General features: G+C 31.5%; 15 protein-coding genes, 1 long non-coding RNA gene and 1 pseudogene across 21 annotated transcripts; 9 read left to right on the top strand and 8 right to left on the bottom strand.

The window, feature by feature from the left end:
* The first annotated feature begins 4,063 nt into the window (after window positions 1-4,063).
* Window positions 4,064-4,895, top strand: LOC105761550 (hypothetical protein). The gene is made up of 2 exons (XM_012579392.2): window positions 4,064-4,229; window positions 4,350-4,895. Exons 1-2 carry the CDS (start codon window positions 4,129-4,131, stop codon window positions 4,678-4,680), a joined length of 432 nt encoding a protein of 143 aa, XP_012434846.1. The 5' UTR covers window positions 4,064-4,128; the 3' UTR covers window positions 4,681-4,895.
* Window positions 4,896-16,492: 11,597 nt separating this feature from the next.
* On the bottom strand, window positions 16,493-23,406 carry LOC105761554 (uncharacterized). Its single transcript, XR_001123736.2, has 2 exons — window positions 23,198-23,406; window positions 16,493-17,492 (listed from the first exon to the last, which is right to left on the bottom strand). It is a non-coding gene; the product is annotated as an uncharacterized LOC105761554 (long non-coding RNA).
* LOC105761552 (transcription repressor MYB5) lies at window positions 16,660-17,920 on the top strand. The gene is made up of 2 exons (XM_012579394.2): window positions 16,660-16,955; window positions 17,254-17,920. The coding sequence occupies exons 1-2, from the start codon at window positions 16,660-16,662 to the stop codon at window positions 17,702-17,704; spliced, it is 747 nt and encodes a 248-aa protein (XP_012434848.1). The 3' UTR covers window positions 17,705-17,920.
* Window positions 23,407-26,092: 2,686 nt separating the features above from the next.
* On the top strand, window positions 26,093-26,927 carry LOC105761553 (hypothetical protein). Its single transcript, XM_012579396.2, has one exon. It carries the CDS (start codon window positions 26,108-26,110, stop codon window positions 26,753-26,755), a length of 648 nt encoding a protein of 215 aa, XP_012434850.1. The 5' UTR covers window positions 26,093-26,107; the 3' UTR covers window positions 26,756-26,927.
* A 1,334-nt stretch (window positions 26,928-28,261) lies between these two features.
* Window positions 28,262-37,047, bottom strand: LOC105761551 (probable E3 ubiquitin-protein ligase ARI8). 2 transcript variants are annotated; one of them, XR_008190971.1, is made up of 17 exons: window positions 36,861-37,047; window positions 36,542-36,757; window positions 35,166-35,290; window positions 34,847-34,952; window positions 34,624-34,714; window positions 33,956-34,128; window positions 33,341-33,445; window positions 33,112-33,200; window positions 32,314-32,421; window positions 31,931-32,021; window positions 31,725-31,814; window positions 30,552-30,599; window positions 29,930-30,001; window positions 29,758-29,857; window positions 29,544-29,641; window positions 29,129-29,255; window positions 28,924-28,946 (listed from the first exon to the last, which is right to left on the bottom strand). XR_008190971.1 is itself a non-coding variant. In XM_012579393.2 (16 exons), exons 2-16 carry the CDS (start codon window positions 36,731-36,733, stop codon window positions 28,673-28,675), a joined length of 1,791 nt encoding a protein of 596 aa, XP_012434847.1. In that variant the 5' UTR covers window positions 36,734-36,757; window positions 36,861-37,039; the 3' UTR covers window positions 28,262-28,672. The 2 variants fall into 2 exon arrangements, 1 of the variants encoding a protein (XP_012434847.1); XM_012579393.2 differs by lacking the exon at window positions 29,544-29,641 and having other exon boundaries at window positions 28,262-28,946; window positions 36,861-37,039.
* Window positions 37,048-47,543: 10,496 nt separating this feature from the next.
* LOC105761556 (ubiquitin-conjugating enzyme E2 22) lies at window positions 47,544-51,776 on the bottom strand. 2 transcript variants are annotated; one of them, XM_012579397.2, is made up of 7 exons: window positions 51,627-51,776; window positions 50,786-50,897; window positions 50,439-50,583; window positions 50,278-50,355; window positions 49,506-49,618; window positions 49,238-49,341; window positions 47,544-48,052 (listed from the first exon to the last, which is right to left on the bottom strand). In XM_012579397.2, exons 2-7 carry the CDS (start codon window positions 50,786-50,788, stop codon window positions 47,683-47,685), a joined length of 813 nt encoding a protein of 270 aa, XP_012434851.1. In that variant the 5' UTR covers window positions 50,789-50,897; window positions 51,627-51,776; the 3' UTR covers window positions 47,544-47,682. The 2 variants fall into 2 exon arrangements, with proteins under 2 accessions (XP_012434851.1, XP_012434853.1); XM_012579399.2 differs by lacking the exon at window positions 51,627-51,776 and adding an exon at window positions 51,441-51,567.
* Window positions 51,777-59,949: 8,173 nt separating this feature from the next.
* Window positions 59,950-64,629, bottom strand: LOC105761557 (histone-lysine N-methyltransferase, H3 lysine-9 specific SUVH1). The gene is made up of 2 exons (XM_012579400.2): window positions 61,994-64,629; window positions 59,950-60,255 (listed from the first exon to the last, which is right to left on the bottom strand). Exon 1 carries the CDS (start codon window positions 64,130-64,132, stop codon window positions 62,039-62,041), a length of 2,094 nt encoding a protein of 697 aa, XP_012434854.1. The 5' UTR covers window positions 64,133-64,629; the 3' UTR covers window positions 59,950-60,255; window positions 61,994-62,038.
* Window positions 64,630-66,984: 2,355 nt separating this feature from the next.
* LOC105801387 (equilibrative nucleotide transporter 1-like) lies at window positions 66,985-75,311 on the top strand (annotated as a pseudogene).
* Window positions 75,312-77,672: 2,361 nt separating this feature from the next.
* LOC105761558 (aladin) lies at window positions 77,673-83,992 on the top strand. Of its 2 annotated transcripts, none has more exons than XM_052623870.1 (16): window positions 77,673-77,831; window positions 77,932-77,987; window positions 78,076-78,171; window positions 78,264-78,308; window positions 79,010-79,124; window positions 79,283-79,379; window positions 79,477-79,660; window positions 79,802-79,856; window positions 81,044-81,131; window positions 81,210-81,285; window positions 81,786-81,885; window positions 82,591-82,642; window positions 82,769-82,906; window positions 83,154-83,241; window positions 83,360-83,428; window positions 83,819-83,992. In XM_052623870.1, the coding sequence occupies exons 1-15, from the start codon at window positions 77,774-77,776 to the stop codon at window positions 83,408-83,410; spliced, it is 1,299 nt and encodes a 432-aa protein (XP_052479830.1). In that variant the 5' UTR covers window positions 77,673-77,773; the 3' UTR covers window positions 83,411-83,428; window positions 83,819-83,992. The 2 variants fall into 2 exon arrangements, with proteins under 2 accessions (XP_052479830.1, XP_052479829.1); XM_052623869.1 differs by having other exon boundaries at window positions 79,280-79,379.
* Window positions 83,993-89,389: 5,397 nt separating this feature from the next.
* Window positions 89,390-90,144, top strand: LOC105761560 (calmodulin-binding protein 25). The gene has a single exon (XM_012579405.2). The coding sequence runs from the start codon at window positions 89,514-89,516 to the stop codon at window positions 90,045-90,047; it is 534 nt and encodes a 177-aa protein (XP_012434859.1). The 5' UTR covers window positions 89,390-89,513; the 3' UTR covers window positions 90,048-90,144.
* A 589-nt stretch (window positions 90,145-90,733) lies between these two features.
* Window positions 90,734-91,555, top strand: LOC105761561 (calmodulin-binding protein 25). Its single transcript, XM_012579407.2, has one exon. It carries the CDS (start codon window positions 90,911-90,913, stop codon window positions 91,433-91,435), a length of 525 nt encoding a protein of 174 aa, XP_012434861.1. The 5' UTR covers window positions 90,734-90,910; the 3' UTR covers window positions 91,436-91,555.
* A 4,953-nt stretch (window positions 91,556-96,508) lies between these two features.
* Window positions 96,509-100,972, top strand: LOC105761562 (hypothetical protein). The gene is made up of 5 exons (XM_012579408.2): window positions 96,509-97,068; window positions 98,443-98,555; window positions 98,641-99,012; window positions 99,154-99,919; window positions 100,621-100,972. Exons 1-5 carry the CDS (start codon window positions 96,822-96,824, stop codon window positions 100,680-100,682), a joined length of 1,560 nt encoding a protein of 519 aa, XP_012434862.1. The 5' UTR covers window positions 96,509-96,821; the 3' UTR covers window positions 100,683-100,972.
* A 4,248-nt stretch (window positions 100,973-105,220) lies between these two features.
* On the top strand, window positions 105,221-111,421 carry LOC105761563 (uncharacterized). Its single transcript, XM_012579410.2, has 13 exons — window positions 105,221-105,420; window positions 105,525-105,565; window positions 105,637-105,712; window positions 105,823-105,901; window positions 106,234-106,299; window positions 106,441-106,589; window positions 106,849-106,905; window positions 107,874-108,033; window positions 108,495-108,714; window positions 109,807-109,896; window positions 110,177-110,308; window positions 110,429-110,480; window positions 110,842-111,421. The coding sequence occupies exons 1-13, from the start codon at window positions 105,364-105,366 to the stop codon at window positions 110,992-110,994; spliced, it is 1,332 nt and encodes a 443-aa protein (XP_012434864.1). The 5' UTR covers window positions 105,221-105,363; the 3' UTR covers window positions 110,995-111,421.
* A 660-nt stretch (window positions 111,422-112,081) lies between these two features.
* LOC105761564 (transcription factor MYBC1) lies at window positions 112,082-114,339 on the bottom strand. 2 transcript variants are annotated; one of them, XM_052623871.1, is made up of 3 exons: window positions 114,217-114,339; window positions 113,165-114,116; window positions 112,082-113,037 (listed from the first exon to the last, which is right to left on the bottom strand). In XM_052623871.1, the coding sequence occupies exons 2-3, from the start codon at window positions 113,999-114,001 to the stop codon at window positions 113,029-113,031; spliced, it is 846 nt and encodes a 281-aa protein (XP_052479831.1). In that variant the 5' UTR covers window positions 114,002-114,116; window positions 114,217-114,339; the 3' UTR covers window positions 112,082-113,028. The 2 variants fall into 2 exon arrangements, with proteins under 2 accessions (XP_052479831.1, XP_012434866.1); XM_012579412.2 differs by lacking the exon at window positions 112,082-113,037 and having other exon boundaries at window positions 113,045-114,116.
* Window positions 114,340-116,876: 2,537 nt separating this feature from the next.
* LOC105761565 (hypothetical protein) lies at window positions 116,877-120,869 on the bottom strand. The gene is made up of 4 exons (XM_012579414.2): window positions 120,443-120,869; window positions 118,894-119,512; window positions 117,940-118,225; window positions 116,877-117,159 (listed from the first exon to the last, which is right to left on the bottom strand). The coding sequence occupies exons 1-4, from the start codon at window positions 120,570-120,572 to the stop codon at window positions 117,106-117,108; spliced, it is 1,089 nt and encodes a 362-aa protein (XP_012434868.1). The 5' UTR covers window positions 120,573-120,869; the 3' UTR covers window positions 116,877-117,105.
* A 2,316-nt stretch (window positions 120,870-123,185) lies between these two features.
* On the bottom strand, window positions 123,186-125,521 carry LOC105761566 (G2/mitotic-specific cyclin S13-7). Its single transcript, XM_012579415.2, has 5 exons — window positions 125,357-125,521; window positions 124,925-125,139; window positions 124,527-124,832; window positions 124,313-124,441; window positions 123,186-124,216 (listed from the first exon to the last, which is right to left on the bottom strand). The coding sequence occupies exons 1-5, from the start codon at window positions 125,391-125,393 to the stop codon at window positions 123,476-123,478; spliced, it is 1,428 nt and encodes a 475-aa protein (XP_012434869.1). The 5' UTR covers window positions 125,394-125,521; the 3' UTR covers window positions 123,186-123,475.
* Window positions 125,522-128,128: 2,607 nt separating this feature from the next.
* Window positions 128,129-136,155, bottom strand: LOC105761567 (stomatal closure-related actin-binding protein 3). 2 transcript variants are annotated; one of them, XR_008190950.1, is made up of 14 exons: window positions 135,814-136,155; window positions 134,682-134,983; window positions 134,449-134,577; window positions 134,040-134,132; window positions 133,749-133,892; window positions 133,315-133,383; window positions 132,953-133,036; window positions 131,931-132,111; window positions 130,990-131,106; window positions 130,775-130,833; window positions 130,042-130,176; window positions 129,594-129,743; window positions 128,798-128,909; window positions 128,129-128,546 (listed from the first exon to the last, which is right to left on the bottom strand). XR_008190950.1 is itself a non-coding variant. In XM_012579416.2 (13 exons), exons 2-13 carry the CDS (start codon window positions 134,964-134,966, stop codon window positions 128,877-128,879), a joined length of 1,479 nt encoding a protein of 492 aa, XP_012434870.1. In that variant the 5' UTR covers window positions 134,967-134,983; window positions 135,814-136,155; the 3' UTR covers window positions 128,563-128,876. The 2 variants fall into 2 exon arrangements, 1 of the variants encoding a protein (XP_012434870.1); XM_012579416.2 differs by lacking the exon at window positions 128,129-128,546 and having other exon boundaries at window positions 128,563-128,909.
* Window positions 136,156-142,663: the final 6,508 nt, after the last annotated feature.

The raw sequence follows: 142,663 nt of genomic DNA, 5'->3' as shown, positions 1-142,663 counted from the left end.
CTCTAAACCTGACGGGTTCCTTATAATGCCCCAAAATTTTGAGAATTTAATTGTAAGATTCTATAGTAATGAAGTTTATGTATTTGTGGTTATGTGTTCTACTATTCTGTTAAAGATCTAGAGTTTGAGTTGCATCGTTAGAAGTTTTATAATTTTAAAACAATCCCTATCCATGTGTTACATAGTTAAATTTAATTTTGTGTAAAGTTGTGTTAAAAAATGAGCCTGCTGGTTCATTGGTTAAGCCTCTGTATTTTGCTTGGTCTCGTGTTCAAGTCTCATTGTATGCATTTGGAATATTTTTGTCAAATGCTAGAAACCCAGTTGGAAGTTAATTTATAATTAACGTTAATTTTACATTGTTTTTTTTTTTTAGTTTTCTCTTCTCCTTCTTTTTCTTTCTTCGTTCTTTTCTTTTTCTTTTTAATTTTTAATTTGTTGATTGTGGTGGTAAGAATACAGGATTAGTTGAAGTTTACACTGTTAGTCGTCGGTCAGAAGGCTATTGAGTAAGTCACAGTCAATTCGTTGTTTGCACGGTTTTCCTTTGTTCTTCGTAATTTTCTCTAAGTTAAGTATTGAGCGTTCTATGAGAATCGTTGATAGATGATTGTTGTTTTCCTATTTAGGCAGAAATATCGAAAATGGTGAACAGCAACACGCCAATTCTAGCAATTATCGTTGAATTTTCGGTAGGTATAGGGTCAGTTGAAGGTTTCGTGCCAAAACTTTTGACTTAGACATTAGACGTGTAATTGAGAATGGTTGTCGATAAAATGGCTTAATTGTGTAATTGAAAGAATTTTTTAGGCTTCGGAGATTCTCTACGTTGTTATTGCTTCGAAATCTCTTCAGGTGCATGTCGAAAACCCTTAATTTTGTAAATTTCAGATGCCAAAAAACGTGGTTGTTGACGCCACACGGCCAGGGACATGGACGTGTGCCAGGCCATGTGTGGCCATGTTAATGCAGGGTTCACACGGGCAACTGACACGGGCATGTGTCTAGGCCGTGTAACTAAATGTTTATGTTTTAGGACCACATGGCCAATGATATAGGCGTGTGTCCAGGCCGTGTGAACCACAAGATCAAGGACATGGATGTGTGTCCAGGTTGTGGAACTCACTATTTACGATTTAGAGTTACACGAGCAAGGACATGGGCGTGTGTCCAGGCCGTGTGGCATATAAATAGGATCTAAATCTTAGTTCTGAGGCCGTGAATGTTGTTCAACACGAGCATTGACCTCCACAATGTATACATGATCTGAATTTAATTGTATGAGGACTCTCTGATTCTCTAAGACTGATATATGAATGATATAAATGTTTGTGTACTGTGATGGCTATTTCTGATACTGATTTGTATTATCTATTTGAAATAAATTGGAATGACTGCACACATGTTTTGGATATTTGTAATTTGCATTTGCATGGGTTGGGATATTGTGAAGAAGGAAGTAATCTACTCTGAATCAGTGGCTAAGCCACAATACATATAAATACGAATCTGGCGCTTTGTCGTATTTCGATCATGCAGCTAGGTTGCGTCTCTGCAAACATGTCAGACAGACACTCTATGGTGTGTAGGGTTGGTTGGGCATTGAACGCCCTTAACAGTGTGTTGGGATGGTCGAAGATGATGGGGGTAGGAATAACTGTATATGAATCTAATATGTTCTATATATGAAACTGAAATTGTTTCTGCTATGTAACTGATCTATTCTGTATCTCAGATGAAATTGCTTCTATTATCAAACCGAATCTTGGGATCCATGAACTATCTTATATATGTGTTTTAATTGAACGAACATCTTTTACGCACTGGGCTCACAACTTATTTCGTTGTTGACTGGATTTCAAGTAGCTCTCAGATTTGAATAGGTCGACGCTGCGGGAGCTTGTTCAAACCTTTTTATCTTTCCTTTAAATTCTACTATTAGTAATTTCAATATTTTATGCTATTGTGATGTTGGGAAGTTTATGTAGTTAGTTAGTTGTTGTAGTGGATATACTATGTTGAATGGTTTCATTTTGACTGCGTTATAAGTGTGGTTTCCTAATATCGATGATGTAACTCCCTAGGCTTGGTCTGGACGTCTAGGCCCGATTTAGGGTGTTACATTCCTACTTGACCTGATTCGATAGGGCTAAATTTCTTTCTTTGAAATTGGATTTTGGTGCGAGTTAGTGTGAGTTTAATTTTTCTAATTAGTAGGAAAAATCGACCATCCGAGATAATTTCTAAAATGCCCTTTACATATAATATTAGTTTAAATATATAAAAAAATTATATTAATATTTGACCAATATAATTATACCCAGAAAATAATTGACAGCTTCATTAAAAAATTTTGTTCTATTTTGATAATTTTATAAATAAATGAAAATTATGACATATTAGGTCAAAATAATGTATAACTTTAATTTTCTTGATCGGGTTTGACGCAAATAATTTCATATTTAATTTTGGGTCAGACTAGGATCAAGTTATATTAGAGGATATATCGGGTCAGAATCAGGACAAGCAAAAAATTAACCCATCAAGTTGCCATCTCTACACTCTTCAAGAAACTCTTTCCCACACGTGTTCCCAAGAGAGCAATAATAAAAGATGGCAAGCAAAAAGGTGGCTTGTCATGTTAGTATATTGTCACATGGTAACTTCTGGTGGCTTCTATCTACCACGTCAGCGCAGTAAATGATAAAACCATTCAACTAACAGTTTTTGTTAACGAAAAGGGCCAATTGATTTTTTTAAGGTCACTGAGAGCTCATTTGGATGCATATTTTTCATAAGGGCTTAATTGTTTTTTTTCACTGAGGAATTTTTTGACCTTTTAACCTTAAAAGTAATTTAAAAAATAGTTTATTTTATTTTTATAAAGTTAAAAAAAATTATGACATATCGAGTTGAAGTCAAGTATAACTTTAAATTTTTGGATCAAACTTGAAACAAATAAATTAAACTTTAGTTTAGATCAGATCAGGTGTTATTGAAAGACACAATGAGTCGAGATAAAAGTAGACAAAAAACCTCCACCTCCCGCTCTGTTGCCATCTCTACACTCTCATTGAAGTCTCAAAAATCAAACCTAGTTACCCAACATCATCCTTGAAATCTCAACCTTCTCCTTTCCTCTTCATAAGCCACCTCCTCATCGTTCAAATCTCTAAAAATCTACTTTGATACCCTTGAACCAGCACAAGCCCAAAACTTATATTCGATTAGAAGCTCAATTGAGTGATTTTTCAATTGAGAGCTAATTGATTATTAAATTATTTTTGAGGGACTTTTTGTTATATTAAGTCTTTATCTAACAATTTCTAAATTTAAGCATCAAAGTCAAAATGTATATACTAAAGTAAATTTAATTACCAAGTTCCAAATAATTACATTATCCCACCAAGCAAGAACCAAAATCTTTCACACTCTATTGGGATGGTAAAAAATTCTAGACTTGATGGATTCCGACTTGACCTAATTCAACAAGATCGAAATTTTTAAAAAGAAATTAGGTTTTGGGGTGAATTTAATTTTTTTTAATTATTTAAGTTAAAGTTTATGAAAAACCCACCACCTTGATATAATTATCAAAAATACTCTTAAATATAATATTAATTTAAATATATATGATAATACAATTTACATTAATATTTGTCCTAACATAACTATACCTAGAAAGCAATGAACAATATATTTAAAATTAAAAAAATTATTGTATTTTGATAAAATTATAAAAAAATAAAAATAAAAACTTTAATTTTCTAGATCGGGTTTGACCCAGATAAATCCGGTCCGAATAGAGACGAGAAAAAAACCGCCCGGCTTGCCATCTCTACACTCAACAGGAAACTCTTTCCTACACGCGTCCCTAAGAGAGCAATAGTAAAAGACGGCAAGCAAAAAGAGGTGGCTTGATTGGAGGGTCCAACCCACGTGGTCTAATCACTAATGGCCAGCTTTGGGTCCTTGTCACCCTACCGTAATCTGACCAACAACACCCACCAACGACCCCCAAACCCTTCTTCTAACACGTTATAACTGCTCTCTATATATAGCAATCACCGTTCTCTTTTGCCATATTTGTTGTTCGAAGTCCAAAACCATTGGAAGAAGTGGAAAAGAATGGCCTTTTCAACTAGGTGCTGCCTCAACATGTCCCCTCCAACCCCAAATCCTCAGTTAGACAACTCTTGTTCCAACACCAAAGGATCCCAAGTTGCATGGTGAGTCCACATAAAACTTTATAGAATTTACTTTTCGCAATCATATTCAGGTTTCGTGGTTTTCATTCTCAAATGTGCTCCCAAGATTCTGACATTGAAAAAGTTCTTCTTTATTATCAGGCCAAGGAATGATAAATGGAAAACGGGATGTGTAATAGGGTTAGCCTGCATGATAATTGGATTAGAAGCAAGTGATGTAAGTAAGACTAGCGCGGTCGCTGAAGAGATTCCAACGGTTATTGTTTTAGAATCGAATTCCAGAGTAGCGAGGTGGAGTGACAAAAGAATGTGCCCTCCATGGCAGGCTAATTCTTTGGAAACAATCGTGCCCGAGAATCTCCCGAGGCCATCGGCTCGTCGGAAATGGGAGGGTATCGGTTTCTCAAACAATGCCCCAGCAACCAAAGTGACAATAGCTAGGGAAACAAGAGCTGGTTGCTTCTCTATGTAAATTTCTACATCGTTGTATACATCAAATCAAATACCTTTTAAATTGTGAAATTAATGGTATAAATGGTTAAATACCAAAATTTATTAGTTTCATAATTTGGTATTATTGTTTTCAATAGGAATTATGGGGAATTGCAGTACTCGTTTGGTGTTATTTGAGTTTGGTTTTGTAGTACACATGCAGTACAAATTGAATGAATATCTAAGGTTAAAATATGCGTCAAGTCCTTATACTTTTCATGCATTTGGAATATAGTCCCTCTACTTATATTTTTAGGAAAATTTAGCCCTCTATTTTTCAAATTTAAAATCCAATTCCAATTGTTAATATCATTAAAATTCTTCTATTAATTTCATATCTATTACAATGTCAATTTTATTGATTTGTAGGCTACGAGTTTTTTTAAACTTTAAAATGTCACACCAACGAATTTAATAGAATACTTTTGACGTTGTTAATAATTGGACCTTAATTTTTAAATTTTAAAATTAAAGGGACAAAATTCCTAGAAATAAAAGTATAATAACTAAATTACAAATATTTGAATAGTACAGGGACTTGGAGCATATTTTAACAAAATATCTTAATATCTATAGAGGAGCTGTGGTGGACCTCATATTCTTGAGTTCTTGGCCCATGCCATGAGATTTCAATTTTTGGGTTTTATTTTCGGCTTAGTAAAAAGCCGAAACTGATATTTTTAAGATAATTATTATTTTTAGAAATTAACATAATTAAAATTTTAAAACTTTAAAACTTTATTTACATATATTTAAATTTTTATTAGTTTTTATCCATGAATTATTGGGTTAATTTTAATTATTTAATATATTTTAAATGAAAATATTTATTAAATTTAAAAGTTATAATTAAGATGTTTTTAAATAAAGATTAAAAAAATATTGTCTTAAATTATTGTTAAAATTTTTAATATAAAAAAGGTATGTTATGGATATTATATATGATATTATAATAGTTAAAAAAAGGGTAAACTATTAAAATAGTCATTTTGTTTACCTCGAGTTACATTTTAGTCAGTTATATTTGAAATATTATTTTTTAGTCACTTACGTTATCGCGTTGTAACATTTTAGTCACTGAGCCGTTAATTGCTATTAACAGTGTAACGATAAGCTGACGTGGCACGTTAAATCATTATTTCAAACAAAAATTTTAGGTTAATTTATACAATCGGTCCCTATATTTTTTCGTTTTGAGCAATTTAATTTAATTTTTTTTTATGTTTTTTTAACTTTCCTTTCTTTTTCTTTATCTTCCATTCTCTTCTGCTTCTCACTCTGTTTTTCTCCCTTCTCCATTTCTTTTAACGTAGTTTTTCTATGTTTTCCATTTGTTAAAACTAGTCCCTATACTTTTATATTTTTTGAACAATTTAATTTTTTCAAGTGAGGCGAGCTTGTGGAGAAGTTTTAACAAATGAAAAACATAGAAAAACTACGTTAAAAGAAATGAAGTAGTGAGGAAAACGGAGGGAGAAGAAGAGAATGGAAAAAAAAAAAGAAAGTTAAAAGAACATAAAAGAAAAAATTAAATTGCTCAAAATGAAAAAAATATAGGGACCAATTGTAAATTTAACCTAAAATTTTCATTTGAAATGATGATTTAACGTGCCACGTCAACCTGCTGTTACATCGTTAACGACAATTAATGGTTTGGTGACTAAAATATTACAATACAATAACGTACGTGACTAAAATCTAACATTTCAAATATAAGTGACTAAAATGTAACCCGAGGCAAACAAAAGTGACTATTTTAATAGTTTACCATAAAAAATAACATGCATTAACAAGTGTTGGATAACAAATATGATAATAACTCTTTCAAAAACCATAGTCAATTTTATTTTTTAGATAATATTTATTTTTTAGATAATATTATTAAAAACTATCTAAATAGATAATATAAGTATTTGATTATATAGCGATTGAGTCTTAGTTCAGTTGACATCTATATTATTGTTAGTGTAAGAAGACGTGAGTTTAAGTACACTCAAGCGCATTATCCTCTTATTCAATGGTTGGGAAGGAGCTATGAGTAGTTCTAGTACTGTCATGTATCTTGAGGAACATTAAAAAATTAAAAATAAATTAAAACAGACAAGTGTCATTTACTAAACATTGCTTGTGGAGTTAAAAAACTCCACTGGGAGTGGACAGAATACTAATCCTATATATTATATAACAATAATATATTAACCTAAAAGTGTATTTGGATACCATAAAATAACTGGATGGAAATGTAATTACAAATGTAGCGATTACACCATCTTGTAATTATAATAATTTCGTATTTGTTGAGTTATTATACTTCGTCAATAAAATTACTAGATTATTTAGATGATATTAGTAAAATAATATATAATTATATTTTAAAATTTTAAAATATATCCTAAAATTAAAATATTATCATTATTGTATAAAAATAACTTTTTAAACTTAAATCACGTATGTGTAAGTTTAAGAAGCCATGAGGCTTAATTACTTCAATTCTCACCCTTCCCCTAAAAATTCGAGAGTGTGCAATTACATTCAATTCAGTCGAACCCATTAATTACATTGATTATCCAAACATGCAACGAATGTGTAATTACAAGTATTTACAATCAAATCCAATTACTAATGGGCTTTTCAAACACGTCCTAAGTTTATAATTCTTAAGTGAATAGATAAAAAAATTTTTAAGGCATAATGTTAATTTAGCCTTTAACGTTTACATCTTTTGCCAATTTGACCCTTATTCTTTCTTGTGTATTAAAATGAGTATTAATATCATTGAACTCTTTTCTAGCCGTTGGAGATGAATTATAGATGTTGTAATGTAAAAAATCGGGTTGAAAAAGTGTCATTACAACGTAAGTATCGATACCAACTAAGGGGAACTAGTACTACTTATAAAAGTAGTCGTTAGTGACTGTCGAAAACAGCCAAGTATGGATACATACAGTGCAAGTATCGATACCTTGAGGTTGGGTATCAATACCTGAAGAACAAGTACCGATACTTTGCCCTCCTAGATTGCTCTAACTTACAATGTACCAATACCTAAATTCTTAATATCGATACTTAGCCTTCTAATTGCTTTAAAAACATTTTAAATATTTTAAAACAACTTGGAATTGACTCAAAAACATTGGGAACATTATAGAGCACATATAGCACATGTTTTCTTAGTATTTTAATGTTTTGAAAATGTTTAATGATATTTCAATAATATTTTCACGAAAGGACTTAGTTAAAAATTTATCTTTTCCGAAAATTTATAGATTATGCATTTAAATGCAATTTGTAACCTCTTGTAGCATAGATTTTAAAAGAGAATTACTTTTAACATATTTTATATCGTAAAGATTTTTGAAAAAAAATCTAATTACAATTTTTAAAAATCTGATGTAGCAAGTCGATACAAATCAAGAGAATTCGGTTTGGTTCAATTTGGTAAATTTTAATATTTGATTCAATTTTTAGAAATTAGAATGATGAAGGGTATCCATTTTTTTTTCTAAAATTAATCTAGATCAAACCATTATTATCCTTATTTTAGACCTATCCATAAGTCGAGTAACATACCTAAGGTGATGGGTGAAAAAAATTAAGTGTAAAACTCACCTAATAAAGAGAATTCGACCAACCTATGTAATGTGGGCATGGACCGAATTTTACAAAGCAAATAAATTTGAGTCTTAAAAATAATTCCGGGCCAAGGTGGAAAAAGAAAGTTTAGATAAAATAACTAAGTTCTAAAATGTGTAATAAATAAAGCCTTAAAATTATAAATTTAATAAATACATTGTTGAGCTAATCTATAATCAAAGTTAGACATTTAAATTGAACCCAATATAATTTAAAAGTTAATTCAAAATTCAAATTTTTAAATCTCGTCCAAAAAATTTTGCTTGCACAGTTTTCCACTAAAACAACCATAACCAGGGGCGAAGTTAGAAAATCTTTTTAAGGGTCGAAATTAAATTGTAATTTTACAATAGTAAAAATGTAATTTCACCATTTGAATAGCCTATATTTTTATATTTTTAAATGATTAAATCAAATTTTTATCATTTTTAGGGGGGAAAGTGTAATTTTACCTTCACTAATTTAAAATTTTAAAAATTTTAAAAGGAATGGAAAATTTTACATTTTAGGAGGGGTGGGGGCCCCTGCCAGCCCCCTAGATACGCCCCTAGTCATAGCTTGAGTTCCCGAACTCGAAATCAAGTGTTTCAAAATGTATTTTAAAGCTAAAAGATAGCTCTTGATCGATATAAAGACATCTCAACCCAGAAATGCTTGTATCACATCCAAAAACTAGTTGCAAGTCGAATGATCTTTTGAGTTAGCTTGAGAATTACCCCAACCATGCATGTACCATTGGATCAAGTTTGAACAAGATAATTTTTTTAGACTAGCTTGGCCTAAATTCAAATTAAATAATAAATAATAGTTTTGTTTAAGTTTGAGTTTAAGGAATAATAACATAAATAGCCCTGTATTTTAGGGTTTGTTTTAATATGATACATCCACTTACAAAATGTTAAATTTGGTGCTTGAAGTTTAATTTTGTTTATTAATGTGATACTTAATGCTAACACTATTAAATTTTTTTATTAATATTATATGTTGACCAATCAAGAGGTGCCACATGGCACATTGTTAACTTTTTGACAAGCAAACCAAAAGCCTCCTAGCAAAGTCTAAAAAATTTCTCTTTTTTTTTCCCCAAAATTAAATTGAATAGAAAAGAACCTTTCTTTCTTTCTTTCCTGCATTTTTTTCTTAGTTTCATCATTTTCGATTAAAGGTGCTTATGAGGTAGGTTAGGTCAAGTTCAAGTCAGACTTAAGTATAATATTAATACACTTTATGTTTACCCAAATCCGGCTCGACCTAAAATAAAGTAAATTTTTTTTACCCAAGCCAGTCCATACATGTAAATGGCTAGCCCAAGTCCATTTTATATTGTCCACATTATTCTTTTAATTTTCTTGAAAATTATTATTTATAATTTAATATTCAATAATTTTATATAATTTTCTCATTTATTAAAATTATATATGTAACATTTTTAAATGTATACATTATAGTATTATATATTAGTATAGATTTAATTTTGTGTTATAAAATACATAATATATTAGAAACATAAAAAAACGAATCAGACTCAAACCTATATTGGAGCTTGAGCTCGACTCATATTTAAAACATGTTCTCTTTTTTTTTTTTACAGTTCATTTTTTGAGTCTAATATTTTAACCCAAACACCTCAATTTTCAAATGGACTACCAAGCTTAAACAAGTAGCTCGATCCTTCAACAAGTCCATCTCCGATTTACCATCCATAGCTACCCAAATTATCCTAGCTTCATCATCTTCACCGAACATCCACCAATACCAACCAAAACCTCCCCATAACATTAAAAAAACTTATATCTTCTCTATAACCCTCTTAACTCAAGCCTTACACATCATCTCCTCCACATTTTGTCACAATCATCACCAACCATAGTATAACCACCCTCAAGCCTCTCACCACCATTGTGCCAACCAAGCTCTTATCAACCTCCAATATAATCACAATCATCTTTTTTCCTCATATTCAACCTTTACTAACTAAATGCACACGCCACCACATGTCATACTTAGGTTTTGCTTGGTAAAATGAAAAGAAAATTAAAAAGATGAAAATTTGAAGGAATGGAAAAATAGAAAGAAAATATAATTTTTCTTTCCATATCATAGGCGTACTGGGTAGGTAAGTTAAAAAATTTGAAATAAAAAGTAATTTTTAAAGTTGAAAAATGGAAGGAAATAAAATAAAACATTTGAAAAATATATAATTTTGAACTAGCATTCACCCTTTGCTCATTTTCTCTCCTCTTATCATTCAAATTTGAAAGGATTGATTTTTATGCATTAGGATAGAAAATTATCATCTCTCCTATTTTCGTTTCTCACTTTTCTTCTCTACCGAGCATACTCAATTTTTTTTTCTTTCCATTTTTTTCATTCTTTTCTGCCATCTCTCAACTTCTCCACCCAACCAAGCACACCCTTAATCCGAATCATCACAATAATCAAATAAAAAAATCCAGCATATAAAAATATATATGATGAAAAACGACGTTAAAGTCAGATACCACATTGATAAATGGAATTAAACTTCAAGTATCGAATTTTATATTTTGAAAGTAGATGTACCACATTAAAACAAACCCTAAAGTATAAGGGTTGTTTGTGTCATTATCCTAAATTAATTATAAATGTGTAAAAATATATTTTAAATGTTCTATAACGAGTAAGGACCCACTTACACTAATATAAAACTATGGTTGTTTTACACATTTTATAAATTTTTTGTATGATTAATAGCTTTTAACGATTTGACTATCATATTTTATCTTTTGCTCCGTAAATCATATATGTCAATTTTAATTAAATCAATATCGTCCAACTATTTATTTGATATAAAATATTTTAAACTGTTAAATATATATTGATAAAACAATATTCTCAATTGATATAATAAAGATATCAAATCGGTTTAAACCTTTACATACATAATAATAATAATTATATTAATAATTTCAACGATTCTAAACATTAAAAAATTGAAATCAATTAACAATTTATATTAGGATAAGTAAAAATGAATCATTATATCAAGTTGAACCAAATCCGATTTTAAATATTAAAAAGATTAGAAATTAAATCTCAATCTAACTCGACCCCACCTATGATGTGTTACTAGACCTGTTCATGCCCGGCCCGGCCGAAAAGTGGGAGGGTTTGGGTAAAAATATACATTAAAAAAATAGGCTTGGGTAAAAAAAAATAAGGCCCATTTAAAAAATGGATCGAACCTTGGGCAAGGCTTTTGAGCATGTGTAACGCCCTATATAATTTATTTCTGTTTCTGTAAATTTTAACATAAATGTGTATCTGCTTTAGTGGTTAAGTATTTTGCTTGTGTGTATGAGGTCTTGGGTTCAGGTATCGCATTTGGAAAATTTTGTTATTTTTGATCCAGGCCTTATTCCTGCTGAGTAGGCTTAATTTATATTGTTTGTAAACTTATATTAAAATGAGCTTGACGATTTGAGTGGTGAGGAGTTAGCTTGTTGAAGGTCTTAAATTTGAATCCTTGTGCATGCATAGATGTTAACTTTTGTGCCGATTGTGTGATAGAGTTTCAGTGGAAGTGAAATTCTGGTGTAGTTGAGAGTTAGTGGGTCGGTTATAGAGGTTCGGTGAAAGTGAAATTCTGGGGTAGTTGAGAGTTAGTGGGTCGATTAGTAGTGGGATGATGTGGGGGTTGAGATTATGGGGTTCTAATTTAATTTTATTTGATTTTCTTTAATTTTAATTTTTCTCTCTTCCCAAAATTTTTCTGATGTCAGTTTTGTTCTCCCCTCTTTCTGTTGATTTCTTTTTCTTTCTCTGCCAACAATTTTTCTTTCTGATCCTCTAAAGTTCTGCCATAATTTTTCCCTTTTCAACTTTGGTGTTTCAAATTTTTGGTTTTTTTCGTACGGGTTGGTAAGTCGTGGTTGGAGGGCGAATTCCTTTAAGCAATTTCTCTTTTTTTGATGATGTTGTTTTTTATGTTAAGTACTGAATTTGTGGTTTGGCAGCGGCGAATCATGAGGTTCGGAGTTCTCCTCTTGCGGAATCATAGTCGGAATCGTTTGGGGAATCGGGTAAGTGTTGAACACTTGAATTTCACCGTTGACGATTTCGTTAGTTCGATTTAATTGAAAATTTAGACTAATTTTGGGAGTTTGTTATGTCGATTTTAGGTTCTGGTGGTCTCGGGAGTGTTTTCACATCAAAATCGAACCAGATGTGTACTCTTAACACAAAAAATTGGGCTTCGACGAAAGTTGAAAATAGAGTCTGTTGACGCCACATGGGCGTGTGGCCGACCGTGTGTGAGACACGACTGTGTGACCGAATGAGTGCGGCTGTGTGGGCCACACGGGCAAGGCCAATCTGGGCGTGTGGGCCCACACGGGCATGTGGGCCCAAAATTCTAAAAATTTCTCTAGAGTCGCATAGGTCGATCCGATCAACTGTGGGTCTACCATAGGGTCAGTAAGGGCTAACCAAACCCTTTTCATGTGATCTGATATTTTGATAGCCTGATTTGTGTAGGAAACTGATATGTATGTCTAACTGTTCTGTTTGGGTATATATGTTATCAGTATACGAGCATGATAAGCATGATAATTCTGTTAATTATGATATATGTATCTGTGTTTGGGGTAGGATTTGCATATGTGGAGGAAGTGATCTGTACGTGACCTTTCGCCTATTATCTGGCAGCTTGGTTGCATACTATCTGTTATGTGTCGCATCGACACTATATGGTGTGTAGGGTTGGGTAGGTGTTTTTAACCCCACATGGTGTGATGGGATGGACGGATATGGTATGTAGAGGATGGGGGTAGGATTCTGTATATCTGTTATGTACATCTGATTCTGATGTCTGTATCTGTTAAGGGCTCAGGTCTGATTCTATTTCTATCTGCATTTAAGATTCTGTGAATGTTGCATGGCTATATCTGTTGGGTTACACACTGAGTTTACGAAAACTCACATCTGTTTATCTGATCTATACAGAAAACCTTCAGTCATAGGCAAGTTGGTGTGACAGAGGCTCAGCGGTGACTACTCGTTGGGAAACTGTTTCCCCATTACCATTAGTTTCGGTATTTTAAAATCTGGATTTATTTGAGAATTTGTATTTTTTTGGAACTCTCTAGGCTATACGGTTTTAACTATTGGTTTTGGTTCAGTTGTGTTTAAGTTTTTAAAATTATGGTGGTTGATAAATAACGGTTTTATGTGAGTAAATGTTTTGAAAACACGAGCGAATGATTTTGTTTTAAACGATTTTCAAACTTTGAAGAACATGTAATGGTTTCAACAACATAGATATATAAATATGTTTTATAAAACTTGGACGTTTTATCAAATAGCTAACCATTGAGTTATCGAAGTTTCATCGGTTTCAAAACCTTTCTTCGTAACACTCCCGGATTCGGCCATAACGTGTAGGCGGGTTTTGGGTGTTACAGCATAGGCCTAACCTGACCTAACCTGAATTTGCAAAAAGAAAAAAAATTGACGTTTTCTTGCTATTTTGTCACTGTATTTTTGCTACCATTTCATTATTATGTTGCTACTATTTTGTTGCTATTGTTTGGATATTATATAACTCTTATTTTATTGTTAATTTTACTATCATTTTAGAGGCATTTGCTTATTAAGTTGCACCTATGTTAGTGTTATTTAAGTATAAAGATTTTTTAAATTTATTTTCAATTTGTTGAAAAATATTTATTTTAATATTTTTAATGTTTTTATGTAATATATATATTTTTTAAATTATACAAAATTTAATACGGGTGGATCATACCCAAATTTAATTTTTTATCTGAACTAAATTTGGATAAAATTTTAAGTCTATTTTTAAAATCGATTCAGACCTATTAAATGGGCCTAAAGTTTAACAAGGCTCAACTCCAACCCGATCGGACCAACAAATCTATAGGTTACCTCCTGTAGATAATGTGATGAGATTGAAATTTGAAGAACAGTTAGTGGCCTTTAAATCCACGTGCACCTCTACCCAACTTAGCCATTTTGTAGTGTGCTGCTAGCCATTCAAGGTCAAGGCTCAATCTCCACCGTCCGATCCTTAAATTATCATCAAATCCATCTCTATAATAGAAATAGATGCTAATATAGTCTACTTTCTACTGGAAGTAAATTAAAACAGCTAATAAATGGGGGCAGTAAGTATCTCCTGCAGCCGCATCTATTCTACAATTTGTTAGGATCGGATCAAATACCGTTCGATCTTTCCTTAACCGGGAAGAGTCAGTAGTTGATGGAGTACGCCTATTGTGGGTCCCCCTATTATCAACACCCTCCTAGCTGTCCTCTTTTATATGTTGATAAAATCAGTTTCACTCGCATTTGAGAGAACGTCAACTCACGCTCATCTGAAATTATTTTTCAACATAATAACAAATTTAGCCCTTAACATTTACCACTTCTATCACTTTGGTCCTAATTCTTTTTCTAAATCACCATAACTCTCAACTTGCAAAATTTAGTCAAATTACTTTTTATTGGATGAAAAAGTTGGTTAAATTATTAAAATTTTAAAAGCTTTGATGTGATATATTTCATAAAGGTTCAACAAAATAAAAAATTTACCAACATTAACGATGTATACGTATGCTACTATGTTAGTGCTGTTAAAATTTTAATAGTTTAGTCAATTTTCTGTCAAAAAAAACTAATTTAACTAAAATTTGAATGTTAAAAGCCAAAGTGATCCAAAGAAAACAAATTATGACCAAATTAATCAAATGAATAAACGTTAAGGGTTAAAATTGTCATTATACTTTTTTTCCTTAACTTAAAAGGGAAGTTACTTTTAAATTTAGATTTTTATTTTACTTTTTGAATATAACTTAAAATTTTATTATAGTTATTTGAATGTAATATTATAATTGCGATTATATCTTCTTCTTTTTTAACACAATGTCTAGAGACGAGCTACTCATAGCCCCTCCTCAACCCATGAATAGAAAGATAATACGTTGAAACGCACGAATCGAACCCATATCCTCCTGCATTTATAGCAATGCCCATGCCAATCGAGCTAACAGTCAATCGAGATTTTGACAATATTTTTAATTATATTTGTAAGTGTAACTTAAAATATATATTTAGTAGCTAAAATAATTTTTATCTCCAATTGTTTTCAGGGCATAAATACAATTATAAATAAAAATAATTTGATTAATTTAAACCCGATTTCAATCATTATAAAAAGCATAATTAAATTGAAATTGGAATATTTTCAAGAGTAAATAAAATAAATCATTGGAAAAACTTAAATTTGTATTTATGATATATAATTAAAATTAATGGAATAATTATTCCTTTTCCTAACAAATTGTCCAGCGCAGTAGTTGTCCAATAAATTTGAATTGGTACCTAATAATTGAATAATTTTGAAATAATTTGGAATTATTTTTCTGACACTTGCCTTTGCCTACACAACTTCACCATCCATAACCATAAAATAAAGTTCTAATTATGCCACAGATCCCTATACTTCAATTAAATTTGAGATATAATCCCTATATTTTTTTTATACAACGCTTAGAACTACCCATAATCTCTTCTTAAACCTTAAATAGAACAATAAACCTATCATATTAAATATCAACTCTGTCCAGATTTATTCTGATATAGGTCCAAATATATTCCAATTTTTCGATTGTACTCGGTACTAAGCTAATTTTAGCTATTCCAATCACATATTTCAATGGAATAAAGCAACATTTAGTCACTGAATTTGATAACTCTTTCCAATTTAGTCTTGAAACTTGCTAATTTTTTTTCGATTTGGTCTCTGAACTTAGATTCCATTAAAGTGTAACCTTATAACACTTTGGAATTGCATCATATCATCACCTGGAATTTTAAAATATATAATCTAAAAGAATAAAAATAAAAATTGTAAAAAATTATAATTTTTTAAAAAAAATGTTTCAAGTGATAATGTGATACGATCTTAAAGTGTCATGTTATCATACATTAATGAAATGAAAATTCAAGGACCAAATTGAGAAAATATTCCAAGTTTCAAGACTAATATGCACGAAAAATGTTCAGAAATCTAGGTGAAATAAGTTTCTAAGTTGAAGGAGTAAATGTTAGTTTATCCCTATTTCAGCATAGCCTTCATAAATCTAGTGGGATCCGCGCGTGTCTTCACAATAAATGGTAAGCAAGTGAAGATTCAAAATCCATACAGTCACAACAGTACTTCCAAAATATTGTAAGAAAAATTAAATGACAAAAAAAGAAACAGTAGCTATTGCTAACATCAAATCGCCGATCATCAAATTAGTTATCTCTCTAAGCTAAAAAAAAAAACATGAGAAACCCTACGAAGAAAGACAACGTTGGAACCAAGACGACGCCGTGTTGCAGCAAAGTAGGGTTGAAAAGAGGGCCATGGACGCCGGAAGAAGACGAGTTACTATCTAATTACATCAACAAAGAAGGAGAAGGACGGTGGCGGACTTTACCTAAACGGGCTGGTCTTCTCCGATGCGGAAAAAGTTGTCGTCTAAGATGGATGAATTATCTCCGACCTTCTGTTAAACGTGGCCAGATTGCTCCCGATGAAGAAGATCTCATCCTCCGCCTTCACCGCCTTTTAGGCAATCGGTAACTTTTTCCTCTCTTTTTTTTCAATGAATTTCATTTTAGGGTTTTGGATTAGATTTCTGGATATCTCAAGATAAACTGTCTAACTTAATTCGACTTCGAATTTAGTTAGATTCAATGCAGAAACCTCGAATCTTGTACAAAAAAGTTGTAGGTCTAGGGTTTCAGTGTTTTAGGGTTCTTAATGGATTCATTTTGTAATCATTTTTTGCATACGGTTTCTATATATATATACATGTGTGTGTGTGTGTGTGTATGCAACATGAATGAATGAATTTGCTGGGTTTTTTTTATGTAGGTGGTCACTAATAGCTGGAAGAATACCAGGGCGTACAGATAACGAAATAAAGAACTACTGGAACACTCACCTGAGTAAGAAATTGATTAGTCAAGGGATTGATCCTCGAACGCACAAGCCTTTAAACCCTCAACAACTCTCACCATCACCACCAACACTCAAACCTTCACCTTCTTCATCATCATCCATGGCGAAACCAAACAATCCTCCTTCCCCTCTTCCTGTTCATGTCGTCAACGCTAACAAGCAAAATGATTATTATGATGGGAGCAATGAAGATCATCAAGGGATGATCATGAACAATGACCATTATCAGCAACAACAAGATCATGAGGATGATGTGTTCTCTTCTTTTCTGAATTCATTGATAAATGAAGATGATGATGCATTGGTTTCGAATTTGGGACTCTCACAAGGATGGGAATCTACTCCCTTCGATCAACCAAAATGACCCAATAGAGGGTTTGACGATGAATGTTATTTATATAGTTTTTTTCAAAGTGTGTTGATTGTATGTTTTAATCATGTTGTTGCCAAACTTAATTCATCAAACCTAATGGTTTTTTTTATGTTGTGTTTGAAAGAAACATATGAATGTCTTGTTTTAATCAAAGACAGATATATTTGTGGAACACTACTTTGATATATAAACTTGTGTTTGGATGCATTTTCTTAATCAAATTTGAGTTTATATTTAATGTACTGATAGTGTATAATTCAATTAAATATCAAATAATGATAATGCCATTGAAAATGAAGTCGATTGAATTTTCTTTTAAATTTTTTTGAAAAACTGTCTATCATCTAATCGTATAAAAATACACTATTAACACATTGAAGTATAAACTTTTAAAAACCATTACATACTTATTTAGTAATGGATTTGAAATTCAAGGAGGAATTCATGAACTTGCGAAATTTTTATTTTTATTTTATAATTTTTAAATATATAGTTATTCATAATATATGAATTTCACCCAAATGCTAATTTGATCAAATCCCTTTCATTTGCTAACCTTAACTCTAATACATATTTTTAGACATTTTGTTATTTAGATTTTAGGGATTAATGGGTGTTTTACTTGGATTATGAAGAGCTTTTCAAGTATTAGAATTAAAAAAGGAGCCATTTTACACTCAAATATTTGAAATAATTAAGTATTTTAACAATTAATTAAATTTATTAAAATGACATCACATAATTTATTGACAGTGTAAAATTTATACATTAAATATGTATTCTTTGGACTAAATTTATATATATAGTGAGAGTTGATCTTTTAATATATATTTTAACTTTCCTTCCATAATTGAAACCCTAAACCTTAATTTTTAAAATAATTAAATTATTATCATATAGTTTCTCTTTTACAACAATCAATCCAAATCCAAATTTTCTAACACATTGTTGAGTAACAATGAAAACAAAGACAGCAAGCAAAGGACTAAATTAAAACAGCAAGCAAAGCAAAAGGGTTGATAAACAAAGGTAAATATGAGTAAATTACTTCAAAAAATAAACCCTAATTGTAGGTCTACTTTACTCTCAAAATTAAACTACCAGTCCTTTTAATTGGTAGCTGGTTCATTTTGTGCTACCTAATTTTTCATAGCTTCTACGTACCCGTTCTTCCATGCAAAAATAGGTTTTTAAAATCGCCTAACGGTCAACCCTATATCTACGTAAAATAAAGTTTTTTTTTAGAAATAATAACTAGTAATTAAATTAAAGTATAATTTATCGATTGAGTCTTAACTTGACTGGCATGGGCATTATTGGTAATGCAAGAGAATGTAGGTTTGAGTGCGCTGAATCGTATTTACTTTCTATTTATGGGTTGGATGGGGCTATAGATAGTTCTAACCATTGCGCCAAAAAGAGCTGATATGATCATATTGTTCAAAAAAATTAAAGTGTAATATTTTAGATTAATAATAGTTTCGTAACAAATCAATTGGGCACCAACTCGGTTAGGGAAATTTTATTTTACTCACAATTTAGTTTTTTTTTTATTTCACATGTTATTATTAATTAGTTTCAAACCGTAAGTTTCATTATTTATTTTATGATATTTTTAAACTAACAATTGCGTTCTAAGTACATAAGTTTCATTCATAGACATACGCATGTGATAAAATTTCTAATGTATATATATATTTTCTCAACAATTTCTAGTATATATATATAATTGTGTCGGATGTATTTTCATGCATTAATGATTATTTCTCAAAATTATGGATATGAAATTCACGAAGGAGTTTATAAATTCGACAAATTTATCCTTTTTAAATATATAATTATTCATAATGTCTGCATTTTATTCTTACAATTTATTTATAAATGAAATCTAAATCTAGAATTTCAAATTCATGTTCCCAAATACAACATGAGTTAATTGATCGAAACCCTTTCATTTGTTAATCTTAGCTAATACATATATTTAGGCATTTTGTTAACTAGTAATTATATATACATTTGAAGAACATGTGAAGGCAATGGATTTTTGGGGATTAATGGTTGTTTTGCTTAGTTTATGAAGAGTTTTTCAAGTATTAAAAGTAAGCCACTTTTAACACTATATCATTTTTTTTTGGTGAATGATAAGAGGGAAGTAAAACTCTAACAACAACGCGACTAGCACGACTCAAATCCATACCATACCTGCGGCAATGAACACCCCAACCAAATGAAAGTAATATAATAAGCATGTTTAATGAAATTTTGTTTTGTAATATATATTTTAACTTTCCGTCAATAATTCATAAAAGTATAAAGAGGAGAATTATTGTTCTTTTTCCATTTTTATGTTAAAATTTATGATTCGGTTTAGTAAAGTTGAGTCTTTAAAAAGGTTAAAAAAAATTAAATTATTATCCTATAGTTTATCTACATTAAGATAAACCTTAAATTCTAACCTAAATGGACCGATCGAATAGGTTAGACCTGCGAACCAGTTGTCTGATCAGTTCGACTTCTTCTAATTCTAAAAACCTTGCAAATTACATAATTACTTTAAAATGGAAAATTTTTCATTTAAGCCTTTTGTAATTTATAAAATTTTAAATAGGAATGGTAAAATTGTACTTTGCCCCCTCAAAAATGATAAAGATATAGGCTATTAAAATATTAAAATAACAAAATTATATTTTTACTATCATAAAAAATATATAATTTAATTTCGCCCCAAAATTTTTTTTTTTTGACTTTACACATGCCCCTTAAGTCGTATTTTGAATCCGCCACTAATTTAAATAAAGGTAAATATTTTTTAATTACTTGAAAAATAAAAATGAAAATCTTAATTTTAGGTCTACTTTAGGCTCAAAATTAAACTACCAGTCTTTCCAATTGGTAGCTGGCTTCATCTTGTGCTTACCTAAATTTTTTGTAGTTTCTACGTACCACCTGTTCTTCCATGCAAAACACAATTTTCTAAACTGCCTAACGGTCAACCGTTTTATCTACGTAAAATAAAGTTTTTCTATTTTAGAAATATATTATTAGTAATTAAATTAGAGTAGAATTTTTAGGTAAATAATAATGTTACTTATGTTAATAGGTAATGGCATATTGTTGGTTAAGGGCAGAGATACCGAGTCTTTAAACACTTAAATTCGAGTTTTATTATGCATAATTGTAATGTGTGGATTCAAGAAGAGGGACCAAAATTTAATTACAAACTTTTTAGAAGTCGAAATCATATATTAATTTATAGTTTTATTATTTTAAAGGTGACTAAACAAGCAATTTTTCATTTGGGGCTCCCTTAAATTCACCGCTGAGTGGATCTCAAGCTGTCACGCATGGGTTTTTTTTCTCGATTTTCTTCATCTATTGTGTTTTATACTTGTTTGATTCTATGTTATAATTGTTCGTATAAATATTTATACTTATAGTATACTTGTGAATGTACCATATTTTAAAGCCAAATACAAGCTAAGTTGTTGAAATAGGTATTATAGGTAATTGTTCATAAACAACATAATAAATTTGATGAATTAATTTGTTGATAGGATAGGTATATATACCTTTTAACCTTATGAAATCATGATTATAGTACATTTTTAATGTATTATTTTAATGTTAATTAGGACCATAAATGAACTGACTTAAATAAATTTATAGTAAAAATTTAAAATAATATTTGCATTCGTTTATTTAAACTTTTGTGTGTTTATATTGATTCGTTTAAGTTAAATGAGCCTATTCCTAAATATTAAACAAACAGGTTCTTGAACATATAACTAAGCATATTCACAAACAATATTCATGAATAATAAGATATAAATAAACTTATTATTCGTTTAATAAATGAGCCTCAAAATCTTATTCGTTTTATTTATTTAAGATAAGCTAATAAAATCCAAACTAGTTTTGTCTATTTACTATTATAGGAATTGAGTTAGGAGGCAATTTTAGGTTGACTATTCAATATTTTCATTATGAGATAGAGATTTTAAATTCTTCAATCTTCATAGAATAAAAATAAATAAAATTTATTTTTAATAAAGAATATAATATAAAACAATTTTATTGTCAGAAGGGTTCTTTTATTAATAAAATAAAAAATTTAATATTTAAAGATTATTTAAAAACTATTTTCTTTGCACTTTAACTTATGAATTTTTCAATTTTCCAAAACATTGATGAATATAATGAAGAATTTTTTAATTTTTTTACATATTTGTATGTTAATTTTATTTTGAAAAATATTTTTATTTTCTCATATCAAACACATAATATTGTTTAAATTTAAATTATTAATTTATTTCAATTAAAATATTGTACTTGGTATTTATATTACACATGGGAAACTTTCCACGCTATGAGAGGGTTGGTCAACACACGCAAAAAAGTATTTACATAACTAGGGCCGAAATTAGAATATTTTTGTGGGAACGGAATTAAGTTGTATATTTTTATTATAGTAAAAATATATTTTTATTATTTTAATAGCCTATATCTTTATAATTTTTAAAAGATTAAATTAACTTTTTATCATTTTAGGGGTCAAAGTGCAATTTTATCATTACTAATTTAAAATTTTATAAATTATAAAAAGGAAAATTTTCATTTTAAACGGGTCAAGCTATCTACAAAAGTTCTGATATTTGAAAATGTTTGGACAAAAATATTAAGCCTAAAAAAATAGACTTGAACAAAAATTAAATGTTTAAAGTATGAGTCGAGCCCAGATTCCAACATTCAAGGCCTAAGCTTAACCTATTTCGATCTATTTTACTTATGTAATATAATGTATCTAACACTACCCAAACATTAAAAAAAAATTGTTATCTATATGTTTAAATTTTTAATACAAGCTTATAAAAAAAATTAAAAATAACACAAGCATGGACGAACTTGAACAAGTATAAAATGTTTTAATGTCATACATAGGTCTAGTCCAAATTCGATTCGGCTCGACCATAAACACCTCTAAGTCACGGGAGTAAAATTATTTTCCGAAATTATATTTAAAATGACATTCACTATGATTAAAATAATTTAATAAATTCGAATTCAAATAATTTTAACACTAACAATAAAAACTATACGTGAAAGTATAAATTAAAACATACACAATTTCATAAAATGTTTATAAATTACAATATTACAAATTAATTTCTACTATATAATGAGTAAATAATCATCAATTTCATACTTTTAATCTCATTATATAATGTAAAATATATATAATAAATCTCCCACGAAGAAAATCGAAATTAGTGTAACAATAATAATTACTTTTAATTAATATCTCAAATTAATGTTTTTTATAATTATTTTGATCTTTTTCCAACATTTTGAAGTTCTTTTACATTTATTTGTGCCAAGAAAAACAAAGTCAAAATTCACCATTTTTCAACAAAATCATCAAGCACAATATTATGAACGACCAAATATATATATAAATGGAAAAAAAAAATAAAGAACAAGACTAACCTGGAAAAAAAAACCTTGTTTAGCGGTTTGATCCGGCTCTGAATGCATTGACATGTATTTTTGAAAAATATAAAATATTATAAACTTAAAAATATAAAGAAAAAAAGAGAGTACATAAGAAAGGAAGAAGAACTTTTTGGGGAGTGTTTAATGTATCAGCAAAATAATAGTAATGATGATAATAGAAAGGGTTTTAAGGGTGCAATAACCTGCAACTTAAGGACACGTGTAGGTTATATGTTGGATGATGGAAGTATTTTTATAGGCTAATGGGAGAATAAAATGGGGGGATTGAATGGTAGATTTTGAGATTGTTACCGGCTATAGCAGGTTATAAGGTGCAGTCAATGATTTGGACTAACCAAACATTCTAACTGGTGAAATGAAGAGTCAGAAAAATATCGGACTGACCAACTTTTCTAAGTTAGTTTGGCTTTGGGTTAATTTCACTATAAGTCCCTAAAGTATGAGTTGAGATTTGAATTGGTTCTTGAATCTTGAAATGTTCTGATTGAATCTTAAAACTAAAATATCGTTCCAATCAGGCTTTTTTGGTCAGTCTAGCCGTCAAATTTGGTGCTAAATGCAGTGCTATTGGAACCGGATCAAGAACCGACCAATATACTAGTTCAGATAAAGGGATAAATAGGCCTAGAGCGAACCGATAAAAAATAGAACTCAAGACAAAAAATTGACGATTGAACCGTTTTATAAATCTTTAACAATTTTTAATTGTTTGTTTAATTATTGTTGGACCAGGAACAAATGATCTAACCGATTCAACCTTTGACTCGATTTTTAAAACATTAGCTAAATGTTAGCTTTTATTTTACTTGTTTAAAAGAATTACTGAATTATATGTGTTTAAAATAGAAGGAACCACCGCGGATCCGAACTGATATTTAACATTAAATTTGATAGTTTGATTGATGAAATGACCTAATTGAAATGATAATTTAGTTTGATGATTCAGTTATTTGTTTTAAAAGTTTAAGGATCAATTTAAAAATTTAGCCATAATTTAAGGATCTTTAGTGCTATTAAGTATTAACCCTTTTAGACGCATAACAAATCTACCATTTGGAGAAATATCCACTTTTCCTTTCACGGGGCTGATAGTTCGTTGGAGTTAGATCTGCACGCTGTCGTTTTGATTCATGTTGAAAATTTGTTAAGATTTTCAAGTTCCGTTCTATCATTTTATTTTTTCTAGTTTATAGTTACCGCTTTTGAAAAAAAGTAGGATTCATCCGTTACATCGGGAATCGATCGAGATAGTAGTCCGAAATTGTTATGAACCGACGATTGAACCGATTAAATTGGGCTAAAAGAATTTGTTGAATCAGTTTTTATTTTATTTTATGATTTTTTAATAATTTATTCAATTGAATTGGACAAATCAATTAAATCGAAAATTATTGATCTAATCGGTTCAACTAACAACCTGATTTCAGAAACCTTGATAATAAAAGTTAAATCAGAAAAACATGATTTATGCAATAAGATCTCGACAACAAATGATGCCAAAATATAAAATATATTTTTATTATTATTCTAGAAAGGAGAATTATGCATAATCGAATTATATTTTGTAAATGATATTATGGCACATGATTGATAAACTATCAAACAAGTTTAAAATTCTTAAATATAAATATAGTATTTTTTATAACAGATAAAATTATATTATGGAATTAATAAATTCAAGATCAATTTGATTTTAAATTGAGTTAATTTGTGTTTTAACCTTTTCTAGATTATTTGGTTGCGATCATTTTGGATTTTAATCACATTTAGATTATTTCGAGTTTAAGTGTTTTTGGTTTAGGATCATTTTAAGTTCAAATCGTTTGAATTTTTTGAGTTAAGATATTTGAGTTCGGATAATTGTAAGTTTGAATTAGATAAATTTTACAAATTTAGTTGGGTCAAGTCCGAGTTAATTGGGTTTAACTTTCGAGTTTAGATCAAATTTTATGGATCTAGGTGACGTCATAAAATTCACTTAATTGTGTACTTTTAATGAATCAAATATAAATTCCTAAATTTATTAACTAAAATAAAAATATTTAAATCTATGATATTTAAAATAACAAAAAAAAAATCGAATTGAATCCAATAATGCAATTTTTTTCTAACTATGCATTATCATCCTTCATCAAATCCAATCTAGGGGTGTAATTGAGTTGAGCAGAACTCGAATATTGCCAAGTTCAAGTTAGAGCTCAACTCGAAATTCAAAACTTGATATTCAACTTAAACTTAATTGAACATCTATTATTAAGTCTAAACTTAGCTCGAGATACAATTGAACTACTCAAGCTCAATTAAATTTGTTTATCAATTGCTAATTGAGTCTTAGCTCAGCTGGTATCGGTGTTGTCGCCAGTGCAGGAAGATTTAAGGGTTGGGGAGGGGCTATAGATAGTTCTAGGCATTGTATTAAAAAATAAAAATTAAGAATCGTGATGTTACACTCATATGAAAGGAAGTAAATGAAAAAAAAAAGTGTTTATCAATTTTTCTACTCAAGCTCGACTAAGCTTGCATGTATTCAAGCTCAAACTTAAATTCAACTCGATAATTAAATATTAATACAAAAATATTTAAAATATATGATAAAATAAAAATTTGATAAAACTCACAAACTGTTCGAAATAAATATTACTAAACTTGAATTCGAGTTAATGAATAGCTCGAGCTGCTGTAGCTTAATAATTACTAAATCGATTTTTTTTCCGTAATCCAATCCATTTTTAATCAAAGCTTTTAATAAAGTATCCAAAGAAAAAATAGCCGTTAAGCAAGTGTATAAACAAAGTAGGCCATCACAAATAAACAAAGTAGGCCATCACAAACGGTCACTTAATACACAATTTTAATGTTACAAAAATTATCCGTTATTCCGCCATGGCTGCTTCCTTATATAATCTTCATCATCCAAATCCGACCCATCATTCAAAATCATCAAAATTCAATCAGATCACAACAATGGGTATTCACTTGAACACAATCCCGCAATCCACAATCACAAAATCCCATTACCACACCCACAAAATCTTCCTCTTTTGCAATTACATCCTCCTTTCCGCCGCTTCCAGCTGCATCTTCCTAACCCTCGCCCTCCGCCTCTGTCCTTCCCTCTCCGGCCTCTTCTTAATCCTCCTCCACGTCATAACCATCGCCGGAGCAATCTCCGGTTGCGCAGCTGCTTCTTCGGGTACAAACGGATGGTACGCCACACACATGGTGGCAACGGTGCTGACGGCCATATTTCAAGGGTCAGTTTCAGTGCTGATATTCACTAAGACAAGTGATTTTATGGGGTATTTGAGATCTTACGTAAGGGAAGAAGATGGTGAGGTGATATTGAAACTGGCTGGTGGGTTGTGTGCGGTGATTTTTGTGCTTGAATGGGTGGTGATGACATTGGCTTTTTTCTTGAAGTATTATGATTATGTGGAAGGTGGTGATGAGAATGGGGTTTGTATGAAGAGTAGTGCTAAAGTGTATCAAGATGAGGATCTGAAGGATTGGCCATGGCCTTTTCAAGTTTAAAATTTATGTATAATAGAACAAATGTGTGTATGTATATCTCTATATGGCTTATATATAGATATGGGTTGGGATTTGAGGGAGATGATGAGGGTTTTGGGTTTGTGGCCATGGAAGCTCAAACTTGTGTTATTTTTTAAATTCAATTATTATTTAATTGTTTCACTTTGTTTTCTTTCTTGGGATTCCTAGCTGAGATTTGAGATGCTAATTATTTTTTATTTAGTTTTTATGTGATTACGGCTCAAAAGTTCGCTCGAAACTTGAAATATTTTAACAAGAATATTAAGATTAAAAATTGAGATTCGAAAAAAAATTTCATTTAAAATATGATTTGAGCTAGGATTCAAGCATTTAAAGTCGAAGCTTGACCTTTTCCGTTTTCAAATTTTGTACTATATTATTCTTTATATATGAAATATTTCTAACACATAAAAATGAAATTTATAGTAATAAATAATACTATAATGCAAATATATTTAAAAGATTTAATATTTTTTAAATAATGAAAGAATATTTCACTTGCATTCAAGGTATCAAGTAAAGTTGACCAAGCTTACAATTTAAATATTTTGATATTCATCGATAAGTATTGAGTGCAATGATAAAATGCATTTTACTTGAAAGAGATTACTTAAGCTTGAATTTAAGAACAACATTATTGATAGAGATAGTCACAAATCCTGAACATAAAAAAGACCAATATATATATATTTCACCATTTCCCAAATAACAAACAAAACCTAATTTCAAAGGTACTACTCCCTTCTTTTTAAAGTATATATCTTTTTAAATTTGTTTTACGATGTTCTGTTCAAAGTTAATAATTATTCCCCAAACGGTATTATTTCTAAATTTTAAATTTTAATTGATTCTCTCTCGACTAGTTCCCCAACATTACTTTAAAAACTTGCATGCAATATTACTTCTAAAATTTGACTTACCGCTAAACCCATCACCCAACACTTAAGGTGAGTTTGGATGGGCGGTGCGTTTACTTACAGTTAATGTAAAAACAGCAGTGATTGTAAAATTAGATACTGTAGCGCGAAACAAAAAATAAACTAAACGCACTGCACCACACCCAATCGCCCATCCAAACCCACCCTTAGCCGTGCTTTTAAAATGCAACAGATTTTGGTTTTACTAAAAATAAAAACCTCAAGCTAGAAAGACCTAACTATCGAAAATATATGAAAACCACAAATGAAATGATAATAAAGGTTTTTTTTTTTCATTTCAGCATTGGATTGAAACAACCCAGATAATAACCAAAAAAAAAATTTTACTCAAAATGTGATGTTTTTCTACTCCATCGATGACCCATGCAAATGATACAAGACAACCTATCTACAATGTTAACCATAGGAAAAAAGCACATAAATCTACAAGTAATAACAAAAAGAAGTCCCCGATTTCAAGAGGACAATATGACCAAATTATACATACAACAATGCAAAAGCACATAAGAAATTCAGTGCCCCCCATGTAATTAAAAGAAAAAAAGGGTTACAACAAATTATTTATCATTGCAGAATGGTCACAATGCAGCCTATCCTTCCCCCATTTCATTTGCTAGTTCCCACTTTAAACCCTTAAAGCTTTTTCTCCAAACCCATTGTTTGTTTGTTTTTGTTTTTGTTCTTTGCTACAACCCTAGAAATAACATAATATGAATACAAGCAAGTTCAAGGGTTTTTGGACCTACACAAGTATAAACTATATACAATTCACATAACATAAAAACATACCCCCCATCTTCTCCATTATCACAGCACGGCTGTCTGCGATGTATCACAGCTACTTTTAGATGGAAAAGAGAAGTGGGATATCTTTTGGCAATCCTCTAAAGCTCTATGCCATGGGTATCAGATGAATTGTCCATCTAGGCAGGTTGGGCTGGGTGTGTGGTCGATGGAATTATCGACGCTGCTGGCACATTAGGCAAGTGGTGGCTGACTTGACGTTTGCAAAGGTGCAATATTCGCAGGACCAATGGCCGGAGTCGTCAATGTTTCTGCTAGAGCTGCTGGGTCTAGAGGTTGAACCTTTGCCCTTTCCGCTTCTTCCCCTACTGCTACCGCCTCCTAAGCCCTTTGAATTCCCCATCCTGCTGCAGGCTCCACGGGAGTCCACATCCGATAAACCATTTTCTAAAGCTCGAACTAAGTTCTCAAAGTAGTTCCGGGTCACACTGTCACGAAGTTCATACAAGTAACTAATTTAGAAAGCAAGCCAATTCTCTAAAAAGATTTAATTGAAAGATAAACATCTCTTTCTCCAGTATATTTTCATGATAAGATGATGACATTCTACTTCATACTGAGTTTCATAAGGAATCTACATTGGTTAATATATATTTTAAACAAAAATTACCTTGTCAATCCAGCAAGTTTTGTCCGAAACTCGTTAAAGTCTTTTGATGGGCCATCTGCATTGAGATAAACCTGCAGCTCCTTCTCTGCACATTGATGAAGTCGTTCTAACCCAGACTCAGCCTCACCTGCAAGACAATAACAAGCATGAGTAATGCAAAACCAATGATGGAAGGCACAAAGCGCAGTTTTGGTGCTATAACTCTTACATTGCCCAAGGCGAAAGGCACTAAAAGGCACCAACATGCAATATTTGTGGATTTTTTGTGTATCCACACATATAAATAATATACGCTTAAAGATATATAATCATAACATGCAATTTTTTCCCCCTTTTTGTTGTCCATAGGTTTGATTTCCTTATGTTTCTATGTCTATTGTCAAGAACTCATACTGAGAAGTAGAGACTTACTTACTAGTTAAAAAGAAAAAGTGTGCTTTTTTGCACTGCCATACAAAAAAGTGCGCCACAGCAAGCGCCTGGTCAAATATGCCTTGTTTGAAAAGGTCTGAACTGCTTTTGTTCAAGGCACAATGCAAAGGCACACACCTTGACAACACTGGTGCAAATTGCAAGTAGCAAATAGAACAGAAATATAAAGCTATAGATTATAAATGGAGAGTTGTTACCTTGCAAGTATTCAAAGAACTGTCTTTTAGCATGTTCATGTTCCGGCAAATAATATCCATAGGCATATGTCCATTTGAGAACTCTCCTACATTCTACTATCTGCACAATTAAAGTAGCAGTAATGAGCTCAAGTAGCAAGGAGCTAAGAGCCAAGTGAATTACAGAAATTACCTGTAGCCATGCCTCAGTGATGAATTTCAACTGTGACTCAGGTTGGCACTGTATGTCACTCAGCTTCTCAAGCTGCAATTGATACATATTCCCCGTAAACTAAAAAACAAATGAAGTTTGAAGCAAGACAGATAAAGCACTATCAAGTTGGGAGGGAACAGAACTATTAATCTTTCTCTCATCAACCCTCTTCTTTTCTTAAATATCTTCATTTTATTATTACTATTATTACTTGGTATGTTTGTGGTTTTCAGGAAATTTTCACTTTAACCCATGAAATGCTTCAACATTAACAGAAAGATTATCCCAATAAATTTCCCATCAGGTACAGTGGTCTTTAGAATTTGGTATTTGATGAGTGCTATTGCCACAACTTGGAGATCCAACAAAATTAATGGATGAAAAGAATATGTAAAAGTCATGAGAAAAATTTGGAAGAATCAAATTAATAAAGAAAAAGAATCTGTAAATGTCATGAACCAGCAATAATTAATTATAGTTATCCAATGTTTCTGATAGCCTTCAAGAACCATCTCCCTGACATCCATGATAAATGGTACTAAGATAGTTGTCTTAACCAGCATCACTAATAGGAAGTAAAAATTTATATGGTTTAGCTTACATGTACAGACTGCATTTGCTGTAGATCTGCCAGTGCCTTTTGCCTAGACTGCATCAAGTAAAAAAGAGTTTTAGAAGTACGTACCAACAAGTGTTTCTTCGTTTAAGTATATGGTGGCTATAAATCCAGGAAGTGTTCCCAGTGGACTTAAGCAGTCAAAAGAAAGAAGTCAATAATGCATTACGTGCATTCAAGCTCATATATGGTTGGTTGTGCCAAGAGCTAATTAATCAAGTAATTCTCACCAAAACAAATGAGCACAAACAAAGCAAAGATAACTGCACATGCACAATGATGCGCATGTTTTCTCAAGCCATTTGTTTGCGCTAAACTGAAAAATCTCCAAAAAGTACACGACATGACTTCAAGAAGTCATACATAACTGAGAAAATTATCACCTTCAAGCTGATTGTAAGATTTTCTTCAACCTACCAGTCTTTATCTTTTTAATAACTATTTCTATCAAAAAGAATACCATCTAAATTCCTTCCAATAACTGTCCCCAATTCAATGACCTCAAAACTACTAAAATTTCTCCACACTAATTCTATTTTTATCAACATGCCTCTCAACCCAAAGAACCCCCCTTGAGAACAAGTTCATCTCAGCCCAGTTCATCCTACCGTCCTTTTTAGAATAGTATAGCCAAAAAATATTTAACAGGTACAATAGAGCTTTAGTGAGGTTTTAGAATGGGATATTCCTAGCAGTTAAACACCAGACTAGCGAGCTTAGCATTTGTATAATCATGTCAATCCATTTGACACAAAAACATCCATGTCTTATGCAGGTTGACCTGCTTCACATGTATACGACACATTTTTACACGCATAATTAACAGTATTAACAGCATAATTTATGTGATTCAACATATCTAGCCCATTATAAAATTAAAATGGAAAAATACAAAAATAATCTTTGGTTCAGCTCACTGGTCAAACTTGCATCTCAGCCCTTTTAAAGGCCCAAAAGACAATCAGACTTCACAATGGACCCACCTGGGGGGGGGGGGGAGGAGGTTTGTACTGCTTAATTCACGATAGAATTTAGTAACATGAACTTTATGGACTATAAGCCAGAAGAATCTTTGTTATGCCAACTGGTTATTCAAATTCAATAACTGTGACCAGCATCATGACATCTTTCACTATAAACCTCACAAGTAATACATACCGATTGGTTGGTTGCCCATCGTTCATAATAGTGTGTATATCTCTCTAGAGAATTTTTAGCCATCTCTCTTCGTTTCTCCGCCTCATCATACTGTAAATAAATACCATGAATCAGAAACACAACTGGACAGTTAAATAATTACACAAAATGACTAATGATAAGCCCCCGGAAATGTGGACTGCCAAAGGAAAGCATTAGTTCCATACCACACCATCTTGCTTTGCTGTCTCATAACGGTTGCAAGCATAAAAACCACCAGTTCTCTCACCATGCTCAGACCATGAACCAAGGCAAAGCCTGCATATATCTATGGTCAACTGACAGCAATTCTTACAGAAAAAAGAGAAACAACACACTACGCATACAAAAAGAAGAGATCAATTTGTTTTTGAGACAAAATCTTCAGTCCAGCCCTCATTTACCAAAAACACTCCATAAAGCTAAACAAACAATAGGAAAACTAGGATTAAGACAAATGAATAGGAGAATTATTTATTTTGTTTTTCAATAATAAAAAAACATACACAGTAGAGGTGTAAGAGTTTCACCAAAATACAAACAATGCATATGTAAGCAGAAGCAAGCTCACCAGCAAAATTCAAATTTACAAGGTGGTGTGCATGTAATATGCATACACCCCTGGTTCTTCTCAATTGGGCGCTTGCATTTTGGACAAGGCTTAGAATTAGCCAATATCCTGAAAGATTAAGATAGGCATAGTGATTGAGAAACAGACCATTAAGACAAAATAGCATAGCATGATATGATATTGCAGAATTTTATTATTCACCATCAGGTTCTGTATATATATTCACCTTCAGGTCCATTGGTAGAAGGGGAAAAAAAAAATGAAACAACATTCATTTTGTTCACTTCAAACATTAACATATTCCAAAGAAAGATAAATGGTAAATGATTTAAAATATAAAATTGACATTAGTGTAGATGTACAAGGGAACACTTATTTCACTACTCCATGTAGTAGCAAAATTAGTTCATAGAGCATAAATGAGAAACCTAGACCCATCATTACCATTTCCACAGCCCTCTAACGTATCATATGACCCCCCCCCCTTTGAAATCCAACACAGCCTCAATCCCTTCCTCTATTTCTAAGGTTCAAAATCATGATTTATGGTTGGAAGGACTGAATCTAGACAAGCTTTCCCCATAGCCCCAGTGAGTATCTAGAATAAGTGATCTTCAGATAATGAAGCATCCTACATGCATACTGCTAGTTTTTCTAGATGCAGAACTCCTGGCTCACTTAGCACATACCAAATTTCTCCTTTTACTTGTACCAATACAGCACCAATTTAACCTCTCTCGTCAGAATGAATTAAACAACCTCACTGTATTGGAATAAATCTAATTACTTCATCCCTACCAATTCATATTTTCAGACTCTGCACTATTTTTCAGTATCCACTTGGCGACAGTGCCACAATCAACAGGACGATGAGCTTCCTCAGCACACTGCAAGGTCAAATATACATTATGGGTCACAATTCATTTTAGCAATTTTGAAAGTGAAATAGAATTAAGCCAAAACCCATATGCATGAATTATTGGAAGTACAATAAAGTATAACCAGAAAGGCCGCGAAAGAATCTTACTTTCCAACAAAAGCTATATGAGCAGTGACAAGTAACATCATAACTTCCACTGCCCAAAATAAATTCCACAGCATAATCACACCCTGGTGCAGGACACCATTTGGTCTACAAAATAACACAAGAAAAAATAGAAAATGGTTTACAATACCAAAGAGGTGAAAATGAAATGATGAAAAGGAATATAACTAGTTATTATACAATTCATTTTTTATTCCAAACATTTATAGCAAACGTCAAAAACCATTGGGAAAAAGAACTTTAAATCCAACAAGCCAGAACACATACTTCTCAAGGTAAATAAGCCAAAGCACATACTATATGATATGAAAGTGGTTACTATCTTTTTAAGCAAAACTGTCAAAGAGTAGAAAAGATTTTCAAATCATCCCCAAGTAAATACTAACCATAAAACATAATCCACAACCTTACAACTCCAATACCATTGCAGTGGCACCCCCATCCTTCAACCCAAAATAAAAATATTACAAAAATATAAAAGGATATAACTTTTAAAATCTCATGTAAATTTAACAAGTGGAGCAAAAATAAATGCATACGTTAAATGTTGCGCATGTACAATTGACCAATTAGTCAAGCTGTCTTAAGTATTATTACCTTTCTATTGTCTTCAACATAAGATCTAATGAAATAACGGAAGTACTTCTGTCTGTCTTCTACAGAAGCCAATGCATTTACCATATCTTGACCAACAACAGCAGCACAGGATGGATCAGGACACCGCAACATCAAACATCCAGGACCATCATTGATGGCTGTACTAATATAACCTAAGCAAGAAAACATAAGAGTATGTATAAGAAATTTTCACAAGAAAATACAAAACGGTTGGTAAACACTCAAAACACCAAATAGTTACATGTAGACTCTCAGACAGAAAAATCATTAAGATGAAGATCACTTCCATTGACAAGTTAACAAGATACAGCTGAAAGATCTCAAGTACAGCTAGGTTGGCAATTGAGCTTAAAAACATACAACTAAAGTACAATGTGAATAATCATGTAAAAAATAACTTTTACATGTACAAGGGCAATGTTTAGCTGCTTTGATTGTTCCAAAATATGGATTATTCATCATTATTAGGATAAATAGTACAAATAAAGAATTATTCTCAGACCATTAGCCCTTTACCACTGCAAAGCCAGCTTAACGTGTGCAACCATTGCTTTGACCAAAATTTTTTTTTTTCCCAAATCTGACCCAGAACTCTTGAAACAACTCTGAAACTAAAAAACATAAGGAGTGCCTGGATCAAAACAGACCTGCCCAGCAAGATTTACAAAAAGGATGACCACATGCAGCAGCGTGCAGCCTATCATAAGAATGGTTTTCGAAACATATCCCACAAGTCATCTGCCAGAAGACGAAATATGAAGAAAAATAAAAGGTATAAGCTGTCAAAGAGCACAAGAGCAAACAAGCACAGGAAATTGTCACTCAAAAATAAAAATGTGAAAATTCTCAGTTGAGTGTTCCGCCACTCACTTCTCTACCATCAGGAAATGGAACTACAGGCTTCTCCAATAAGCCAACAGACCTGCGAACCTTTTCCTCATCTGCAAACCATTCATCATGTACTTTACTAACGCTCCTGTAAATCCAAAATAAAAATAAATAATTTAGATCACGGCATACAAATACAGCATTGCCAAGAGAGTGCAAAATAGATTCATATTGACCAAAGCAGTTAAAGTCCATTAAAAATAAATTGTAAAAAAGTATTAAAAAACTCTAGGAAATTTGAAAAGGAACAAAAGTAAAGAGATTTTAGATAACGGAATTTAAACCAATCGAGACCACTCACCAACTATAGTACCGTAACAGGATGCTTGCTTCAACCTTTGAGATGGAAAGCACGGTGGATATCCTCATGATATCATCCTCTTGATGCTGACGAATATCTACTTCACTTAAAATGGTATAATTTTGCTAAGACAAAAGAGACATCGGTTTAGGACAAGCTGGTTTGAGAAGAAAATAAATAAATAATTAACAAATCAAGGGCTCAAAAACCACAAAATTTATGTGCACAAGGATGAGAAAAGTTGTGAGCTTGTAAGGTGGACAACAGTGTTATAACAAAGGAACTGAATGCATGCCATGCAAGTTCAAAGCAGAAACTATAGCCTTTGTAGGACATAATTGTAAAATTGACCAAGTGAAGGTGTTTCAATTTCAGACATTAAATAGGGCTGTAAGTAGCAACATTGCAGCATTAGAAAAAGGGTAGTTTTTCTAACATTCACCATGGACTCTTAACTTAAGCAAGCTTAGTGCTGCACATGGTCCAATGGTTCCATATCAAGTAAAAGCTTTGATTGCAAAAGCAAAGAATAGTTGAATTCCTTTCACAGCTGAAGCCTCCTTTCTAGTTTTCAGGGTGCAATGACACTACTTGATTTAAACCAAATCCACCAATGAACCAAAAAGTTTCAAAATCCTTGCGTATCTTGTCAAATTTAGAAAAACAAGACAAAACCAAAATCAAGCATGCTGTTGATAGCCAAAGCTTTGAAAGCACTATCTCATCAAAATACTACATTTTGTTTAAAAAGATGCTATCTATGCAAACCTTATTCTTGCATTCAAGGGCAATTCACAAAATCATACGTACACCCAAAAAAATTATTACACTTAGGAAAGTTCAAATTAGCACGAAATAATTATATGCTAGAATTTGCCATTCTCACCTTGTATGTGAAGAAAAATAGATTTTACATATATATTTAGTATTTTGAAACATGATGGCATTTTTTTAAATAAGTGATAAATTTGTTAAAAAGAGTGGACAATTTACTTTTTATTCTTTTTTGAGGATAATAAGTTACATGGATAATAATAGACAATTTACTTAAGCACAAAAAATAAGCAACTATTTTTAGAAATAAGGCTTTTATAAAAAAAATTACATAAAAAGTAAAAACATATAATATTTTTTTAACTGATGATTTTATTCGTTGTTTTGCACTTCCACATTCACCATTTCAGTTGGTCATTTACCTCGTCATACCAAACTAATAGATTTGACAAACATCCTAACAAAAACCAACCGACATCATCAAATAACAACATAATACTCAAAAATAACACTAATAAAATCACGGTAAAAAATAGCTCTAATTTCTTTTTTTTCTAAATGAAATATCAAAGCAAAAAATAAAGCAAAACCGAACAAATTACCTGGTGTCGATGAGAGATAAGATCATCGGAATCATCAGAATCATTATCGATGAACTCATAATCAGCAACATCGGCATCTGAATCATCATAAACAGCCATAGCTCCGGCATCATCTTCACCGCCACTATAGAAATCATCTTCTCCAGATTCGTTGTTAGCGTCGTGCATATCGAAGTCATCCTCCGATTCCATTCTTCACCTGCGTTTTCCTTTTTCCTAAAATTATCAATACATATATAAAAAGCAATAACAAAATTAATCAGTAAATTAAATATTAAAAAATTCAGAAATTTTAAAAAAAATAGAAAAAAATACAAACCCTAGAGAGAAGAATCAGACGGTGAGAAATCAATGGCCGATGATGAAGTGAAGAGAGCAGAAATGGATTGCGGCGCAGCTAAAGAAAAAGAGAGAGAAGGTGAGAGAAAAAGAAAGAGACAGAGATAAATAAAAAGTCTAAATAAGTGAATATGGTTAATTCATTCAATTTAGCATTTTTGATGGAGCAAATATGAAAAAGAAAGTGTATTTATTGACTGAATAGTTTTAGATTTTAAGAGGAAGGTGTTTGTACTGTGCTGTAACACTGCTAATAAACTACAATTGTTCACCTACATGGTGAAATTTCTTTTCTTTTTTTTAATAAATAATGTATTTAATAATTTAACCAGAAAAAAAGTGTAATTTTATATTAATTTTTCTAATATAAGTTTTCTGACTTCACTCTTTTAAGTATTATCTAAATTACTCACTTGATTGGATTTTTTTTTTTTACTTTAGGTTTTAACAGAAGGTGACTTTGTGTAATGGTTATCGTTTCATGGGTAGTTAGGTCATTTTGTTGACAAAATTTTTAATTGGATTTTACCATTTATAGTGAGGTCCAGATAAGAAATTTATTTGGATTTTGTTATTTGTGAATAGCCAAATTTATTAATGACAGAGAGTGTTAGGAATGGCGATTCTAGTGGCTTAAGTAGTGTTCGTTGTTTGAAAAAAATGTTAAACCTTAATAGAGTGGGACACATGGTAGGCTATCTAATGGTACGAAGGTGACTCTTCACGGGCCGCTCAAAGAACTAGCCTGCAGGTGGTTCACAATTCACTCATCGTTAAGGCCACCTGAGCTTAATCGTTTTGTATAGTCTCAAGAACAAAAGTATCAGAACAAGACAAGTCACAACACAGGTGGGATCACACAATATGTACCATGGAAATAACCAACATGAAACTATACTAACATCCAATTAGCCCACACAACTATGCAGGACATTGTACAGACCACCACGCAACACTAAGAGACGAGGGCCAACCATTATATAAGTTTAAGTACACTAAGGAACATGGATTCTCCTCCCTCCATCATCACTAACACCTTCTTCTCCTCCTTCCTTCCTTTTCCTTCTCCTCAAGAGAACGTTCTCTTCTCTCATCCTCCTACTGTTGGCTCTCCACCTTACATAGGTGAACTGATACTCCTTCTGCCATCATGACCTCCTTGTTGGTAAATCGTATCAACAAAAACAAATATCGAGAGAGAAACTACTCTAAACGGCCTTCACCATAAATTTGTTATACTCGAGAAGCAAGATGATAATAAATTCTCTTGAGATGATAATCAAGCAGTACGTTAAGAGGTTTTAAATGAAATAAAGCATGTTAAAGTAAAAAAAACATTTACCATGAGGGAAAATACGAAAAAGGGCTTGAAATTGAGTAAACATATTGAACATAAGAGCCTAGCGAAACCTATTTTAGCATAATGGCTAGAGTCATTTTCCAAGCAACTTGACTCACATGTTCTTATCGGGTTTCTAGGGATGATGGGTGTAGTCCATGCAAATTCTCTAAGTGATAGGAGTGCAAATCATACCAACACGCAAAAGGAAGTGATACATACACGAATGGGGTGAAATTTATTAAAGTCAATTCAACAAAGCTGTCAATTTTCAAGTTTGGAAGATTAGTCGACTTGAGATGAATATTTAGATGGAATCCAGGCATTTATGGGTTGAGATGTCTGTACAGCGTTCAAAGAGTTATCTCTTAGCTTCAAAACGTACTTTGAATTACTCGATTTAGAGCCTGGGAGCTCAAGTTATGACCATTTTACTAAAGATTGTGCAAGCAAAATTTTTGGATGGGATTATTACGGGAAATTACAAATTTCAGGCTTTAATTCGAGTTTAAATCATATTGGATTCGAGTTTAAGGCCTAATTTTGATTATATAAGAGCCCAATATTGTATCTATTAGGTTTTATTATTTTATTATTTATTTATTTAAATTTTAGGATATATTTAAGTATTTAAAGTTGTTTAGGAGTTTTATGTTTCTTAGTCATTAAGAAAGTTTAGTTATACTAAAACTATTTGTTTAGATTAATTAGAGTTTCATTATACTTAAGAGTTTTATTTGAATGGAATTAACTAGCTTATTCTATTCATTATTCATTAAAGGCATTGATTCATTCATTAATAATTTTCAAGTGCAATATTATTTTCTTGCAATTTTTAGATGCGGTTTTCTTCTCAATTTGCTTTAAAAAGTCATGGGAATTCATTTTTCATCCTTCAACTTGTCAACGATTATTTATTGGAGGGTTGATTAAAGTCATTAATTGAATTTGCTGGGTTTATATCTCAAAGGATTCAGTTGGACAATTATCTTCTATCCATATCCATCAGTTTATTCGATTTACCTTCCACTTGTTAATTTTTATTTTCTTTATTTATTGTTTTGAATCTTTATTTTTTATTAAATTTGTTCTTTTATTTTTTTTTATTCCCTTAATTTTTTAAATTTGTTTGATTTCTTTTTTCAGGTCAAATTCGAATATTTTTTCAAGTCGAACAACTTGAATACGGTCTTGGTCCTCTATCCTTATCGGGAAGTGAGTGTAATTGTTGGTTCTCAAGAAGAAGTAAGTGTTTGAAATGTGGTGTCCACCAAAGGTAACGAGATTACTGACATAATAGAGGATGATGACCAGTGATTAGGTCTATTCTTTTATCTGAACTTATTTTATGTGTGTGAATAATTATTGTTTTGGAATTATCAATGAGCAAGTAGCTCTAAGTTGGAAGAATTTTGAAGAATATTTTGTTGTCACATAAAACCAAAGTTGTAACTTTGTTGGAAACTAGGGTGAGTAGAAAGAAAGTTGATGATGTCATTAGAAATATAGGTTTTGATCATTCATCCAGAGTAGATGCTCAAGGTTTTTCGAACAAAATTTGAGTGTTGTAGAATGTTGAACTAAAAGTGGAGATGATAGAAATTGCTAGTTAATATGTACATGTTTGTTGTAGGAAAATGGGTGAGTACATATAAACTTTTCTTACGATCATTTAAGGTAGTCCAAGTGCTACCAAATGTAAACTACTTCGAGATCAACTTTCTAATCTAACACCTCAGAATGATGTTCCGTGGTTGTTTTGTGGAGATTTTAATTTTATTATATACCAGGATGAGCATAAATGAGGTACTTTCAATTGACATGGGTTAAGTCAACTAGTTACTAAGTTTATTTTTTATGGCAATCTACATTATCTTAGCTTTAAGGGTTCGTCTTTTACACGAGTAGAAAGGAGCATGTATGTCAATGTTTTTTTAAAGCACATAAATGTTTATGCAATGAAAAATGGGTGGTTTTGTTTCTTCAATTCACATATTTCCATCTTTGAAAGGATTGGGTCAGATAGCAAATCAATTCGATTGAAATCCGATGCAACTCGTGAGGCACTTGGATCTCGCCCTTTTAAGTTCATTGTGGCTTGGCAAAATCACCCAAAGTTTGTTAAGTTTATCAAAAATACTTAGAAAATAGATGTGGATATTATTACTTATGTGGATTTTTTCACTAATGCAATTAAATTAATGGAATAAGGAAATCTTTGGTTGTATTAAGAAAAAAAAATCTTGTTGAGGTTTATGTGTGTCGAGAAAGTGTTAGAAGTCTTACAATCAAAATTTCTATTGAATTTAGAAAAGCAGTTGAAAAATAACCTTGATGATGTTTTGGCTTAAAAGAAAACCTTATGGCACCATAATTCATGGAGTCAATAGGCTATCAATGGGGATAAAAATAACGTTTTTTTTTTCTATCCAAGCACCTTTAATATAAGAAGAGCTAATGTTATTAAATCCTTGAATCTTAGTGATGATGAGCAATGCAATGAACAATCAATCTTGAAACAAGTGGTTATGGATTTTTATATAAATCTTTTCATCAAAGATGAGACCATGGTCCGTGAATATAGCACCCGATATTATTTTCATAGATTAAGCAGTAGTAAGCTTAATTAATTGAGTAATATTTTTTATGAGGAAATAAAGTGGCATTGGATTTGCAGTTGCTAAAAGCATTGGGAATTGATGGGATGCAAGGTTTATTTTATCAAAAAAATTTAGAATAAAAGTGTGTGAGATCTTGTTCATGGCATTATGGAGGGCTTGAAAGGATAGGTGGCTAAATCAAACTCTCATTGTTTTAATACCAAAAGTTGATAATCCAAAATTAGCCGAACAATTTTGCACAATTAGTATTTGTATGGTTCTTTATAATATTTTCACCGAGACTATTATTAATGGGTTGAAGCCTTTTGTGCATAATTGATGCATCCAAACCAAACGAGTTTCTTTTTTAGGATAAGTATCATCGATAAAATTATTATCACTTAGAAAGAAAATGAGTAAAAAAGTATGGATGACAGTAAAAATTGATCTTGAAAAGGCTTACAACAATTCAAACTAGGATTTCATTGACGTAGCCTTAATTGGTATTGGTGTTCTTGTTAGCTAAAAAGGGTTATTATGCATTGTGTGAGCTCCATGTCAACGCAAATTATTTGGAAACGTAGTATGATAGATGTTTTTAGGTTAGCAAAGGGTATTCGAAAAGGTTATCATTTGTCGCCATACTTGTTTATCTTTTTGCATGGAGAGGTTGGCTCAATGAATTTCTTATGAGGATAATAGTAGGCTATGGAACTCAATCAAGCTTGTTAAGAATGAATTGTGTTTTCCCACTTATTTTTTTTCCAAACGGCTTAATTGTTTTTATTGAGGCTTCCAAATATCATATGGGAATTATTAGGAAAGTTTTAGATGGGTTTTGTCAAATCTCATGTCGCTGAATTAACAGCAAAAACACTCAATTTTTATTTTCCAATAATATTCCTTTACATCTTAAAAAGGGTCTTAGTTGTAGTATTGACTTTGCTCATGTGGATGGATTAAGAAGGTATCTGTTGTTGATTCATTAGATGGATATGATTCAAAAGATGATGTAGAAGTCGATAGGATAGAAGTCTAAAACTCTTTCAATCACTAGTAGAGTCACTCACAAAAGCAATTTTGGCAGCTATGCTAATGTATGCTATGCAATCATCTTTAATTTCTAAAAAAGATTATCTAGGAATGGGAAATAATCATAAATTTTGTTTGGGCCAATACTTAAAAGAAAAAAATGTGACAATTTGTTAAATGGGAAGATTTCTGTAATCTTACTAATCAAATGGGGGCTTATGATTAAAAACTTGATCAACAAAATTGGTCATTTCTTATAAAAGTTTATTTTAATTTACAGTTGAAGAAAGATAATTTATTGGATAAAATATTGTGATCTAATAAATGGGAAGAGAATTTGTTGATAGTTTTAAAAAGCACCAATTGTTCTCATTTGTATAAGAAAGTTGGTGAGGTGTAAGAAGATATTAGAAAAAAAAGGCATTCTCTGAAAGGTTGAGAATGCTAAATTGATAGATTTTCTTAGGAATAATTGGCTAAGTGATCATAGCTCATTATTGGACATTTGCGACCACTCAAGCATTGTTCTACACAACCACATCACTACGTGTTCTATATCCTTGTTGAATGGTTATTGGACTTGGAACAACTTTAGTTCCATGATATTGAATTTGGTTATCCTTGAAATTTTAACTTATAAATTGCCATCCATTTTTGATGTTGATGACTATCATGGGTGGCTATGAAATGAGAAGAGAATAGCTCTCCATCTATATGAATTGATAAATGATGGCAATAGATTTAGAGGTTTCAAGGTCACCAAAGAATGAAAGTGTTCTTATGTCTAGTTTGTAATAACAAACTTCTCACAAATAAGGAAAGGATAATGTGATACTTAATTACCTAAATTGTATGTTATGTGGGAACCAAATTGAGGATGTCGGTCTTGTTATTAAAACTTTTTTTGTTGCTATGTGTATTTGCCCAAGGTTTGTTAAAATTTATAAGATGATTGATATCTTTATTTTGGAGATTAAAGACTATGTACATGTTAATTTATCAAACCCTTCATACTTTGCAAAAGATGATAATGGTTGGGAGTCCTCTTGGGTCTATATGTTGGAATCTTTGGATTCAAAGGAATAAAAGGATTTTTAATGATGACTTTCTGGGAATAATGCATTTTCAATAGAAGTTTACTATTGTAAGCTAAGGTTCTTCAAACACTTCATGATAAGCATGTTGAGAATGTTCAAGATCATAATCAGGTTTATCGTTTGATTCATTAAGGGATCTAACTTATGTGATGATATAAGGTCAACGTCGATGGAGCTGTTAACATAAAGGTTGATATAGCTTCTCTAGGAGGAGCAATAAAGGATTATAATGGAGAGTGAGTGTTGAGTTTTGCAAGCAATATAGGGTATTACAATGCGACTGATGCCATTTGTAAAGTGCTTATGATGGTTTATATCAAGCTTAGTTTATTAAGGCAAGAAGAATGTTTCTTAACATGGATAGTTTAGTTGTCGTCAACCTATAATGTATATTAAAAAGATGAATTAGTTTTTATTTTTATTTTAAAAAGATGAACAGTTAAATTTATTTTTAATCTTATAACTCTATATTTTAAAGTTCATGTCTATGTATATTAGTTTCACTTACTACGTTGTTGCTTAGTTGATTTCATAAGGGAGGTATGAGATGGTAATATGGCAACACAAGTATCTTTCTAAGTGTATTAGAAAAACTAAAAAGTAGATGAATTGAATATATGGCGGTAGACTGATCCATTGAGAATGTCAAGTTGATTTTGTGTCAGGTCAATTTGAGTTATCAAATTTTCAATTTATTTGTGTTTAAGTCAATTTTGGGTTTGACTTGTTATTTCAAATTTAATCATTTGAGTTTACTAATCAAGTTTTTTTGAATTAGATCATAGTTCGAGTTATATTTTTTTATGGTTAAATTAGGTTATACAAAATTCAAATTCAAGTTAATCGGATTAGATTTTCTAGTTCTAGTCAAAATTGACATGTTTATGACATGTGATATTAATTTCATATTAAAGACATAGAGTTTTTGTAGTTTACAGGACACCACGTGTCACACTAGTAACAACCCTTGTAGAGTTTTTTGTATTCCACTACTATAAATCTAGATTCACTTGTAGAGGTTTTTTTACTCCATTGATGGTAAATAAAATAATTATCCTATATATACTAGATTATATCATATCCATGATGTGAATGAAACAAAATGATTGCCAACAACCTCTTGACTTAGTGGTAAGAGTATTACTTCCCAAGTAACCTCATTCCCCTTCTCCAATTATCAAAAGAAAAAAGTGCATTAAAAATATAAGGGATAAAGCAACTTTAGTCCCTTAACTTGACAATTTTCCCATTTTATCCCCTGAACTTGAATTCCATTAAGGCGTGATGACGTGATATTCTAAGATTATGTCATCTAATCACATGAAAAGTTTAAAAATTATATAAAATCTAAAAAAATACAACAAAATTATTAAAATTTTATAAATATGTTATAAAAAATGTTTAGACGATTACGTGACATGATCTCAAAGTTTCATATCATCGTATCTTAACGGAATCCAAGTTTAAGAACTAAATGGGAAAAGTTTCCAAGGACAAATGTGAATAAAAAAATTCAATAACCTACAAGAAAAAAGTTGTCAAGTTCACGGACTAAATATTGCTTTATCACAAAATATATTTATATAGGACTTAACAACTATGTTGGGATCAATAATCACCAAGAGGAGGGATGAATTGGTGTTTAAAAATTTTAAGCAAATATGGCAAACAATAGAGACACAAAAATTTATAGTGGTTCGGCCTTAATTGCCTACCTCCATTATCTTAACTTACCACAACTAAGGATTTTCCAAATTCACTAGATTTGAACATTTTAAAAACAATGTTTAACCTTTACAATTTTTATCTTTTCATAAGGTAATATAAGGTCACTTCCCTTTAAGGTTTTATACCAAAAACCTTAAGTAAATCCTCTCACAAATGAGAAATAAAGTTACGAAAGAATTATCACCTCTAGAAAGTTTATATATAACAATAAAACACTCTCACACAATAATACAACACTTGAAAGAATGAATCACGACTAAACCCACTAATGTGTACAAGAGAAATGAGAAAAATAATAAGAAATTATTGGAATTAAGCTTTTGACCTTTATGCACTTGTTTCTTCTTTTCATATGAGTGTCTTTGAATATAACTCCTTTCATTTATGGAAGAATCAGGACAATATATTAACTTTGCCAAGTTTAGAGTGGTTTTCTCTCTTAATTGACTTTCTAATATTAATGAGCGTATCAGCAGATCGCTAGGCATTAGGGAAACTCTAGATTAGGATTTGCCTATTCAGTCAAGTAGAGTAACCTGTGGGGATTGTGTTTTTATTATTGGTAAAGTGAAAAGTAAATTGAATACTTGGAAAGTGAATCTTCTCTCTCCAACGAGTTGTTTAGTTCTTATTTAGTACACTATGGCTACCATCCCAAACTATTTCATCCAATTTCGATTACTTCTTACCTCTATTTTGAATCATCTTGATTGTATCAACAGAAATTTCCTTCGGGGAGGAAGTGAGTTAGCTTCAAAGCTACACTTAATTAAGTGGGAAACTGTTACTCACCCTAAGGATAAAAGGAGATATGGGTATACCCCAAGCCAAACAAAAAAAAAACTCAAGCCTTCCTGGTTAAATTAGGTTGGAGACTACTTCATGAGGACAATCTCTGGCCCCAAACTCTTAAAGCTAAATACCTTCGGGACCCAAGGAACCCTCATGCTGTGAAGAATATTTTTACCATATGGAACTCCATACGTAAGATTAGTCCAATTCTTGCTTCAGGGATCGGATGGATCATTCAAAATGGTAGAATAGTTAATTTTTTGTTTGATAATTAGTTAGGATTTGGACCAGTACGAGAACAAATCCAAGGCCTACTTAGGCAAGAGGAAGGTAACTAAACGTTTAGTCATGCGAGAGTCAAATAGGATGAATATAGACCCCCATTGTTTTTCCAACCATATTCTAGGAGATATGGTTGATGCTTTCTTAAGCACCCAAATACTAGAGTCATCTATGGAAAGTGATATTATTTGTTGGGGACCATCGAAGACTAGTTGCTTCACACTTGCGTGTGCGTATTCTATGGCTTTAGAGAAGTGTCTGTCAGTGCCTAGTCCAAACTCTCACTTGTGGACATATATTTAGGGATCTAAGTTGCCTTCGAAACCGAAAATATTCCTATGAAAACGTGGGTTTAAATTTGTCCCGACTAAAACTTTCCTTCAACATAGAAATTTCCTAGAGGATTGATACCCACTTTACATCAATTCACATAAGGATATTCAACATTTATTTAGGGATGGCCAAGTTACTAGTAGGTTTTAGGATTTGATTTGCGCTTATGCCCAAATCTCTCCCATAACTGGTGCCACTTGGGAGAACGAGCTTGCAACTAATCTATCTTCCAAAATTTGGGCAACCAAACCAAAAATTCATTGGAATGTCCTTTTTACTTTCACCTAAATCAGTTCATAGGCCGGGCTAAGTTAATTTCGGATCAGGGCTAAGCGTGATATTAACACATTTTATGCTTGCCCAAGCCCCGTTAGACCCAACCCGAAATATGCGCCTAAAATTTTGCCCAAGCCTTCCATATTTGCAAAAGGCTAACCCAAGCTCGTTTTAAGCCTACCCATGTTATTTTTAATTTTTAAAATATATATTTATATTATTTTAATTTAATATATTTTTTATTTATTAAAATTTCTTATCTAGTCATCTTAACATTTTTCTAATGTTTACATTATTATATATTTAGTATAGATTTACTTTTTTAAGTGTTATAAATTACATGTATAAAAAGAACATAATATAAAGTATTATAAATTTAAATTTGGGTCGGGCTGGGCCAAGCTCGCGCCTTGAATGTTCAAATTGACCTCAACTCATTTTCCCAAACTCATTTTCCAAGCCTAATATTTTTACCCAAACCCTCCTAAATTTTTAGGCGAGCCTTTGTGCTTAGACAAGTAATCCGACCCATAAACAGGTCTACTTTCACTTTATGGGAAGTTTGGCTTACTGGTAATGCTCTTGCCTTTGGGCCTAACTGCCTAAGTGAGTGGGGGTTGGTTCAAACTTAATATTGATAGATCATCCATCGAAAACCATGAAAGAGTGGGGGCTGAAATTCTCATTAGGAATCATTCATGTGGTTGGATAGTTAGAGCGTATTGACATATTCCAAGAGCCACCAGCATTGAAGCGAAGGTATAGGCATTGAGAGATGAGTTTTCAATAGCCAAGGATTTGAATATTACAAATCTTGAGATTAAAGTAGATGCTACTACCATTATTCAATTTATGTCTACTGCTAAAGTCTCTAACATGCATTTATTCTCTCTAATTGATGAGTGTAGAATGCTCCTCCACATTATGACTTTTAAGTCACTTACGCATGATTCATGAGTGTAGAATGCTCTCTGATGTGTTAGCCCGAATTGGAGGTAACTTTCAACTTGACTCATCCGATGTTTTATCAGTTCATAATATATTTTTTATGTAGTAATCCTCTTAGCTATTTAAATTCTCTTAACTAGCTACATGCAAGGATGTACCTTATATTGAACAGTATCCTAATTTTGGATTAATGATATATATGCAACCCTGTCTATGCAGCCATAAGCCCACAAATATGAGACGGAAAACAACGTGCAAATTTGATCATCACCTTCTCAGAATGAAGCATCCATTACACCAGAAAACAACCAATTTCCGAACCCTTACAAAGTTCTTTTAATTATATCTTATTACTTATAAAAAAAACCTATGGTTTTACAATCTCTTGAGACTTTTCTTTCTAGCATCCATTTTCTTCTTGTCTGCAGGGATTTTCGACAGACCTTCCTTCTTAGGAGCAGTTCCCGAGATTCCTACGACGGCTGTTCCACTAACTCCAGTTTCAGTTGCCGGAACTATAGGCTGCTGCTGCAGCTGCGGCTGATGGTCTGGATTGTTGCCTCCTTTTGTCGATGACGGAGCGAGTGGGGATGGCAATGATAACCCGGCACCACTTGCTGCATTTTTCTGCTCGATATTCAGAACCGAGGTATTATGCTGCTCCACGTTCAATGCTGTAGTTGACTCACAAATAGCTCCTGATTTCAACTTCGGTTTTGGTTTCGCATGGATTCCAGTATAAAGCCTGTGTTTTAAGAACAGAAGATTGTGAGACCTGCATTTTTTGTGGGCAATTCCATTTGAATTCCTTTAAGAATGCATCACTCATACCATCTTTGGACCTTCCTATTTCAATCTTAAAACTAACAAAACAATAAAGTCAAATTCCACTATTAGACCCTGTACTATACATAAATTGTGGACTTAGTACCTGTACTTTAATTTGATTGATTTTAGTCCCCGTACTTCTCAAATTTTAAAATTTTAATCCTGACCCAATGGTAACAATTAAATATGTTTGGTTAAATTATGTCATTAGTCCTGTATTATGCCTAAAGTTATAGATTTAGTACAATTCACCAATTGGATCAGTATTAGTGGCTATATATTTCAATTTTAAAATTTTAATCTTAATGCAAACGACAATCATTAAACCTATTAACTAATTTTTTGTGAATAATATGTGAAAAATAACAAACAAATATAGCATTACACATATGATAATATGTTTGACACATTAAATTTTAAAAATAACAACTTTATGAATTTAATAGTTGTCATTTGGTTAGGACTAAAATTTTCAAATTCTAAAAGTACATGAACTATAAATGACCAAATTAAGGTACATGTACTAAATTCACAACTTACGCAAAGTACAAGGTCTAATAGCAGATTTTGACCAAACAATAATGGGTCCACTTTGGTACCGTGGTTTTTTATTTGCTCACTTTAGTATTCGAACTTGACAAATGTAAAAGTTTAATTAAGCCATGTCACCTGAAAATCACACCAAACTTTTACATTTGCCAAGTTCAAAAACCAACATGGACCTAGTTGCCAAAGTTTAGGTACCAAGTGGACCTAATTACCAAGTTTAAGGACTAATAGCTATATTAACCCTATACTATACTATAATCTAGTATCTGTAGGGCACAATATACCACTGTATTTGAAATCTTGACTGTCCGGTCGTAGAAAAAGTCAAACAATTAAAGTGGTATTACCCGAAAGCAAAGACAATGGATTCAGCCAAGGTTAGCCGAGTTTATGTCCTTCCAGCTGAAGGAATTTCTAATAGAAAACAACAAAACAACACTTTGTACTGTTCCAAATTCTATCGCATTTAATGTTCTACGGTTCCACATCGTGAAATATTAAACGAATAACGTATAAAGGTGTTAGATATAGAGATGGGTTAGGCAAGCCTCACCTGGCATGCCGGGCATACTCGTCATAATTTTCAAGCAGCATCTTGCCAGCCTGTTCATTTAGTGCAGATTCTGGATATGGTTCAATCAATAAACACCTAACTATCTGCAGTGGCATTGATTGGTGCCAAGGAAAATAAAAGACATGATGAAGCCGGAGAAGTAAAAGCTGAAATTCTAAATGAAATTCACAATTCTCGAGCAGATCTTATCAAACAAACTGATAAAAAGAGATATATAGTATAACGTCTACGGTCCAGTGGAACTTACGATGAGTACGTGTCGTAATCCAAGACTTGGATTCCAATCCTTTTTTAGTGTGTTTACACAGATTTCCCCATTGGGTGCAATATTTGGATGAAAAATCTTGGTCAGAAAGTAGCCTGCAGTACAGATGGACTTCAGATATTCAGTATTGCACAAAATCAAAAGGTTAAATTCTGCTATTAGTCCCTGTACTTTGCAAAAATTCTAGATTTAGTCTCTGTACTTTAATTTGATCAATTTTAATCCCTGCATTTCCCAAATTGATCAATTTTAATCCCTCTACTATGCATATAATTGTAGATTTAGTCCATATTCTCCAATTGGATCATTTTAAGTCCCTAATATTTTTCAAATTTTGAAATTTCAATCTTGACGCAATGACAGTTGTTAATCCATCAACTGAATTTTTAGCAAATAATACTTTGAAATAACAAGCTGACATGTCATTACACATATAATAATATTCTTGTCACATCACATTCTGAAAATAGCAAAACTTAACTGAATGAATTTAATGGTTATCATTTGGTAATGACTGAAATTTTAAAATTCGAAAAGTACAGGGACTAAAAACAACCAAATTATGGGGACTAAATCCACAACTTTTGCAAAGTACAAGGACTTATAGCAGAGTTTAACCAAAATAAAACAGTTTTTCAACATATGGAATCACCATAAGGTTTGAATACCGCAAATACAGTATGATTGGCTTAAAAACGGACCGAAACAAAAATCGCAAGCAATGAAGTTGAGGAAAATTAAAAACCTGACATACCTTTCGGAGGAGAATGAGGGAAATCATGAGACAGTAACAACTTCATACGGAAAACACCATTTTCATATGGAGTCCCAGCTGCAAAGCCAAAAAAATTATCAGTCTCAAAACGTAAAAAGCATGCCACAAAGGAAGTAATATGTTCGGACAGAATTACGTGCCTGGCCCTTCAATGTCAGCATAAATGATCGAAAAATCATCATCATTTACACCAACTTTAATTCCTTCCGGAGGTGATTCGTCAAGACCCTTCAATTCCTTTGCCAGTTGCTTTATAACATTTGGTGGAAGATTTTCATTGGTTGCCTAACAAAAACACAATAGATTGAAATAAGAATCCACATAATACACACACACATATATATAGGACCATTTTTTTTTTCTTTAATTCGAACTATATACAACAAATAAAAACGTGTGACCATCAACCTAAGAAAGAACGAATTAATCTTTTCCAACAAAACAGTCAAAAGATACAAACAGTGTAAAGCAAACCGCAGAAAATTACCATGCTAAGGAAGAACAAGAATCCTCGAATGAAGGCTCTGAACCTCAGTAAGAACACGTCCCCAAAAGTTCACCGACTTTTGCACTTATTTACAGCGAGAAAAGTGAGAATTCTGCAACTCCAAAACAATTAAACAACACATTAAAAACAAAGAATCAGAAATTAAAGCTAACATTTCATACTCCAGATGAAACAAAACGAAATCAAATTCCATTTTGCTTTTTGCATTCAAACAGACACAACTAGCATCCATAGATTATCAAAAGCTTAAATCTGCAGCACAAAATAGATTGAGCAAATATAATACTTATGCCTTACTTTCTTTGAAAACCGGGTTTTTCGATTAAGTCTTAACTTCATATACAGTATGTAGATCGTAAGTGGTAAATCAAAAACAAAATCTGCTTGAAACATGCAGCAAGGGGCTATTCCCCCTATAATCAGCAACTCAAAACTATGAACAAAAAATCAAAAACCCCAAAAGAGAGAAATAAAAAAGGGTCTTTAACCCAACAACTGAATTTCAAAACCAAAACTAAATCAAGTAAAATCAGTGGTTCAACCCTTCAAAAACCCATTTCAAATCTATTTAAACCACGACAAAAAAAAAGACCCAAATCAAAGATCAACCAAGAAAAGAATCTCTTTCACATACCCATTTCACCAAGAAAGCATAATCATCGAAAGAGAAAAAGAATCGATCATTCTACTTTTCCTTTTTACCCAAAAGAATATTAAATTAAACCCCAAAAATTAAAAAAAATGGAAATATAAAGAATCTGAGATCAAACAAGAATTTGAGAATCGACCCAGAAGAACAAATGGGGAACAAAAAATTTACCTTAGGGCACAAAAGCCTGAGAAGGCGATCTCTCTCTCTCTCTCGCCTTGGATTGAAAGTAGAGAAATGATTGATTGGTTGATTTTGAGGAGAGCTTTTTAATTTATTTTAATTTAAATTTTTAAAATTTTTTATTTATTTATTTATTTATTTATTTATTTATTTATTTATTTATTTATTCAAAACGATATTGCTGGGCACAGCTTCAGTAGTACTGACCATCTATCAATACCCGTTGTTTGTCCCCACTTTCTTTTTTCTTCTTTTTTTTTTAAAAAAACGATTTCGAAAAATGTAATTTTTAAGGATTTTTATTTGAGAAAACGTATAATTTTGGTTTTCCTTCTTCTACTATGCTAAAATTTGAGATTAATCCTTTAAATTGTATTTAAATTATAGGGTAAACTACAAAAATTTCACTCAACTATACCTTTAATTCTATTTTGGTCACTCGATTATTAATTTTTTCAATTTAGTCATTCAATTTTTTGAAATCAAATATTTTAGCCACTCTCTCGTTAGTCGCAATTAGACGAGTAACAAAAAGATAACGTTGGTCTTCTTTTATTGACCTAGTAACAAATTTAGCCCTTCAATGTTTAGATATTTTATCAATTGATCTTTAATCTAAAAAATCAACAAAATTAGGTCCCAGGCAAAGCCCAAAAAACCAATACAATTAACACAACTCGAACTTAAGCCACACCTGGAGCAATAAACACCCTTGACCATTAAGCTATTGCATAAAATTTTAATCATATTTGTTTTTTTTTACATAATGCTTAGAACTACTCATAGTCGATCTCAATTCCCAAACTCATAATTAAAACAATATATTTTAATACACTCAAACTCCCGTCCTCCTATATTGATAACAATGATCAGAAAGTGTAATTAATTAATTTTTAAAAAAATTATTTTAAATACACAAAATATTACACATCAATTTTAATCAATCAAAGCATCACGAGGAGTGAAAGACATTTTATTCTTTCGACAAATAAGAAAAGAGATTTTATTTGAGACCGGCCCACACGAGATTCACGGGATTTGATTTATAAACATGGACTTGTAATAGTTTACGTTTCACGCACCTTCCTCAAGATCGATATGAAAAGCCTTGAGACCTGGCATGTGTGTTTCACACTTTTAAATGCGCGTGGAAAAAATATAGAACTACTCTATCTGCGATAATGAAATCACTAATTAAGCCTCACTTTTCTCCTAGGAAAACCCCCATCCTCTAATTTCAATTATTTTATTATTTTACTCAAAAAGTATTTTTATTCTTACATTGTGACCCAATTATTAGTAAAATTACTTTTTGATCAAAAGTTATAAAATGATCATTCGACTATTTAATTATTTTTTTGTCACCAGCCGACGGTGGCAGCTTTCAAATTAAATATAATAGCAAATTTTATTCTCAACATTTATAAATTATGTTAAATTAGTCTTGGTTATAAAAAATTTAACCCTTAACATTTATACATTGTGTAATTTGGTCTTTTTTGTAATTTTATTTTCTTGTGACACTGAGGATTAATTTTAAAAGAATGATAAAACATGAAAATTAGTATCTTGGATTTTTGGTGTTTCCATTTTTTATTTTTCCCATCAAAATTTAGCTGATAAATTTATTTATTTTTTAGTTTTTAAGCTAAAAGAGGTCACAAAAAAAGCAAAACTGAAAAAAATTTACATAATATGTAAATGTTGAGGGTTAAATTTTTAGAATCAAGATTAAATTGATGAATATATAAATATCAAATATTAAAATTACTATTATGCATTTTTTAAAATTACTACAGTTAAACAATTGGTGACAAAAATTATAAAATTAAATAGTTAGGTGATCAACAAATAAATTTACTAATAGTTGGCACTATTATTTTTGTTGTCCAAATATTTTATTCTCTTTAAAATATTATTTTAAAAATCTCTTTAAAATATAAAATATGTATTTTAAAAAATATTAAATACATTAAAAGAAGATATGTTCCTACTCTGAAAGTTCATAATAATAAAATGTTTTAGAATTAGAATTTAATACATTAGTTTTTAAACAAAATAAATAAATAAAGCAACATTTAATCTGTGATCTAAACAATTTTTTTAACTCGATCCTTAAAACTTTTTAATTTACATTAATTTTGGGACTTAAATTTTTTTAATTTGATTTTGAACTTAGATTAAATTAAGTTATGATAATATAGTACAATCTCAGAGTATCACATCATCGCACTACAATAAAATTCAAGTTAGAGACCAATTTGAGAAAAGCTACAGAAAAACAAGATCAATGTGAAGCAAAAAAAGTTTAAGGACTGAAATGACAAAAATTATCAGGGACTAAATGAATAGATGTTTCTTTAGTCACTAAATATTACTTCTCTTCTTTTTTAAGTTAGAGAGCCAAACAAGACATTATACCATTTTTATTATTATTTGTTGATATTTTATTTTTAGGAAAATTATTTAATACACCGCCAAGAAAGGTTTTAGACTCTACAAACGGATTGAGAGTTTAACATATGTATTACAAGATGTGGTAAAAAAATAATTATATAAGAAAATGTGACACGTATCAACTCAATCTACTTACGAGTTTAAAAATTCTACGACAATGTATTAAATAATTATGATTATTTTTATATAATTTTTAATTGAGTTGATGTAATAATATACACACCAAACATGTCAGTGAAAATACTAATTTTATTTTGAAGGAATTAAAATTTGAAAGAAACTTTTGATAAATTTTAAAATTAAAAATAGTTTCTAAACAAGTAATTGTTTTTAGTGGTTATTTTTTATTGAAAAATAAGACTTAAAAATACTCTTTATTTTATTATTTTTATTGTAATCTTAATTTAAAAATTAAGTAATTTTATTGATGAAATGAATCCTAAGCTAAGTAGTAAAATCAATTCTATAATTTTGTTTTACTATAAATTAAATAAACAAAAAAAATATGTTGTGTCGAGTGATAAAGAAGATCGATATTTTTAAATAAGGTCTTGAATTTAAATCCTATAAATAGAGAAAATAATGTTAAAATTTTTTACCCTGTTTAGAGACTTAACCTCACTTCAACATTTTTTAAACTGAACTGATGGTTGAATTGATCAGACCATTAATTTCCAATCTAATTGATTTGTTCGGTATAAAGTAAATAAATTATCAAAATTTCTTTAAAAAAATCTTTAAAAATCATAAAGTTGGCTTGTATGAGTTTGTGTGTCAAATCACTTTTTGCCATTTTTGGATTGGTATCTAGGTTAGTTCCCAGTCCAATGGGTTTTATCGGTTGAATTGATTCAGTTACGACAACATTTCTCGACTTGACTCCAATTTTAATCGAGATCAACAAAGACGAGTGTAAAAAAAAAGGGATAATATAATTTTTGGCCCTTGAACTTTAAAAAAGTATAAAAAGTTTGATGACATGGCATTCAGAGATTGTGCCATATAATCACATTTAGTGTTTTAATAACCAGACCAATGGTTGAACATCTCAGACCACCAATTATTGATTGAATCAATTCGACCACTGGATCAACAATAATTAAATTTTCATAAAATCTAAATATTAAAAAAATCGGTCCAGCTATCTTTTTTTTTTTACCAATTACAAGCAATTGTTGAGTTAATCGGTTCAACATTTTTGCTCAAATCGTTATATCGATTAGTTCTAGGTTTGTCAATTCGGCCTTGTTCCAATGACACTAGGGAAATCATCAAATCTTGACAAAATCCAAGTTTAGAGATCAAAATGGATCTAGTCGTCAAATTCAATGATCAAAGTGGACAAAAAAATACAGGTACCAAAATGGACTTATTCGTTAAGTTCAGGGGCTAAAAATTATATTATCCATTAAAAGTAAAGAATAAGGGCAACCATCGTAAATTATGTAATGATTGAAGGGTACGTAGGGAAGGGAGTTTTCTTGAGCGGAGGCGGAGCGTTGTTTGCTTTGCTTTAATATTAGTTTTAGGGAAGGCGGGTTTTTTTAAAATAAAAAAGATGGTTTAATTCTGAAGTTCATCCCTTTATTTTATAAAAGTAGAGAAATTATCTTTCTATTTTAGTTTGTTACAACTTGGTTCTCATACTTTATTAAAATTGAGAAATTAGTCCAATTGAGGTAACATTGTTAAACGTCGATATTAAATTGTTAGCTTGGAAATTAGTAGTTCAACAATTTATATGCAATAAATTAGCAAAAAGACTAACATCTCGATATTGGTAAAATAGAAAGAACAAACTCTAACAAATTTAAACAGACGAACTAAATTCTCAATTTTCATAAAATAAAGGGATAAAACTCAATATTGAACATTACTTTTATTATTTGAAATAAAAGTCCCTAAACTTTTTTTATCCACATTTCTCCTTGAACTTTGCAACTTTTACCACATTAGTCTTGAAATTTAACAACTTATCTCAATTTAAAAAAAAATAGGTAACAATGTGTCACAATCTGTTAGTGTAACATCATCACTGCGACCAATTTTCAAAAATTTGACAAGTTCAAAAACAAACGTGGACTCGAAAAAATTAAGGACCAAATTAAGAATGATTACTAAGTTTAAGGACTAAAAAATAGTTTATCCCTAGAAAAAAAAGTCTTCGGTGAATAGCTTTAGACTGTCGGGACGAGAAGCTTTTTCTCAAAATTTAAAATATATTATTATTTTATCATTATAAAATAAAATAATTGACAATTAATTTTGAAGGGCCCCACTTGTTGACCGTTGGAGGGTCCTCCTCACATAGCCGTTACTCTGCCTATTTTATTTATTTATTCTGTTTACTAAATTATTCCTTTTTTTATTTTTTTAAACAATTATCAATATTTATTTTGTTTTATATTTTAAAAATTATATTTATATTATCAGCACAATTCAAAATAAGAAGCCAATCTTTTTATCTATTGGCGGTGGACAGATTTTATAAATTAATTATATATTTTTTAAAATTTTAAAATAATAAAAGGTTAATATATCATCTGGTATCCGAATTTATTTTTAATATTTAATTTGACATCTAAGTTTTTTTTATTTATTCTCGTTTGGTATCTAAGCTTGGCTTTAATGTTTATTTCGGTACCTAGACTAAATGGTATAATGTGATCCAATGAATATTTGACATGTGTGCTTTAGTAAGAAAACATCAGGCGAAAAAAAAACTCAGGTATCAAATTGAATATTGAAGCCAAACTCAAGTACCAGATTAAGACAAAAAAAAAACTTGGATACTGAATCAAACATCGAAGCTAAACTCATGTATCATATAATGTTTTTAACTCAAATTAATATTGATTTGTATGGAGCGATAGTTAAAACTCTTATCAAACATTCGTTTGGTACGGATTCAAACCGTGTAATCTCGTCCCCACTCCAATATTATATTAAAAAAATAATGTTAAAATATTTAAATCTATATATATATATGATAATATTATAATATTTATTTATTATATTTAATGTAATATATCTTGAATATTTATTATATAAAAATTTATTTTTTATAATTTTAATTTTAAATCATTTGTTGAGTTCACATATAAGACAAAGTTGTGTTATGTCAAGATGAAATACACATGGATTGTCATACGAGTTGCCACACCAAGATTGTTAAAGATTAATGTTTTAGTCAATATTTTCGTTTAAAAATCAATTTAACTATTTTTAAAGATTAATGGTTAGATTTAACTAAAAATAATAGCCAAATTCACAAAATATTTAAACATTAAATATTAAATTTATTTTATGAACCTAATAATTAATATATATTCACTATTTACTTGTGAACATCATAGAAAAAGAAATTTTTTTTTGTAGAAAAAAATTCGAGCTTTTCTCCTATGAGACACGACTTGATGAAATTTTTCAAAAATTCATATTCGAGCCCCATCCTGTATAAATAAAGTGTGAATTTATATATCGTAACGATTGATTTTGATTGGAATTATACGAATATATTGATTATAATTCCATTTTGTATATTGTATTGATTGATATGTTCTTATTTACACGTAAAATTGTACTAATTGTGATTATAATTATTTAAAAAATTCTAAAATTTGATTTAACGATAAATTTGGCCACTAACGTTTACATGTTTTGTCAAAATGGCCCTAATTGTATTTTTGAGTTTTTTTAGCAATCCACCTTTATTATTTTTTCCAATTTGATTTTTTAACATATTTGATGAAAGTACCGTTAAAAAGTTAATGAATTATTACTTAAGTAACCCAATAAAATGATTACATGTAAAAATAATAAAATAAATAAGTAAATAAAAATAACTCTTGATTTAAAGAAAATAAACTTAATTATCTAAAAAAGTTTCAAAATGAATCCATACGTTTGTTTCTTGAGAGATTTTAAAAGACAATTAATAAATCAAATAAAAATACATTCATTTTAAAACATTTTTAGATAATTTTTCTTTTTTTAACTTAATGATTTGTTTATTTATTTATTTTTGTTTTTCACATTTAATTATTTTATTGGGTTATCTAAGTACTATATTATATTTCATTAAAAATATTCCAAGTGTGAAATTCCACATCACTCCGTTAATTTTTTTAACGCTAATACTATCAAATCTGTTTAAAAAAAAGTTGATAGCAAAAAAAGACTCAAAAATACAATTAAAGTCATTTTGATAAAACATGTAAACGCTAGTCGCCAAATTTATCATTAAATCCTAAATTTTCAACCATTTTTTGGTCAATGGCTTTCCAACAAATATGGATAACTTTGTTTTTGCATATAGGAAATCAGATAACATTACCAAACAAATATTTAGTTGTCATATTAAAAAAAATTTTGATGCCAAATAAAATAAACCATTAATAATTGGACCATCATAATAGAGTTGGTCAAACTAAACTGGTCAAACTCACAAGTAGGTGAGTTAGGTTTGGTTGGGATTTAGAAAAATTTTAAACAGGGAATAATAATTTGGTTCAATTTATTTTTATTTTCGTTTTAATATAAAATTTGGGATTATACTTTAAATTTTATTTGATAAAATGAATTTTGTTTTAAAGTTTCGAACTTTGATAAAATTTTAAAAATTTCATATTTCAAAAAAAATTAAATTTTAAATAAATAAAATATATCAATAAACCTTATATAATATTTTTGATAAATTATTATATGAATGTTTTAAGTCATATTCACTATTTTAGATATAATTTCTTTTACATTATAAAAATATATGTATTATAAATCAAATTTAACTCAAATAACTTTAAAATAACCATAAAATTTTTAACTTGTATTTTAAAACCGTTCAAATACCATAATTGATTCCACTTACAATTTTTCAATTATTTTCCACAAACTATCTTTGAATTTGATTTATGAATTTAAATTATTTTGAGCTTAGATTATTTTGAATATTCAGTTTAAATTATTTTGATTTTAAATTAATTACTTTGATCCGATTTTTCAAAAAATACTTTTTGATAATGTGTCATCATATAATGCACCAAATATATACATCTTCTTAAAGGTTTATATTTAATACATGGACGGTAGAGATTCTTATTAATCCGTAGTAAACCTAATGGTAACACTTCAAATGAAAATGATTTACCATAATCTAATTCTCTGAAAGTGTGTTAAGATTATACACAATCCTACCAAAAAAAAGTGTGTATTTGTTTCATTCTACATATCACCGTCCCTAGTGAACCTGATGATGACACCATTACATGTCATCATTGTTTAATTCACTAGCAGTGTATCAATACTAGACTTGTTCATGAATCGGGCCACCCGACCCGGCTCGAAAGTTCCCTAAAAATTAAGAATGTTTGAATAAAAATATAAGTCTGAAAGATGGATTCGAACAAAAAAATAAAACCTGTTTTTCAAGCATTTAGAGTAAAATATTTTCAACCCAAGCCCGACTTGACCCAAATTTACAAAAAAAAAAAATTAATGTTTTCTCACTATTTTGTTGTCATGCTACCATTTTATTGTTATTATTTGGTTATTATATAACTCTTATCTTATTGTTGTTTTAAAAGCATTTGCTTATCAAGTTACACCCATCTTAGTGCTATTTAAGTATGGAAAATTTTTTAATTTATTTTCAGTTTGTTGAAAATATTTATTTTAATATTTTTAGTGTTTTTGAGGTATTATATTTTTTACTTTTATATAAAAAATAAGATAATTTTTTTTAATACAGGCCGGGCCAAGCTTAGGAAAAAATTTAGGCCTAAGCCGATCAAACCAGCGTAAAATTTTGTTAGGGCCCAGCCTGGCCCATGGACTGATCTAATCATAACATCTAATATACAAATTCTTTTTTCTACTGTATTAATTACTTTTACTTTCGTGCAATGTCACAAAAACCCCCCTAAACGTAGAGAGAAACAAGCAGACATATAGAATGATTACAGAAACATAGACTATACATACGTGATTTAATCAGCATTTCTGCTAATGTTTCCATGCTAGAAGTTCTAGAAAACTTCATTACAAAGTAATAGTATTGGGGGGGGGGACCTGTAATGTTAAAAGCAGAAGAGGGGGCAGAAAGGACCATTTTGTGCAAAGTTCAGCAGAGCCACAAACAGAAACATTCATATGCCTTCATATCCTGTAAAAATCATTTGCCCAAATCATACAGCAGAAATACATTCATGAATCACATCATGTAACATGAAAGTGAAGATTATAAAGGCAACTCATACTTTGACTAGTTGGAATAGTAAAGTTATTCACGGCCATCTAACAGAGGCAAGAAAGGGAAAGAAACGGATGCAAATACTTGAAAATGATGGGAAAAAAGAGAGGAAAAGATAAAGGTGCTTCTTCATGATAGCACACAAGGTGCACTCGAGGCACTAGAATCCTTACATTGCCTTGGGCGTAGACGAGGAGGGGACAGACAGGGGGCGAAGATAAATCTCCTATTTAGTCCCTTCAAATTTTGTTAACTTACATTTTAGTATAATGGTAAAATTGCACTTTGCCCCCTTTAAAATTTATAATTCATCCCTGCCTCCCCAAAGCAATTTTCTGGCTTGACCCCTCTAAGCGCCGTGTATATGTGTGAGTGACCTAGTTTATCTATAAAACATGCAAATTCTTATATTGCTCGATTGGCATGATTTCTTAATGGTCCATGTCTATTGTTGAATACTAAAATATTGGAAAGAGATTGATACTTCCCTCTCTTACTAGTAAAGGTCTAATGAGAAAAGAAAATAAAAGAAATCGAAGAGAATTTAAATCGGGCGGGCTTTTTTTCCTTTAATTTAAATATTTTTATGCCTATCTTGTCAGCAGAAAACCACACCAAGGAAATTAAAGAGAACTTTGGCACATCCGCATCATTGAGCACTTCTAATACCCCTAAATGGTTCAAGTGATCTTTCCTTAATCCCTGATCAGTTTAAACACACAAAAGCCTTTGAATCACAATGATAGCAATCTTCATCTAAATCTTAAGAAATAATATTTGATACATTGACTTTAGAGTTTTAACTCCGCAAAGGGATTTAAGAAACCGCCATCTGTCTTATTTATTTTTTAAATATCACTTAAGAACACTTGGCGGTTTCTTAACCCCACTTATGAAATTACATAAGTTATGTGACAACAAAAGCATTAGGTGCCAAGGGGAATAGAGATTCTTAGTCAGCATTTGAACTGATTCAATATTCACAACGATAAAGTTTCAAGGAAATAAAGAAATTCTTCGAACAAAAAAAAACAGGAGAGAAATAAAGAAATTCCAGTGCTGTTGGAACCAGACCAGGAACTGGCCGATATACTGGTCTGGACAAAGGGATTGAACTGCTCAAAACTGGTAAAAAGGAAATCGAGACAACAAATCGACGGTTGAACCGTCCGGTTCATAATTTTTTTAATAAATTTTATGAACATTTAATTGATTGTTTAATTATTGTTGGACTGGTAATCAAACCAATCAAACCGGGAACCAGTGGTTTGACCAATTTGACCACCGGTCCAGTTTTTAAAACATTCAGGCCACAATTTGATATTGGAAGGAGTCAGGACTTTAGATGGGCTAAAATGGTTACGTAAAATCTTTATTTCATGTCTCATCAAGTTAGAAAGTTAGATTTAAGCTTGGTTTGTCTACAATCAAAGCTTTGTTTAAGTTAGGTTTAAGATCGGTCTGTCACAATTCTAATGCTAGCCAGCTTAACTATCAAATAATTTTCATGGAAGAAATACTACTCGAAAGCAAAAAGTTTAAAGGAAAAAGGGAAGCTAGCACTTTGTACAACTGAAGATAATGACCCACTACTCTAATCTACAATACTTTGTCAAATCTAGGAAGATCAAGTGTATTTGAGATAACTAACCTTTTGAAAGACTACGCTGTTTCGAATTCACAAGTTGGTAGACCACTAGTAAAAGTAGCCTAAACACTTTGCTGATCCGCAAAGGCACTTTTTTCTCCTCTCGTCAGCTCTCTCTGGTGGAACAATGCCGTAGCTATATGTCAACTCAGCCATTGGAGGTATGTGTCTGTAAGCATAAAACACGATATGGAGATCACACTCCTTGCTATTCTCGCGCAAAACTGGCTGCCAGAATACATTCGGAGAGCAGCTGTGGTTCATAAACCGAGCTACATTACCAGCATGTTTTGCATTTATAATTAGAGGAAACGGGATCTTCAGAGTCTCATTAGATGCATTCAAGAAACCTTCCCCCGACTGATTAGTACGGGTTGCATCAAAAATATAATCATCATCGTTTACGCATCTGAGCTCCTCTGCACTAGTAATATCAATTACCTCCCCTGCATATTCACAAATAAAAGCCCCGGAGCGGATAGGATCCCATGACCTTAGACCCCAACCTTTATCTTTAGTTTTAAACACTTCTAAACGAATTTTCAGACCACTCTGACATACCCTATTCTTGCAACTAGGAGGGCATAAGCATGAAGAACCACACTCATGTATCAAGGGTTTTTGGCTGACAAGAACACCATTTGTAGTGTATGGAAGATTACCACCATTTCTTTGAATGCAAGGGCAGCTGGAGTTACCAGCTAGACATCCACCATGGCAACCACAACCAGTTGAAGATTCATTTGAATTTACAGGTTTCAAGTACTTCAGACCGGGATAATATGTGAAATTTGATGGCCCCTTTTCATCATCAACATCATTTACAAGAGAAACAGGTATACTTTCTGCCCCAGAAGTTAGATCATGCGATATAACCCCAACTCTACCAGTACTGCCATCCTTCCATTGCTGAACAGATTTCCACACTGTGTACGCTTCAGGCTGCCCGGATAACCTAACTAATTTGTACTTAAATACATTGCAACCAGACTTCCCCTTGTCCACCCATGACTCCTGGATTTTATAAAGACCATCATAAACATAAATCTTTCCAGTTGGATTTGCTATATCTTTTACACCACGAATCACTCGAACCTCATTACCTCGGTGCAAGCTCTTCTCTAAAGCAAGATTGCCCCGTTCAAGCTTCTGATCAGTTATTTCCATGCCTTTATTATTAATATTGCCACCTTGACCACTATAAACCAACACATCAGCATCCTCCGAATTATCCTCATATCCTCCAGATGAGACAATACTAACTGCTACTGGCTCTTCATCTTGAGAGACCTTGAGGCCCATGTAATCAATACCAGCCATAATTGGAGCATGTAACCCAACCAAACACATCTCCATCCTGAAAAAGAAAATATCTCCAACTTCCACACCAGGCACAACACCAATTCTCTTCTTCACATTGGTTCGAATCCCTTTGTTCATTAGGATTGTCCCTGCTCTTAAGTCAGGCCGTCTCGTTACTCCTGGAGTAGATTCCTTTGAATCCTCAATCTGAGAAAGCTTTCTTCGGAGCAAATCATAGATCATGCGTATATATCCTACCGAATCCTTGTCACCATCAGCTCGCTTGAATGCATCAAAATCCATGAGATTAAATGACTCAACAATTTTATCAACCATAGCATCTACATCCACATCGGAGGAAGCAACATTGATATCCTGGCCACTGCCAGCTCGCACCCTCTTCGGAATCCTTTTCTTTTTGGTGGCAGCCTTGCTAGAATCTTCACCTTCATTTACATGAACCCAATCACTATAATCGTCTTCTTCTTCATACTGCGATGGACCGGGATTTCTCGAACTCCGTCCGGAAGACCCAGCATCTCCATTTGCTCCACTCCTGAATGAATTGATAGGAACCGCCGGAATGGAACCATTGAACCCAAAAGGCATAGGAGTTTGCATGTTGTGAGAATCCGGGTAACCCGAAAACGGGTAGAATGACGCAAAACCAGGGGGGAAATGACCAGCAGGAGGTGGGCACATAAAAGGGGAAGCAGCTTGGGGATGGGGAAATGAAGGGAAACTAGCCGTTGAAGGGAAAATAGGAGCCAAACATCGCAACGGTTGCACATTCAAAACCCTAGATTTATCCACATAGTCTTGCCCATCGTCGTCTTCCATATCACACAAATCAAATTGATCGACACTTCGATTCTCAACAATTTAGAGAACCCTAAACTAATTAAAGTTACCCAAAATCTAAATAAAGGCAGCGCTAACAGATTCAAATCAAAACCCTAGGTTTATGCACCCAGTCTTCCCCACCGCCGTTTTTCATTTCATACAAATCAAATTGATTCGTGACTTCGTTTTTCTCAATGATTTGGAGAAACCTAAGCTAATTACGTTACTGGAAACTAAATAAAGGCACTGCCAATAGATTAAAATAGGGGAAATTTTACCTCAAATTCAAAGCAAAAAGCATTGATCAGTGCGAATTCATCCCATTTTCATGAAAAAAAGTGAAAGCCCATTACTGAGAAAAAAGTATACCTCCAAACCCACGACCAAATTTGACTGATTAATCTGAAGAGACTCGGTTTCGGGAAATGCAGTGAAAAATCCCTGAAAATATGCACATAGAAAGTGAGCAGTGAGCAACAAGTGAGCTGGTGCAAAAGCTAAAGCACTCCCTCAATACAAATTTGATCTTTTTTTTAAAAAATGGGATAATATGATTTTTGGCCCCCTAAACTTAGCAATCAGGTCTACTTTCGTACTTATTTTTATTCAATTTGATACCTAAACTTAGTAACTATATTCATTTTGGTCTCTAAACTTTAAAAGTACGAAAGTTTGATGATATTAAGATGATTACGTGGTTTAATATTAAAGTGTCACATATAGTATTCTAATAATCAGACCATTAGTTCTCGATTCAATCAGTTTGATTGGTTCAACTACTAGATCAACATTAATTAATTAATTAATTAATTAAAATTTTAAAGAATTAACTGATTCAACTTGTTCAACTACTAGTTTTTGTCCCAATTTTTGAGTTTTACCAATTTTGAGCATTTCGTTTCAATTTATTTAACCTCTTTGTTTGGACCAGTATATTGGTCAACTTTCAATCCAGTCGGTCTAATAGATCAATCCATGTTTTAAGAACATTAGTAACATCATCAAGTCTTGATGGAATTCAAGTTTAGGGACTAAAATGGATTTAATTATCAAGTTCAAGTACAAAAATTAAAAAAAATACAAATATCGTAGTGGACTTAATTGCTAAGTTTAAAAGTCAAAAATTATATTATCCTTATTTTAAATATATATATGTGTGTATGTGATATAAAGGGGTTTTTTACCAAAATATTATAAAAAAATATCAAAATATTATAAAATTTTTTTTATTTACCAAAATAATACAAAAAAACAAAAAAAAACTGCTGACGACGTGACAACACACTGGTGGAGGGGCTGTCATAGGCGGCACCAGTGGTGCCAGTGGCAGAGGCGGCACTGATGGTGCCCCTGCCACAGGCGGCACCACCCCACTTATAATGGGGACCATTCGGCTGGTGGGTGGGGGAAAGAGAAGGAGAGGGAAAGGAGAAGAAAGAAAGAAAAAGAAAGAAAAGGAAAGGAGAAAAAAAAAAGAAAGAAAAAAGAAGAAGAAGAGGGAAGGAAGGAAAAAGAAAGAAAAAAAGAAGTAAAGGTAATTTTTTTTTGTATTAATTTAATTTTTTTGTAATATTTGTATAAAAAATTTATATTATGCACATTGTATGTGTTTTATTATTTTATTTAGCATATATATTTTATTAAATTTATTTAGCATGAAAAATCCATGTTATGTATATTCTATGTTGATTATAAATTTTTTATGAAATTTATTTAGCATGTTGTAATTAGTTTTTTAGAAAATAGCATTAAAAATAAAATGATAAAAAATATGTTTAAGAAAACATAAAATACTGAAAAGAAAAAAACGTAAATTGTATATTCACCAAAAGTAATAAAATCTGAAAAAATTGTATATTTAAAAACACACTAAATTAATAAATTTCAAACTTAATGTACTAAAATAATGTAAAATAATAAAATTATAAAATATGATATTTTTAAAGTAATAAAATGCGAAGAAAAAATACGAACAAAGGGTCAAGTAAAAGTTTTTACTAAATTTTTAAAATTCAGAAATAATTAATACAAATATTTCAAACAAAATGTACTGAAATAATATAAAATAATAAAATACGAAAATAATATATTTTTATTGAAAGTAATAAAATTCGGAAAATAATGCGAGCAAAGGATGAAATAAGGGTTTTTAAAATTTATTCAAAAACACACTAAATTAATAAATTTCAAACATAATGTACTGAAATAATGTAAAATAATAAAATTAGAAATATGATATTTTTAAAGTAATAAAATGCGGAGAAAAATACGAACAAATGGTCAAGTAAGAGTTTTTAAAATTTAGAAATAATTAATACACTTCAAACATAATGTACTAAAATAAAACAAAATAATAAAATGCGAAAATAATATATTTTGATTGAAAGTAATAAAATTCAGGAAAATAATACGAACAAATGGCCGAAATAAGGGTTTTTTACTAAATTTAAAAAAAACAGAAATAATTAATACACTTCAAACATAATGTACTAAAATAATGTAAAATAATAAAATACGAAAATAATATATTTTTATTGAAAGTAATAAAATTCGGGAAAATAGTACGAATAAATGACCGAAATAAAGATTTTTTACTAATTTTTTTTGAACTTGCAGGCATCGGAATGGCTTCATTGATTAATCCCGGTACACACATATCTGATGCGGCTAATAACGCGGTATGATTTATTATTTGTTAATCATGGGTTCTATTTAGAAATGATATATGTAATATATAGAAATAAATCATGTTATCCTAATATTTTTTTGTAATTTAACACTATCAGGACTCGTACCGAGTAATAAGGGGCTGAGTGAATGGTTTAAAGAAAGCTCCGGATTCACGATTGATGCCGTACTTGGAGCAGGCCGGATTTGAGTCAGTAGCATTGATCCGGACGTTCGACTTGCGGTATGATTTATTATCTACGCTAGTGGAGCGATGGTGCCCGGAGACCCACACTTTTTATTTTTCGTATGGGGAGTGCACAATGACCTTAGAGGATGTTGCGATGCAGCTTGGGCTCCCAATCGACGAGAGTCCTGTAACGGGAGTATCTTCATTTACTGATCCGGCTGCACTTTGTTATCAACTACTAGGAGACTCACCAGAGGACGATGAGTCAAATTTTACGAGCTTGAAATTTACATGGCTGAAAGTCAAATTTGGACTAACTCAGCAAATAAATGAATCGGTGCATTCTTGTCACTCTCATTCCCACAGTAAAGAGCAACCATTGTCTCCACGTATTTGTCGTCTACAAGTTCCATTTCGCTGAATTTGACCGAATTTGTTTAAACTGGAAACTTGTAGAAAATTTTTGATATCCTTCTCCTACAACGTCTAAGAATTTTTGCATTAATCATTGCCTTCATTTCATCTAACGAGACATTTCTATTAAATCTCATTGCTATTTGTTGCCAATATTCAAATATACATCCAACACTTATTGTCAAGATGACTCCATCGAAATAAATGCATACAAAAAACTTATCATCCATCTTCAATATTCAATTTGTCAAAAATAAATAAAATCTCAAAAAATATCGAACGGTAAATAAATTACTTAAATAAAAAATTAATGTTTCAATATGCAAATTTTTCATCTTTAAGCTCATACTTTTTCAGTTATCATTTTGTACATGAATAACGTTTAACCACTAATCCTAATAACTAACACAATAACAATAATACTAGTTTTATACTCAAAATAATACTAACTAACAATAATAATTAGGGTTTTACTAAAATAATAACTAACAATAATATAATGTAAAAACTAACAATCATACTAATTAACTAAAATAATAATTAGGGTTTTACTAATCCTAATAACTAACCATAATAATAATATTAGTTTTTACTAACAATAATACTAAGTAATATAAATTATTAATCCCTAAACCCTAAAAACTAATAATAATACTAACTAAAACTATCAATTTGACTTTTTATTAATCTTAATAACAAACAATAATAACTAAACTAACAACAAAAAATAATAAAAATTATACAAAAAAACATAATAACAAAATAATCAATTATTTTTAAAAGAATACTTTTTTTTCCTCTTCTCTTTCTCTCTATTTCCGGCAGCACCTCTTCCTTCTCTTCTTCTTCTTCTTCTTTTTCTCCTTCAGCTGGACGGATCCCGAGTTTATAACACTAGTGGTGCCGCCTCTGCCACAGGCACCTTTGGTGCCGCCTGTGGCATCCGATTTTCCACTGTTATGTTTTTTTGTATTATTTTGGTAAATAAAAAAAGTTTATTTTATTTTGGTATTTTTTATTTTTTTATAATATTTTAGTAAAAATCCCAATATAAAAGTATTTTGTTTTATCCTTTTACATTAAAAAATATTTAAAATAACATGAAATATTAAATTTATGAAGTAGAATGTAGATTTAGATAAATATAAATATCAAAGTAAAATAAAATTATTACAGTACAAATGGACTAAAAATTCCGTAAGTCGTTTTTCTTATTTGTTTTGCCCACTTCATGAGTCGATTTGGACCCATATTGTTATATTAAGTTTTATATGTTTTTTTTCATTGTTTAACAAGTTCATATTTAGAAGTTTTTCTCGGTTTTGTAAAACAATTTTTTAGTCTTCATTATGCTTGTAGTCTTAATTTTAAAAGGGGTTTTAAAAAATGGTTTTGTCACTTTTCTCTTCAATTTGGTGGATGCTCAGTTTTTTTGTCAAAATTTACTCGCCGCTTTGGACTATTCGGGACTAATTTCATTGTTGTATTAAGTGTTTGTAATCACTCCAGATACACCATACTTAAGTTGTGACAGAGCCAATTGTTAACGTACCATAATGTTCTACTGATACTGAGGCTGAAGCATTTGTTATGCTGATGGAGCTTATGCTTCACCACCTACGACAAATGTTTGTTATTTTTTTTCTCTGAATTGTACGACCACATTCATGGTTTGAATTAATGAATTTCCTTTAAAAAAAGTACAATAAAACTAAAATCGAATAATTGAACTAAATAACCGCACATGGCGAAACTCAAATACCCGTGCATATAATTATGCATGGTGAATCTCAAACTTGGGTATTTAGATCTAGGGCATCCATATTTGTCAACTCTGACAATGCTTCATTGGCTTAGTACTTAATTTTTAAAATTATCAAATAGCATTGTATGATATTCTCCTATTTAACACAAATAAAATAAAATAAAATTCTTTAAAAGGTAAATTAAGTAAATAAAACAATTTTCTTGAGGTCGTGTTGACACAATAAATTTAGTGAAAGAATTATTTTTTATTAAATGTTTAAATTTAAAAAAAATAATTTATTTGTTGGCAAAGTTATGGTTATATTATTGTCGAAACCACTTTTAAGTTTGAAAAAATGGGAATCGACTTTTAAAAAGGGAAATGGGAGTCGCCACCGATCTTTTGTTAAGGTGTGATCGGTTCACCATTAAAAATAAATTTTAGGTCTGCGAGATTTGAGAAAATAGGTCCGGGAGTCGGTTACGCACGAGGAAGGGTTAGCACCCTCGTAACGCCCAAAATTGGTACCGAATCGATTGTTTAATGTCTTAGTGTCGAAACTTTAAAAAGATTTTAAAATACGATCATTTGAAAAGAAAATTTGAGTAAAATGAATTGGATGATAAGACTCACTTATTTCAAAGAAACGAATTGTCACACTCAGTAAGTTAGAGTGCAACATTTCGAATCCTCAAAATTAAGTTTATCCTTTGACTTTTAAAATCTATGCATTTCGAAAAGGGTATCTGATTATTTGGGTCAAATGAGAAAATCAAAACCCAGTGAGTTAGGGTTTGATTTCATAAAATTTCTAAATATCGAATATTGCCCTTATTTTAAAATCGGGATGACAAAATGTCACATCCAGTAAGTTAGGATCCAACGTTTTGAAATCTTAAATGCTTAGTTTTAAAATGCTATGATTTTAACAATAGAAGCACGTGTCTACCTAATTCATCAGGAAAAATTGGAACCCAGTAAGTTAGGGCACAATTCTCGAGAATCTTGGATGCCAAATGACTTAAAAACTTATGGCTAAAACAATTTCAATGTTCAAATCAACTCCAATATTTTAAACAAATGAAATGCAATTGGACAATAATGTGCGATATAAAGGGGATAACATACAAACCCAATTTAATTTATATGTGAAAATAAAAAAACAAACTATTAATCTATCTTACAAGATACATTAAATAAAAACATGAAAAATAATACATATTGAGTATATATATATATATATATATATAAAATGAAAGATTTAATGCAAATGGTAATATACATATAAAAGCTGAAATAAATAAAATATAATGGAATAGGGCTTTAAAATACAAATTATTAACTCAATGATGCGAAATCAATATAAAACAAAATAATTTATTATATGTCAATGATAAAATATAAAATAATATCACATGGGAGGGGCAAATGACCAAAAAAAAGCCCTTTTTTTTCAAAAATTATTGAAATGGGGCCATTATTTAATTATTTACCGGAATGGTCCATTTTCCGCGAAATCGCGTCCATGTCAGCGCGATTTGCTGACGTGGCATGAACAGTTTATGTTTTTTAGCTTGGAAAACTTTGAAAGGCCATAACTATTCATGCCACGTTAGCAAATCGCGTCCTAGGGGGCGCGATTTGTGTCCGTCGCCAAAAATCGCTACCGACGTGGTCGCGATTCTGGCGCGTACTCGACATCACATTTGAAGTAGACGCGATTTCGCGGAAAATGAGTCATTCTGGTAAATAATTAAATAATGGGCCCATTTCGGTAATTTTTGAAAAAAAATAACTTTTTCTGGTCATTTGCCCACATGGGAGTTCTATTTCCTTAGTACAGATAAAAAAACAAGCGAAAATGAATTTTATCAACAAAATGAAAACATTAAAATATATACAAAATTATAATTAGAACAATAAGACAAATATGAGATAACTTAAAATAATAATACCTAATAGCTTTAAAACAACAGTACATAATAAAATTAAAACAATTATACATAATAGATTTAAAAGAATGTACATCATGAATTTAAAATAACAAAACACCAGTTCTATAATGTTAAATTTCTAATAATAATACAATAAATTAAAATTAATAATAAATTTTAAATAACATTACGCTTTAACATCAAACTATTATTAGAATTTAAAATGAATACATCAAGAATAATGGAACAACAAATAATTAAATAAAGATTAAAAAAAAGGATTAAATCAAAATCAAAACAGAACTGGAAGGAGAAAAACGAAAATAAATCAGAATAGAGGGTCAAAATCGTGACGCGCGAATAATATGAGGACCGAATGGGAAATATTTCCCTTCCCCAAAACGCAGCGTCTTTAGCATGGCCCAAAGCATGATCAAGTCAAACGTACAGGACCAATTTAGAAAATAAAGAAAGATCGAATTGAAACCACGAAACAAATCAAGAGGGCTGATGGCGCAAATTTCCCTTCCGAGACCAAAAGCGCTGTCCGCCACGCCGTGTCGGGTCATCGGTATGGCCATTAAACAAAGCCGTTTAGAGTCATCAGGATGACTCCAAACGGTACCGTTTTAGAACTATTATAAAGCTAAAAAAAAAAACCTAGATGCTACTCCGTCGCCCCCATTTTCAAATCAAACTAAAAACACACACACAAAAAAAAAACCTAAATCCTCCTCTTGCATGCGCCGCTCGGATGCTCGGGAGTTCTCCGATCTTGTGAACCGTTGTTTGACTCCGATCACAACGGAGCAAACAACGATTCCAATATCAAGTAAAATCACTCTCCTTCTGTTTTCTCTCTTAAACAGTAAATCAAAAGAAGAATGAATCAAAGAATCGAGAGCGAAGAAAAAAAAAAGAAAAGAAAAAAATTTCCAAAATAAGATCTAAAATCACCTTCCTTGAAACTGTTTCTTTCTATTGCCTTTCTTTTTTAAAACTTTCATACAATATTCGTGTCCCCTTTACAGATTTCGTTATGGCTTTATATAGCCAAAAGAAAATACAAAAATCGCCCTTTTTTTGTTTTTCCCTTCTTTCGCTATTGCAATTTTTGCTCCCTTTTGTCATGCTGTTTTCTGTTAGTTTTTGTCCTTTGCAGGTACATGGTCGTACAGAGGCGCGGGCGCACGTGTACTGAGGCTCGCGTGAGTGGCAGTGGCGCGCATGCGAGGGCAGAGGCTGATCGCGGCTTGATGGCTTGCTAGAGCGACGGTTGACGCGTGCAGCTAGGGTTCCAAGGCTTCTTTTTTTCGCTGAAATTGTTTTGGGCTATCGGGCTGGTTATTTGGACCGGTGTAATGGGTGTAGGTTTGGTTTCATTTCTGGGTATTTTGTGTTTGGGTAAATTAATTGGGCCAGGGTTAGGTTTAGCTATTTTGGTTTGTAATTGGGTAGTGATATTGGGGCTTAGTGGGTCTAATGTATTTTGGGTTTGTAATATGGACTTTTAACATTTTTTTGCTTTTATATTGGTTTTTAATATCTGTATCGAGCCCGGGCAAATTGGGCCTATTACAATTATGATTTTAGGAAAAAATAAAAATATTTTTTATTTAGAAAAATAGGTCGCTTCATTATTTATGTGGTGAAAAAAAAAAACAGCTCTTAAATTTACAAACAAATAATTTTTTTTTACTAAAAATGACTATATACCTATAATTTTAACTTATTTATTAGCGTAAAGCCCAAATTATTTAAAATTACCTAAAATATTCTTTATTTTATTCATATAGTTTTACCATACAACCCCCCAAATATTGAACCATCTAATATTAATATATCATTGGTAATCTGAGTTTAATTTTAATATGCAATTTACACTGTGTTTGGTTCAATGTATTAGGTAATCCATTACTGACCGATTACGCGCCTATTACATTACGCCCCTAATCCGGCGTTTGGTTCGCTGTAATAGGTATTACGCACGTAATACAATCCCGACCTAATCCCCAAATTCCTCGCTTTTCTAATCCTTCCCAAATCGAGTAATAGGTATTACGTCCGCTTCCTCCCCAACTCTCTATTTTACCCTCCCGCCTACCCGACCCTCTCTCTTCGTCCCAAATCCGAATCGACGGAGGCCGGAACCCGACTCAATCCGCCTCCTCCTCGCACATTCCTAAAACCAAGACAAATTCAATTTGGGCTACATCATCTACTTCACTTTGGGCGTTGGCTTTCTCCTCCCATGGAATAGCTTCATCACTTCGCCATCGATTTAGGATGTTCATGAGCGATATCGTCATGAGTCTCATTCAAGTCATTGGGCGCTTTAATGAACGTTTTTGTTATCTCTTGCATCATGCAAAGCCTGTGTGGTCATGGATGATGAGCTAAATATATTACCAATTTCATCTCATATAAAATCAATAACCCAGCCCAGTTAATGAGGTATCTATCGACTTCTTTATTGAGTATGGGTCGATTGGAAATGTTCGGTGTTTTGTAATCGTATCATGATTCTAGAAACTATAAACATTTTTTGTAGTCTTGTAGGAAACTTTAATTTAACCTTTTGTTTACAACCACATTTTCCAACATTCAATAGAAAAGTTACCGAGAATGTGAGTGCTGAGAAATCTTTGAAGTAACTGCTTCTCGGCAACCACATTTCATCAACATAAGTTAGGAAAGTCACTTGGGAATGTGAAGGCATTTTATGCTCAGAACTTTTTCGACTGATTGGCAAAAGGACCTCAAGGGTTTTGTCGAATCTGAAGGGACTCAAGAATTTAAAACAAGAACTAAGTGAGGATTTTCCTGTTGGTCATTTGATAAAGAAGTGTTGTACATCGGATCGTAGGAACTGTATCTCCTTTACTATTTTCGCATGTGGCTAACAATTTTGGCTAACTTTTGCTGGAATATTTGATGGGTATATTTTTTTCTAGGGAAAAGTCGTTGTTACATTTCTTGATGCAATTTTGGACAAGAGCTCTGCAGAAGACAGGTTGCTTTGCTTCTTCGCTTCGTGGTCGTGGGAAATCACCAAGACTCGCTTAGCGATCATTGGTGCTATTCTTCTTGGGTAAGATGAATTTATGTTATGAAAATCTTTTACCTTTTATATAATTTCCTTTTCTTGTTTCCATTTCATCTTTGTTCAATCTAACGAGAGAACTTATTCTAATAGGTACTTAAAGGAGTCATTAGTACTTGAAAGTTGCCTTGATTCGCTAGGTATGTAATAAAGCTCTTGATGACACTATGAACTCTGAATCTTGAACCACTTGTAACATTTTTCCTCTACCACACATGGTCTATGGCTATGCTTTTTATATGGTGTAATAGAAATTAAACCATAGTTACTATTAGTACCCATGTGGTCAGTAGTTTCACTTGAATATTCCCGGATACAAAATTCATTTCTTTCATTTTTATCTTTTGTATTGAATCATATTATATGAAGAACTGTGCGCTTCCTCGTCTAATGAAATTTTAATTTGTCAAATCGTTGGCGCGAGGGTCCTTGTTTCAATGCTAAGGATCCTAACCAAAGTCAGTATTTCCACAATGTCTTGATGGCTTGAGAAAGAGTGCTACCTTTACTTTTTACTAGCATTGTGTTTATGGTCATATGCATAGTCTTGTACAATGTGGCACACAAACTTCCGATTATGCAAGATTATGAGGAGTTAAAGGTCGAGGTCATAAGGAGGAAAAGCAGAAAAGTCCCATGACCGGCCTGTTTGGAGAGCAACCTTGTAGAATATAGTAGGAACAGTCAAGTGGTATGGATTTAGGATCGTCCTCATATATGTTGTAACTTTATCAATATTTCCGGGATACATCACGAGGATGTGCACTCATTGGTTCTCAAGGACTCGTATCTGGTCCTCCTTATAACAAAGCTACAATGTGTTTGACTGGTTGGCAAATCGTTGATCGCAGTCTATCTCCTTGAAAATGCAAAGGTTGCTATTTCCGCTTGTGTTGTGAGGTTACTTGTTCTTTCCTCTCTTCATAGGTTGCTTGCACGGCCCTCGCTCTTCCAACGAGTTTCCGGTCTCATTCTCGACTTGCCTTCTAAGTCTAACTAATGGCTACTTGACAAGTGTGTTAATGATCATGGCTCCCAAATCATCCGGATACAACACGCAGAGACTTCGCATCGTTATGGTGTTGTTTCTAGTAGTTGGTCCGCATCGGGATCATCCATAGCTTTGTTCGGTCATCGATCATCACCAAGATCTCTCAATTTGTGGCCGCTATGAATTTGTGCTAATGATGTTTTTACCTTTGTAAAGTTTATCTAAAAGCCGTTGTTTGTAGCAGTGTTTTCTTCAAATTGTATGATGAATCATGCTCAAGTGTGCATATCTGCTTTCAATGTATGCCTGTATCTTAAAAACATGAAAAAGAAAAATGGAAACATTTGGCTATTATCTGCTTTTAGTCTAGTTTGCTTCCATTGGATGTTGCAAAGAAATATAGTTATAGAGTTTAAATAGGAAAATTGGAGTGAGCTACGGTATTGAATTTCTATGATGTTGCAAAGAAATATAGTTATAATATATTTAATAATAATTATGTTAATTTATATTTTACAAGATATCATATATTATGATTTGAGCAAATTCATATAAGAATATTAATTATTAAGAATTTTATTAAATTATATATTTTAATTAAAATATATTTAATAATAATTATGTTTAAATATGATTAAATTATTTATTATTGATATTAATAATCTTATTAAAATTTAAATAACAATAACAATAATAATTTACCAAAACAAATTTCGCTAATTATTAAGAATTTTATTAAATTATATATTTTAATTAAAATATATTTAATAATAATTATGTTTAAATATGATTAAATTATTTATTATTGATAATAATAATCTTATTAAAATTTAAATAACAATAACAATAATCATTTACCAAAACAAATTTATGCTAAGGGTATTCTAGTCATTTTAGTTTTTTCCATTATGCTATTACACCTCTATTCCATTCAACCAAACACAAGATTACTATTACGCCTCTATTCCATTACATTCAACCAAACATTTGATTTGCTATTACACCTCTATTCTATTACACCTCTAATCCAATACACCTCTAATCCAATACAGCGAACCAAACGTGCTCTTAGTATTTAAGTTTGATTTTAATGTTCAAATTGGCATCTAGACTAAACAATATTGCGTGGCTCATTAAATATTTAACACATGTGCTCTAATAAAAAGAACATAAAGTACTTAATAGGGACAAAAAAATTAAGTACCAAATTGAACATTGAAGTCAAATTTAGATACTTAATTGAGAAAAAAAACTCAAGTATTAAATTAAATATTGAAGTCAAATACAAATAACAAATAATATATTAAATTTTATATTATTAAAATAATATTATATTTTATAAATATGTTAATACCCCGTATTGCATGATTTTCATAGATGTATTTTTCTTTAATATAATTAATTTTTAATATTTTATTTATCTTGTGAAATTTCAATAAATTTTAAATTATCCAAAAAATAATTAAAAATTTTAAAATTTTAAATAATACATTTTAAAATATCTTGAAAATTTTAAAATTGTTAATCCCTGTTGAAACTTAATTAACTACCAACAACCTTATAATAATATAAGAAATGAAAATTCCAATCTTAAAAAAAATGGAAACAAATCCTAATACACACTAATTAAGGGTAGTTCTAATCTCTTTAAAAATTTTGAGATTTCTTCATGGGCCGGTTCGAAAGCTTACCCGAAAAATGATAGGGTTTGGATTAAAATATAGACCCAACAAATGAATTTGGGCAAAAAAATAAAGCCCATTTAGCAAAACGGGTCAAGCTTCGAGTAAGGCTTTTTGGCCTGAGCTCAGCTCATCTTGAATCTACAAAAATAAAAAATGTTGTTTTCTTGTTGTTTTTTAATGTTTTGCTGCTATATTATTGTTTTCTTACTATTTTGCTATGATTTCACTATTACGTTGCTACTATTTTGTTGTTATTATTTGGATATCATATTGTTTTATTGTTAATTTTGTTACAATTTTAGAGGTATTTGTTTGTTAAGTTGTATTTATTTTAGTGTTATTTAAGCATATATATATTTTAAATTTATTTTCAAATTGTTGGAAGACATTTATTTTAATGTTTTTAGTATTTTTGATGTATTATATTATTTTTTAAAAAATATTATATAAAAAAATTGAATATAGGCGAGCCGAGCTCGAAATTTTAACATTTTTATCTGGATCAGACTTGAGCAAAATTTTAGATCCATTTTCTAGGTCGAGTCAAATCCAAACTTAACAAACATGCCTAAAATTTTGATTGAGCCCGACCCAACCTAAACACCTCTACTTCTACTGCACACCTCTACTTCTACTGCATGCTAATGAGATTTTGGCATTATTGTTAAACATCAAGGCATTATGCTTTTCTTTTTGGAATAAAAATAAAAATTTTGAATAATTTAGTGACCAAAATGTTAATTTACAATAGTTTAATGACGTTTGTTGTAATTTACTCAAAGAAAAGCCCTCTCTAAACTCTCCCTGGTTGAAGCTTTAAAAATGGTTATTCTTCCTTCACAAACTTCCTTTTTCTTTCATCTTTTTAGCCCAAAAATTAAAGGAAAAAAAATAGAGATAGAAGATTATGCCTTCATTTCCACAGCCTGGCTCTGTTACCATCTGCGAAATTAACCGAGATTTGGGTATCTCTTCTTTATTTTTCTTTTTAATTTGTTTTTATGGGGTTTTTTCTCCTTTTGTTGCTTTGTTTCAATGGTTAACACCGGTAGTATTAATCTGCAGTTACAGCCGATGCCCTTTCCGATAGTGAAGCTAAGGATACTTATGGAAAGCTTCTTGTATGTCATTAATCGATTAACATTTTTTTTATTTAAAAATATATGTAAAAAAAAAAATTTGGGGTATCAAACTTTGGGGATTTTACAGGGAATGGTGTTCAATCCAGTTCCGTTTCAGTCCTTAGAGGATCCCGCGCAACCTCCACCAGCTTCAAATGCTGCCGTCTCTCAACCCAAAGGATTTGTATGATTTCATTTCACTTCCTTTTTTCTGTTAGTGTAATTTTTGGTTTTTTTTTTAGTAGGTTTTCACTAAGCAAAGAGATCTTATTTCAGGGAATGATAACTTCCTCCCTCAAACACATTTTTCTACCCAATGATGTGAGTTTATCATTTCCTTGTTGATTTATATATGTATGCCCTTCTCAGATATACATATAATGTTGGTTTTAGCATTTTATTGGTTGTTAATTGGTGAGCCTGAATGACGGTTTAAGTTGCCCAGTATAATCTAATTTGTTATTTAAAAAAGAAAAAGAATCTTTCATAGTATGACAAATATGTCATTATGATATATATATGCGCGCTAGTGTATGTGTCATATATTGCCACAGTATGTTAGTCTTTATTGGACTGGCCTGTGTGTGTATACATGGAAAATTCTGCTAGTGGCTTGTTTAGTCTCCATGAGCAAGGTTGAATAGGTAATACATACCCTTAAGGTGTGGTAAAATAATAATAAAAATAGGACATGTGGCATTTTTTTTAACTCCTTTGTGGAGTTAAAAAATTGTATTGCTAGTGTACTGAATTTGAACCCTATATATATGAAGCAATTTGGCAGTTTTTTTTACTCTGTTATGGAGTTAAAAAATTCCATTGCTAGTGTACCAAATTTGAGCCCTATATGTGTCTGTGTGTGTATAGTATGAAGCAATTCGGTAACTATATTGGAGTACCTATTTATCTTAATCATAATATTTGTATTGGATACTCTAGAAAATGTATGCTTAAACATAGAATTAAAAGAGAAGATGGTTTTTAGTATTTAAGTCTCCAGTCTCATTTGATAAGTTGTATAGATTGATTTGTTACCAGAAGTTGCTCTCCAAGGTGTGAGCTGGCATCAGCACAAACATATACTGGCATTTATATCCGGTTCTAATCAGGTTACGGTTCGTGATTATGAAGATTCAGGTGAGCAACTTATTATATCATTCGATGCAAAGTGTCGTGTAACTTATTTTTTTTATTTTTTGTTTGTTTGTCTCCTAGTTCAGTTTGTTTTGTTAAATAAAATTGCTTGAGTTTATCACTTTTTGATGCATACAAGTTTTGAATAATTTGAACAGCAGGGAAGGAGCCTTGCATTTTAACAAGTGAGTCACAAAGAGATGTTAAAGTTCTAGAGTGGAGGCCAAATGGTGGAAAGTCACTTTCTGTGGCATGCAAGCAAGTATCCTGATTTTACAAACTGTTAACTTTTTTTCTTCTTCCCCATTTATGTCAAATATTTTTGATATTTTCTCAATTATTTATGGGACTTCAGGGGTGGAATTTGCATTTGGGCAGCATCTTATCCTGGGAATGCGGCATCAGTTAGATCTGGTTCTGCTTCATTCTTGGGGGCACTCTCTAGAGGTTCCGGGACTCGGTGGACTCTAGTGGATTTTTTTCGAAGTTCTCATGGTGAACAAATAAGTGCACTTTCTTGGAGTCCAGATGGAAGATATCCTTACTGATTACTCATGTGATATTAATATTTTATTGCTTTAATTCATTGATGAGATTGTGCTTGGGAGCCAGAACTAGGAGCGAGAAGTGTTTATTAACTATTAAAAATGTATTGTATTCCATAACGTTTTGATACATATTTGGCCTCTGCCTCGTATGAAAGCTCGTCATTCACAATTTGGGATGTTGCTCAAGGTATATATATAACTTTGTTTCTCCTGAGCTACTTTTAAGTTCAAGTTAATAAGATTAGTAACCTTTTGATGACCCTCCCTCTTATTTGGAGCATATTCGTTCATGAGAAAGAAACTTAGTTGGGAGTTTGGATAGGCTTGATTAGTTTTGCTTTTTAAGTCTTAAACTTATGATTGTAAGTTAAAAGCTATAGACTTTCTTTTTCTTCCAATATCTGCAAATATCAGGTGCTTTTTAGTTTATTTGGTTGAGATTGCAGGTTTGAAGTCTATTCTCTTATGCATGTTTTATATTTATGGTTTACTTGTTTTTTGTAAAATTTTGTGCTTATTTGGTTTCTTAAATAGCTTCATAATTGGAGAGACTAAATTTTCATTGAAGTTGTTGTATTTGGTGTGCTAGTTGTGATTGGATTATGAATGCTAGGATTTTGGTTTATATATACATATATAGTCTCTTGTGCATTTGCTTGTGATGTTAATGTACTGGATCTTACGCGTGGTAAAGGTGCAAGCAAGCTTAATCTGGCAAAGCTTATGGCAGTTCGTAGAAAAAGCAGAGAGTTATGGCTTCATGTACAGCCTAGTCATTGGATAAAAACAAAGGCTAAACCTTAGATGTGATTCCTATGGAACCCCAGCATGAAGCATACGGGCATATTTATTCAATTTCCTCTCTTTCCTTTATAATTCAGAAAGCTGCCATAAATCCTAATGACCTATCTGTCGTACATCATCCTTCCCTCAAATTTGTTATTTGAACATACTCATTTTTAAATAGAGTTGTTGTTATTATTATAACAAGTGCAAACTTACCAATCCTCTAAGACTCCATGGTCAGTTCTCTTGAACTCAGTCTTGTGTGCAAGCTACTGTTCAAGGTGGTTGGAAAGTAACAATATATAGTAATATGGGGCATCTAGAAGACTTTAGGCTATTTACTTGCTTGCCAGATTTGAAAGATGATGTGCCATGCTGTAAAAGGACACCTTTTGCTTTTCTTCCTTGACATCCTTCAATGACGATCATCATATTCATACTGTAAATATATATATGTATATATTGATTCTTATCTCATACTGTAAGCAGGTTGCTTAAAATATAATTTATAGTGTCATCTTAAATATACATTCATGTTGATGTTATTTCTTTAGAGATTTTAGTCACTATTTTGGATGGAATTTGCAGGTACTGGGACTCCCATTCGACGGGGATTAGGAGGAACATCAGTGATTAAATGGTCTCCAACTGGAGATTACTTCTTTTCTGGAAAATTGTATGTACCTGACAGGTCTCTGAAGTTTTATGTCTAATTCTGATAAAAATGTCTGCTAATGCCTCTATCATGTTGCAGTGATGGAACCTTTTATCTTTGGGAGACAAACACATGGACTTCTGAACCGTGGTCTTCAGCCAGTGGTTTTGTCACTGTAAGTCTTATTATTTTTTAAGTCATTGAACAATATTTATTAAGGTTAAAGTTTGCAAGGTGGAGAGATATTGTCAGATGGCTGCTTGCATTATGACTACCCTTTTTTCATTTTATTTTATCTGTTCAAGTTTTCTTGGTTGTAAGTTTTAAGGTGATTTGCCAAAAGGATCGTATTTCCACTTTTTATTCTTCAAACTTAAGCTTTCTAGTATGGAATTGAAAACTGTACGGTCAAATCATATGTTATGAGTTCATCTTTCCCTAGAATTTTTCCTCATCATTTGGAGTATAAATGTTTAAACTTACCCACGGTTGACTTCTCTCTCTTTATTGTCCTGAAGGTTTTACGTCCAAACAGTTATTGATGCATCATATTTAATCAGCTTGTGTGGTTCTCATAATTTTATCATTTCAAACAAAATTTCATTGGATGATGCTGACTTGACATTAGATTTTACATATTTAAGGTTTAAGTGATCAATCACTTGTTGTTATCAGGGTGCAACCTGGGATCCTGATGGTCGTATGGTCCTGCTTGCTTTCTCCAAGTCTTCAAAATTGGGTTCTATACACTTTGCATCAAAACCTCCATCATTGGGTATGTTTGCTATCCATCAACTCATTCTTTGTAGTGGAATAAAAACTTGCTCTTGGTTATGCGGAATGAACAGAAATTGAAAAGGGGGGGGGGGGATTCAATTTGTTGCAATGGTTTTCTTTTTTCTCCTTTTAATTAAAGCCATTTCACTGCAAAGACAAGATTACCTTATTCAATTTTAGATTTTAACTCGTGTGAAAATAAGATAATTGCATGACATGATAAATTGTCATTTCCTTCCCTTTCATTAGTTGAACAAGGCTGGTAATGTATGCCTCTTTTCTCTTTGCGTCTTGCCCATCTACCCCTTGAGGAACCGAAGGTATCCAAATAAGGTGAAATTCTTCCCACTTTTCGTCACCCTTCCTTCCTCTCCTTCCCTTCTCCTCAAGGTTCCCGAACATGGAGTTAACAAGCTTTTGAAACTTGGTCTTCTATGGGTGACATTGAGGATTTCCCATTCAATGGTTAACCTTTTTCTCTTGAAAACAGGAATAAGAAAATTCCTTTACTTACAACCTCTTTGTCCATGTCCCCTCTCACCTTGCAATGAGCCTTCCCTTATACATGATTTTATATTAAATCATGCTTTCATGTTTTAAATGAATTATCTGTTATCTTTTGGATGTTGTTTATTTAGTTGTAGACGGGTGCATTATTGTGAAAGTGGCGTAAATCTAATTTCTTGTCATTTATTCTCTTCAGATGCCCACTTATTACCAGTTGATTTGCCAGAGATAATATCATTGACAGGCAGGTATGTGAAGTCGGTTTTATGGTTTGTGTTAATTTCATTAGGTCCTATGATCTCATGCATAATGTGTTCTTCACCTTGCTTGGATTGTCATGCAAACTGTTTGTTCTCAAATATTTTGTTATGCAGTCAGGGAATCGAGAAGATAGCCTGGGATGCTTCTGGAGAGCGATTAGCAGTGTCGTATAAAGGAGGGGATGACATTTACAAAGGTCTCATTGCAATATATGATACGAGGAGGAACCCCTTGATTTCTGCATCACTAATGTGAGTTACTGCTTCTCTTATCATATGCTTCTGTATACACAGCTTTCATGGAAGACAAAAAAACCCTAAACATACCATTCTCCTTTTCTGGTTTATAGTCATAGATATCACAAGACCATTCCTCGGTATCCATCAAGAGCAGAGTGAAATGATCTAAATCAGATCATTGTTCTGTACCCTGCGCCCCCGTTTGATATTTATACTCTTAACAGCTAACCATGTATTTGTTACTGTAATGTGGATTCAGTGGTTTTATACGAGGTCCTGGCGACAATCCAAAGCCAATTGCATTTTCCTTTCATGGCAAGTTTAAACAAGGACCATTGCTTTCGGTGGTAAACTCTCATCATTTCCTCCGCTTTTCTGATTGTTAGATCGTCAATTTTTTGTGGTTATTTGAATCTGTATGATCGGTATGGAATTCAAATCGCGGTATGTATCTTTTTTGTGCAGTGCTGGAGCAGTGGATTTTGCTGTACTTACCCTCTACTATTTCGATCCTAAATTTCTTATGCGGTCAAGGTATTTTCAAGTCTGCCATGTTTACTGACTGCATGATAAATTTTAGGCATGATACATAAACAAACCCTTGAATTTTACCCAGATGAAAATCAAATCTCTTTTATTGCTTGAAATTAAAGTTATGAACCCTTAATTCTATTGTAATTATACCCATTAAATTTGAGAGTAAGTGACATTTTGGCCATTAAAAATAAGAGAGAATTTTGATAATTATTTGGAATGTCTGTCCTTCATTTACATGAAAAACCTTAAGAAAATCCCAAATCTATATTTGGCACACACCCAAGTTCGAGTAACATAAGTTATGCATAAAAAAGTTACTTTTACGAATGATTGCATGAACCAAAAGACAAATATTTTGACACATCTAATATTTTACTCTTGTTGCAGGCATTTAGAGGCCAACCTATGTATGGCATTTTTATGTGAAACTGTTTAGATGGGATTATTAGATCATTATACTTGAAAACACAATGGAATTATATTGAAGGGAATTTATATATTTTCCAATTTTTGCTTCACAATATTGAATTTTTATTTTAATTATTATTTATTGCCTTATTATATTGTCGTTGAAATTTTAACTTTTAGCTTCATTGTTGACCTTTGATTTTAATGATGAATGAACCTAGTCCGTGACTCCGTGAGTATCAAATTTTATTTTATGCAAAACAAAAATATTCTAGAAACCTAATCTAAAACAGTTAGAATGGATAATATCAAATTTATACATGATTCTTTTATCTAATATGCAGTTTAATACGTAAATTTTTATATAATTATACATTTGAAACTCGAATTGAGATTTATATGTATATAATAAAATCTTATTTTGATTTAAATATACGCATTTAAAAAAATGTATCATTATACAAAATTTTAATAAATTGATATGAAAAAAAATGGTAAATTATTGTATTGTAATGTAATAAATTTAAAATGTTTGAATTCATTTTAAAATTTGACCATAAACGTGTTCTTGCAATATTAATTTCAATTTGGTTTTAAAACTCGTGGTCAGTATTAACACCCTTTATGAGTCTACCGAATGTGGAGGATTAGTTATTGAGCTCGCTTCAATAGATACTTTGGGAAATTAAAAAAAATCATGTATGGTAATGATTCTTTCTTGATGGTATGTTGTAAAAAAAAATCAATTTGTAATTAAAACTTGGTTTTTGATAATAATAAAAACTTTACGGATGTTCTTTCTTAATAGTGCTGACGGAAGTAGGGGTGTAAATGAGACATTGGTGCTCGCAAGTAACTTGAGTTCGATTTGAAAAAAATTTAAATTTAAATTGGTAATTCTGGAGCTGAGCTCGAGCTCGAGCTGTCGATCAAGCCAAATTCAAGTTTAACAATACTTGACTCGAACGGTTCACGAGCCTTGTCGAGCTTTCCATATTTTTATATTATTAAATTAGATTATTACTTTTAATATCTATTAACTCTAAAGTTAATTATTGAGTAAAAAATTGATAAACGAATTTAATCGAGAACTTGATTATATTTTGAGCCAAGCTCGAACTTAGCAATATTTGGATTCAGCTAGTCTCGATTTCACCCAACATGAGAGGAGGAATATACAATCTAATTGTTTGGGTTTTTTCAAGAGGAATTGATTATACTATTTATGGTTCAAGAAAGATATGGAAGAAAGTGGTTAGATTGATTTATAATGAATTTTTGTTAAAATGTTTTACTGGTGAAAAAGTTCGGTGGTTAAAATTTGAAATAGAATCTGTAACATAATTCTAAAATTATCGAATTTATTAAGTAAATTGATCTCTTTATAAAAAATCGAAGTAATTTAATCTTAATTATTTTTTTCGTACATGAGCAACTAAGAACCATTAATCACAACGTTAATATTTTTCTTTGTCAAATTTACATAAATTCGACCCGTATAGTAACAAATTTAGTCCGTACTATTTTTGTAAATGTGTAAATGTTGAGACTAAATCTGTTCAGTTTTTTAGGATCAAGACTGAATTAACAAAATATGTAAGCATCGAGAGCTAAATTTGTTATTAAACCAATCAAGATTACGCACAATTTACGAAAACTAACAGAGATTAAAAGGGAATAGTTTTCTAAAATTTTAATTTGAGAAAAACCCAAAAAGTGTTTTTACCTAGTTTGACTAATACCAATAATTTGTTTGACCAAATATATATTACAAATCATCATTCTAAACGGTTTTCTAGTGTTATCCATAATTATCTCATTTAATTCTATTTTTAGCATAATTACATTAAAATATAGTAAAGGGACATGTATTATTGTATGAGATTTGGTCAAATTGCATTTAAATGCCCTTTTAAAAAATATATATTTTCCATATTTGGTATTGGACTTTTTGCATTAAAAGCATTAGTTCAATCAAACAATTTCCATTTATATTTACAAGTCAATGATGTGATATTATTCATAATGCTTAGATGTCAACCAAATATTGGTGACACTTGTTAAGTTCAGAACTCTTTAATTACCTAAAATCACTAAAAATGGGTAAAATACTATAAAGGCCCTTATACTAGAAGTTGTATTGTATTTTACTCTCTTTACTCAAAAAACAACTAAATTAGTCACATCTATTAAAAATTTTATCCATTTCTATTATTAAAAACTAGTGCGGTTGACAGAATAACCAGACAGTTACATGTAGTGTGTCACGTGTACCTCATGTTGATGTACAAATACCGATTTTCAACAGTAAAAATGGATGGGATTTTTAACAGAATGACTATTTTGCTCTTTGATCTTAGTACAATGATTAGTTTACTCATTTTTTAATAGAGAAGATAAAATATACTTCAACTCTCAATACAATGACCTCCATATTACTTTTTATAAAAAATGCTTAAGAACATAGCTAAAGTATATATATAGACACATAATCCATAAAAAATACAAATAATTAAAATTTAATAATTAATTGGAGAATTAATATCTTACCCAATATTGAGAATTAAGTCCTTTAATGATGTTATCAATTGAATTTAAAATTTAAAATTAAACAAAATTTTAAATCAAAAGAACAAAGTTATTAAATTTTGAAATTAAAATAAAAGAGTTTGAATTTCAAATTCAAAAAGAGCACAAGGATCGAGAGAATAATTAAACCATAAATATTTTGTTTCAATTTTAAAAGGTTAATATATTTTCGATATCTAAGTTCTGCTTCAATATCCAAATTGGTACCTAAGTTTTTTTCAATTTGATACTTGAGTTTTTGTTTTTTTTTTTCAGTTTTCATTGTTCAAATGAGTAGCTAATTGATGGGAGTCAAATCCACCAATATAAACCTACGCCTAATTTGTGATTTAAGCAGTATAGGGAGTAGGGTCGATTCCTCAAAGACTGGGTTTACTGCAAATTGTTCCTCTTTTGACCAGATTTATGTCGGGGCAGTTGTCGTGCCCAAGAAGTTCGGGGGGATAAAATTTGAAGACCTTAAATAAATAAAATGCGTGAAAAGAAAAAGTTGAAAATAGAATAATAAAAACAGTTAAATAAATATGAAGAAAAATTAATTAGAATAAGCTCAGCTTTAGGCACGAATTTTCCTCGTCTTTGAACCGATCCTCAAAATTAGATGAACTCCTCTTTTCCAATAAGCTAGTTATAGCTACCAAGGACGCCTCGGACACCAACTCTTCCTTGTGTAAATTAGTTATGGAACGTCCAATAACTAACCCTTACCGGTCGAACAACCACGAAACGTTTGTGATTTAGAACTCCGGCAGCTTTGCGCTTTAGAAGAGCCTAGCTCGAACCAATGCCATCAACCTCGTGGGACATTTAAATCGGGTTACTACTTCCCTTGACGGAACCAAACAGAAATTTCCACTTGGCACGCCAATGTGTTCACAGAAAACCGATTAAAATTGATCCTTTCGAAATTCCAACTGTACGTCTAACCACACTAAATCAAACAACGTCTTTTTTTACTTAATGTTGATCTGACTTTGTGAGTTGACAAAATCATACTCTTAATTCGGAGAAATAATAAGTACTGGAATTTATGAGTTAATTTGCTCAGGTTCGTAACTCACGGGTTTTGACGAGGCTAATTCCGACCTAAAGCTGAAAATGAATTTAGTTAACTAAGGTTTGGGACATGATGGTATTGGGCATAATTGGATAAGGTAAAAATGGGTGGAAAGGATGGGTGGCGTAATTAAGTATGGGGCTGGAATTTTGGTGGTGTATTAAAGTATAGAGTGGCTACTGGAAATAAAAAGAAAGTTTGAAAAATAAGTTGTAAATGATAAGTGGTAACAAGCTGAAAATTTAGGAATTGAAAGTAAAAGAAACTAAAGATAATAAATTCGTGAATAGAAATGAGAGAATGTATTGAAAGATGAAAGCTTGATATTTCAATTGATGATTAAAATGAACAAAATAAGCCACTATTTATACTAGTGGCTTTGCTAAATTAAGAGCCAAGTCAACAAAAAAAATTTCTGCTAATTAATCTTGGAAAATTTTTGCTTTGGCCCTCCTTCTTCGCTTCTTTCTTCAATTTAGCCCAATTGTTTCCTTTTTCTTCTATTTAGTCCCAAATTGCACCTCTGCACGAAATTCAATAAAAACATGGAAAAATTAGTGGTGCACTCTCATAAATTAACTAATTTAATTACATAAAATATGTAACTTTAGCATTTAATCTCTATTTTTTTTTCTTTTTGTCTCAGTTAAGTATTCATGCTTTGGCTTATATGTAAAAGAAAATGTAAAAAAAAAAAATCAATTAAGTCTCTATATTAAATTCACACCCAATTCAAACCCGTCGTTAATGGTTTTCGTCATTGACCACATTGTTCATTAAAATAAATTGGAGAGCCAATCAAATGGTGACACGTGACAACTTATAATTTAATCTAATGTTTTCGCATAAGAAATGATTAAAAATTATAAAAATCAGAAAAATAGAAAAATATTAAAATTGATATAAATTTATTAAAATTATAAAAAAATATAAAACTTAAAAGTATTATAAAATATAAAAAATCTAATAATAATTTTTTCATATATGTCTTTTTTTTATAATTTTTTATATTTTTAATAAATTTGATAGGAAAAAAATAGATTAAACTAGAAGTTGTCATATGTCACCATCTGATTGGCCCGTTAATTTATTTTAATAGTCAATGTGGTCAATGACAAAAATCGTTAACAAAGGCGCTTAATTGATTATTTTAGTTAACAGCAGGGACTTAATTGGATGTGAATTTAATACATTAGCTTTATTTATTTATTTTTATTTTTTGTATTTTCTTAAGAGTTTTTTTTTTTATGTAAAAGCCTTATGATTTTTATTAGAGCACACGTGTCAAACATTCTTCGAGACACATGATACCGTTTGATACGATTACCAAATTGAACATTGAAGCTAAACTCAAGTATCAAATTAAGAAAAAACTAAGGTACAAAACGATATATTAACCATATCTTCAAACATTACTAGATGGTTAAAATATGTCATTAGTCCTTATCCTCTTCCTAAATTTGAAATTTAGTCCTTATATTTTTATTTCCAAGAATTTACTTAATTTTTAAAATTTCAAAATTCAGTTCAATTATTAATTTTTTCCTTTAAATTTGCTAACGTGACATTTTGAAATAAAAAAATACTGCTTTGGTAACCATATAACTAAAAATATAACATTATGATTAACCTATATTTAACTAAACTTTAACAAGGTTAATAATTGGACCTAAATTTTTAAATCTGGAAAGTAAAGATATTGAAATCCTAAAAAGTGAAAAAGTACAAAGGATTAAATTTTGAATTTACTAAGAGTAAAGGATTTAAGTGCATATGTTAACTTTACTAGATTTCATGACGACAAGCTGACGCGTGTCCACTCGTCATCACTACGCGGTTTCTTCGTCACCTTACCCCACACCCCCACATTTCATTTAAACATCCCTTCACTTTCATCTGTTTGGTATCTGAGAAAAGACCAGAACTCAACACTCCCATCAAAACAACTGTAAGATTCTGTTCTTACTAATATTTTCTTTCTGTTCTTTCATTTTCCCGAGAAAATATAATTATCGTTTCAAAACAAAGATGTTGGCATCGTCAGAAAACCTAGCGAACATCGAAACGTCGACGTTTCGTTCCCTCTTCGATGATACTTGGATCTCCGAATCCTTTTCTCGCGACACACAAACTTTGACGATAGCGTTACAAAAGTCAATATCCGATTCCTGCACCGGCTCCATCGCTTCGCCGGTGCCTGAACCGGCACCCAAACAGTACCGAACCGCCGGTCCACCGCCTACCGGGAAAGTTTCCAAACGCAAGCCTCGCGCCTCGAAGAAGTCTCGAACTACCTTTATAGCAGCAGATCCAGCCAATTTCAGGCAGATGGTACAACAGGTAACCGGAATTGGATTTGGTGACGGAAAGATGACGACTGTGAGTCCGATCCTTAAACCGGAGCCTCAAAGACCCGGCAACCGGTTACCTAACGGTACTGTGCCTGGATATTTACCTACGTTGGACACTTCGGCGTTGTTATTGGATCATCACCAGCTGCATGAGCAGCCATCTTTTGACACTTTCCCGAATTTTCCCACATTAGAATCCTGGAAAGTTTAGGGTTTTCCTCCCCCACCCCCCTTTTTTTCTCGAGCTGTTTCAAATAACTTAGAATGTAAAAAAATCGTAATTTTCATATAAGTTCTTCATAGTTAAATTCGCTCTTCTAATTATTAATTAACTAAGTCTAATTTTAACAAAGTACAATTACACTGCAATGAACCTTCTAATAATTATAAGAACTACTTTTTTTATAATTTATATTTTATAATTTCAAAAGATTAAATCAAATTTTATAATTTTAGAAGGGTCAAAGATAATTTTATCTTTACTAATTTAAAATTTTAAAATTTTTAAAAGACCTAAATAATAGTTTTTTATTTTAAGAGAGTCGCCTGTCAACCCCTAAATTCGCCGTTGTATATCAGTATATATGAATATTTATTGAACTATTAATATTTTTTATATAAAATAAATAATTAAAATTTTTAATTTACACCAAATTTAACATGCATAATCTATTCATAAAATATTAATAGTATAAAAAAATATAAAATTACTTTAATTTTATATCGATAAATGAATCCTTCCTAAATATAATTACTATCTTAATTTACGATCCAAATCGAAATCTAATTTAACTAAATCAACTCTAATTGTCCTAAAGGATTAATTTTATTACAACTTTAAATATGGCTAGATTTAAGGATAAAAAGGTTGACGCGTGTCCCCCGTCATCACAACGCGGTTTCTTCGCCCCATTTAAGATCTCCTTCACTTTCTCTGTTTGATATCTGATAAAATACAAGAAAAGTTCCTTAACCTCCAACCCTTCAGAAACACCTACTTGATTCTCTTCCTCTAAACTTTTTTCTTTCATTTCCATTTTTCCCGAGAAAATATAATTACGGTTTAAAAAAACGATGGCAGCATCATCAGAAAACCTATCAACCTTCGAAACATCACCGTTTCATTCCCTCTTAACCGATCCCTGGATCGCCGAATCCTTTTCTCGCGACACACAAGTGTTAACGAGAGCGTTACAAAAATCAATCTCCGATTCCATCACCGATCCCATCGTTTCACCGGCGCCTGAACCGGTACCCAAACGATACCGAACCGCCGGTCCATCGCCCACTGGAAAAATCTCCAAACGGAAGCCCCGCGCCTCGAAGAGTTCTCGAACTACTTTTATAGCAGCAGATCCAGCTAATTTCAGGCAGATGGTACAACAAGTAACCGGAATCGGATGCGGCGACGGAAAGACGACGACGACGGTGAGTCCGATCCTTAAACCGGAGCCTCAAAGACTCGGTAACCGATTACATAACGGTGCCGGACCTGGATTTTTACCTACGTTAGACACGTCGGTGGCGTTATTGAATCATCAACAGCCATGTTTTGAAACTTTCTCAAGCTTTCCCACATTAGAATCATGGAAAGTTTAGGGTTTTTTTTGTATCCGACTGTACTTGTAGCAGAGCATGTGGAGGAGCTGTTTCAAAAAACTTAGTATGTAAAAAATGGGTAAATTACTGTTTTAGTCCATAAATTTTTAATTTTGTTAATTTGACTTTTTTATTACTAAATTTAGTCGTAATTTAATAATTTAGAAAAAGAATCTCTGTAGCATATCTAATCGGTTTACTTAAGCTTACTTAAATTCCAAATTCTAGAAACTTTAAACTTATCTATTAGAGTTTAATTAATTATTCCGTTAGTACTCCTACTTTTATTTAAATATTATAAATGAATTACAATAAAATTATTATGCTCCTCCCTACCTTAGGAGCTAGATTATTTTTTTTTCCTCTTTTAATAAAGTACGTTAGATTAAATTATCGAAATTTTTAACAGTTATATTGTTCATGTTTGTTTTATGATCTATGTTCAGGATTCGTGGTTATTTTTCTCATTAATGTCGTTTTCAACGTTTGAATTTGGCTCTTCCTTAAAAATATAACGTGCTTCGCTATTGCACTTAACACTTGTTGGTTAAGGGAAGCTTTAACTGATAATAAAATGGATGGTTAGATTAAAGAGAAAATAATTAATTTAAATAAAATTAATTAAATATTTAATCGAATAAATTAATAAAAATTTTAATGGCAATTAAAATGGAGAAAAATTCAAGTAATCAAATAGTGGTATGTCATCATTTAATAGTGGAAATGAATAAAAATTTTAACAGAATGATTTATTTTTTATTATTTAATGTACATTGATTAATTTATTTATTTTTAAATAAAAGAGTAAAACATAATCGACTTCTAACATAAGAACCTCTGTAATATTCTTACAGATAAGTCCAACAAGTACTGCATATTTTGAAAATTGAAAAGTAAAAGATTAAAATAATTAAATTATAAATATAAGGACATAAAGGACTAGTACATGAACCTTTACTAAAATTTTCCATTTGATTTTCACTAAATACTCCAATAATAGAGTCGAAATGTCAAATTAATGATTGAACTCTCAATGGAGGGAAAAATATTTGGTACTGATTTAAAATATATATATCTAGTATAAATTATTTAAAAATAATAAAACAATATTTTTGGTATGATGTTTAATTTACTGTAATAACCCTATAACCCTCAAAATTATATTTTTAGTTTGGAATTGGACCTTTTCATTGTAGTACCTAAACTATTATTTTAGTATATTTTACCTTAAAAATACCCACATTCAATAAGAATGTGCCACAGTCATGTTTTTATTGGCAATTTCTTTTTTAAATTGAGACAAAAATTATAGTACAGTCACTAAAATCGGACAAAAAATTAGGTACCAAAATGAAAATCAGGTATTATTTTAGGATCAAATATTAAATTAAGCCTTTTTTTCATTTTATCACAAAGATACTTTACTCTTGTTCGGTGCTCTTTTTTTGCGCCATTTTATTGTTTTCTGCCACGTGTTGAAAAGTTATCCTTTGTTTCTAGAACAACAAGAGTTAATTGAAGGCACCAATAATTTTTATATTTTATTTTCATTTTTTATTAAAATAATTAATTTCATATTCACATTTTTTTGAATAAGTTGCTTGTGTCCTCTATAGTATTAAATCTATCAATTTAGTCCCTATATTATTAAAAGAATCAGATAAGTTCAATTTACAATGTAATTAACATTTATCGTATGAAAATGATATTTTCAATTGCAATTTAATTGAAAACAAAAAGATTTCATTTACATAACCATAAAAAATTGAAAATATTTATTTCGTTAAACAATAAATGTTAATTTTGTACCAATCTGGTATTGTTTAATTATTTTAATAATACAATGTCTAAATCAATTCATTTAATGGTAGAGGGACTAATTTAATCACTCCTATAATATATGGACCTCTTAAGTACATTCACATATTTAAATATCATCTAAATGAAGTTTTGATTTAGTAACGATGTTGTCGATTATATAAATTACGTATGAATTTTCAATTATATTTTTATTTTGATTTACTTTTTATAATATACTAATTTTGTTTTGATATATTTTAATTGTCAAGTTAACAGTATTTTATAATCATTATAATGAACAATATATATTATACTTCACACTTAAATAAGGGCGTAGCTATAAGGGTTGGCAGGCCCCGACCCCTTAAAATGAAAAAATCAATTTAGGTCATTTTAAATTAATAAAGGTAAAATTGCACTTTGCTCCCTAAAAATAATAAAAAATAATTTAATCCTTTAAAAAATATAAAGATGTAAACTATTAATATGATAAATTTACATTTTACTATCGTTAAAATTACAATTTAATTTCACCCTTAAAATAATTTTCTGACTTCGTGTTGCGCTTAAAACAATCGACAAATCAATTTCACTAAATAAAACCTTAGCATGAAAGGAAAAAATTCCATCTAACTTATCAACCTAAGTTATTTTTAACTTAACCATTACATTAAATTACTGTTTTTTCTTTCTTAACCATCAAGCTAAAAACATTTTATTTTTGTGAAAATATTATTTATATTGTATGACAAAAGTGTTTAGATTCAATTCCTAACAAATTCATCAACTATCTCGATTATAAGAAATCGAGCTACTAAATTGAAAATGGCATACAATAATAACCTTCTATCTTACAAAGTTATAATGTGAAATTAAGGCAACACTCGTTAAGTTGTAAGCCGCTCGATGTCATTAAAATTTTGAACTTGAGTTTTATGGATGAACAAAATAGCGTTAGGAGAACTTTATCCTCCATTTAGGTGTTTGATATGTCTTAAATTCGTATTCAATTGCAGTCTGACGTGGGATCGAGTCCAATTTGATCAGACCTATTTGTGAATCAATTTGAATTGAGCCCGTGGAAGGTGTTTATACTCATTTCTTGACTCAGGTTTAGTCTAATGCAAAAGGCAAATCTGAGGGGCACAGACAACCCATAGAAAAAAAAAAAGAGTTTCAATTCAGTCTTCTTATAAATAGAGAAATTATAAGTTAATATATATAGTAAAATTACACTTTGGCCCCTCAAAATGAAAGATTTTCAATTCAATTATCTTATAAATAAAGATATTATAAATTAATATATGGAAAAATTGCACTTCAACCTCCTAAAAAAATGATTCTTTTTGTTTAATCCCTTAAAAAACAATGAAATTGTAAACTAATAAATAATAAATTTATATTTTAATTCATGAAAATTATAATTAAATTCTAACCCCGCTAAAAGTAATTCTAGATTCGCTCCTAACGTAAAACATAAAAATTGAACTTCTTGCCCAAATTCAACTAATTAATTAAGGAAAATTCAACTCTAATTTCACAACCTAAGGTGCTAATAAGTGTTCTTAATTGAGATTAAAATATAAGGTAAACTACTCAATTGGTCATCTAATTTTTAGAGCTATTTTATTTTGGTTGTTAAAAAAATCATTACAATTTCGTCACCCAACTTTTAGGATATTTTTATTTTAGCCACCCAAGTGTTAAATCATCAATGGTGGCTGACTGTACACGTCAAATCAGGTTTGCATCATATTTATACTTTCATTTTGGTTATCGGATAAATTTTATATTTTTAAAGTTCTTATCCGAATAAAAAATTTACACATTAAAGTGAAAAAGCAATAGAAACTAAGACAACGCCTTTAAAAATTTTGTTATATTGTTCCGATGCACTTGTTTAGTTTGAGTTGCCTTTGGAGGTAATAGGTAAATGGATCTGACTATTTGGGTTAAAGAAATTATTTTAAATATATAATAAATATAATTATTATTTTAAAAAATTAGCAAACATATAAATTGGTTAGACTAGAGTCAGAGACTCAAATAAAATTTATTATATCAATTTAATCATACATTTGAGTAAAATTTTATTTTTAATATATTTTAAATACATTCAAAATAAATCTCAATAAAAACATGTACACATTTCATTTGAATCTAGACATCCTATTAGTTTCTTGTTGATTCTAGTAGCCACGTTAGTGTCTATTAACAATCTGATCAATTAACGACAGTTCCTATTAACAGAACAGTCTAAAATTTTGTATCATTGAAGCTCATTTGGGTATATATATATATTCTTGAGGGCTTTTAAAACATTTTTACCAAAAAAAAACAATAAAAAATTTAAATATAAAAAGTATGATTTTGATTTTAGTGTATATTGTACTTAAGTTTGAGATTAAATCTCTACTTTAATTCGTATAATTTGATCATCTATTTCTACAACATTTTCAATAAGTCCAAATTGATAATATTGTCAATTGCAGTCGTCAAAGTGATGATGTTGATTTTTATATATATAAATCGACCACACAATTACGGTCACATAAAAATCCAAACAACAAAATTCAACCAATAAGAATATTGCATATTTGTTGAATAACAACTTTATTTTCTATTCAAATTTACTAATAATATTATAAAAGTAAAGAATCGAACTGAGACAAATTAAAAGGTTTAAGTGCTTGGGAGATTCTTGTTTTATAGGATTTGATCAAATTAGTCCTCAATTATTAAATGGATCAATCGAGTCACTATACTATTAAAAAGAATCAAACAAGTACAAATTGTAACAGAGTTAATGTTTTCTATATAAAAATGACTTGAAAATTATTATTTTTAATTACAGTTTAATTCCCAACAAAATGTTTCATTTATAGAACTATAAAACTTTAAAAACATTAACCATGTTAAACATAAAATGACATGTTTTAAACAAGAAATATTAAACCTGCTCCAACTTGATATTATTTGATTATTTTAATAGTATATGGACCAAATTGATCCATTTAATAGTGAAGGGTTAATTTTATTAAGTCCCTATAATAGAGGGATCTCTTAAGTACATCCACCCAAATTATAAGGATTAAATTCAAAAGTTCAACATAGTAGAGGGACTAAAACTAAATTTACACCAAAAATATTTATTTTATTAAAAAAGAAATTCCACAAATTGATGTCCCATGTTTTAAAGTTTATCTTTTAAAAATAAAAACAAAATAAAAAATAAAAAGCAGACATTTGAAGAGATAGAGATACTTGATTCCTTTCTTCTTTTTTTTTTTTCTCCTTCCATCGTCAAAAACCCTACACATATTTTCTCATTGTCTTTAACTGTAAAAATAAAAAAATTAAATAAAAAAATAAAAAAAATCCCAAAAAAATATATAATTCATAAAAACAAGCACAAAGACGAGCTTTGTTTGTGTCCCCCTCCCCTAGAAATTAGGAAAAAAATGTGCAAAAATTCAGCGGTGAAGTGAAAAAGGGTTAAAAAAAAATGAGAGCATCATCAATGGCCAAGGCAAAAGCAAATCACCATGGAAATGGAGTATAAGAGCAAATGGTGAAGAAATGAACTATGGGTAAAACTGAAGAAGAGCAGAGATTAAGTTCAAACGTGAGTAGTGAAGTATCTGTGGTAGAATCGAGCTCTACAATTTCAACCAGATTCGTTGTTTGTGGATCTAAGAACACTCTCTTTGGTCTTCGATGCTTCTTCGTTTTGTTGTTTTCTCTTGCAATCTTCCTTTCGGCTTTGTTTTGGTTACCCCCTTTTCTTCATTCTTCAGATCACTCTGATCTGGATCTTGATTCTAGGTTCAAAGGTAATTTTTCTATTTTTTCTTGATTTAATTGTATGTATATGCATGTATGTATGTATGGATCTGGGATTTTTGTTTTTAGTTATTGTTCTTAATTTTTTTTTAGCTGAGAATGTATGAATGAGAAAATTTTAGATTTTATTTATCGACTTGGTTTTATTTATTTTTTGAAAAAAATTTAAAAACTTCCATTAATGGAAACTTGGTTTAAGAGTGTTAAATATTAGTTATATGGAGTGTTTGCTAAAGGAGTAAAAGGAAAGATTATGAACATTTTTAAATGATGGATTCTTTTACCACAGATGTCATCAATCAATAAAATAAGATAAAATTTCCATAAAAATTTCCATAAAAATAAGATAAAATTTCCACAAAAGATAAATAAATTTGGTAACTCCTTATATATATATATATATATATAAATTTTGGATAGATTATTATTATATTTATTTCATTTGATGCATTAAGGCTGTATAGAATATGATAATAAAGCTTCATTGGAAATGAAGTTATTTAAAATTACATTTAAAAAGTTTTGTCAATGTGTCATTATCTGGTTCATTGACCCTTTATAGAATTACATCCTTAGTGCATCAAAAATAGAAAATAAATCCATGTGATTTAGTAATTCATATTTTAATTTTCCTATAATTTAGAGTAAAATTGGACCATGGAAATGAAAGGATATCCACCAAGGTATCTCCATGGTTGTTTTACGGTCCATGAAGAATAATCTTTTCGGGGTTAAGTTAGGCTTTAATGCTTCATTTAGTGGTTTCCCCTTAGCATTTTCGGTTCTTGATACATGAGTGATGAGCACAATCGATATTTTTTAACACATTTGGTTAGTTACTGCAGTTTTTATTTATTTATTTCATAGTTCTGCTTCTCTGCTATATACATATATATACATGTTTGTGTATACCATTGAATTTGTTAAACATTTCATAGATCATTAGCATTGGATGTTATGTCACGTACGTTGTATATGAATATGTGTTGTCGGTGTTGGTTTCAGAATTATATTTGATGTATCAACTTGGTTATTGATCTCTGCATTCATATAACCATTGTTGTTGTTTATACGGTTTTCTGACTGAATTGTTCAACATTTCATAGATCAATTATTATTGGATGTTATGTCACGTATAGTGCATATAAGTACCTGTCATCGGTATTGGTTTGAGAATTATTTTTGATGTATCAACTTGGTTATTAATCTCTGCATTCATATAATAATTGTTGTAGTTATTTATATATGGTTTTCTGATCGAAGCTGGTCCGTAGGATTGGCAATTCGGTATTTGCTGTGGGGTTGACCAATATTGAATTTATAATTATGGAAGTGATTTAACATTTGGTTATTTTATTGTCCAGATCATGATATAGTAGCAAGTTTTAAAGTTGAGAAGCCGGTTTCTTTTCTGGGAGACAATATCTTGCAGCTTGAAAATGACATTTTTGATGAGATAGACTTTCGTACGAGCAAAGTATAATATTTGATCCTTTTTTGTCATGATGTATGTACTTTGTATTACATTTTTGCCTAAATTGTGATTTACTTCTTTGAACCAGGTGGTTATCTTATCTCTCGAACCTTTAACTGAATCGAACGTAACAAAGGTTGTGTTTGGGGTTGATCCTGATGCAAGGTATTCGAAGATATCTCCAACTTCTCTAAGTTTGATAAAGTCGTCGTTTGAGTATTTGGTTATACACCAAGCATCTTTGAGCTTGACTAAATCCTTGTTCGGGGATTCATACTTCTTCGAGGTGTTAAAATTCCCGGGAGGGATTACTGTGATTCCCCGGCAAAGCGCTTTTCTTCTGCAGAAAGTGCAAATCCATTTCAACTTTACCTTGAACTTCTCTATTTATCAAATACAATTATATTTTGATGAATTAAGGAGCCAGCTCAAGTCTGGATTGCATTTAGCCCCAAACGAGGTTAGGCAATCTGTCTTTTTTTATTGATTATGCTTTGTTATTTTTTGTTTTTTCGTTTTTGTATGTACCATCTGTAAGAGAGTTTATTGGCTTTAGCGTCTCTTATGCTGAATCTGATGCGATTTACTTGGCGAGTTTCAGAACTTGTATATCATCTTATCGAATTCTAAAGGCTCCACTGCTGCTCCCCCCACTATCGTTCAGTCAAAAGTTCTGCTTGCTGTAGGGAATTCTCCATCAACGCCAAGATTAAAGCAACTAGCTCAAACCATCACGGGTTCTCATTCGAAAAACCTTGGCCTAAACCACACTGTATTTGGTAAAGTTAAGCAAGTTCGCCTTTCTTCCATTTTGCAACATTCTCTTCACGGAGGTGACAGCAGTTCAAACTCACCTGCTCCTTCACCTCATCCTGTCCACAGTAATCATCATCACCACCACCACCACCACCATCACCACCACCATCACCATCATCACCATAGTGCTGATCTAGCTCCTGCAGTTGCACCCACTACATCAACCGAGCAAGGTGCTGCACCTGCACCTGAAGCTCATTCACCTACCCCTGAAACAGTTTCACCCGCATCTCAAAGGCATAACAAGGCAAACCCTCCTGGTTCCCAACATGGGAATAAAAGGATCAAGGGGAAGCCTCGAGAGGGACCTAATTTAGCCCCTGTTGCCACACCCAAAGTTTCCCCTCATCATTCGGCGGTCCCACCAAATGTACACCCATCAGCACTGGCACCCAAACCTAAACACAGACCAATTACCTACTTAGCTCCCACATCCAGTCCGCTGCCAAATGTAGCGTTTGCTCATGCCAAGCCTCCATCAAAGAGTGAACCAAATAAAGAGGATCCTGATAGGATACCTTCAGTTTCACCATCAGCATCGGCACCTTTCTGTGAGTAAATGACGTTTTCTGAATAATTAAACATATCATCGCACGCCAAACCGAATTTTATGATCATAAATTACCTGGACTATTCGTTTCATACAAATGGAGTCTAAAGATGATTTTCTTGTGCGGTGATTTTAGTCATATTTAGAAATTTAAGAATCATTATAGCGGTTGATCAGTTTAATTCATATATTTATCCATGCTCAGCTCTTTGGTAAAAGTACTATGGAAGCCCTTATACTAGAAGCCGATTGCATTTTGTCCCTTCTACTAAGAAAATAGAAAATTAGTCCTTATAGGTTAGAGTAAAGAGCAAACTAGTTCTATTAAAAATTCCAGCCATTTTTACTGTTAAAAACTGGTCTATGTACATTAGCATGAGGTACATGTAACAGTAGAAATAGATGAAATTTTTAATAGAAAAGACTAGTTTTCTCTTTAATCTAACTTTACATAGTAAAGAGGGTAAAAAGCCATTTGACTCCTAGTACAGGGGCCTTCATGGTACGTATACCCAGCTCTTCTCATGTTGAACATCGAATGAACTTCTAGATGCTTAATAATCATTATACTGGTCATTGTAACAGATCCATGCTCTAAATTATCTTCTTGCATCAGTTTGTATCGCTAGGGATTATGCTTGGGATCCGATATAATGGACTCGTGCACGTATGCTAATACCATACTCCCTCTGCATTCTGCAGGTCTTCCAACTATGCGATGGCTGCTATCTTTCCTATTAGCTATTATTACTTTACATTTATAACAACAGGGTATATCAACCTATTCTCTAGTTACAACCACTTCAAAACTGTATAATCCAAGAGTTTCTCGGACGAGAGCGAGAGCAATGCCGAAGGGTGTTGGTCTCGTGTTTCGAGTGGGGGGGATATATGCTGTTTTCTGTGCTGTAAATATGTTGATTAACACGGCAACCATTTTCAGGTCAAAAGTCACAATGGTGGCAGGGCCTATAGATTATGTGATTGCTGCTGTTTTGTTGTATTCTCTTTTGTTGAAATCAATAGAGGGAAAAAACCAAATCTATGTGCATTACTCTCCTCTTCCTTCTAATAGCATTTTTTTAGTAATCTGCAATGTTGGGTTAATTTTAGTATTATTTAAAGAGAGTTTGGCTAGGTGGATTAAATAAGGATATAGTTAAAATATCACTTTTATAGCCCCTAATAAATTTAATCTTTATACTTGAATTTCGGGTAATTTACCAATAAAAGCCGTTTTTTTTCAAAATTTACCGAAATGGGTCGATTTTTTAATTATTTACCGGAATGGGTCATTTTTCGCGAAATCGCGTCCACGTCAGCGCGATGTCAGGGTACGTGTCAGGACATCGTGTCCACGTCAGTGCGATTTGCTTACGTGGACACAAATCGCGCCTACGAGGACGCGATTTGCTGACGTGGATGAACAGTTTATGTTTTTAAGCTTGGAAAACTTTGAAAGGCCATAACTTTTCGCTTGGTTGTCCGATTGAGACGATTTTTTTTTATTTCGAATAACTTTTCGAGATCTACGTGCTGACGCAGTTTTCGTCGAAAAAGATCTTTTTTTGCCCCTAAATTTTGATTTTTTCGGTTTAAAATTGAATTTTGAAATATTCAAATCATTATTTTTCTTATTTATTTGAAGTAAACACCATATATTTTTTTACAGAATTGTCTTATATCATCCTGTTATAGGTATAAGTCAGCTCATTCCACTTTTGATAAGTTCCCTAAAATTTTCCATTTTATTCAATTTAGTCCCTAAAACCTAAATAGTCATATTTTCAAATCTAAGCTTCGTTTTTCAATTCAAATTCAAATTCATCCTTCCATAACATTCAAATATTCTTAAATACAAAAATTTAATGCTAATTTTGAAATAATTATACTTTAGTCCCTATACTCGTAACTAATAAATTATACTTTACAAATTAGTCCCTATTCATCTCTAAGCAGTTTTTCAGCGCGTAGATCTCGAAAAGTTATTCGAAATAAAAAAAAATCGTCTCAATCGGACAACCGAGCCAAAAGTTATGGCCTTTGAAAGTTTTTCAAGCTAAAAAACATAAACTGTTCATGCCACGTCAGCAAATCGCGTCCTCTAGGGCGCGATTTCCGTCCACGTCAACAAGTCGCGCTGATGTGGACGCGATTTCCTGGCGCGTACCCTGACATCAAGCTGACGTGGACGCGATTTCGCGGAAAATGGACCATTCCGGTAAATAATTAAATAGTTTGCCCATTTCGGTAAATTTTGAAAAAAAAAGGGCTTTTATTGGTAAATTACCCTTGAATTTCTACAATAAATTGGTCCTATGTTTTTTTTTATAATATTTAGTTCAAATAGTTAATATTGTTGATTATTTTGATAAAATTTTTTATGTGAAATGTTTAAATAAAATACTACTAAAAAATTATTTGGGCATCATGAGTTGAATAAGTCCATTTTAAAATTCACATCAATTACCAAAATTATTATCAGTGTTAATTATTTGAACTAACTAATGATATTATTTTCTTTTTTATTCATTATAAGATAATGGTAAAGTTACGCTTCGATTTCTCTATTATGCTCACAATTGATAATTAGTCTTTATATTTTAATTTTACATAACGTGGTCCTTTGCTTTTACAATTGCATTAATTAGTCCAAATAATTTACGATAGTTATCTTATTATTTTACTATCGTATCCTTTGAATGTTTGACAAGTGTTTAAGAATAAAAAATATTATTTGTAGTCGAAAGGTTAAAAGACGATTTTTTTCAACTATTTATAAACGTCTTGGCAAAAAAAAAAAAACTTTGAACATGGCAAAGTGGCATGGCATTGTATTTTTTCCATAGATCATATAACAATTAGACCTGTCCATGGGTCGGGCGGCCCGGCCCGACGGCCCGGCCGAAATATGGGAGGGTTCGAGTAAAAATATAGGCTCGAAATATGGGCTTGGGCAAAAAAACGAGGCCCGTTTAAAAAAATGGGCCGGGCTCGGGCTCAACTTTTTTGACCCAAGCCCGGCCCGGCCCGAATATAATAAATATATATTTTTATTTTTTAATTTTAAAATACTTTAAAAATATAATTTTTTTATTTTTTTATTTTTAAAATATTTTTTTGTGTTTATTAAAAATCGGGCCGGGCTCGGACTTATTATTTTTTCCCGGGTCGGGCCTGGGCAAAATTTTAGGCCCATATTTTGGGCCGGGCCGGGCCCGAGCCTAAGAGTCGGGCCGAAAATTTTTTCCTGGCCCGGCCCATGGACAGGTCTAATAACAATTGCCAAGTTCCAATTTTGGTCCCTATACCACTACTCAAATTTAATATTTAATCTTCGTACTTTAACTTTTTGGCATTATTTAGTTCCTCAACTTTTTCAAATATCAATGATTAGCCCAGATGCTTTATTTAGATTATAATGATGATGTAATTTTTAAGAGTCGTTAACACTACTAAAATTTCTATTAAATTCACCTCCATTGCAATGTTTTTTTTTTGTTACATGGTTATTATGTGAGTATTTTTTAAGGAAATTTTAAAATGTCACATTGGCGAATTTAATAGTGTTAATAATTGAAGTTGAATTTTAAATTGAAAAGTAGAGGAACAAAATACTTAAAAATAAAAGTATGAAGATTAAATTCTAATTGCACAAAGAGTACAATGACTTGAAGTATATTTTAACTTTTCAAAATTTATTTTATAATTTGGTTAAAAAACAATTAATCTAACACGAACCTTGATAAAAATTCATACTAATTATTTTATAAAATATAATATAATATAATTTAAATTATTCAATTCAATAATTATAATGGTGATTTTATTCAAATTGTTGATATACCATTTTTCTAATTAAATTTATTTAAATATGGTATTTTTTGGACAAAGTATAAAAATATCATTAAATTAAATTAAATTATTTTATTTTAGTTATTCAACTATTATTTTTCGATTTAAATGATCAAAATAAAACGTAATCAATAATTTAATAAATATTTTTATATTTATTTTTTTCAAGCGGGTTCGTGCCAATGGTTAGCTTAAAACTAAAAAGCCAAATAAACATAATTTTCTTATATTTTCTTATTTATTTAAAAAAAATGGGTTTTAAGTGAAAGAAATATATAAATCCATACATGAGATTAAGTTTTTGGAATAGATAGCAACTTTTAGGCTTTTCTTAAAGTAACCCAAAATTTTTAATTAATTGCGAAAGTGATCCAATTTGAAAATTATGGACGTAAATGATCTGATTTATATAGTGTTTGCCGGTGCTGCCTAACACACCGGTGGCACTAGCCTCCCATCATCGGCTAATGATTGCATTTGAAAAAAAAATTTAGTGGTGCCGCTTGATAAATTGGCGGCACCAGACTGAAATATGATAATATAAAACACTTAAAGACTTGATGAAGCGATTACCCCTTTTAGATTGGCTGAAAAAAGGTGTTGCGGCACCAAATTAGATGCTTTTCAACTTTTGGTCTGTTTGCATATTAGGTCTGTCCCCTTTTGAAATTAAATTTAAATAGGCTTTAAAAAATATAAGAATAACATAAATAAACCTTTCTCATTTTTAAAATAATAATAAACTTAAAAAATATAAAATTATTATTTAAATTTCCCAAATATACCCTCAAAAATTTCCCTCAATTTTGTATATTTAAAGATTAAATTTTGTTATTTGTCCCTTTACTTTGCAAAATTATAGATTTAGTTTTTATAATTTAATTTGATAAAATTTAGTCATTGTACCTTTTGAATTAGCCAAATTTAATATTTTTCAATATTTGAAATTTTAGCCTTGACCCTAGATTGTAGCAATTAAAATATGTTTGGTTAAATTCAATTAATAGTCATGTACTATACGCATAGTTGTAGATTTGGTCTATATTTTTCAATCGAACATTATAAGTCCCTATACATTTTAAAATTTAAAATTTTAGTTTTGACGTAAATGACCGTCGTTAATCCATTAATTAGATTTTTAGTGAGTGATGTGTAGAAATAATAAGTTGACATAACATTACATGTATGATAATATGTTTGGTGCATCAGATTTTGGAAATAATAAAACTTAATGATTTTAACAAATATCGTTCGGGGGAGACTAAACTTTTAAAATTTGAAAAGTAAAGGGACTAAAAAGCCAAATTAAAATATAGAGATTAAATCCATAACTTTTTCAAAGTACAGGGACTAGTAGAGGTATTTAACCTATATTCAATAGTCATATATATAGATGGGCACCGACCCGGTCTTTTCCACTTATAAAAACCCGACTCGCACCCGCCCACCTGATCTTGATATTTCTGAAATTAAAAACTCGAAAAGGGTCGGGTTTGTATTCGCCGTCTCTAAAACAGGCACACGGAGGCAACGGTTGCAGCAACTATTATCTCTGTCAGACATAACAGCAAACACCTGGGGTGCAAAAATATGGAAGACCATTTTCACAATGAAAATCCAGTACCTCATGTCCTTCTCCACGAACAAGTACCTGTCTCTCCTCCCCCTTTCTCTTTCTATCTTTTAATTCTCCTTTTTTTTTCAAGTATTATGCTAAACTCTATATCATTTGCTAATGTTGGTGTTGCTAGGAAATCGCCACCCAGAAAATTATCCAGGCTCAGAGCCAGAGGTATTTGGTTTGGGATTCCCATTTTTTTCTCTGTTTTTATCAATCTTTTGATTAAGCTAATTGATTTTCAGAGAGGCAGCTGCCGGACCTCCGTGCAAGGATGGTACGGACCTTTTCTCGGAACGGCCTGATCCCAATGCTTTGAAAGTGAGTAATTTCATTTGCTTTCGTGTTTGCTCTCTTTTTTTGATTATCTGTACAATCCTCTTTAGTCATAGTATTTCATTGTTTTTTGGGTAATATGTATGTTCATACAGGAGCATCTACTGAAAATGGCTTCAGAGCATCGTGCCGAACTAGCTTCTAAGCGTGGCAAGCCTAACCCTCCTGAACAAGGTCATATTTCATAATAACCCTTTTTTCATTTTCTTCAAGTTCATGTGATTGTGTGCTTGAAGATAGAATTTTACTGCCCTACCAGCTAAAAGAGGAGTTTTTTTTTTCACCAAATGAAAGAAAATTATTGGGGAAAAAAAGCGACCCTTTGTTTGTATTGAGGTTGGAAGGTTTAGGACCATGTGCTTTTTGGGTGTTCAGTAGAACATGTGGAAAAAATGTTCTTGATTTGCTTCAATTTGATTAGTAAATTACTTTGTTTATCTACTTTTTCATTTTGAAAGAAGGAAAAGAAATTGCTGATTGAGGTTTATTTTCTACTTTGGATTTAGGTAACATAGACATTGGAAATGGGTATGGTGTACCAGGTGGAGGTTCTTATAGCTATGGCACTCCAGGTTCTAATATTGCTACGCCAAGTTAGATTTACCATGAATGGACTCTCAAGATGTTGCTTGATTATTTGCAAAACCAAGTTGATATCTTTTTTTACATAAAAAAAGGAGCTAGTTGGGATTTCACGTCTTCTGATGTTTCAGGAAATTTGGGACATGTAAATAATGATACAAGTGAGAAAAATTCTGAGGCTGCATCTAAGGACTTGCCTGAGTACCTTAAGCAAAAGTTGAAAGCTAGGGGAATTCTAAAAGCTGGTTTAACAAAACATGACCTATCAAGAACCGATAAGGCAAGTTTATTTTTTTCATCCTTATGTCCCATTGTCCCTCATTTTTTATTCTGTCCTTGTTTAATCATCATAGGTTGTGTTGAAATAAAAAGCACAGCTTCAGGACTTCATTATTTGATCTTTTCTGGAAATTTACCTATTCTAATTTGCCGATATTCTTTTCTGAAACTTTCTATGACCTTAATATATAGACTAAATATGAGCACCATTTAGTTGCTAATAACTATGCAACAACTTGCTTTTTCATTTTGGATTTCAGAATTTGGAGACTGATGCACCTCAGCTTATGGAAACTGCGAAGTTGCCTCCTGGATGGGTGTGTATCAATGGCCAGCTTTGTGCTTTTGGATTTAATTTGGTTTCTGTATGTTTTAATGCTTATTGGAATCTTTGTTTTTAAAAATTTAGATGGACCAAGGTTTAAGTCCGTAACATGTGATTAGACATTGAGTTTATGGTTGCTTCAGTTTTATGTGGTTGTTCTATTAAATCTTTATGATGTCAAGTTTAAGAGGCTTGAAACCTTTATTGGAATTGACGGGAAAAGAACATATATTTATTTGTAGGGTGGAGTAATAAGCTTCTATATTGAACTTGTATATGGGTTAACATGATTTTTTATTTCTCGCCTTAAAAATATCAAATTCTTAAACTTTCTCTAGATAAGGATATCATAACAGTATGCAACTTAACTTTTCAATCAGTTCATATCTTCACTATCCCATCAACTAAGTTTTATCTTGTTCTGGTTGAACTAGAAGAATTGGAAATGTAAGAGCTGCTAGAATATGAACCCATAGGGGAAGTGAATTCAACTACATCAAAATGATGGAAACTTTCAAAAATTAAAGATGTTTGTTTTGGGAATTTGTTGGAATTGGCAAAAAATTTCAGGTTTTACTTTTGGGTCAATAAAATAGTTTGTACAGAATGGAAGGAAAATAAGGAAAGGGTACCATTCAGTTTTTTGTGCTACAATGTTTAAGCTTTTTTATTGTAATTATTAGGGGTTTGGAATCGTACATCTTGAACTCCAAACATATGAAGAATGCTACTTCTTTGCTAGAATTCTTTTCATGTGAGCTTTCTGCAATCCGAATTAATTCTAGGTTTCCTTTATTTTTGGTGTTCTATTTACAAATGGGTGTAACCTTATGCCAGAGAAAGAGAAGGGAAAACTGAAAACTTTCTTACCTGGATGTCAATTTTTTTATCTTATTTCTAGAAGATGTTTTTTCCTGCTTTCTGTTGTGACTCTGTTGACTTCTATTAGTTCCTCTATAGGTGGAAGCAAAAGATCCCTCCACAGGTGTTTCATATTATTATAATGAAAGTAAAGGAAAGAGTCAGTGGGAAAGACCCGTAGAAACATCTTCGAGTACTCATTTCCCATTCGCTACAAGACATGTGGAAGATTGGGTGGAAGCAGTAGATGAAACAACAGGTATGCTGTATAAAGAAATTTGTATGATTTGTCTCATTTTGTTTAATCACAATTTTTATTTTCTTTTTGAATGAATCATACAGATTATGAATTTGGAAATACATGAAACTAACTATAGGAAAATGACGTCATATCTTTTGGGGTAAAGCTGCAGATGTTAGAAAGAATGAAGTCTCACATTGTATTTGGAAATATTGTTTCTATATTTTTTATTATTTCTATTGGAGCTAAAAGTTTTTGTTGACCAAAAATCTGAAAGGCTCTAACAATTAAAAGGGTAAGGTTGCTAATGCAGATGGAATTTTAGCACATCATATTATTCAAAAGATGCTTAAAAGATGGATTACTAAGTTGATTGGTTTTAGATGTAGAAACATCTAACTGTGTGTGCATGCATGCATCTTTTGACTCAGACAGAACTAAGGGTTTCTTTTTTCCATTTTTCTTTTGTAAATAAATAGGGCGCAAATATTATTACAATACAAAGACCAATATATCTCAATGGGAGTGCCCTGATGTATTAAAGCCGTTTGCATCACAGCATCCTGGAAGCAGGGTTTCTGAAAATACTGTTAATGAGAATTCGACTGTGTGGTCATCAAACTTGGACAAATGCTTTGGTTGTGGAGGTTGGGGAGTTAGCCTGGTGCAAGCTTGGGGTTACTGCAATCATTGCACACGGTATGTAATGTCTCCATACACAGATTTTGCTTTATTATTATGGTGAATAGGCATGTTTTACCATCATTTTTAATGGTTCTAAAAGCAGAACATATTGACCTATTGACGTTAATTCACATGCTAAATTTTTCCTTAAAATTTGTAAGATCATCAAGATATTTTATATTCTATCGTTGTGGTATTAAAGGATAGATCAAGTTTAAGTTGTTATTGTAGCATAAAATTATTTTATTAACATATTAAAGAACATAATTCCCGGATGATTGAATTGTGTGTGTTCTTGTTAAAAAAAGAAGAAACCATATATGTTAAAGTTCATAAAATGACATGAAAATTTGTGGGTTGCATGCCAAGGTGCCACTGGTTCATTGAGTTCTTTTTTATTTATTTTTATTTATCATAATATGGTTTATGGAAAATGTGATGACAAATGGGTGCATTTAAGATGCTGTAAGGAAACTCATTCTTTTCTCCATTTTTTGATCTTGCCAGATCAGGAAATGAATAAATGACATGGAGAACATGTAAAATTTTCATATCAACATAATGTGTTCTTTTTTTGAAAAGGATATTGAGACTTGTGAACATAGAATGTTCTTAACTTGGAGTGCTCTTAACTTCATCTCAAAGAGTAGTGCACATACAACTTGTATCTACATACGAGCTTACATTTATTTATCTATACTTATCTATATCTATACTATTTATTATTAAGTGCCTGACTGAGTTTGGTGTCACTTGACTTGGTGACACCAACTCAGTATTGAAGTACATAAAAACCAGACTAGAATATACAATACATTAGTTTCCTTAATTATATTAAAGTTATATTAGCAATTTAACTTTTCATTTAAATAACATTAGTTTCCTTCCACTCCTATTTTTACTCCCATTTTCACTCCTTTATACCAAGTTATTTCACTCTTTTCATTATTTTAAATATCTTATTTCTTCATTATTTTTTTTCTTTTTTAATATGTACTTTATTTTCACTCACTCCGTGAGTGAACGTAGGACTAGATTTTCATTATTATTCTGCATTTAGGAAAGCAAATTGAAACTGACAGTAGTGACAACTTGTATGGAACGCAGAGTTCTCAATCTGCCACAGGCCCAGAGTTTGCCAACGACTTTGGGTTACCAGCAGCATAATAGCGATGAGAATAAGGCTTCTAAGCCAAGGTACATACTCTAATTTGTTTATATCTGCGACTACTGTGTGATTATGAGGGTCATCTGCCCATGCACGTATTTCTCTTTAGAATTCGTGTGTTGTCTAGGTTTTGGAAAAAAAATTGGTCCAGTATCAAGTTCTAGCATTTTGTGGAAACCTAAAACCTGTTATAGTAGTACCAGTAATTTCATAGTGAGACTTTATATAAATATGGAATTTTCAATTGTCAAGAACATAAAGACTGATTTACACATTGGTATAACGGTGCTACGGTGTTGGCCTTTGCAGATCCGGAGGGAGACCGCCCTCAGGAAAAGGAAACAGAAAAGACTTCGGGAAAAGGAAGCATTCCTACAACGATGATGATGAGCTGGACCCAATGGATCCAAGCTCATACTCCGATGCTCCTCGTGGTGGTTGGTATGTTGCCATTAATAGCTTTCCTATTGTCATGCCATCATGTTTAATACTAAGTCTGCAAACTCGAAAGAGGGCACCCTTTAAAGTCTACTGATATCATCTGACATTGGCTTTTTACAGGATTGTTGGGCTGAAAGGAGTACAGCCACGAGCAGCTGATACCACCGCCACGGTACAATATTCTTCTTCGAACTCAAGCTATATATATTTGGTTAAAATATGCCATAAGTCCCTGTACTTTTAAAAAATTTGGAATTTAGTTCTTGTACTTTTATTTTTAGGAATTTAGTCCCTCTACTTTTTATATTTCAAAATTTAACAAAAAAATATGACGTAATGAACTTGAATTTAATAAAAAAGAATTAACTTTCTTAATGGTTGGACTTGAATTTTGAAATATGAAAAGTACAGGGACTTATGGCATGTTTTAACCTATATATTTCTATATAATAAGAATTATATTACATTCATTGCCCCATCTGTCTTGTGAAAGACCTCACGTTTCAACTGCTGCTTGTTTCTGTGAACTTTAGGGTCCTCTGTTTCAACAACGTCCATATCCATCACCTGGAGCCGTATTACGGAAGAACGCAGAAATAGCTTCACAAACAAAGAAATCAAGCTCACATTGGACACCCGTATCAAAGAAAGGGGATGGGAGTGATGGCCTTGGTGATGCAGACTAATATTATGACTACAAAAATGGAGCAAATTTCATCCTTACTATGCTCGTTTTATCCCGGTGATCAAAGTGAATTTCGATGTAGTCTCAGCTGTTTATACACACGGTGAAGATCCAAATCTTGCCAGTTTAAGCAGTCTTGCACATGCATTCAGCTATTTCTCCCATGATGCAAGGCATCAAAAAGATGATTTGATTATTTAGCTACTAAAATCTATGAACTGTACATTCACTTGTATTGTATGGTAATTTAGGGTTGAACTTGGTCCCACTACTTTTAGCGGGTCATGGTCATCAAATAGTTCAGTAGGGGCCATAACATAGATGATTTGAGAGAATAGGGATGTACAGAAAATTTGACCTAAAAATTTCTTGCTGCTATTGTCGGATGATGGTTCACAAAGTTAAAAGAGTAGTTGGTTTCCTTTTAATGTGGAAATTTGAGGGGATTTTATCTTTGCATTTGGATCGGTTGGATTTATATATATAGTTATTTAAGTTGGGCTTTAAGTATGAGTTTTAAATTTTATATATGATAAAATTGTAAACATAAATCAATATAAGATTTTTTTCATATTCTATATTTAATTTTAATGTGTAATAAATCATAAATACAAATAAAAACATTATAAATTCAAAAACAAGTTAAGCCGAATTTAGAACTTAGACTTTGATTATTAAAAGTTCGAAGTTGTGTTTTCTTCTTCTTCTTCTTTTTTGTATATATTACATATAGAAGAAGAGAGTTAAAACTATTGCTTTTTGTGCTGTACTGCTGTTAATGAATCAAATATTTATTCAAATACATTTTTCGGGCATTATTATTTTATTCATATCTTTTAATATCGAGAGATTCTTTTATTTAGACAAACAATTTGATCATTATACCTGTATTCATATATGTTTTTTTTATATGATTTTAAAAGATAATCATTAATATTAGTGTAAATTTATTTCAATACTATAATGCTTAATATAATTAAACACAATTATATTTTAGCAATGGCGCAACTTCATAAAAATGGCTTATGTACTCTTAACCACAAACATGTTGCTCACTTCTGATTAGAATTTCATTAGCTGCCTTCATATTTTAGAACCACAAATCACTGACAATGAAACTGAATATCATATGTTTCAACAACAAATTCTACATCATGATTCTTTGAACATAAATGTTCTTTTCAGTATCCTACTTTACATTGCAGAATTTATGTCATTCAATAACACCACTAAAGTTACACATGCTTTGGAAAATTGCAGAAAATATATAGCTTATGTTCATGGAGGGATTAACATTAGAAAATAAGAAAACAAAACAAGTCTTCTATGGAGTCCCACAATGTACAATTTACCTCTACATTACACTGAACTAAGAAGAAATTATTAAAACTAGGGACTGTGAGCATTATTCCGGACTTGTCAATTCTGACTCGAATTCAAACTTAACCTAATATATATTGATAATAAAAAGCTTAATTCACAATTCGACCTTGAACTATACTATTTTTTCCACTTTAGTATCTAAGCTTTTTTTTAGTCCCGTTGTGATACATGAACCATCAGTTTCGTCCCATTTTACCTCAAAAATTACCAGTTTCCATTAAGAATGTGTTGTGGTCACATTCTTATTGGCTACTTTTATTTTGGGGTAAAGTGAAACTAAAATGATAGTTCAAGTATCAAAGAGAGACGAAAAAAAGGTTTAGGTACCAGAGTGAGAAAAATGAGTGCAATATAGGACTAAATCATGACTTGAGCCATAATAAAAGGTCAACAATCCGAACCTGAATAACCCGGATAACCCAGACTTAAAACAATTCAAATCCGACCCAATAAACGACTTGAATTTAAACCCTAGTTAACCCGACACAAAACCAACCCGATCAGCCCAATTTATAAGTATATTTTCCTCTTCCAAGCTCAAAACTTAGCTACTTTTGCCTCAAAATCACCTTTTATGGCTGAAAAGAACCTCTTAGACAAGCAAACACCTAAATGTAAGTAAACATGAGCTGATTTCCCAAATATCCATGCATCAAAGACCCTATATATGATGAAAAACATAAACAAAAGGACTAATCACATAAAAGACGAAAAGTTTCAATGACACTCAATAATTAGTTAATTTTTTTTTTGAATCAGTCATCCCTTGGTGGAAATAAAGTTAATACCTTCATTCCACCATTGCCATTGGCAGATTCCAAATCTTCAACATAATTATTTGGTACTTGATTGTGTGAGGGTGTACCTCCCATTCTACGGATTGATGGTGGTGGTTGCTTGGCTAAGAAGGGATGCTCCAATTGACCATTTGGTGATGACCCAAAATGCCCTATCTGCTTTTGATACTGAGTTAGCAAATGTGGATGCCCGACTGCGGCGGCCGCCGCTAGCTGGTGTTGCTGTTGTTGGTAATGATGGTGTTGTAGTCCTGGAACTGATACAAATGGGGCGAAAGGCTCTGAGCTACCTTTACTAGGATGAAGGAAGTGAGGAGGAACGGGTGAACTGGCAAACAAATGGTCAGTCGCCGGATCAGACGCAGCACCGCCGTTTGCACCACCACCGCCGGACCCTTGCATTCTCTTCAAATAGAGGCGATATTTCTGTAAATGACTAGCGACGTTCTCTCTGGTCAACCCATCAACACTCATCAACTGCATTATGGTCTTTGGGACGGCGTTTTTGATCCCTAAATGAGCCACGGCGTCAACGAATCGCTTGTGGAGCTGCGGGGTCCAGACGAGCCGAGGCCGTTTGAGTGTTCGCGCCGGCTCGTCACCGCCCGCTCCGGATCCCAAGTCCCCGGAATCACCGGCGAATTCAGCCGGGGGAGGCGGCGGCGGCGGCGGGTGTTTCCGTTGACGGTGGTTTGGATTCGAGATGTCGAAAGCAAGGGCAAGGTGAGGGGTAATTAGGGTTTGTGAAAGAGGCATAAGCTCCTCCGGCGACGGCAGCTCTTCTTCCCATTTTCCAAACAAATTGGAGGAATCCTCAATTTCTCTCATAATTATTACTTATATTATTCACAAATTAAACAGTAGCAATAACAATTAATTACAATTAAAAAAACAACAAATCGAAACCCTAAATTTTGGGGGGGGGGGAACTGAATCTGCTCCACTGTAACAATCAAAATATTATGGAATTAATAAAAAAACACGATTAACATAATTAATCAAATCAATTATTGAAGAAAAACAGGGCAATTAATAGAACTTACAGAGCGCAGATGAAAATCCAAAGAGAAAGGTGGATCTTGTTCTTTTTTTTCCTTTCTTTCTTAAAGCTTTTTAGTTGTTTATGTATGTATGTATGCACATGTCCACCATTGCTATTGCCATTGAGGAAAAAAGGTTAAATTCTGATTTTAGTCCATTTACTATGCTTGATTTTGAGATATAGTCACGTAGTTTAATTTGGTATAAACTTGTTTTTTGAAGTTACAAATAAAACTGTAGTTGCAAGTATAAATAATACATATTCAAATAATTATGACCGGGTTGACAAACCGAAATAATATCGAAATAAGGCACACATATAGCAGGACTCAAATCTTAGACATTAAAGGTTTTCAGAGAGTTTTTTCAGAGTTAAAGTCAAGAATTTGGTATTAGAGGGGCTAAAATAAAATTTTAAAAGCTTGGGGAGGTAAAAGTAAAGAAATTGTTAAAAAAAAACCTTAAATTGAATACTTTAAATTAAAAGAAACTAAAATTATATCACTAATTACGCTCATGAGGTTTTTATTAAAAAAACTTCGATTTTTAACCCGTCGTTTAAAAATATTCAAGTCAATATTTTAACAAAATTAATTATTTAATAAAATAAAATCAAGGCTTAACATCTTCTTTGACCCTTGTACTATAACTAGATTATTACTTTGGTACTTGAATATTCTTTTATCAGTTTAGTCCTTTTACTTTATTTTTGTTTCAATTTGGTCCCTTTACTTTCATTCTATATAGCTTGTTATCCCAAACCAAATTTCAATTAAAAAAATTAAACCAATCAATGACACGGTACCCATACCACGTGCTAATAAAAGTAAAAATAAAAATCACTTAAAATAAAAAAATAGAAAAAAATCCCAAAAATATTAAAACTTAGAATTATTAAAAAACTAAAAAATCACAATCTAATTTTGAAATTATAAATAAATATTTTTAATTATAAATATGCGAAACTGCAAAAAAAATCATTTGCTTGGAATTTTAGGTTCTTTGAAATTTTTTAGAATTTTATGGTTTTTTTTGGGGAATTCTAGGGTTTTCTTGTATTTTTTTATACTTTTAAGAAATTTTGAGTTTTTTAGTAAAAACACCATAAATTACTTAAATTTTTTCTTAAAACTCTAAATTTTGTTTTAAAAACATATAATTCCACACAAACAAAAATCTAAAATTTTATGAAAATTTTAAGTTATGCACACTTATAATTTTCAAAATAGATCATAATTTTTTAGTTTTTAATTTTATAATTTTCTGAGTTTAAAGATTTTATTGGATTTTTTGAATTTTTAATGACTTTTAGTTTTGTTATATTTTAAAAAAATTAAGTGAAATTTTTATTGTTTTCTTGACACATGGCAGCGTGTCATTGATGTTTTGAATTTTTTAAACAGGATTGTAGAATGAAAATATAGGGCCAAACTAATAAAAAAAGTACAATAGTCAAATTGATAATAATAAAAATACAAGTATCAAAGTGATAATTTAGCTATAGTACAATAGCCTAAGATTAAATTATGCTAAATATTTAATTTTAAAAATTTTAATTTAAATAAAGTACAAGGACCAAATCATAATTTAACCTAAAATTTGTCTTTGTTGACAATGAATAAGTTGCAACGAATCATTGGATGAACCAATCACAGCTTACACATAAATTAAAAAAGTTTGGAGTCGATTGGATCCTAAACCATAATCACAATCATATTATTAGTTCTAATTTAATTCAGTCAGCCAACCTGTTTTGACTTAGATGGATAATGAATGGGATCTTGATCTTTTTAATTATTATTTTATTTTTGTTCATTTTTATTTATTTATTTTATGATTTTTCTTTTAAGACGACGTTTTATTCGTAATACGTTAAAAGAGCTTTTATTCATTGATAAATACATGTGTGAATTGGGAAATTCAGAGATTTTATATTCAAGTAAAAGAAATATGTTCTATTCTTACTGAAGTCAGGCCACAGTGCCAATAACATCTTAATGTCGATAAAATTGGAATAATTATAGCAATAAAATGAGAATTAAGAATAACTATTAAAGAACTTTGGAATTATCTTATTTTATAAAATCATTATATTATTTATTAAAAAACACAAATACATGTGAAATTATGTAAGGATTGGGAAAAAGGGTCCAAACATATTGTAATTGTGGTGCATGCTCTTCCAATGAATTACTTTTGCTCAGACATATTGTGTTCATAAAATAATTCAGTGATTATATATTTAGGAATAATATTTATTACAATTTGTTCAAAATTGCTGATCTTTCAGATATAATATAATTAGCAATACATTCAATATAAATGTATCTAATATACATTCTCATGTAGGTAACATATCGATACTAAAACAATTATTCGATACGGTACAGATACACACCCCTGTTTAAACAAGGGAGGCAAGGTGCAAAAGATTAAACCGAAAATTAAACCAGTTAGATAAAAAATCAAACCAGTTAAATCTTTAATTCTCGATTCAACCGATTGATCCAACCAATTAAACCATTAAAAATACAAAAATGGAGGAACATTTGGTTCCCAATTCAACCTTTGGACCATCGATTTTCAGTTCAACGATTGAACCGGCCAGATCTTTAATCATCAATCATCGAGGGAAGGGCAATGAATATATTTCCTCAGCAAGTTTTAATAAAAGAAAAGAGTATATAACTAAGTTTTCAAACAACATTAAAGTTTTCAAACATCATTGTTACAGTCTCCTTACCTACCAATGTGATCCATCAAAAATTAGAAACCAAGGAATGAATGGTCTAACCAAATGTCTTTTTTAAACAATGACCCTAGCAATTCACCCACACTAAGCCCTAACAGATTTTGATAATTTTTTGCAGAAATACAAATCTTACCGTTTTTTAACCGTTCATCGAATAATCGTAGCTCAGAGGTGGTTGGTGGACAAACGGAGCCTGCAATCAGAAAAACATACACACATATGCACAATTCAACCAAGTCATTAAGTGTAAACAATGATATAACCATTGAAACACTGGGGGAAAGAGTATATGAATATGCAGCAATGACTAAAAACTGAAATAACCGGACACAGGCATATGAATGGAAGCAGATACATATGGTTTCCTTTTATCTAACTCGACTGCAAAAATCATATTCACAAATCTTGACTGCTAAATTAGTCGACCCTTTTTTTCAATGAAACATAGAGCCAAAAATTTTCCAAGGGAAACCCCATGATTAAAAAGAAATCAGTATCGGCAATACTTGCTAATAAATTATCAGTGAAAGTACCTAACAGGCCCCTCTATTATAGGAACCTGATAAAATTAGTCCCACTATTAAATGAATCAATTTAGTCCTTGTACTACTAAATAGAATCAAATAAGACTAACTTTTAATAGAGTTAACATTTACTGTTTAAAAAATGACATGAAAATTTTTTTCATTTGTAGATAAGGTCCCTATAACAGAGGGCTTGCCAGGTACTTTCACCTACTATTATGTGTATAAAGTAGATAAGAATGTTGAAGACAAAGACTATAAAACCAATGTACCAATGGGATTTCACATGACCTTCAGCCAAAGTGCTGACAAATTGGCAAAGAGAAGCAGAGACAACACCATTGTTATGGAAGGGACAACACATCTAATACTTACTGAGGTAAAACAATAAGCATAACTCATTAACCATAATCCTGGAATACTACATAAGATAAGAAACAGTGGCCTACCTGAAATACAGCATGCATAAACTGATCATATGAATGGGAAAACATCATATTAGCACTTGGCCACTGCATGTAAGCACCATCCCTAGAAGTTGGATTCAATCCCAGCTCACAAAACGGACTCACAGCTGGCCTCGAAGGAACACCATAACCGAGGGGAGCTTGTGTATTTGCAATCTGACCCAACTGAGGAAAAGCAGAATCATACTGCATGAATGGAAGTTGAATCTTCTGCATATTGTAAGGAGCCACACCGACGCTCTGGTTACATGGAATGCTTCTGACGTACCTATATCAGTTCAGAAAAAGTTTGTTTAGATTTAAGTATACCCCCCAACCAAATTATACTCCCTATGTCATGCCACCCATTATCATTCTTATTCCGTTACTGAAGTAGAATGTATTTTATCACCATGATCCTCATTAAGTAAAATTACCATGGAAACCCCTGTATTAGGTGTTAATTGCATTTCCCCCCTCTACTAAAAAAATAGGCAAATTAGTCCCTGTACGTTAGATCAAAGAGCAAACTAGTCATTTCTGATAAAAATTCATCTATTTCTATTGTTAAAAACTAGCATGGTTAATAGAATAACCAAATAGTGGCATGTGATTTGCCAGGTGTACCTCATGCTGACTTTCAGGGACCAGTTAAAAATGGATGGAATTTTTAACAAAATGACCAATTTGCTTTGATCTAATGTATAGGGACTAATTTGCCCATTTTTTAGTAGAGGGGGCATAATGCAATCTGACTCCTAGTACAAGGGTCTCTATGGTTCTTTTATCTCATTATTACTACTTTCACATTTGCAACTTTAACTAGATTCTGTTTTCATGAGAAAATAGGGATAGGAGCATTGATTAAAGAATTTGTACACACACTACATGATAGAAAAAGTGAACAACCACCTGCCTAGATTCAAATGCCTAAAGTAATAGGAGTATTAATCCTACCTTTGATAATTCCTGTCATAATCCGGGTCAGTACGATCCTTCTCTCTGTCTCTGAAAATGGCTACTCGAGATGTACCATCTCGGACAGTCATATTTTTCTCTGGATCAACCATGGAGCTCCGGTAATTTTCAAACTCATCTCTGATAAGAGATTCATTTTTTCCATCAACAGAGTTCTGAGGTGAAGAATCGTCAGAATCAGGAGTACTAGGACTACTGAAAATACGTGCCCGTGCTCTGTCATACTCTTCCTTCCTCTCTTCAACACTTCTCACAGGACTTCTTTTGATGCCGATTTGATTAGCTTCATTTACAGATCCATTATTTGGCCTAGGCTTAATAGCAATTTTAACGTGCTCTGGTTTATCATTTTCCGAGTTTTTGGCAGGAATTTCAGACAAACAAACACCAGGCCATTTGATTTCCCCTGCTTTCTTCGCCACGATTCTGTTTCCTAGGCCATCTAAACCATTATCATAAACCATAGTTACCAGCCCATAATGTTGAGCAACACGATGTGCAGCAAGCCGAAGATAAGAAGTGGGAAAATGTTGGAACTCAAATTGCTGCTGCTCCGAACTTTGCACAAACCTCTGGATATCAAGTTCCATCCGCAAGACTAACTCCCAAACAAGAACAAAAAAGAGAGAAAGACAGTAAATCTACCATGAGAACAGAAAGGGGACAAACTATAGAACAATTAAATATGACCATGAACACCACTATTAAAGAAGCATATGACATAATACTCTAAAGAAAGCCTAAAACTCTCAAATCGAAAGTTCCCCGGGCCTTGTAATCCGAATCACGTAGTTTGCTCACTAGGGAAAAAAATGGTAAATACCAACACAAGATGCAAAACACACACACATATACATATTGGGCTTTCACCCATGCAAGTGCTATTTTTGCAGTTTGCGACTAAAGCAATATAAGGATTCCAGCACCTAGTGTGCCGTGCACCCATGATAACACGGCAGTATTTTATCAAACATCTGAGCATTCATTAACGTTAAGTAGGCTTTTTTCTTGCTAAAACCTACACCATGAAACTAAAAAACGAAAATCAAACCAGGATAAAAGCTCCATTATTACAATTACATATAATTTCACCCAAAGAAATTATTTCAGAAACCAATTAATAAAAAATTAAAAAAATTTACTCACTTTGAGACAGATATGCTATGTTATGCATTAAGCTATCATAGTTAAACAAAAATTAGCAACAAATCTAATAAGTTCTTCTCCCCATCAATTTCTCAACACCCACTTGAGAAAGTCAATGAAAAGAAAAATCCCAGATCTGATAATAATCTCTTCTGTTAAACAAATCCCTAACCTAATTAACCCCCAAGCAAACCAAATCCAATCTAAACCCATTCACATCATAGACCATAAAATCGAAAGAAAAAAAAATCAAAATCCTACGTATAACGAGATCTATGAAATATGATATAAACCCTAAAATCGCAAATATATATACAAAAATTAAAATCGATTGAAGATGCAAAATTGAGATAATTAACACGAAAAGGGGAAAATAGGTTACTGGTGAGACGATGACGAGGATTTTGAAGAGCCTCAACCAAGAAAGGATCGACAGCTAATTCTTTGTCGTTAACAGGTCCGGACACGGCGGCTGCCGTCGTCGTTGTCGTCGTTGTTGAAGTCAAATCCATGGGAATATTGTTGGGGTTTTTTTGCCTCTCAAAAAATAAAAGTAAAAAAAAAAAATCCTCTCTTCTCTTCTCTCCTCTGTTTCTTCTTATTCTTCTTTTTACCAGATTCTTCTTCTTGTTGATGAGCTTATCAATGAAAAATCAATCAATCAAGAAGAAGAGATAATACCCTTTATTTTTCGTTTGCCCCCAAAAGCATCTAGGAGAAAAAAAGAAGACAGGGAGAGAAGGAGAGAATCTGAAAGGTGATTTTGGTCGTACGGAAACGACTTTCTCTCGAAGAGGAAAAAGAGGAAGAGATAAGAGGCAATATCTATCGATTTTTATACCCTAAAAATCTAAATTTAATTCAACCCCCCCCCCCAAAAAAAAATCCCCCAATTTGACAACTGAGAGACAAAAGGAACAATCTTTTTTGGGTAAAAATATCTTTTTAATCCTTCCTAATTTTGATATTGAGCAAATTGGTACTCCTTAAAAAAATTAGAGCAATTTAATTCATGTCAATTTTGAAGTGAATAACTAAACACAATTAATCACAACATTGATATTTTCATTAATTATGCTTAATTTTGATTGGTATAATAATAAATTTAGCCTTTGATATTTTTATATTTTATGTAAATGTTGATGTAATATGGAAATATTACAGTCAAAATTGTTGAATTTTCACAAAAATAATAGAATATGTAAATATTGAGGGCTAATTTATTAATATACTAGTAAAAATATGTACAATTGACTAAAAACATTAACATTGTAATTAATTGTCCTTAGTTGCTCACTTTCAAAATTAACACGGATTAAATTACTTTGATTTTTTAGAGGGACCAATTTTCTCAATATCAAAATTGAGAATGATTTAACAAATTTAGCCATTAACTATTACACATTCAGTCAATTTGGCCATAATTTAACAAATTTAGCACGTAACATTTACACATAGTATATAAACATTAAAGGCTAAATTTGTTATTGTATCCACTATTTTCAAAGTTAGATCAAACCAACTGGTCATACTAAGAACCTGTTGAGGTATCAGTCCAAAGAGATGGGTTGAACTAATTGACATGTGAATAGGTATGGATTGGTTGAACCATTTTTTTAATATTTTTTATAATTTATTTTTTCGAAAACCAATTCAACCATCAGTCCAATTTTGAAAACCTTGATCGTACCAATCAAAATTATGTGCAATTGATAGAAAACATTAGATTCGTGATTAAATTGTTCTTAGTTGTTCACTTCCAAAATTGATGGGGATTAAATTGCTCTAATTGTTTGAGAGGGATCAATTTGCTCAATATCAAATTCGAGAGGGTCGAAAAGTTGTTTTTACCTATTTTTTACAGTAAAAATAAAAATATCAAAATTTGTTATTAATCCCTATACTATAAGTAATTTTTGGATTTAGTTATAGTACTCTAATTTGGAGACATTTAGTCCTTACACATTTTAGAATTTTAATTTTAAGTATAGACACAAACAATAGCTAGAAGTGTCTATGGGTCGGGTGGGGTCGAGACTCAGTTCCAAAAAAACTTCAAGCCTGAGCTCGTTATTGGTCTAGCCTGTTCAAAAAGCCCACTTTGCTATTCAAAATTTAATAAAATATTGATTATGTTTTAAATTGTATTTTATATATTTTTATAATTAAATTAAAATTTAAAAATATTTTTATTATTCAATTTGAATTCAGCTCGGGTTTAAATGACTCGAAGTGAAAAATGATTGTTCAAGCCTACCCCATTAACAAATTTATAATAATAATCAATGTTATGAAAATTTTACTAGTGATTGAACCGATCAAACTATCGATTCTTGATTCTTAATTCAACTAAGTCAACCTCTAATTCAATAACTACTAAAACTCATAAACCAATTTAGTATGTAGTATCGAAATTTTTAGTCTTGTATTATGTGTAAGTTGTGAATTATTTTCTGATTTGATCATTTTAGTCCTTATTTTATTGTAATATTAAAATTCCAGTCATGACTTAAACGATAAACTAATAAATTAATCTACTAAAATAGCATGGTTTAGTTTTGTAAGTATAATGCGAATTTAACAATGTGAAATGGAATTGTACGTGTGATAATATGTTTATTGCATAAGATTTTAGAAATAGTATTACTTAACGAATTTACTTAGGTCAGAAATGGAAATTCAAAAATTATATATGTAAAAGGACTAAAAATGATTAAATTGAAATATAAGGATTAAATCTATAATTTATGCATAGTATATGGACTAATAGCAAAATTAGACCAAAATTATGATAGCTGGCTGGCCACAGCAAAGTCGTGAAATGGGCTCGGACCCATTCAAAGTGGGTCAAATTAGGTTTCTGTCTTTATATTGAATTTAGGGATTGCAACCAAGCCCCCTTTTTTTTATATTTTGATTTTATTATTCAAATTTAATTAATTTTTTCAAGATCATAATACATGTAAGAAATTTCTAAAAAACATTTAAATATTTAATTAAAATATAAAATATGGATTTGGTGTAAATTGAAAACTCGTCTCAACCAATCTTTAAAGAAAAATTCATTAAGATGTACTTAGAATTACCCCAACACAAGTTCATGGATCAATGCTGCAATGGGAGAATTTAACCTAAAACAAATATGTATTTTCATGGATCAATAATATCGAATTACCCCAAAACAAATTCATTGTTGTTCAAATGAATCCCCTCTTAATGGCATCAAATCAATGCTGTTACCCCAAAACAAATATGTATTTCATGGATCAATAATTTTGAAATACCCCAACACAAATTCATTGTTGTTCAAATGAATCCCTCAAATCAATGCTGCAATGGGAGAATACAGCAAAGCAAATTCAAACTCCTAATAAAAACCCAAACATCAATATGTTTTTTTTTTTTTTTGTTCTTCCTAAGCTGAAGAAACAACACCGGATAACAGATTCTGGCATGCCGGAATCAACGCGACCGCTCCACGTAGCGAACTCGAGTACTTCCTATACACAACTTGAAGCCTACTATCAACAGCCTTGGAATGGAAACAAGCCATCAACTTAGCACATTCCATCAGCTGCTGTTCCGTATACCCGGTGTGGAACTTGAGGGTGTCTGTCCAAGCTGGTGTCTTCTTCAAGGTGCACCGTGCGGCATACACAGCCGAAGCAGCCACCATCGACGGACAATACCTAATGGTCTCGTAATGCATTATCCCCAACTCAGCTAAGAAATACACCATGTTTTCCATCTTCGGGTCAGGGATCGATGCTTTGATGAACCGTGCTAAGAACACGTAATGTGTAGGCACCGTTAAAGTCCATTCCAATCGTCCCAATATCGTTTTCTCCATTATGAGGATCTGTTCATGTGTGTAAGCCCTGTCTGCAATGCATACAAGATCGTTGACCTCAGGTGGCCAAATTTCTTCATATTTGGTAGAAATAAGCATAGCACTCATGCCTAAAAGTTGTAGTTCTCTCCTCGGGACGACTTTCACTGAAAGGAAGCGATCGATCAAGTTGATCGTAAGATAAAGAGCTTCGGGTGAAAGCTCGAATTTTTGATGAACATCAATTAGCCAATCAATGAGAATAGCTCTCATTTTCTCATTGATATCAGTTTGCAAGTGCATATAATCATTTGGCATGCTCTCATGCTGCAAATTTAACAACATTTTCATTAGTTTCAATACGAAATCATTGCAAAATACACAAAATCGATGAAAATTTTGTAGCTTTTTTAATTTCCTAACCTCAGCTGATTTATAGAACTTGTAGATTTCATCAACATATTCAACACCAGCCAAATGATTATCAGTATCTGCTCCATCGATATCAACAATGTCTTCCTTTGGCTTGTTAGATATTCCATGAGCAGCAGCCTGGTGGGATTTCAAAAAGGTTCATAAGATTGAATAGGATAAACCCTAAAACCCAAAACCCCGAGATTGATTTGTTGTTTTTTACCTTGCTTCTTGCAGTAAGGGCTGAAGAAAAAGTATGTTTTTTCTTGGGTGAACCCTCTTTTTGAGTTACTTTCTTATTGTTGTTAATCACTTCAGCCTTGTCTTTCTTCTCCTTTTTCTCCTTCACTTCCAGAATTTCTTCGACATCGGGGCTGATTTCGGTCACTTCCACCGGCGGGGAGGCGGGTTTGGCGGTCGGTTTCTTTTGAACAGCCTTTGGTGGTGCAGCAGCAGGAGCAGCAACACTTCTTTTAGGCGGCACGGCCGCGGCGGCCGGAGCTTTTTCCACATTAACACATACGTTTTTCTGAATTTAAAAAACAAAACCAGAAATCAAATTTGTAATTCTAAAAGAAAGATTACAGAGATCTGATATAAATTATATAAATATTATTAAACCTTGTTATTCTCAGCCACGGCGGCGGCTTGTGCATTGGCGAGTAACTGTGCGCAAAAGGACCTAGTGAGGGGACGATGAGTCTGAATCTGAGCCGGTTTACCATCGGCCACTGCTCTTACGTTCACCACATTCCCGATATCCCCCAACGCACGGCGGCTCTTCCCATCTCCGGCCGCCACGTTTTTCTTCGTCTGCTTGTGAACTACGGCCTCGCCTGCAAAGAAAAAATCACCATTTCCTTAAAGGATCCGATAAATCCAAAAGAACCCATTTCTTTTTTTAGCCAAAACATTCAAGATAACCCATGAAATCGAAATCATTTCACAAAAATCAAAAGAAGAAGAAGAAGAAAATCCCAACATAAAATCAACGAAAAAAAACGAAACCAGTTTAAAAAAAAAGCATAAACAAGAAGATAATGATGAAAATACCCCTGGGTTGTTGAGGAACAATAGGTCTTGAAGCCATTTTGGTGGTATTTTCACACTCTCTGTTCTTCTCTTTTGCTTTTCGCTGTAATTTGCTTAGGGATTTTGAGGGAATATGAGGGACATGGGGGAAGATTGCTTTCCTTTTTGAAGCTAATGTGGCCCAACGGTCATATTGAACTTTTCGAATTTTCACCGTTGGATTGTTTTTAATCCAACGGTTGGAATCGCGTCTCCAAATTATAGCCGTTAGCCTACCTGTCAGTTTAGAGGCTCCATGTCTCCATGGGCTAAAAAAATTTACCCGTTTGGGATTTTTAGGGTTTTGCCTTTTCGGCTAATTTTTTAATTAATTAATTAAAATTACTTAAATTATACAACTCACTATGCAATTTAATTATTATAATAATGGCTCCCATACTTTGTATTTAGCTTCAAATTTTGGGTCTTGCACATAAGATTAGCATGAATCTATATTTTCCTTATTGGGATAAAAGCAACATTTAAGTCCCTAAAGATGGTAATTTTTTCAATTTAGTCCCTGAAATATTTTTCTACATTAGTCTTGAAACTTGACAGTTTTTCTTTCAATTTGGTCTATAAACTTGGATTCCATTAAAATGTTGTTAGAGTGCCATGCCATCGCCTGAAAATTTTTAAAATATATATAAAATCTAAAAATATTAATTTTATTAATTCAAGTAATGGCATGGCATAATTTCATAGTATTATATTATTACACTTTAATGAAAATCAAGTTTAAGGACCATATTGGAAAAAGCTATAAGTTTGGTGACTAATATGGACCGAAAAAAAGTTCAAAGATAGAGAAAATTAAGGAAAATATATGTTGCTTTAACCCTTTCTAATTTTATGGTCATATAATATTATCTTATTAAAAAATATAAATATAAACAAGGTTAATATACCATTGGGTACTTATATTTAGCTTTAATATTCAATTTGATACTTGAGTTTTTTTCCCCCAATTTGGCACCTAAATTTGGCTTCAATGATCAATTTGGTACCCAAGCTAAACCACATCATGTGGCCCAATAAAAATTTGACACGTGTGCTCTAGTAAAAAATGTATAAGATACATAATTGGGACAAAAGAAAAGCTCGGGTACCAAATTGGTCATTGAAGTAAACATAGGTACTTGTGTGGGATAAAGAAAAACTTAAGTATCAATTTGGAAAATCTTAGGTACCAAATTGAACATTGAATTCAAAACCAGGCACCAAATTGAACATTAAATCCAAATATAGGTACCACATAGTATATTAACCCATATAAATATAAATAAATTTAATTTTAGCAAAGTATCATCACGAGGTTTGATGGGAGTATCTCTTTTTACCAAAACGAACTTTCAATTAAATGTAAATAAAATAAGCTTCTTTTGTTTCATTTATGGTTAAAATACGCTTCAAGTCCTTATCTTTTACCTGTTTAAAATATAATCCTTACTTTTATTTTAAAGAATTTTTGTCCTTTATTACGTGACTATCAAATGAATTTATAAAAGAATTTTAACAGGATTAACAATTGACCTGAAATTTAAAATATAATAAAAAATACTAAATTCTTAAGAATAAAATAAAGTAAATAAATTTCAAATATACAATAAATATAATTACTTGAATTTATTTATATTTTCCTTAATCTATAAAGTGAAGGACTTCCACTTCTAAGCTTCCTCTTTTAAATTAAAAATAATTAGGCAATCACGTCATGGTCTTTTTCGATTATTTAATGTTATTTTGTAATTTTTTCATGTCGTTGACATATATTTTGATAATTTTATCCAAAACCTTAAATCTTGAATCTTGAATTAAAACCAATATCATAAAGAGATTGGATTATTGATTTGTCGCTTATAAAATAAATAATATCAATTGAAAATGATCGTATTGACTCATTGGTTATAAAGAACTAGAAACCATTTATATATCGACCTATTAAATTTTTAATATTTACATCATAGTATTAAATATTGTTATAGATATGATTTTTGTGTTATAAATTACACAATATAATATATTGTAAACATTGAAAACGGGCGAGGCCAAACTAGGCTTTAACCTTGAATGTTTGAGCTCGAGTTCAGCATATATTTTAAATAGATCTATTTTTCTGTCCAAATCCATTTTTCAAGCATAATATTTTTGCCTAAGGGTGAATTTGGATGGATGATGTGTTTACCCGTGATTAGTGTAAAAACAACGGTGGCGGTGAGATTAGATATTGTAGCGTAAGATAAAAAGTAAGTTAAATACACTGCATCCCACCACCCATCTCCAAACCCACCCTAAATCATCACAAATTTTAGACTAACCTTCGAACTAAGCCTAAACAAATCGCCCGACCTATGAAAAAAATCTACTCACTATACAATTTATTAGCAATTCAACACTAACATAATCAATTGAAGTCAAGAACCAATATTATCAAAAGAGTGGAATACATAATTTTAAAAAAGCCCAAACAATTCCAACCTTCATTTTTATTTTTCGAAAACCAATATGCAATATCATAAATTAACTTTAATTTTGTACGATTTTATATTGAAATTTTGATTTAATTCAGCTAACTACATTGTCAAATTAACACCGTTTTCTATTGATATATTACATACTCAACTATTACATTAATCCAATATAAAAATAAATATATATTACTTTCTTTAAATATGTATAATTAAATTAAACTCGAAGTTTTCAAATTTCATGTGCATATTGTACTAAATTAGAATTCAGGTATCAAATTGCATATTGAAACAAAATTCACGTATAACTTTGATACGAGTTAAAATTACTTTTTGAGGCCTAAACTTAGCAACTATTCCCACATTGAGATCTAAATTTTTTTTTCTATCCAAGTTAAGCGTTGAGCTTGACAATTATTCCCACATTAAGGATTTAAATTTTCTTTTAGTCCAAATTAATCCCTAATATTTTTGTAAAACCCCTAAAATTCAAATCCCAATACGAGAACAATTGTCAAATTTAGAAACTAACTCGGACAAAAAAAATTCAAACCCTAATGTGAGAATAGTTGTAGAGTTTAAGACCTAACTTAGGCAAAAAAAGAAAATTTGAACCCAATGTAAAAATAGTTACCAAGTTCAAGCCCCCAAAAGCAATTCATCCTATTTGATATTCATCACTTCGTTTAGTCCATATGAAGTCACTATAAACAAAGCAAATGAAACACAAATCAAGCTATCAAATAAAATCAATTAAGAAAAAATAAAACAAAGGGGGCAAACTTGTTACAACTGGTGATAATTAATATTAGGCAAACCCAAAAAACACTGCCTAAAACAATGCCACCATTACCAACCAAATTAGTGGAAAAAAAAAAACCCAATTTTTTTTTCATATCCTTTCTTCTCTCCCTCACTGCAAACACACCATACAAAATATTAAAAATTTACTCACACAATTAAACTCTTGGCCTTTTTATCACAAGTTGTAGACACTCTCTTGAAGTTAGTATTTTTATTTTCATTTTTAGCTTCTACATTTCATCATCTGGTCCTCCAAGCATCACCTGCAATATCACACATTTCAGTAACTTCGTAAAAAGAAAAGGGTCAAATTATGGTTTTGGTCCCTGTACAATGCTCAAATTTGAGGTTTAGTGTATGCACTTGTATAAATTGATCTTTCTGTCATTAGTTAGTCCAAATAGTTAACAGCAAAGATGTAGACAATTACGCAATAAAGAGCAGGTAGTGACCTTGGTCACCCGAAAAGGGTAAATTGGCCATGTAATCCCTTTAAAATTTATGAAATTACAAAATAATATAATGATAAAATTGCACTTTGCCTCCTCCCAACAAATTTATCATTCATTTTTTACTCTCCCTAAAGCAATTTTCTAGTTTCGCCCCTGGTTAACAGATAATTATTCCGACTAAAGAGCTGATGTGCATTTTTTTTCTTAAAAATGGTTTAACTCATCATGCTGTCATGATTTTTTTTGTTCATGTTGGAAGGAGTGTTTTTAAGGTAAATCCACATCAACAACTTAATCGAAATAATTAATGGAGTTAACTATTTGAACTAACTAATGATATTGTTAAGAGTATACTAGATAGGCCAAATTAATGTACATGGACTAAAACCCAAACTTGAGTATACCAGAGAGGCCAAACATGGCAAAAATGAAGTATCAAGATAATGAATTTAACTTAGATAGCGGAATTATTCAAAAATAGAGTTAGAAACATACGCTACAGTCGAGAGCATGCTTTCGTGCAACCATGATAGCTGCATTTCTGTCTCTCTCTGATTCAAATGTTAATACGTAAGAGTGCCCTTTCCTTGGTTGCCAAAACAATGACTTGGCCGGAGCATTAGCGTCGCCTCTAGCTCCGCATAGCTTTAATTAGGAAAAGCCAAAAAAAATTATGTGAGAACGGCTAATGGTAAAAAAGTACTTAGGGAATAATAATAATAATAGGTAAACTATACTAGAGGTCACCCAACTATAAAAAGTAGTCTTTTTTCGGTCAGCAATTGGCTAACCTAAAAATGAAAACACCCAAAAATCCAAGATAGTTGGGTGACCAAAAGAGAAAATTAAATAGTTGAATGACCAACAAAAAATACATAGTTGGTGACTACTAATGTAGTTTACCCAATAATAAATACTTGATAGAAAGAGTAAAAATAATCACCAGCATTGATGTGGAATAGTTTTCCCTGGACTTTGTGATCCATCCTCTACAAAGCTTGATCCTCATCTTTCCGATATTGAATGAGTGAGTCGAACGTAAAGAATGATCTTGTCCATTGATCCGAGAAATGACTACCTAGAATATGACATTGTATGAAGAAACTTTGATTAGAAGTGGATGATATAAATATTCTTACCATGCCGAACGATTCTAGAATTTTACAATGAACCACTTAAGGCAAGGCTAAGGGGAAAATGCTCAAATTTTGTATCATCACCTGTCCCCAGCGATGAATATAAGTTTAAAAATAAGCTGTATGAACCCAATGGCTAATAGACCAAAACAATATCAATACATTGATTCACTAGCAAAAATTCATTTATAAATGATGATCAGAATATCACTAATGGACAAATTAATAGGAGTAATTCTATAACCGGTTGCCTGGTCTTTGGCAGCAGGGATGAAGATAAGGGGGGCGGGCAGTGGCCTTGGTCCCCCAAAAATAGTAGATTTTCCATTTAGTCCCTTAAATCTTTATAAAATTACATGTTAGTATAATGGTAAAATTGTAGTTCCCTCCCCTCCCCAAATAATTTATGATTCATCTCTAGCCCCCTAAACCAATTTTCTGGTTTCGTCCCTGTTCAGTAGGAAGGCAAAGAGCAGAAGTAACTACTGTTCAGTAGGAAGGCAAAGAGCAGAAGTAACTAACTGAAGAATCATTACATACATTAAATTCACTGCTGGATTTCCGCAACAGTGTCTCCACGTAGCTTGCCAAACCTGCAGCTGTAAAAGTAACTCCATCAGCATTTCTTGCTTTCATTTCTAAGCATCAAATACGCTAATGGCAAAAGCACAATCTGACATTTAGTCATAACATGCATGCATTTTAGTATAAATAAAAAATCGGAAGTCAAATTGTACATCAGAGTATAAACTAACCAGAATCAATAGGATTGGCAGTTGTTACAGAGATTTTTTGGCCATTCGAGAGAATGTCGGCCTGCAAAATTCGACCAACATCAAGCGGTTCCGGGGCGTACATTGTTTTGTTGGCACCTGATAATGGTAGAAAATAGAATCAGCTGTTGGTAAAGGATACAATGATACAGGTTATCAAGCAACAATGCATTTTCTCACACATTGAAGAGAAAAATTATACCATTCTATATGTTAGATTCTTATGCTTCACAGGACGGAAGTAGGATACTGAGAATCTGATCAACACAGCTAGCTTAGACCTAAAGCACTACTTACAAGAAGGATGAATAGCCACCTGAACAGTAAAAGTACCATAGAAGCTCTTATACTAGGAACCAAATTGCATTTTGCCCCCCTACTCAAAGAACGAGCAAATTAGTCTCTATACATTAGATCAAAGAGCAAACCACTCCTGTTTAAAATTTCATCCATTTCTACTATTAAAAAGTGGTCATTGTACGTTAGAATGTGGTGCACGTGACACTATTTGGTTATCATGTTAGCTATGCCAGTTTTTAACAAGAAATGGATGAATTTCTTAACAGAAAGGATCAACTAGCTCTTTGATCTAACGTACAGAGACTAATTTGCCTATTTTTGAGTGAAGGGGGCAAAATGCAATCTAGATCCTAATACAGGGCCCTCTATGATACTTTTACTGCACCTAAACTGATAAACAAGGTGGATTAGGACATTTGTGAAACTATATCAGGCTTGATGAGGAAAATAGAGAACATAGATTTTCAATGTAGGAAATTAGTACAGCTGGCATTAGGGTGACTCTTCGGTAGTATGATAGAAAGTTCATCATACAGTATGTTCTATATGGCATAATTAAATAAAGCAACTTCAGTTAGGCTAGGAGACTTCCACGTAAAGAAGAACATTCATGGAATGGATACCTGAAATTACTTCCTTTCGATTTTCATCAGAAGATAGTCGATACCACTGAATCGAAGATTGTGAAAGCGATGGAGCATTATCAGATCGAGGCTTGAGTTGCAAGCATGAACCAAGAGTTTCAGAACCATGCAAAACAAACATGCAGGATTTGTTCTCCTCTGCCCTCTTGTTAATTGCCAGCTGTAATTAACTGGCATAGATTAGAACCTCAGATATTATCATAGACTAGTCTTGACCATCCTACTAGCTAATATTTAATGTTCTATCGGTACTAAGAAACAACATGCCAGGAAAATGATAGTCACAACAGAACATTAACAAGGAAATACAACTTAAAACTAACCGGAGACCATTACGGAAGCAAGGAAATGAGGTAAAAGTACCATGGAGGCCTTAGGAGTCAAATTGCGTTTTGCCCCCTTTACTAAAAAATGGGCAAATTAGTCCCTGTACGTTAGATCAAATAGCAAACTGGTAATTTTTGTTGAAATTTTCATCCATTTCTACTGTTAAAAATTGGCATGGCAGACAAAATAATCAGAAAATTACATGTGACATGCCACATGTACCTCATTCTGACATACAGGGACCAAGTTTTAACAGTACAAATGGATGAAATTTTTAACAGAATGACCAATTTGCTCTTTGATCTAAAGTATAGGGACTAATTTGCCCATTTTTTAGTAAAGGGGCCAAAACGCAATCTAACTCCTAGTACAATGGCCTCAACAGTACTTTTACCAAGAAATGATGGTCGAGACCTGGAACATTAGCAACCAACACCCATCAACAGGCTCGACCAGTATGGTTAATGGAATTTATCTTCCAACATTTTGAGTTATACAGTAATATTACCAAATATTCAACTTTCAGAGAAACCAACAAGTTCCGGTATGAAATACTCCATTTCATTTTAGCTACATTTAGGTTTTGAATGAAGATTATTCAAGTTATTGAGATATTCAGCATCAAGATTCACTGCCAAGACATCTATATTTTATCATAAAGGTACTAAACAGACCTCTTTCTGAAGCTTTACTGAGAATATTGTTTTTTCTCGAATTTGAGCTCTGAGAGCACGAAGTTCATGCTCCATATCCATCACCTGAAAACATAACATGAATTGCAATGATCCAAAGCTGCCATTATATCGCAACCATATATATTTAACAATAAAACCCACTTACTTAACCACCCATGTAAATGTAGCCAAGGAGCATAAATATAGTAATTGAAAACTTGAATATACTGAAAACAGTTGACTGTAATCTTTGAAGCATAGCTAGCCTTAAATCATTAATGTGAGGCTATATTATCAAAAGCACATCCATATTTTCTACAACCGCATTTCAATTACAAGACCTACGAGACATACTAACGCACCTTACTAGGCTGATGCATGAATTTAATTCTTCTGGCCTCTTGAACTTCCTCTACTAGTTCCTCAACCTCCTGCAAGAGATAACATCAAAGGTGAATATAGTACATACCATTCAATACAAATATCAGTAGTTCTCACACTACTCTCGATATTAGTTGGATGCAAGTACATAAAGAAAAATAAAGAGTCTAGGTACGTAAATTTTAGTTAAATACAAGCCACATTTCCCAACATGTGTACGAAGAGTGTTATTATTTAGTCTGAATTTACTGTCTAAAATAGCACCCGACTAGACACAGTGCCAAGTAATAATTAAGAGCAACTTAGAGCAGTTATGCTATGTGCTATGTCTAGTTGGACTATTTACTTGGCATCAAAAGTAAGACCAAAAAAATTTTTCCATGTCTAAAACCGGCAAACTAGGGAGGAAGTAAACCTGTGTCTTTTGAGAATTTTCTGGATTCTTTTCTTGCTCATCGAGGGCCTCTCCGAATCGTTGCACAACAGCCCTAGCACTTTCAATTTCAGCACAAGCAAAAGATTTTTCTTGATTGACCAACTTTTTAGCATCTTCAGAAGCCTGGAGATATAAAGGAACAAATTTGATTCGGTAAGACAATCCTTCAAAAAGAAAAGGCAAAACTGCAAGCTCCCGAAAAAGGCTGATCTTCATTTGAGACATCAAGAGAAAGAAACACAATTCAAAACTCGACCGCGGTGAACTGACCTGTTTGAGGAAGTTTGCTAGTTTTTTCACTTCAAACTTCTCCTGAATCAATTCACCTTCTTTTTGGGTCAATTTAACCGCCAATGCCTCGACCTACATGTTCCAAAAAGGATAGTTATAGCCAAAAAAAACTCAAGGTGTACAATGTCTTGAGTGGTAAGAAATACCATCGAGATCATAGCAGAAAGAAAACATGACAATTTGGCATGAATATGAAGAATGCTTGATGTGGCTTTATGCTTTTTACATTATATCATAACAAGGGTTGCATAACTGGAACACTACACTTTGACCTGCTCGAAATTGTGAACAAAACCATAGCTACTTATGATAAGTATATGATGCATTAAGCTTCAAACAAAGAAAAACTTTAGTGAAATATAAAAACGATAAGGTGAAACATGCTAACCATAGAGATAGCTTTCTCTACATCTTCTTTGTTTCTCCCGGCCATTCGACCTCTCAAAGATTCTAAGGCGTCTCTAAGTTTCTTCAAAAGAACATGCCCCTCCAAAGAAGCAACCTCTCTAAGCTTGGCCTAAATTACACGAAAACAAAGCATTATTCACCATATCATCCATTGTCAAGGAGACAGATACGGATATCATTATTAGGAAAATGCATCGAAGAAAAGAGTTAAACCTCATCGGCAAATTTTGCAGCAGCGGTTAAGTTCTTGTCAAATTTACTAGCAAGGTCACGAACTGAGAGTCGCTTGTGCTGCTTGGACAATTGTGTTGTTTCCCTTTCAACAACCTCCTTTAGCGACGGACCGCTGTTATCCCCTCTTGGCTCCTCCAAAATCTGATTATCAGGTCCTAATTTGTACTTCGGAAAGTGGTCCGAAGCAAAGCTCACATCAGCTGAAACAGCCACAATCGACTCTTTCAGCATTGTTTCGTCGATATCGGGACTTATCTTTGTCATCTTTAGGTCAATTAGCTCTGCTCATGTATATAAACACGAAGGAAGCAACCTTATGATCAGAGACCTCAAACAAGACACTAAAAGAACAGATCTTAAAGCATAATTAATCTTACAAAATACCATGAATAATACATGCATAAATACATATATGAGCCTAAACATGGCTAGTTAAATCTTGCATTTAGTAACACCTTCAAGTACCAAAAAAAGCTCAAATCAAGCAAATGAGACACAATCAACTCAACCAAAAAGGAGATTATAAAAAAACAAATTAAAAAAAGAACATAATACTCAACGAATTAAAAGCAAAATAGAAAGCTACATAAATCTAAATGGTTTTCTACAGATCCAAATAAGCAGTTACCAAGTACTAAAGTTCAGCTACAACCAACATTTGTACATTTCACAACAAATAAAGCAAAAAAAAATCTAAAGAAAAATGATGAATAACAAGGCTGATATCATATTTTTCCTTCTTTTGCAATAATAGTAAAGGTATATATCTTATTTCCTTTATAGACTGCAACTATATTCTTCTTCTTCTTCTTCATTTTCTTTTCTCTTTTACTTACAAAAGCAGCTAACCTATATATATATATATATATAATCTCAAACCACATTCCAATAAATTTCCAGCCCACATTTTCATTTCTCCAAAAACAACACCCCAACATATAAAAGAAATACAAAGAAAAGCATAAAGCAGCAAAATCTCAGAAAGAACAAAAAAATATGAAAATGGTAAAAAAAAACCAGCATAAACCAACAAGTTTTTTTTTTTTAATATGAACAATAACAAAAATGAAAATGCAAAGAAAACCCAAATTAAAATTTTGATATGACATACAGGTTGTGTTGTAGTTTTAGAATAATGTAGCCTCAAAAAAATGTGTGTGAAGAGCAAAGCAGAGAAAAGGGACAGAGGAGTTGAAAGCTTTCTAATAACAAGTGAACATGGTGTTAAAAAGAGAGAGAGAGAGAGAGATAGAGAGATTGTTGAGCTTCTGTTATTAGCTGAAGTAGCTGCAAATTTGTGGGTTAAACACAGAAAATGATGAAGAAGATGAAGAACAAAGAACAAAGAAGAAGAAGAGGAATCTGCAAATGGGGGTGTGTTGGGGTTGATTTTTGGAGGTCTTGGAGAAATGCTTTTCCTTTCTTTCTTTTTTTCTAAAAGGAAAAGACTCTGAAAAATAAATAATAATTATAATAATAAAGAAAAGAAAGGGAAAGAGTGAAAGAGATAGAGTCATAGAGAGAGAAAGCTTTTCTTCCTTTTCTGGTGCTATAATCGAATCGAGCCGAATTTAATTAATAACGGGTAAATTATACAGATAGTTATTCGATTATTGAATTTGACACAGAAGATACAAAAATCGAGTCAAGCCAAATTTAATTAATAATAGGTAAATTATACCGATAGTTATTCGGTTATCGATGATTGTCACAAAAGATACAAAAATCGAGTCGAGACGAGTTTAATTAATAAGGGTAAATTATATTGATAGTTACTCAACTATTGGTAATTTTTCATAAAAGTTATAGAACGGTAATTTGGGTTATTTGATTTTGTTTCTTATTTTAAAAATTGGCATAATTTTTCATTGAGTGGCTTTTTATTTAAAAGTTTAAAAATAAATTTATTAATTATTTTATCATAAATATACCAATAACGGAAACACCAAAAAAACCAAGTTTCCTTGTCTTTTAGATTTAACACTCAATATCACGAAAAATAGTAAAACTGTAAAAAAATACCAAATTACATAATGTGTAAATATTTAGGGTTGGACTTTTTAGAATTAAGTCAAAATTGATATAATGTATAAATGTTGAGGGGTTAAAGTTACTATTATGTCAAATTCAAAAAGCTCTCACCTCATCTTTTTATTCGACATTTAACGATCGATGACCTAAAATGAAAAAGTTGATTAATTGAATGACTATTTTATAACTTTTCACAGTTGGGTGATCAATAATAAATTTTTTATTTTCCAATAATAAATATATAAAAGAAATTAGATATTTGATCATTTTAAACTCTACTTGTGAAATTGAAAAAACAATATCGATATACCAAATACTAACCCGTTTAATAAATAATATAAATAAAATTCATAAACTACTAAAATAAAGTGTTAAAAACATCGAATATGCTCAAAAATTATCGAATCAAACTGAAATAATTTATGAACATGCATGTCCCAATTGCATCTTAGTGAAATAGTTAACATATGTCGTAAGTTTTGTACTTTTTATAAAGTTAAAATTTAGTCATTGTATTTAAAATTTAGTTCAACTGTTGACATTGTTAAAATTATTTTGTAAAATTTAAGTTCATTACAACGTCATTTTTAATTGTATTGCTACAAATTGAATTTTTTATTTCAAAATATCGCACCAATAATTTAATAATATTAACTATAAGACCTACATTTTTAAATCTAAAAATTAAAGGACTAAATTTTAAATTTGTAATACTTATAATATATTTTAACGATAATTTAAGAGCATAAATGTCCCAATTGCATCTTAGTGAAATAGATTGATTGAGTTTTTTTTTTAATTATTAAAGTAAAATAAAGGTGAATAAAATATTATAATTATAATAGATCTAAAAAAAAATGATGCCATGGCCACGCGCTGGTCCCATTTGGTTGTTTGACTCAGCTTTTGTCCCGCAGCAGACTCAGTCACTCGGACCACTCCTTTTGTACGTTTTTATTCGGACATTAGTTGTCACTTGTACTAATACTATGCCCTTCTCTTTTCTTTTTTTATAACTAGATTTGGTAGAATTTTAAATATTTTTTAAAAGGGTTTATTTTTAGGAATATTTTATACTTGCCGATTGAGTTTTAGCTCGTTTGATATGAATATTGTTATCAATATAGAAGGATTAGGCGTTGTGTCAAAAAAACGGGTAAATTACACATAAAAGTCCTATTTTTTTAAAATTTACCGAAATGGGCCTGATATTTTATTATTTACCGGAATGGGTCATTTTCCCCGAAATCGCGTCCAAGTCAGCGCGATGTCAGGGGACGGTCGACAAATCGCATCCACGTCGGCGCTTTGCTTACATGGACACAAATCGCGCCTACGAGGACGCGATTTGTCGACATCGCCCTTGACATCGCATGCGTGGACGCGATTTCGGGGAAAATGGCTCATTCCGGTAAATAATAAAATACCGGGCCCATTTCGATAAATTTTTAAAAAATAGGGCTTTTTTATATTTTTCCCCAAAAAAACAGATATGATCAAAGCCTACAATAAGTTTATTCAAAAAAATATTTTATAACTATGGGTATATTTTCAAGTAATTATAGAGTATAATAAAACTCATTTACGATAATTTATTAAGATTAGATAATTACGCATCATAATTATGGATGGTGAAATCAAGAGCTCTGTCAGCTTAAAATGAGAAATTGTTATTTTAGTTTCCAAAAGTTTATAAAATCTTAAATTAATGTATCATAAAATTATAGTTTAGCCTTTCAAAAAAAATATTAAAATTTCAATTTAGTATTTTTAAAATCCATAACTTAATCTCGGTCCCTCTTAAAAGAAATTCTGCCTTCGCCTCTGAATGGGCTTAAACTTGAATGCGCAAGGACAGAAGGAGGATTTAAATTAATATTAATATTATTGAATAAATTGATAAAAAGTTCGATGCTTTTTAAGTAAAATTTTAAATTCGAGTCCTGTAAATAAAAATAATAATAATAAAAGAGTCTTATTTAATGTCACATCATGGAATCTATGTAAAGACTAGTTTAGTTGTGCCACAAACGGCTCTGGATTGTTTTTGTTTGGATGATTATAACATTAATTAGGGTTAATATATATAAAGGTACCTAAAAAATATCACTTTTAACTTACAATTTTCAAGTTCAGGTATTAAATAGATATAAATTGCCAAATTTAAGTACCTTTATGTATATTAACCCAATTAATTACATTTAATTAAAAACAAAGTAATGATGGGTGAAAAAAAGGGAATTTCACCTCATTTGTACTTTACCACATCGCCTATAAGGATAAAAATGTAAGTACATCTATTGTTATGGTACAAGGGATGGTAAAATTCGAACTATTTTATTAATATTAAATCGATTCGTTCCAAATGAAGCGATCATTTTTTTTTAAAGTGGGTGAGGTGCGAGACAAGATGGGACTGATTTTATTTTTTGTACTGTAATAATAAACCCTTGATCCTTCCAATAAAGTTACCATTTTGTCCTTTTCTATATAATTATTAAAATGACAAAGATGTAAAAAAAAAAAAGAAGCTATACCATATTTCTAATTTTTTTTTAATTTATGTTTAAATAGTTGTTTGTCAAAAATCAAAATTAAAGTGAGACGGACTAAGTAGAATTTGACGCATCAACCATTCGTGAATGTGGACGCTCGTAATGGTACGAAACGAGTGATGGAACAAAACATACCACCCATGGAGTGGTAGTACCATCCCTAGATAGTAAAGCGCGGTGGGTGTCATAATCAGAGATCAAAGGTTTATTTCGATTGCATGTATGTTAAAATATTAGAATATCGCCGATCCCTTACAACAAATGTAATAGCTTCTTATAATCAAGCTCTCTATTTTGCTCGAGATTTACTTTTTGCACATTCTACAGTATGATTTAGCTGCATTGTAATTCTATTTTCAGCATCCAGTTGATACCTAATTCCGGGTTTAAACTTTAAATAATCTCTATCCTTTCCGTAAAAATTAATAAATAAAATAATAATTAGGTAGGTGGTCTTATTGTCACGTATTAAGCAACTATCATTATCAAATATGTCATATTACATAAACGATAAACCCAACCAACTTTTTAATGTTGGTGGTTACCGGTAAGTAACCAACCGTTTGTTCTTTGTCTTAAATCTTGAGTTTAACACAATCAATCCTTTTTTTTAATCATAACTTTTTTCAATAATGAAAAATATAATGTATTTAGTTCATCAATTTGGGTTTTAAATATTTTAAGAAAAATTGCATAAAAGTATATCAACTTGTATTTGGATGGATTATAAACAAAGATTTTGATTAATCTGAATTTGAACTTAACCTATCTATTCAATTAAATCAATGTCGATTAAATCAATTATAATTTATGTTAAGTCTGTCAGTTATCAGTTATTAAAATTTATAATTGAACTCGGAATACGTAATAGGTATGGCGGGTGGTGCGATCCGAGGTGCATTTGGCTCGTGGTGCTTGGGATTTGTAGGGAATATTAGGATGTGCAGTGCTTATAAGGCGGAACTTTGGGGGATCCTTGATGGCCCCTAAGCAAGTTTGGGAGCGTGGTTATCGTGACGTGTTATCAGAAACAAATTGTTTGGAAGCGCTGCATCATGTTAAGGGTACGTTGATGATAAATCAGCCGGATTCGTATGAAATTCGTGCCACTTGAGACTTGTTGCATCGAGATTGGGATATTAATAGTAGGCATGTGTATCGAGAATATAATAGGATGGTTGATTACTTAGCAAAGGCTGCATAATGAATCATTATTGGCTTTTACTTTTGGTCCCAACCTCCTAATTTTGCTTTAAATGTGCTGCATGCGAATGTTACTGGTCTATCTTTTCCTAGATTGATTGTTATGTGATAGCTTATACCGTCTTTTTTAATAAAAAAAATTATAACTAAGCTGACCAGCTTAACTAGTATACAATATTGTTTTTCATCAATTTAAAATATATTTTATAATAAATAAAAAGCAGGTCGATTAATTGACTTAATCAATTGAACTAATTGACATTAAATCAAATTGGACAAATCAATTAAGCTCTCAGTTAACATTGGATATTGTCGATTAAATCAATTAAGTTCAAAAAATCAAACAAGCTAATCAGAAAAATTGGAAGTAGGCCCCTAATCACACCTACCTCAAGTAATGTTTTCAGAACTGTACTAACGGTCGAATCAATCAGATCACCAGTTCTCAACTCGAACAGGTTGCTCGATTCAATTGAATATATTATTAAAAAAATATAAAAAAAATTAAAAAACAAAGAAATCAATTCATCTATCGATTCAACCGATTCACGAGTCAGCCAATCTAACCTCTTATTCCAAACCGATACTTCGACCAATTCCCGATCAAATTGATCAATCCAATTTGCTTAATTCGAGTGCATTGAAGCGCATTATCCTCCTATTTATAGGAAGGAGAAATAAAATTAATTTTCGATATAATAAATAATTATATAAACTACATTTATTTGCAAACTTTTGAACTTCCTTCTTCCACACTTTAGGAGATAAAAATATATTATTATAAGATTGACTAACATTTAATATCAACCCACCAACAAAAGATTCCTCATTTTATGTTATATATTTGATTAAATTTTATTTGTTGGGGAGAGGGTAGGGATTAGTGTGTATATATAAATGTTATAAAATGATTTAAAATTATTATTTTATTATTTAAAATTACGTTTAATAATATAATTCATATTTACATATCCGTATCATTGTTAATTATTAACCCATCAACCGAGTCTCAATTTAATTGTAAAATTACTAAAAGCTCATTCATTTTATAAAGTAACAAATATTATATCGAGGATATTTATAATTTTTATATATTTTAATAAATTAAAAATTACATACATATTATGAGAATCATTTTTAAATTATAAATTCTTTTTTAAGTTACCTTCTTATGAATTCTTAATTAATAAAATAGGGCTATGTTTATCTTTTTAAAATCGTATAATATTTTAAAATATAATTTTCAGTCGATTGAGTGTTAGCTCGATTGGCATTAGTATTGTTGCCAATATAGGAATACGTGAGGTCGATTGCACTAAAACGTATTAGAACAAAAAAAATCATTAAAAATACTATTCACTGAAAAATGTATCATTTGATTAACATTAAAAATAATAATTAATAAAGGAAGAGCGTGATAGCAAAGTAAGGATTAAATTATAAAGTTGAAATGATGGGCGGGGGGTTATGTTAAAGTTGAAAAATAAATTTAATTAAGCAAGGGTGGGACCTGTTTGGCAGGGAAGCAAAACTTTAATTGGATAAACTTAATTGTCCCTTTGGCTAATCATTGATAAACAGTTGTCAAAGCCATGGAATGGAAACGCATGATTATCGCTAACCAAACATGGCCCTACTAATCCCTAAAGTTCCTTCCTAATCCTATACCCTATTACCTTTTTTCCCCACCAACCACTTCCATTCCTTTAGTCCTTATATTCTCTCCTTCTCATGTGTTGGAGTTTTTCTAGGTTTTCAGAACTCGATAACTGGTCGAATCAATCGAATTATTATTTTTTGATTCATTCGGTTCAATTGAATTAATTATTAATAAATTAAAAATAGAGAAATTCGATTCAATCGATTCGTGGATCAATTGGTCTAACTCATTGTTTCGAATTGATACCCCCGTTGGTTCCTAGTCTAACCGGTCTAGTTCGGTTCATAAAACATTGGAGTTTTTTATATGTTAAAATTCTATTTGGCATCTAAATTTTGGGGGGGAGGGGTCTAATTTGGTACCTGAGTTTGGTTTCAATGTTTAATTTGGTACTCATACCAAACATCATGTGGCCCAATGAATGTTACTTAATCGGGGAAAAAACTAATATACCAAATTGAAATTGAAGTCAAATTAAGGTATTTAACAGGGGAGAAAAAATCTCAAGTATC

Source organism: Gossypium raimondii, chromosome 11 (genome assembly GCF_025698545.1).
Source record: "Gossypium raimondii isolate GPD5lz chromosome 11, ASM2569854v1, whole genome shotgun sequence".
Taxonomy (NCBI): domain Eukaryota; kingdom Viridiplantae; phylum Streptophyta; class Magnoliopsida; order Malvales; family Malvaceae; genus Gossypium; species Gossypium raimondii.
Note: the sequence above shows the minus strand (reverse complement) of the source record. Positions and strands in the feature narration are given on the sequence as shown.

Excerpts from the sequence above, each read along its gene's own strand:
- LOC105761550 (XM_012579392.2), top strand. The coding sequence starts at position 4,129 with ATGGCCTTTTCAACTAGGTGCTGCCTCAACATGTCCCCTCCAACCCCA. Across the intron at positions 4,230-4,349 it reads AAAGGATCCCAAGTTGCATG|GCCAAGGAATGATAAATGGA; the intron begins GTGAGTCCACAT and ends CTTTATTATCAG.
- LOC105761552 (XM_012579394.2), top strand. The coding sequence starts at position 16,660 with ATGAGAAACCCTACGAAGAAAGACAACGTTGGAACCAAGACGACGCCG. Across the intron at positions 16,956-17,253 it reads CACCGCCTTTTAGGCAATCG|GTGGTCACTAATAGCTGGAA; the intron begins GTAACTTTTTCC and ends TTTTTTATGTAG.
- LOC105761553 (XM_012579396.2), top strand. The coding sequence starts at position 26,108 with ATGGCTGCTTCCTTATATAATCTTCATCATCCAAATCCGACCCATCAT.
- LOC105761551 (XM_012579393.2), bottom strand. The coding sequence starts at position 36,733 with ATGGAATCGGAGGATGACTTCGATATGCACGACGCTAACAACGAATCT. Across the intron at positions 32,022-32,313 it reads TGTAAATTTGAATTTTGCTG|GCTTTGCCTTGGTTCATGGT; the intron begins GTGAGCTTGCTT and ends AGATATATGCAG. Across the intron at positions 29,858-29,929 it reads TCACTGAGGCATGGCTACAG|ATAGTAGAATGTAGGAGAGT; the intron begins GTAATTTCTGTA and ends TTAATTGTGCAG.
- LOC105761556 (XM_012579397.2), bottom strand. Across the intron at positions 49,619-50,277 it reads CCCTCATTCTCCTCCGAAAG|GCTACTTTCTGACCAAGATT; the intron begins GTATGTCAGGTT and ends TCTGTACTGCAG. Across the intron at positions 48,053-49,237 it reads GAGTATGCCCGGCATGCCAG|GCTTTATACTGGAATCCATG; the intron begins GTGAGGCTTGCC and ends CTTAAAACACAG.
- LOC105761557 (XM_012579400.2), bottom strand. The coding sequence starts at position 64,132 with ATGGAAGACGACGATGGGCAAGACTATGTGGATAAATCTAGGGTTTTG.
- LOC105761558 (XM_052623869.1), top strand. The coding sequence starts at position 77,774 with ATGCCTTCATTTCCACAGCCTGGCTCTGTTACCATCTGCGAAATTAAC. Across the intron at positions 77,832-77,931 it reads CGAAATTAACCGAGATTTGG|TTACAGCCGATGCCCTTTCC; the intron begins GTATCTCTTCTT and ends ATTAATCTGCAG. Across the intron at positions 83,242-83,359 it reads AAGGACCATTGCTTTCGGTG|TGCTGGAGCAGTGGATTTTG; the intron begins GTAAACTCTCAT and ends TTTTTTGTGCAG.
- LOC105761560 (XM_012579405.2), top strand. The coding sequence starts at position 89,514 with ATGTTGGCATCGTCAGAAAACCTAGCGAACATCGAAACGTCGACGTTT.
- LOC105761561 (XM_012579407.2), top strand. The coding sequence starts at position 90,911 with ATGGCAGCATCATCAGAAAACCTATCAACCTTCGAAACATCACCGTTT.
- LOC105761562 (XM_012579408.2), top strand. The coding sequence starts at position 96,822 with ATGGGTAAAACTGAAGAAGAGCAGAGATTAAGTTCAAACGTGAGTAGT. Across the intron at positions 97,069-98,442 it reads TCTTGATTCTAGGTTCAAAG|ATCATGATATAGTAGCAAGT; the intron begins GTAATTTTTCTA and ends TTTATTGTCCAG. Across the intron at positions 99,013-99,153 it reads TGCATTTAGCCCCAAACGAG|AACTTGTATATCATCTTATC; the intron begins GTTAGGCAATCT and ends GGCGAGTTTCAG.
- LOC105761563 (XM_012579410.2), top strand. The coding sequence starts at position 105,364 with ATGGAAGACCATTTTCACAATGAAAATCCAGTACCTCATGTCCTTCTC. Across the intron at positions 106,300-106,440 it reads TTATAGCTATGGCACTCCAG|GAAATTTGGGACATGTAAAT; the intron begins GTTCTAATATTG and ends CTGATGTTTCAG. Across the intron at positions 109,897-110,176 it reads AATAAGGCTTCTAAGCCAAG|ATCCGGAGGGAGACCGCCCT; the intron begins GTACATACTCTA and ends TGGCCTTTGCAG.
- LOC105761564 (XM_012579412.2), bottom strand. The coding sequence starts at position 114,001 with ATGAGAGAAATTGAGGATTCCTCCAATTTGTTTGGAAAATGGGAAGAA.
- LOC105761565 (XM_012579414.2), bottom strand. The coding sequence starts at position 120,572 with ATGGATTTGACTTCAACAACGACGACAACGACGACGGCAGCCGCCGTG. Across the intron at positions 119,513-120,442 it reads TCCTCGTCATCGTCTCACCA|TCTTGCGGATGGAACTTGAT; the intron begins GTAACCTATTTT and ends TTTGGGAGTTAG. Across the intron at positions 117,160-117,939 it reads TTATGCATGCTGTATTTCAG|GCTCCGTTTGTCCACCAACC; the intron begins GTAGGCCACTGT and ends TTCTGATTGCAG.
- LOC105761566 (XM_012579415.2), bottom strand. The coding sequence starts at position 125,393 with ATGGCTTCAAGACCTATTGTTCCTCAACAACCCAGGG. Across the intron at positions 125,140-125,356 it reads TGTTCCTCAACAACCCAGGG|GCGAGGCCGTAGTTCACAAG; the intron begins GTATTTTCATCA and ends TTTTCTTTGCAG. Across the intron at positions 124,833-124,924 it reads CCGTGGCTGAGAATAACAAG|AAAAACGTATGTGTTAATGT; the intron begins GTTTAATAATAT and ends TTTTAAATTCAG.
- LOC105761567 (XM_012579416.2), bottom strand. The coding sequence starts at position 134,966 with ATGACAAAGATAAGTCCCGATATCGACGAAACAATGCTGAAAGAGTCG. Across the intron at positions 129,744-130,041 it reads ACTATTCCACATCAATGCTG|CTATGCGGAGCTAGAGGCGA; the intron begins GTGATTATTTTT and ends TCCTAATTAAAG. Across the intron at positions 128,910-129,593 it reads AGCATGCTCTCGACTGTAGC|GTGATGCTTGGAGGACCAGA; the intron begins GTATGTTTCTAA and ends GTGATATTGCAG.